This window comes from Perna viridis, chromosome 6, assembly GCF_037379345.1.
Source record: "Perna viridis isolate PV_CMFRI_1.1 ecotype Kerala chromosome 6, ASM3737934v1, whole genome shotgun sequence".
NCBI lineage: Eukaryota > Metazoa > Mollusca > Bivalvia > Mytilida > Mytilidae > Perna > Perna viridis.
Genome location: NC_142450.1, coordinates 48,000,164 through 48,144,342, shown reverse-complemented (window position 1 = coordinate 48,144,342; position 144,179 = coordinate 48,000,164). Strand labels below are relative to the sequence as shown.

The 144,179-nt window shown below is 33.3% G+C and overlaps 8 protein-coding genes and 1 long non-coding RNA gene across 15 annotated transcripts in view; 3 read left to right on the top strand and 6 right to left on the bottom strand.

Annotated features, from left to right (window-relative positions):
* LOC148615358 (perivitellin-2 67 kDa subunit-like) overlaps positions 1-10,242 on the bottom strand; it is a 10,548-nt gene extending 306 nt beyond the window's left edge. Inside the window, exons 1-2 of the mRNA XM_088590272.1 lie at positions 9,605-10,242; positions 5,348-5,507 (exon numbers count right to left, since the gene is read on the bottom strand). Of these exons, the coding sequence (XP_088446398.1) occupies positions 5,348-5,507; positions 9,605-10,038 (594 nt within the window). The 5' untranslated portion in view covers positions 10,039-10,242. The remainder of the gene's footprint in view (positions 1-5,347; positions 5,508-9,604) is intronic.
* An 8,673-nt stretch (positions 10,243-18,915) lies between these two features.
* LOC148615357 (perivitellin-2 67 kDa subunit-like) lies at positions 18,916-21,575 on the bottom strand. The gene is made up of 4 exons (XM_088590496.1): positions 21,564-21,575; positions 20,498-21,141; positions 20,002-20,161; positions 18,916-19,692 (listed from the first exon to the last, which is right to left on the bottom strand). Exons 1-4 carry the CDS (start codon positions 21,573-21,575, stop codon positions 18,916-18,918), a joined length of 1,593 nt encoding a protein of 530 aa, XP_088446622.1.
* Positions 21,576-28,549: 6,974 nt separating this feature from the next.
* Positions 28,550-31,156, top strand: LOC148615356 (perivitellin-2 67 kDa subunit-like). The gene is given in 5 exon segments (XM_088590494.1): positions 28,550-28,774; positions 29,105-29,715; positions 30,058-30,182; positions 30,185-30,207; positions 30,363-31,156. Coding segments are annotated over 5 exon segments (1,761 nt in total). The 3' UTR covers positions 31,140-31,156.
* A 7,921-nt stretch (positions 31,157-39,077) lies between these two features.
* On the bottom strand, positions 39,078-50,546 carry LOC148615354 (gelsolin-like protein 2). Of its 3 annotated transcripts, none has more exons than XM_088590269.1 (14): positions 50,437-50,546; positions 49,361-49,389; positions 45,723-45,806; positions 44,546-44,619; positions 43,497-43,571; positions 42,576-42,641; positions 42,166-42,293; positions 41,746-41,854; positions 41,400-41,510; positions 41,114-41,200; positions 40,568-40,662; positions 40,229-40,307; positions 39,685-39,780; positions 39,078-39,265 (listed from the first exon to the last, which is right to left on the bottom strand). In XM_088590269.1, exons 2-14 carry the CDS (start codon positions 49,362-49,364, stop codon positions 39,170-39,172), a joined length of 1,104 nt encoding a protein of 367 aa, XP_088446395.1. In that variant the 5' UTR covers positions 49,365-49,389; positions 50,437-50,546; the 3' UTR covers positions 39,078-39,169. The 3 variants fall into 3 exon arrangements, with proteins under 3 accessions (XP_088446395.1, XP_088446396.1, XP_088446394.1); XM_088590270.1 differs by lacking the exon at positions 50,437-50,546 and adding an exon at positions 49,921-50,039; XM_088590268.1 differs by lacking the exon at positions 50,437-50,546 and adding an exon at positions 49,857-50,034.
* Positions 46,204-49,555, top strand: LOC148615355 (uncharacterized). Its single transcript, XR_015923872.1, has 3 exons — positions 46,204-46,579; positions 46,951-47,054; positions 48,590-49,555. It is a non-coding gene; the product is annotated as an uncharacterized LOC148615355 (long non-coding RNA).
* Positions 50,547-51,976: 1,430 nt separating the features above from the next.
* LOC148615353 (uncharacterized) lies at positions 51,977-82,871 on the bottom strand. Its single transcript, XM_088590266.1, has 16 exons — positions 82,366-82,871; positions 79,212-79,389; positions 77,159-77,257; positions 76,491-76,721; positions 75,167-75,371; positions 73,611-73,638; positions 72,038-73,269; positions 68,442-69,017; positions 67,932-68,006; positions 66,497-67,366; positions 64,366-64,429; positions 63,725-63,853; positions 62,536-62,917; positions 61,098-61,345; positions 60,445-60,528; positions 51,977-53,972 (listed from the first exon to the last, which is right to left on the bottom strand). Exons 2-16 carry the CDS (start codon positions 79,356-79,358, stop codon positions 53,801-53,803), a joined length of 4,542 nt encoding a protein of 1,513 aa, XP_088446392.1. The 5' UTR covers positions 79,359-79,389; positions 82,366-82,871; the 3' UTR covers positions 51,977-53,800.
* A 7,624-nt stretch (positions 82,872-90,495) lies between these two features.
* On the bottom strand, positions 90,496-96,951 carry LOC148615352 (snaclec bothroinsularin subunit beta-like). Of its 2 annotated transcripts, XM_088586233.1 has the most exons (8): positions 96,768-96,951; positions 95,768-95,893; positions 94,430-94,543; positions 92,879-92,995; positions 91,707-91,798; positions 91,355-91,460; positions 90,886-91,092; positions 90,496-90,565 (listed from the first exon to the last, which is right to left on the bottom strand). In XM_088586233.1, the coding sequence occupies exons 1-8, from the start codon at positions 96,838-96,840 to the stop codon at positions 90,555-90,557; spliced, it is 846 nt and encodes a 281-aa protein (XP_088442359.1). In that variant the 5' UTR covers positions 96,841-96,951; the 3' UTR covers positions 90,496-90,554. The 2 variants fall into 2 exon arrangements, with proteins under 2 accessions (XP_088442359.1, XP_088442360.1); XM_088586234.1 differs by lacking the exon at positions 92,879-92,995.
* Positions 96,952-104,905: 7,954 nt separating this feature from the next.
* LOC148615351 (putative methyltransferase-like protein 25) lies at positions 104,906-118,055 on the bottom strand. Of its 4 annotated transcripts, none has more exons than XM_088590265.1 (8): positions 117,970-118,055; positions 116,079-116,373; positions 114,949-115,278; positions 112,815-113,709; positions 111,420-111,538; positions 108,792-108,959; positions 106,659-106,805; positions 104,906-105,632 (listed from the first exon to the last, which is right to left on the bottom strand). In XM_088590265.1, the coding sequence occupies exons 2-8, from the start codon at positions 116,079-116,081 to the stop codon at positions 105,546-105,548; spliced, it is 1,749 nt and encodes a 582-aa protein (XP_088446391.1). In that variant the 5' UTR covers positions 116,082-116,373; positions 117,970-118,055; the 3' UTR covers positions 104,906-105,545. The 4 variants fall into 4 exon arrangements, 3 of the variants coding, with proteins under 3 accessions (XP_088446391.1, XP_088446389.1, XP_088446390.1); XM_088590263.1 differs by having other exon boundaries at positions 116,089-116,373; positions 117,970-118,049; XM_088590264.1 differs by having other exon boundaries at positions 111,420-111,535; positions 116,089-116,373; positions 117,970-118,049.
* A 168-nt stretch (positions 118,056-118,223) lies between these two features.
* Positions 118,224-142,338, top strand: LOC148615350 (protein CIP2A homolog). The gene is made up of 23 exons (XM_088590262.1): positions 118,224-118,361; positions 122,709-122,821; positions 123,618-123,780; positions 124,095-124,207; positions 124,807-124,901; positions 125,335-125,431; positions 126,227-126,352; positions 127,304-127,449; positions 127,587-127,662; positions 129,852-130,088; positions 131,080-131,236; positions 132,751-132,895; positions 133,319-133,418; positions 133,861-133,979; positions 134,649-134,901; positions 135,439-135,501; positions 135,774-135,884; positions 136,283-136,416; positions 137,143-137,205; positions 138,261-138,374; positions 139,921-140,003; positions 140,310-140,449; positions 140,952-142,338. Exons 2-23 carry the CDS (start codon positions 122,720-122,722, stop codon positions 141,108-141,110), a joined length of 2,796 nt encoding a protein of 931 aa, XP_088446388.1. The 5' UTR covers positions 118,224-118,361; positions 122,709-122,719; the 3' UTR covers positions 141,111-142,338.
* Positions 142,339-144,179: the final 1,841 nt, after the last annotated feature.

The window sequence follows — 144,179 nt, the reverse complement described above, 5'->3', positions numbered from 1 at the left end:
CGGACTCACACTGGTATGGTGAGAAGTGTACCCGTATGACTACATATCATGCAAAAAGTAATCAAGGAAACCAAGATTCTATCGGAAATCAAAAGAATGTAATCCAGGGACAAAAACCAGACATGGAAAACAAACACAACAAAGAACATAAAGTAACTAAAATAATGCATACAAAGAAACAAAAGTAAATGAGCAACTCAGACTCTGAGTTACTAAAAAGTCAAATCCGGAGTAAACGAAAGAGGAAAATAAAACTATGATATCTTGAATAATTCAGTTTTCATGAGTGGGTACACCCTAACTAACCACGAGTTCATCATGACAATCATAAAACTTCTATAGTGATACCTTCAATCTTGTAGCAACATTACCCTGTTCCGGAAGTCTAATTGTAAGCAGTCTAGCGCGATACAAGAAGTCTGTGTAGTTACGGCAAGCTCCTCTGGCATGACGTATGAGTTTTGATATTCCTTTTTGAAGGAAGAATAAAAATGATATAAATTATGCAAGAATAATCAAGGGAACCAAGGTTATGGCGGTAATCAAAAGAATGTTATCCAGGGACAAAGACCAGACGTGGAAAACAGACATACACAACAAAGAACATAAAGTGACTAAAATCATACATACAAAGTAACAAAAGCAAATGAGCAACTCGGACTGCACTAAAAACTGGGAGCATGGACCATGTGCCTCGGTAGGGTAAGCGTTCTCTGCAATTCTAGAAACACCCGCGGAGTTGCTCATAAAAAGTCAAATCCGGGGTAGACGAAAGAGCAAAAGAAAACTATGACACGTTGAACAAATCAGTTTTCATGGATACACCGTAACGATCCACGAGTTTATGATGACGACCATAAAACTTCTGTTGTGATGACTTCAATCTTGTAACAACATAACCCTGTTCCAGAAGCCTATTTATTAGAATTCTAGCGCGATACAAAAAGTCTCAGCAAGTTCTGGCATAACGAATGAGTTGTTATATGAACACTCCATACGCTGGTGCTGAAGAGATGTTGCCACAGATGAAAGGAAAGTTGCCAATTCTGAATGAACAGTTTGCCGTTAAGTTTGGTCTATAGTTTTCCTTTACCATCGATTTCTAAGTGTAGGTCAAGATATGAGGCCGACTTCACAGTGTCTGTAGTATCCTTTATCTCTAGTTCTTTGGGGTAGATGCGATGTATCAAATCCCCAAAATTAGGAGTGTTTATTTTAATACGTCATCTATATAGCAAAAACTGAGATTAAAGGATCTAGCTAAACGATATTTATTCTTTCGGATCATATCAGCTGTAAAGTCACACCTACAAAAGGACAGCATTAGGTCAGTAGAGAATGGTTGCCTAGGATTTGTAAGGTGCAAGGTTTTAAGTTTAACAGATATCTTGGGGCGTTTGCATTTACAAGTTTTCTTCTTTTACGTTGATTGTGTAAATGTTCCCTACTAGATGAAGGATGATAACAAAATTATCGAACTGATAACAGCTAGGCAGTGGTCAAAAGGATCTAAACGGACAGTCTGTGTAATACCGGTAAATGGCAATATCACTACAGGACAAAACAAATTTGGTCTAGTTCATCATAAGCATATATCAGTTTAGCAAATATTTAAGAAATTCTCAACCATAGAAACATACAGCGATTCTAACATTCTATTTTTTTCTACCAAGATTTTACTGAAGTTACTTAAAATATTGAAATGTTTGATATATTTGACATCGCTTGAAAAAAGTACTTCCCAAAATGTTTATATAATTATAATATTAGTGTCATTCAGTAAAAAGTTTATCAATAGGTTTCCTATTAGTAAACATTTTTTTTCTGTTTTGTGTAATTTATTCAACACTCATTTGACTTCTGGAGTCACGATTGCTTATAGTCACCACAAAAGATTCGTCAAGGGCGGAATATCAAATCGAGGCATCGGCCTAGTTAGAGATAGTTGATGATTTGTTACATCATGTATGTATATAATATACATGTAGTAAAAGTTTTATGAAGTCTAGTAGAAGCTACTAACCAGCAAACTTTGGAGCTGGCCCTAAACATCTTAAAAATGTTTTGTGGCCAGTTGCAGTCTGCCCTGTTGTATGAGAATGTCCTCGTCATTAATTTAAGACCAATAGGAGGCCTTGGGCTGACATTTTCATCCCGGTGGGGTTTTTGTTTGTTTGTTTGTTGGGGTTTAACACCCGAGCAGCAATATATCAGCTATATTATGGCGATGAACATGAAGTGGGTGATAAAATGAACATGAAATGATGATGAAATGAAAAATGGGATGGAACACAATGATAATGGGATCGAGAAATTTTGATTGCTACTGGAAATAGGGAGAGGTGGGTAGGGTCGGGCAGTTTAGCCTCCTGTGGCGGAGCCCTATGGTTCCTACTCCGGGAGAATACCACAGTAGGGTTTTATACGTGCGAGGAACGTGGCATCTTTCCCAACACGGTGCACCATTATGGTTTGCCGTCAAGTTTTCCGTATTATAGCCTGACAACTCCAGCATGTAACACGCCAGGGGTATCCCATTCTACCACCTGGGTCACACAACCCAGGTGCTCTTTAGGCAGAGAGCCCTAGCCCCCGGCTAGGGTTCTGAGCACTATTTAGTCGCCTTTTACGACAAGCTTAGCGCTGCTGCAGGCCTATTCTTTTGACAACCGAACCTGCACGGGTCGCGGGGTTTTTGACTCTTTGACATATACACCATACCTTTTCTCGTTATATTAATAGTTATCGGATCGTTGAGTCAGTACGATACAGCACTGTCTAGAGAACGATAAAGATGTAATATAAAAAAGCAAAATTTGTAGCCCAGTAATAACTTTCTCTAGTGACTTACAGTCAGGTCAGAATTAATGCATTAAGTATCTAGAGTACAGGTTGTAGCTACTATCCTGTGAGATTATTCATTGCCTTTTATTACTCTTTGATTTATCGTTGTTAGTTGTTATTTTGTTCAATCTGTAGCGTTATTATACCGCCTAACATACATAGTTAGGATATTCGCTACTCATATTCAGCCATTTTCGTCAGATTTTCGGACTCTAGTTTTATAGCATAAATATGTTTTGCCCAGTAAACCACACTTTCTCTTCATAACTTCATTTAACACGCCCTTAAGTTTCATTTGAGAATTATTAATGAAATCCCAGGTTTGTAATAGATAAAACTTAAAAATGCCAAATTTATGGAAAATCAAGAGACATCCTTTTCCCGCAAAAATGTCATATGCTTATATATCAAATTATAGCGAACACACTGATCCATCAATTTCAAATGGTTTCACAACCCTTTGAAATCCTTGCTATTCTTAAACAGAGCAGCCAGCTTCCTTAAGACAAGCATTCACTCCAGATTTGTCATACGAAAGATCTCTTTTAACGGGATCTTTCTAAATTTCAATTGTTTGAAATAGTAGTTTAAGGAAAATTATGAGATTAAACCAAATTTTTTAATAATAATCAAGAATATTTTTTTTCAAACAATATTCACACATAGAGCAAATTCTATTTTAATAAACACATGCTTGTAACAATTATCTTCAAGATTTGAAGGTTGACAGGAATTTCAATTCATGGCATTGAATCGATGACGCACAAATCGTGTATAAGGAAATCATAACTCACATGCATCAATATGTAGGTCAGTCGCCAAAACAATGTACTATGGCAATGATTCCAATGATTACATTTTCGTATTTGGTGAAACAATGTAGCATTGCCAGGCCATTGTGGTTACTCATATTTTCTACATCGAATGCAGCTCTAGGCCTGCTTAAATCCGCTTTAGTAATATGTTCCTCTGAATAAATGTGTACCGTTAGAAATGTTGAAGATGGCACTTATAAAATTCCAAAGAATAAAACCCGAAATATGGTCTCTTAACTGAAATGTTTGCAAAAACTGCATTGTAAGACATTCAGTTTCTTCGTTGTTTATACCCATAATTTCTAACCTTCTTTAGATCTTACGTATATTGTTTACCTACTGAATAAACTTTACACAAGTTTCTCATTTAAGAAAAATCAAAGTAGTATAATATGAGTTTTAGAAGTCGCATTTCTCGGAAGGATTAAGGGGATTAGCCCCAATGCGCATGTGCATGACGTCACATCCGGTGAGCGTGGACCGGAAGTGACCGGTAGAGGGAGGGGACTGAAAGTGGACCTTGGGTATGACCGGAAGTAGACCTTGGGTATGACCGGAAGTGGACCTTGGGTGACCGGAAGTGGACTTAGATGGGGGACCAATAATGGAAACATGGGGACCTTTTATGAGTTTTATGCTGAAGAAGGATATCAGTTATCCGAAATATTGATCATAATGAGTAATAAAAGTGCAAATTATGAAAATGTCAGAACTCTTAAATTTTCGAAGCAATATTGGTCGTTCCCTCCGCGGGACTTGAGCTCGTACGTCTATGGCAACACTGCTTGCACCAAATCCAGCGCCCTGGACCACTCGGCCAGCTATATAGAATATATCTTTCGCTGACCAGGTCATTCCTCCTCGTAGGATACGTTTGTAACTTAACATACTAGCATATAGACATAAGAAGTCTAATGGGATGCGGAAACTCTTCCATCTAACGGGTTAGTGCATTAATATAGCATGCACGGCGATGCAAATTTGGTCGCTACTTCATCGGGATTTTAACCCCTTCTCTGCTCTGTCGTCTATGGCAAGACCGCGTGCACTTAGGCCAACGCTCTAGACCACTCGACCAACTACATAGAATGCTGTATGAAAAGGTTTCTTTTACAGAGTAATACTTCCTCGTAAGTAAATCTAGAGTTATCTAGATGTATAACTGGATAACGTTTTTGATAGGATATCTGATGGTATTGGGTAAGACAGTAGACGAGCAAAGAATGATAAATAACTAAAGGGAGATAATCATATTTTTTATTACACTAAACTCTTCCATATATTGTATTATTTTTTTACTTATTACTTTAATACGTGTTTTGATCAACTTCATTTTGTCAATTATTTTACTGAGGGTTACCTTTTTTCTCCTTGTGGCTTTTTACCTCGCATTATTCTACATATCTACATAATCATGTCAACCTCAGAATACATTTTATAATGGACATATTGTAATTCGTGGACATTATGCAATATGGATATCGTAAAGTATGGGTTGTACAATTGCATTTCGTTTAGAAAAAGGATAATAAATAGCCTTTATAAATTAGAAAATGTGTAAAGTGGCTTTAAAAAAAAACGCTTAGAGATGCTTGAAGTCACAACTACACAAAGTAACGGTGTTATTAGATTACTTGACAAAATTATATTCACCAATACAAGAAATGATGATATAAAAACATGTATACCTGAACAGCTCTTTCCATTGCCTTCTTCCTAACCTTGTCTTTAAACAATTCAGATATTGGAGTCAAACCACCTCCATACAACCAAGGGTTGTCCAAAACTGTAGTCTGCCATCTTGATGGCCCACCATTGGTCATTAAATTCGTGTTCCCGCCGTAATATCTTGAAAAATATACATGTCTTTATTTGATTTTTTACCATTAACTTCTGATTAAATAACACTATAACAATAAAGTTGAAAATGATAGCACTATCGTATATCCGTAACACCCTTCATTCCGTGCATTATAAAGCTAGGACATCGTTGCTTCTAGCAGATAATTGTGTTGACAATTCGACTTTGTGGATATAAACTACTAAAATCCCAAAAAATCTTTCGTAACACAGTTTTAGCCTATCATTTGTACAATATGAGAGACGCTGACCATCCTCTGAATATTCCTAAACTTGGTTTAATTTTTGTTTTTGCGCTAACATATACTATACTCAATACTGTTAGACCCGGTTTGCACTCATATGTGGTATTTGCAATTCATGCCGGACTGAGGGGTTTCTTAACGCCCTTGGCTATCCTACGGACGGTGTAAAGCATCGAAGCGTTTATAGTCCCCGAGCATAGTCATACCCGTGAATGTTGGTCATGGTGTATTCGGGGAAATTATAGTAGTCATGTGACCAAGTTCATTCATTCCATTCATTGATCCGTGACCTAGTGAACCATATTTGTGATCTGCAAGCTTATGTTGTACAGTCTACAGCCTACAGCAATTGTTGAATCTTTAACTTTAAATACTTTTCGGGATAAAATCAACAGTTTCAAGTGCATGTAACACAGATAGGTAAGTCAACTTATTGATGCATGCCAGTCAATTGACGAGAAATCTCCAAGGCCGAAAAAAATAAAGTTATGTTTCCGATCAACATCCTGTAATTTTGTAGGGTCGGTAGGTAGGGATTTATTTTTTATTAAACCTTTCGAAATGAAATAAGTCATTATAGTGACACCAATCTCAGAATACAATGAAAACCAAATATGCAAAAACTAAACAACTATATTGTAATATATTTAGACTTAGTCCACGGCCAAATCTCTTTGGATTCGGCGCTTGAGATATTTTATTGTTTTGATGGCGGTGGTCTGAGCTCATTTTATTATGATATTGTACACATATGTGCATGCAAGATAAAATACATTGCACATGCAATGTTCTTTAAAAATGTTTTATAGCCATAGTTATGTGACATGAAGTTTTCCTTGGAATATTCAATAGACATTGATTTTGAAATGCACAGTTAGATTTACTGTATATGATTATAGATGTAGAGTAACACCTTACACTCAATCAACAAATGCAGGCATTGATATACAACTATATTTATGTAAAAAAAATAGATTATTTTGTATATTCTATACAGCTGCAAAACAAGTACTATAGTATACAGTTTTTTCCAAGGAAACATTTTTCACGTTACAAATGTATATAACTATTTAGAAGTTGAATAAAAATGTTTTGATACAAGATTTAGATGGAATATTGATTTTAAGTGTTAACTGTGAGCCAGTATCGATGGATTTAGTCCTAAAGTCCTTCATATACTGGTATTGTAATTTTGTTTCATAAGAATTTCGAATGTTATCTGTTGAGTACATGACTGTAAGTGGGATTTTTTTTCCATTATGCAGTTTTATTCTCTTTTGCTATAGAACTGTTTAACTATGACTAACGTAAGACATTATAGATGTAAATTCTTAGCAAATCACAAACTACCAAGTTGGTCCTATGGAAGAGTAATTGACTGGCTATTTAGGGAATTGAAAATGGAGCATTAACAAACCCCGAATTAGCCTATATATATGTATATATATAATATAATAGTGTCACCGCAAAACGTTGTATATTGGTATGGTGCTGACAGCGGCGTCACCGTCAGCGGCATCTGTGTAGTCGTCCATGTTCAATTGGTATTCGTGCGATGACTTTATAGTTACATGTATGGTTGATCAATTGTTATGAAATTTTGATATGATTTTACTACTACTAAAGAAACGCTCTTATTTGATTTTTAGTTTATGGCCCCTACCATTTTAAAATAAAGGCCATCCATGTAACTGACAGATACTACACTGTAGGTTTCTGTTAATCTAAAAAAACTGAGAGCAGAATTTTGTCAAGCTAACCCGTATCAAGTGAAAGTACACCTTCAAGGAAGAAGCATTATAATATGTATATGATTTGTCTTATGGCGATCCGTAGTGGAATTTGTTCCCCTGTTTAGATGTTTAGTAACACATCTTAATGGATATTTATCAACATGTGCATAATTCAGTTATTGATATCAATAAATGGAGAAGTTTTCTAGACAACACGTTCAAGACAAATCGTATGTATGTTGAAATTTGCTCTTCGGGCAATACCAGTCTCCGTCCGTACTTGCCCTTCGGGCAATGCCAGTCTGTGTCCATACTTGTTTAATCTAAATTAATTATTAATAGTTAAAGAAGTGCTGCAATATAGTAATTGATTGTCATTAAGCAGGGTCTCTATCCCTCTAAATGGTTTCTCTTCTTATCGCATAGATCTTCGTCTTTAAATGAAGAATGAGAATATAATGGTATGAGTGATAATGAATAATTTTTATTATTATTCAGTAATGAAAATATGTTCTTTTATTCAATAATGAAAATATGCTTTTTCATTCAACAATGAAAATATAGTCTCTTTTAACCTCTTTCAAAACTTTTAACTTCTATACTCACAGCTGTCATAGAGGGTCTCCAGTCCTACTATAACACTTCTTACTCCCGTAGTGGTATTAATTTAATATTGATCCTGAAAAAAATTGAAGGATCTTCTGGAGACCCTTAATTCAAGATTGTTATCAAAATAAAATAAAATTAAAACCTATGATTTTCAACACTGTATACTTCTATTCCCCATACTCAGTTAAAGTCCTGACTCAAAAAAAATATACATCGTTTTTTTCCCAAAAAAGATGGTACACCTAGATACAAATATATAGTTCTTGATAGAAATTCCTCATACTTTGTAAAAATAATTCCAAATCATCTTCCAATTATGCAGAAGAAGATATTTCAAAATGTTGGATTTTTTTTTATCGACAACATATTTGTCCAGTGTGGTGGACGCTTTTTTCAACAAACGGTCGGCATTCCAATGGGAACAAATTGTGTTTAGCTTCTTGCTGACCTATTCCTTTACTCTTGTTAGACTTACTTCGTAACTGATTTGGTCCGAAAGAATGACTATCGTTTACCTTGATCCTTTAATCTCAGTTTCCACTATATAGATGACGTATTATCTTTAAACAATCCTAGTTTCGGCGATTTGATACATTGCATCTACCCCAAAGACCTTTAGTTAAACCATTTCTGTGACATCGACCTATTGTTGTTTCAGTGGATTCTTTTTTACCAATCAACGGTGGACAAAAAATAGACAAAACTTTCCAAAAACAATTCAGTGAGTAGTTTTTTAGAAAGTGTAAGCCGTTGTTCGATTTATCAGTACGCCACTAATTACCATTAGTCCAAAAAGAACTAGCGAAAAAAATCACTCATTTTATCAAAGTTTACTTCTGAATGTATATCCGCGAATCTAAGTTGTGTTTCCGACAGTCCTTTCGCCAATTTGTTTATCACGACCTGGCGTTTAACTGTACACTTCGCTTGCTTCGTAGTGATGACTTGCGATTTGAAAATCAATAATACATTGGAAAGTTTTCTCTATTGTTTGTTCACTGTTGATTCGTAAAAAAGAATCCATTGATACAATAGGTTGACGTCAGAACATGGTTTAAGCCAAATTATCCCATTAAATTTTACTGAATAGAAGAAACATTTTATATAGGTGAAATATGAATGTATCAATATTTTTATTGTCTCTCATAACCCTGTGAAAATAATGGTGTTGTATTTGTTTATATATGTAAGTAATGTTCATTTTTTTTATTTGAAATGATTTGTAGTTAGACGTTTTATGAATTTTATGTAAAGCATAACTGTTTTAATTGTATATGATTATATGAGAGGTGAGACTTTAATAAAGATTTGTCTGTCTGTCTGTCTGCATTGTGTCATATTATACATAATGATTAACTATTACTATTATAACTATTACCATTAACTAGATATACTCATAACTCGAAAACTTATAATATCCGTTATGAATTTAAACCACCTGTAACTGATATGATTGAATGGTGTTAAAATCAAGCAATGACATTATTAGAATACACACCTTAGGAAATATTTTGATGCTCCCAAAAAGTTAGAATCCACTTTCTTAATTGCGTCTTCACTAGAAATTTGTAAAGATGTACCAATTGACCCTTTCCCGGATTTTGTACGGAATAATATATCAAACAGCACTTTTGCCTGCTGCATGATGTGACTATCACTGGTATTTTGGAAATATTGTTTGTCGATTGCTAATATCAGACGAATTATTCCTCCAAAGTTCCCATGACTAAAAAAGTGCGTACCGAATTTTCGTATATACTTCATATAATATTTTATGGTTGTCGTGTTGAATTCGCGTGGTAGAAGTCTGTTTGTGTACAGTTCTGGCCATTTGCCAAGTTTAAGGATCCATTCAGGCATTATAGTGACTTTAAACTCAGAAGTATGGGTTGTCAACTCTTCAATGATTTTAGATGAATTTCTGAAATACATTAATCTCTGAAATTTCTGATAAGAATAGCTGGATGAGAATGACCCAAACAACTTTTTTTATTTATACCCAAAACTTGTGTGTATATCAACCCGTCTGAATGTGGCTGTTTTATAGCTGTGGCTATCCTTGTAAACTTCTGAATCGGTATCTACAAGACTGCTGGGGATGTGTATGATGTTCCAAACTTGATCTGGTATATCATATTCTACCTGTACAAATTGCACTAAATGTGAGTAGAAGTTGTGTAACATAACAAGAGAAAATATTTTTTTTTATGATAGACATATGTTTTAGGAATATGTCAAAGAGACCATAATTAGTCCCACCGGGATGTAAAATGTCAGCTCAAGGCCACCTATGGGGATTCAATGAACGACGAAGAAAGTTTAACCCTCACACCTGTGCATAGAGTTTACATATCACAACTCATACGTAATGCCAGAGCTTGTCGTAACTACGCAGACGTCATCATGAACTCGTGGTTCGTTACGATGTATCCATCTGCATCATGAAAACTGATTTGTTCAACGTGTCATTGTTTTCCTTTTCTCTTTCGTCAACCCTGGACTTTGCATGAGCAACTTGTCGGTTGTTTCTAAAAAGAGGACGTTTACCCTACCGGTGTATCTCAGGTGTCTCTCTTAGTGTTCATTTTTTTGTTAGTTTTTATGTATTATTTTGGATATTTTATGTTCTTCGTTGTGTATGTGTCTGTTTTCCATGTCCGGTCTTTATCCCCGGATTACATTCATTTGATTTCCGCTAGAATATTGGTTCCCTTGATTGTTACTGTATACACTCTATCTCATAGATCACCTACGAGTTCAGAGATATTAGAACTGAGAAAATGAATTGATACCACAGACAATTTGAAAATTAACCACAAAACAAACAAAAAAAATCATATGTTTATGTGTCATTTTCCATCAATAGTATTTTGTATTTCTTAAAACGTTATTTGGTTAAGGAAGTTATCATCGTTTTATGCCAAAGTAAATGGAAAGTTTAACATGTTATCTTTATAAAATAATTTCAGTAGAAAAACTTATTTACTTTTCACTGATGTAAAGTGGAAATAAGACAGGCGTAATAAAGCATGGATGAATGAAATAAGTACTATCTTTAAAAAGAGATAACCAACGCTGTAAAATTTTGTTCTTTTTTACCATTATCGAAAACGAATCTCTACGTAATATCCTTTCTAAAGGTCCCAAGTACCGTGAACCACGTTCCATAAATTGGAATTATCTTTAAAGTTCTTATGGATGCCGTCGAGGACTATGCAAGAAAATGGATAAAACGAGGACAAGAAGACCTTGATTCTCTGTCAGAGTCGTTAAAGGCCGTGAGGTCTTTAATTTTGAAACGAATGAAAGTTTTAAGTTGGTCAATGAGTGCCAAGGCTACATCAGTTTTCAAAGACCCCGATGTAGCAAAAACATTGTCTACTATAAATGACAAAAATGTTGTCGTACCAGCAGACAAAGCCCAAAACAACATTGTTTTTGTCTGCAAAACGTTTTATATCCAATGTTTATTATCAGAGGTAGACGTAGAAAATAATAGCAGTGATAAGACCTATACTGCTACCACTCTCTCTAAAGAAGAGATTGTGGAAAACCCTAAATCTGTGCTATCCTCTTTTGGTCTCTCTACCGAGGACGATGATTGTGATTTACCGTCTATGTACTGGATTCCTAAACTTCACAATAATCCATACAAACAACGTTTCATAGCTGGATCTGCAAAATGTACCACCAAACCTCTTTCAAAACTTTTAACTTCTATACTCACAACTGTCAAAGAGGGTCTGCAGTCCTACCACAACACTTGTTACTCCCTTAGTGGTATTAATTCAATGTGGATCCTGAAAAATTCGAAAGATCTTTTGGAGACAATCAGTTCAAGACTATTATCTGAATATAATAGCATTAAAACCCATGATTTTTCAACACTATATACTTCTATTCCCCATACTCAGTTAAAATACCGACGTAAAAACATTATACATCGTTGTTTTTCCAAAAAAGATGGTACACCAAATACAAATATATAGTTCTTGGTAGAGATTCCTCATACTTTGTAAGAAATAATTCCAAATCGTCTTCCAAATGTACAGAGGAAGATGTTTACAAAATGCTGGAATTTTTAATCGACAACATATTTGTCCAGTGTGGTGGACGTGTTTTTCAACAAACGGTCGGCACTCCAATGGGAACAAACTGTGCTCCTTTAGTTGCTGACCTATTTCTTCACTCTTATGAGGCTGACTTTATAGCTAATTTGATCAGAAAGAAATAATATCGTTTGGCTAGATCCTTCAATCTCAGTTTCCGCTATATAGATGACGTATTATCTTTAAACAATCCCAATTTCGGGGATTTGATACATCGCATCTACCCAAAAGAACTTGAGATAAAGGATACTACAGACACTGTGAAGTCAGCCTCATACCTTGACCTACACAGAGGAATCGACGATAAAGGAAAACTGTTGACCAAACTTTACGACAAACGTGATGACTTTTCAATCAGAATTGTCAACTTTCCTTTCATTTGTGGCAACATCCCTTCAGCACCTACGTATATAGAATTCATATAACAACTCATACATTATGCCAAAGATTGCCGAAACTACATAGACTTTTTGTCTCGCGCTAGAACTCTAACAAATAGGCTTCTGAAACAGGATTATGTTGCTTCAGGATTGAAGTCATCACTACAGACGTTTTATGGTCGTCATCATAAACTCGTGGATCGTTACGGTGTATCCATAAGCACCATGAAAACTGATTTATTCAACGGGTCATAGTTTTCCTTCCCTCGTTTGTCTACCCCGGACTTGACTTTTAATAAGCAACTCGGCGGGTATTTCTAGAAAAGCAGAGGACGCTTACCCTACCGGTGCACCTGGTCCATGCTCCCAGTTTTTAGTGGAGTCCAAGTTGCTCATTTACTTTTGTTACTTTGTATGTGTGATTTTGGTTACTTTGTGTTCTTTATTGTGTATGTCTGGTCTTTGTCCCCTGGATTACATTCTTTTGATTACCGCTATAACCTTGGTTCCCTTGATTACTCTTACTTATAATTATTACATTCCATTCATTGTACGCAATTTCAATTTTCGATACAGTTTTTTCGAACGCCACTAACCTATCAGTATTTGGCCAATCGAGAAACAGAATTGCGATCAGGTGACTTGTGTTTACATGGAAGAGCGTCTTTAAGGTCAAAGTGTAAAAAGCGAAACTATACCGACTGAGTCGGAAAAATACCAATCGCAATACGCGTCAACTCCAATCCATATATATTCTTAATGCTGCTGAAGAGAGGTTGTTGATTATTTGAAATTTGTTGCAATGTACTGCAAAATATTTCTGTTATGTTTTACCTATATATTAAATCAAGAACACTTTTTCTTCACCACATTATCTCAACCCTGCTTTTGTACCATGAGTGTTTTCTAGGTGTGTTGAATGCATTTCAAAAGTTTAATCAAAGTTCCACACGTTTTTCACTGAAAATTTGATAGTTGACACACAGTTGGGGATTCTTATTATGCCATTTATATACACTATATTTAAATCGAAAATAAGACATCCAATATAACGTATAACAACCAGGAAATCTTAATTTCAAAATAAATGACTAAAATACTCACCCCATTTATGGTCTTTGTTATCTCGTACTCGCAGGTAAAATCATAGACCGGATATTTAAACCCGTCGTTACGCACCCAGTTGATAGGTAAAAGGTCAAGTTTGGTGATGTCAATTCCATCTCTCATTCGCTTTAAAAAGGTAGGGATGTTCTTACACCTCCTCTGCGCATTTGCACAAAAAAGCGCAATGATAACAACCAATTTTATCTCGCTCATTCCCATACTGTTCAGTATAACTACCAAACATAGAAAAAATACAAGCTGTTGAATTTCTAAGGAAATCTGGTATTAAAGTATAAAGAATGATACATGTACATGATTTAATCGATAGAGTATTTATAACAAAATATACATTATTAGAAATACAGTGTATTAACTTTTGAATTTGAAAATATGTGTTTGGTTCTAATGTTGCTGATGAGGGGCTACTTCGTGAGACATCTGTACATGCATATCGAAATTTTCTACATGTATATCATTGATATTTTTCCATTTGACTCAAATGTCCCTGAAAGTATTCACCAGTCTAGTTGTCAGACTTGTCTGACCTGCAATACATTCATTTGTTTGCCAAAATATTCTGTTTCACATAATTCAAAACCCTTTTAACACAACGGTTTTATCAGCAATTCTAACACCAAGTTGAAGTCGTGGTGTTAAACGCTCTTGAAGATATCGAAAAATAAGATAACGTGCCTGACGTAATATCGATCACCGACTATCCGAAAGAAAGATATATGTTTAAGAACACTGCTGATTATATAACAACTACCACACCGAGTACCCATAAACAACTAAATGATGACACAAAGAGATAAAAAAAGAAGGTACATTGTGCCGACTACAACATTCACTAGACCATAAATTATACAGACGACTCAGACAGTTACCATAACCATAACTTAGCGCCACCATCCACTACGTAGTAAGAAGAATTCGTTCATAAACAGACCCAGAACCATAGACATCAGATCTAATCAACTTAAGGTGTAATCAAGGGAACCGAGACTTTGGTGGAAATCAAAAGAATGTACTCCACGGACAAAAACCAGACATAAACAAACAGACAAACACAACTAAGATTATAAAGTAATTAAAATAATACATACAAAGTAACAACAGTAAATAAGCAACTCGGACTCCACTAAAAACGGGGAACATGGACAAGGTACGCCGGGGAGGTAAGCATCCTCTGCTTTTCTAGAAACACCCGGCGAATTGCCAAAAATAAGTACAGAGTGCAACATAACCCTGTTCCTGAAGCCTAATTGTAAGAATTCTAGCGCGATACAGAATGTATGCATAGTTACGGCAAGCTCTGGCATATGAGTTGTGATATGAAGACTCCATACACAGATGCTGGAGGGATGTTGCCACAGACGAAAGGAAAGTTGACAACGTTTGTCGTGACATTTGGTCAATTTCTAAGTGTATGTCAAGATATGAGGCGGACTTCACAGTTTCTGTAGTATCCTTTATCTCATGTTTTGTGGGGTAGATGCGGTGTATCAAACCCCAAAACTAGGATTGTTCAACGATAATACGTCATTTATATAGTGGAAACTGAAATTAAAGGATCTAAGTAAACGATTTTCTTTCTTCGGATCAGATCACATATAAAGTCAGCATCATAAGAGTGAAGGAATAGGTCAGCAAGCAGAAGAGCACAATTCGTTCCCATTGGAATGCCGACCGTTTGTTGAAAAATGCGTCCACCCCGCCGGACAAATGTGTTGTCGATAAAATATGATTTGGAATTATTTTTTTACAAAGTATAAGGAATCTCTACCTAGAACTATATATTTGTATCTAGGTGTACCATCTTTTTTGCAGCAACAACGATGAATATTTTTTAAGTCAGGATTTTAACTGAGTATGGGCAATAGAAGTATATAGTGTTGAAAAGATAATAGGTTTTATTGCTATTATGTTCTGATAATAATCTAGAATTGAGGGTCTCCAAAAGATCTTTCGAATTTTTTTTAGGATCCACATTGAATTAATACCACTACGACAGTAACAACTGTTGTGGTAAGACTGGAGACCCTCTTTGACAGCTGTCAGTATAGAAGTGGTGACAAGAAAGACGTAGTAGACTGCAACGACACAGCATCCCACAAGAAAGACTCAAATGCAGAGAGATATACACCAGACATCAACAACTGAGAGACAGATTGTGATTTCTGATTGACATTATAAATGCATCTGTAATTAAATCACAATAACATGTGCAAACCGTGTTTTCATGTGATGAATAGTACTTCATATATATTTTTGTTTATATTAAGCTGTTTTTAAATGAGTGATAATAACAAAATTACCGAGCTAATTAAATCTAGGCAGTAGTCAAAATGAAAATCCGTATATCTAATGGCAAAAACCTGAAAGTTGGAAATCATAGCAATGGTCCTGACTTGGCACAAGCATTTCAAAATGAAAGGTGGGTTAAATCAGGTTTAATAGCACGCTAAACCTCCTGAATTCATTACGGTTCATTAATTTTGGTATATTTCAATAGCATAAAACTGCCACCAGACAAAATTGGTAAAATCAGTAGTCAAAACAGTGTAGAAATAATAGTCAAGGGAACCCAAGTTTCTAGAAAAAATCGAAAGAATGTAATTAAGGTACAAAAAGCAGGCAAGGAAAACAGCCAGACACAACAAAGAACATAAAATAACCAAAATAATGTATAGCAACAAAAGTAAATGAGCAACTCGGATTCCATTAAAAATTGGAGCGTTGCCCAGGTGCACCGGTAGAGTAAGCGTCATCTACTTTTATGGAAACACCAGCTGTGTTGATATGAACAACTAATTAAAAAGAACTAAAGCCAAGCAACGAGGTTCAAAAGGTCCTGAACTTTATGAGAAAGGATGTGTCAAGGTCATGATGAAATTCTAAAGAAAAACAAGTAAACATTACAGAAAATTAATTTGTAAAGATTATGAAACACCAGCTGGGTTGATATAAACAACTAATTAAAAAGAACTAAATACTGTAACAAATTGCGTAAAGCCAAGCAACGAGGTTTAAAAGGTCTTGAACTTTATGAGAAAGGATGCGTCAAGGTCAAGATGAAATTCTAAAGAAAAACAAGTAAACATTAAATAAAATTAATTTGTAAAGACGCAACTTTAGGATTATTAATAGAGAGAAGATCGTCAATATATCGATGAGTTAAATTAATTTAACCTTTAAATAAGTAAACAATAAATTTTATATGCTATGTGTGTCTGATGTATTGGTCAAGTTTGAATATTACTTTGCTATATTTATTGTTCAGATTAATTCGTTGTATGTACAAATGATTTGTTCTGTAAGAACCATAAAACAACAAAATGATACACAGAAAAAACAGATAATTTATCCATGAACCATTGTAAAGAAGCATCGACGAAATTAACAAAATTTTCTCAATTTCAAATTTAGTTTATAGCTCTTGATTTTACGAATAGAATTTGTGTTGCAATTTAGAATAAGATGTCTGTTTTGTCTGTCGTCTTCAAACTCAGTACAGCTCCAGATATCAATTTCAAAGCTGCAGAGAGAGAGCATTTTCCTTGATCTCGTTCAATACTTTGCCACATTCCACTCTCGATGGGCAGTTTAAAAATGATCATTCGGAATTTTGCCAAAGTTAAAACATCTTTATCATCTAAAATATTGAAGTAGTCTTCTGGAAATAGCGTGTCTATAAAAAATCGATAATTCATTGTTTCAGATGACGCATTGATTGTAGTTAATCAGTTTTGTTTTAAGGAAACCTTCGATAATGTGTTTCAAAACAGATTTTGTTATAATACTTCTTTAATGGATCATTTACTATGGTTTGTAAAGTCTGTACTATTTCTTGGGGAACAGTGGTCAGCAATTTCCTCTCTCCTAATCCATCCCCTTTAGTAAAATATTCCTCCCCTTTCTTGTTTGTTGGAGTTAGAAAAAAAAACAACCAGTGACACCCGGTTCCAATCATCCTTAGTTTTTTTCCTTACTCCATTGCTCCGTTTTCCTGCCCCTCCATCTTATTCCCAGATTAAAAAAACTCTGTACCCAATACCCCAGTTCAGTACGGTACTTCCTTTGCTCTCGTCTGAATATAGCTGAAATATTGCTGCTCGGACGTTAAACCCCAATAAACAAACAACAAACAAAACGTTAATTTTTAGTTTTGTTCTTTAAACGTGATGACTTTTCATTCAGCATTGTCAACTTTCCTTTCATCTGTGGCAACATCTCTTCACCACCTGCGTATGAAATTTTCATATCACAACTCATACGCTATCCCATAGATTGCCGTAACTATGCAGATTTTATTTATCGCGCTAGACCTCTTACAATTAGATTTCTGGAACAAGGTTATGTTGCTACAAGATTGAAGATATCACTACAGAAATTTTACGGTCGTAATCATGAACTCTTGGTTTGTTACGGTGTATCCATCTCCACCATGAAAACTGATTTGTTCCACGTATCATAGTTTTCTTTTTCTATTTCGTCTACCGCTGACCTGTTTTTTTTTATGAGTAACTCGCCGGGTGTTTCTAGAAAAGCAGAGGGCGCTTACCCTACTGGTGCACCTGGTCCATGCTCCTAGTTTTTAGTGGAGTCCGAGTTGCTCAATTACTTTTGTTACTTTGTATGTATTATTTAGTTACTTTATGTTCTTTGTTGTGTTTTCGGGTTTTCCATGTCTGGTCTTTGTCCCTGGATTATATTCTTTTGATTTCACCTAGAATCTTGGTTCCCTTGATTACTCTTTGTATTCTTAGTACTTTAAAAATCTTTAAAAAAAATTTGGGCATGTTATTTTTCATTTGTGATAATCAAGCTTAACCCTCCCGCGTTCCAGGGTTTTAGTTGTCCTATGTAAATTTTTATCTATTACCTTTAATTTGTTTATTTTGGATGGTTTTCCATCACTTCAATATTATTTTCATCATGAAAATTTGTTAAACTGAATGATTTAGCCCAGATGGGAGTCGCACATGGAGTTGCACGTTTGTTTTAGTGTTAGGTACATTGTGTATGCAGATCGCCTGTGTTTCCTGTTTGATGTTCAGGCCGTGTGCATGGTTTTTATGTATCTTAATTGTGCTGGCTTCGTTATTTCTCCCGATATTTTGAAAATAGGCATTGACAGAGCATTTTATATGTTTTAGATTTATTATTTTTTACAGCTCACTGTTTTTGTCATGCAGTAATCCAGAAAAAAGTTAGTAGAAAATTCCCCATTGCAACTTGCAGTTCCGCTGGTACCCATTTGTATCATCAAGGTAGGCACTGGTGTACTTGTTAGCATAAACACAATAGCGTACAGATGAGGAACACCCTGTTCCACCAGATGTTCTACTTCTTTTTAATGTTTGAGGCTTGGCTGTCATACAAAAACGTGTATTCTGCATCCAAAGTGGTGCTTCTGATGAAACTGATAACATCCACTGCATCTTGCAACCTCCGTATCGTCTATCTGTGTCATCGATGTAGTTTGCAGTGAAGTGGTTGATATGTGCGTATACCTCCCCTATGTGGTTCGCTCCACACTGTCTTCCATCAGCTTGTACATCCGGGAACCATTTGAAGCAAACACTGACATTTTTTAGCCAGTCATCGTGCACTGCTGAAACTATACCCCATGATAACTGACATCCCCCGCGTGAATCATCAGTCTGGTCTATATACTCCTCTGTCATACTATTCATCTTGGCACAAATTTCATTATTCTTTCCATTGTTGCATTGGTAAGTTTTGACGCCAGGGTCTGCAGTCCACTTCATACAAAGCATGGATTCCTGGAACCAGTAAGGAACCGCTGACATCATATCCGATAGTTTTTGTACTTCATTATGATCAGGCATAGGGTCAGCTAGAAGCTGTTTAATCTTGTATTGAAAATGTCCTAGTTTGTGTGCTAAGCTGACCCATTTACCACTTTCAAAACGCAGTCGTATTTCTGTTAGTAGTTCATCTAAATTGACTTTGTCAGTATAGATCTGTTAAAAGTATGAGAAAATTAATATAGACTCCTTCCATGTAGAATATTTAGCAAGTTTAAATCAATGGGTTATATAAGAATGAAAGATGATACTGGCTTCTAGTGGAGTACAGATTGCTCGCTTTTAGTTTACGTTTTTATTTATGTTATTGTTCTGTTCCTGAAAGTCGTCATTTACTTCTGTTGATTGTTCCATGACCTTCGGAACATTGATATGGGTATTTAATTTTATTTATTTATCTAAATTCAACTTTTATAGGTGTCATATCCTGGTATCAAGTTTCTTAATAATGTTAATTCTGGATACCTGAACAGCTCTCTCCATTGCCTCCTTTTTGGCACTGTCTTTAAATAACTGCGATATTGCAGTCAAACCACCTCCATACAACCAAGGATTATCTAGAACTGTTCCCTGCCATTTTGAAGGTCCACCATTTGTCATCAAATTTGTGTTCCCGCCATAGTATCTGGTAATACATAAATGGACTACTTGAAAAAGAAATTCTTAACCTTTTCTCACAAAATCGTTTTAATATCTATATGGTTGTATACCTCGACAGTCAACTAAAACACACGAGTTAGAGTTTCTTATTCTAACATTTGATTTGAAGAGCAGGTCACAATAACCGTACCGAAATAACCAAAGCCACATTTCCAAGTAAGTTGGTTTTTTTTTTTTTTTTTTTTTTTTATGTGTTCGGGTTGATCATGTACAGTTGTGTTTGCAAAGAAAGAATAAAACGAATACAATGCTATATTTGAAAAAAAAATGAAAATGATCATGAAAAATGAAAAATACTTGCCTTACAAAATATTTTGATGCTCCTAGAAAATTGGAATCAACTTTCTTCATTGCGTTAGCTATAGAAATTGTAGATGAAGCATCAATTGTCCCTTTTCCGGATTTTGAACGGAACAATATATTAAAGAGAAGTTTTGCTTGATGCATGACGTAACTTTCACTGGCTTTATAAAAATATTTCTTGTCGATGGACAATATTAAGCGAATGATCCCTCCAAAATTCCCATGACTGAAAAAGTGTGTACCAAATCTTCGTATGAATTTCGTGTAGTATTTTATTGTTGTCGAGTTGAGTTCAGATGGCAGGAGCCTTTTAATGTAAATTTTTGGAACGCGTCCAAGTTCGAGTACCCATTCAGGCATTATGTTTACTTTATACCCAGAGGTGTGGGTTTTCAACTCTTCAATGAATTTAGAAGAATTTCTGAAATGCATAAATCTCTGTATTTTCTTGTAAGAATAGCTGGCTGAAAATGCCCCAGACCATTTCTTCGATTTGTACCCAAAACTGGCGTGTATATCAACTCGTCTTAACATAGCTAACTTATAGCTGTGGCTATCCGTGTAAACTTCTGAATCGGTATCTACAAGACCACTTGGGATGTTTACGATACTCCAAACTTGATCAGGAATATCATACTCTACCTGTGATCAAAAATACAAAGTTTTTCAAGTGGGGTTCTTCAAATTCATTTATACATCAATAGGAATTATGTAAATTGAACTCACTATAACAAGAATTGTTCCTCTGATGTATGATTGTGATACCACAAGCACAAAGCAGACATACTAATATATAAAACCCGATAAATGAGTTTTTACAATTAAGAACACATACGGTCGGTACTTTGAAAGGATCGTAAATTTCACAGACCTAATTTTAAGGAGTGAAATTGTTACTTAACAACGGAATAAAGTACCATTTCATCTAAATATGACGTAAATTTGCAACTATTTTATATGGCATGGGAAATATTATTTGCAATAAAAAGACTTAAAAATGAGCATTTCCTTATTGTATTTTTTCGATCAATGGAATAAATATGTAGAGATCTTGATAAACTTACCTGAGGAACCATATCATCTTTGCCGTTACATAGTTTGGATTAGTGTAACCCCAGGCAGTGATTAATATTACAGTTTGCGAAATAATTCCCGGTCCGACGCTACACGTCAACGGAGACACCTTAAGGCTACAAACCACTAATTCCACTTTCCATAGGCGTCAATGCTAATTTCATAATATTCAATGGTTTCCCTGCATTACACCTTTAACTTTAATATACAAAAGACTATATATCAGCATGATTTTAAATGTGTCAGTTCACCGTCTCCAAAATGTTATATGGGGTTAGCAGACTCTTCTGATCTCAGAAAAGATCTTCTTTGCCTCCCTTTTTGTGTTGGCCCACTTGTCTTTGCATTCCTTAGAGGTTCGAACAGCTACCCCTAATCCACTGACAAGTATGGCAATCCTTGCCCAGATAGCATTTTTTAGTTGGTAACTCCAAAATTACTCCCCAAATGGATGGAGTAGTTTCTTTCAACCTCATCTTGCATTATGGAAATTTCCTCCTGAGTAAAAGGATAATCAAGGGAACCAAGGTTATAGCGGTAATCAAAAGAATGTAATCCAGGGACAAAGACCAGACATGGAAAACAGACATACACAACAAAGAACATAAAGTAACTAAAATCATACATACAAAGTAACAAAAGTAAATGAGCAACTCGGACTCCACTAAAAACTGGGAGCATGGATCAGGTGCACCGGTAGGGTAAGCGTCCTAAAGTTAGATTTTCTATTTCGCTCTTCTTAATGTTATCGTTAAATAATGAAATAATGTTGTACAACAGCATTTAACGCACTCGTTTAGTAACGTTTCGTTATCATTTTAACGACACGTTATAAATAACGTTCATGTTAGGTTAACAAGTGGGACAACCGGGCCCTGATCACCGGAAGTGAAGGGTCTATGAATAGCATGGGAAATCCTAGTATTTTCACCAGAAAGGGGTATGTTGAAAAATCTTTATAGAGATACAGCAAAAGAAGAAAAAAATCCTTATAAAATGTGCAGAAATGTTTTTACTTTCAGAGTTTTAATTTTTGAAATAAAATAAGAACTTTTTCGCAGTGCTATGAGGAACAGGAGGTAATTTCTGTGTATGACTGTTTTCGCGTACAAAGGCTCATTGTTTGAATTGGTGGTGTGTAACCTAAACAATCCCTTATTGTCTTAAAAAATAGCTATACATAAATCATAGAATAGTGAATAAATTGGCAAAGTTTGAGTGAAATATAACAGGCACTTTTTTGAACATTTGATTTTCAAATATAGGTTTACCAAGTTACGCGAGCAAATATTTTACAAAAATCTACCTTACCAAAATACATCAAGTATTTGCAAAGAACTATTTTCTGACTTATTAGATCAAAAGAATCAATCACTACTTGTTATTCGAACAATATTAAGCTAGAGTTAGTCAATAATTGTATATATGTTCTGAAAATTTTGCCATCCTTTCAGAACTTATTTTTGACATGTTTCCTCCTCTTTTTCTTGACCACATATCTAAACCCTAAATTGTTAAATTTGCTCATAAAATGGCTTTAAGTCTGTAAATACAATGTTTTGGTTCAATATGTCATAGTTTTCCTTTCCTCTTTCGTATAACCCGGACTAAGAGCAACTCGGTGGGTGTTTCTAGGACGCTTACCATACTGGTGCTCCAGTACCATTCTCCCATTTGTAGTCCGAGTCCGAGTTGCTGATTTTTTGTTATTTCATTTTACATGTTATTTTGGTTATTTTATGTTTTTTTTTGTTTTTGTTGGTTTTTTTTTTTTTTTTTTTTTTGTATGTGTGTCCAGTATAATTTAGTTTTTGCCCCTGGATTTCATTCTTTTGATTTCCACTAGAATCTTGGTTCCCTTGATCACTCTTTTGTATTAAAGCATGGCTAGTAAAGGGCACCTAACGCAAAAAAATACTAAGAATTGGACTTTCATGTTGTCATCATGAAATGCTTATATGTCCTTTACCGCAGTAATGAAAATGAGTTTTTCCTCATTTCTGGCAATTTTTGGCTTAAATTTAAATAAAACTTGTTGTCAAGTGCTGTTAACCACCGCTAAAGACTGCTTTCACAGCGAATTGAGGAACCGGAGCTTATTTCTATGCGTACGTTTCAAATGCTCATTTGGTTGAATTGGTGGTGTGTAACCGTATCAAATAAACAAATAGTTTTGGGTTTTTTTCGTCATATTTTAAACAATTTAGATACAATTTAAGTAATAAGATTAACGCGCATGCTAAGAGTTTCGAGAAAGTTTAATGTGGTCCTAATGATAAAAATATGTACATAGTTATACCATAAATGTGAAAACTACTAAAAGGATATAACAATGAATCGTGAAAACATAATGATTATTTTGTTATAGGAGCAAATAGTTCCAACCATAAATTCGAGTATTTGTTTATATTCAAAAGCAAATAATTACGCATATAACATGTAATTACTCGCTTAGTATAGCAAACGTGCTGACAAAGCCAATCTCAGTAACAAATGTTAGCATATGTAATCTTCGCATTGAAAAAACGTAAGATACAAAACTTTCTATTTTTTACATTCTTCTTGCCATTACGATTTAAATTGTGTCTTGATAGAAATTCAGTCAAGGTCGTAATGAGCAAACATTTGATTTGTCGAAGTTTATGGGACGTCAAATTAATTTAATCAAGTTATATTCACCTATCGGTAGTTGATTGTAATACATAGGATGTGACTGTCGTGGGACGTCACTGACTCGTCGGTGAAGTGTAATTGTATACAAGGGTTTAGTGAAATATTTAAGGAATTATACTCCTTCTTACAGTTATTAGTGAAAGTCCTATCAAACGCTCTTAGAATCCAAAATTCAAAAAAAGGTAAGACTAACGGAAAAGGATTCAAGGTAAACATAAGAGGAAAGAAAATGTTACGAAGTATACAAAAATGGATAAAATAGATAAAAAATGAATTAGGAAATATATTAACCAAGGAAACTTTAACTAATAATTCCATTTAGTCAGCTCAGAAAATATTAGAAGAGCTAAAAAAAATGGGGTCAAAGGTTCTGGTTATTTAAGTGTTGCAAGCAGACAAATCGCAGTTTAACATGAACGTTATGTGACTTTTCGAGATCATAAAAATACAACTTAAAATGCATATTTGTCAAAATTGATCATTTTTAGCAGGACTGAATACGCTTTCCTTGATATCTATAATATGCTGTTTGCATACTATTTTTTTTTACATTTTAAAGTGTAAGTTCGCAGTTTACAGGTGGGATCTTATTGACTCATTTATACACAAATAGCAATCCTGTAAATTTGTCTTATTATCGAACCATAATTTGAGAAACTGTCCATTTTCAGTTTTATTGAGTCCCGTCAATTTTATTCTTGTGACATCACAATCACTGACGGGAATTTCTGATATTTAAAGCCCGATAAATGAGTTGAACAATGTAGGACCAATATGGTCGGTTATAGGAAAATTTTGTAAATTTCACATAGCCCCTTTTATATACGTTTTAATTGAGTGAAATTAATAAGAATATCATATTCCATATTGAAAGGGACATAAGTAAACCAGGATCCGAACGGTAGTCAAAGAATAATTCAATGATATCGACCTGGAAAATATACACAACAAGGAACATGTAATGACCATTATAACACGTACAAATAAAACAAAAGCAAATGAGCATACCGAACGAACTGAAAACTGGGAGTTTAGACCAGGTGACCGTCCTCTGCTTTTCAAGAAACATAAAACTGCTTTTTATTACCTGAAAAATTTATTCCCAAAATGGCATTTCTTGATACGACCAAAATTCCAGTATTTTTCAATTAACATATTATATTCATATAGTCATTTAGATCATACAATTATTTTTCCGGTGACACCTGCACAGTAATACAGTTATTTGAATTGTATACAAGAGCTTCAGTCAAAGTCGCATATTGCTTGTTCAGGCATCTGCTGTTAGTAAAACAAATTCCAGCCCAATGCATCACTCCACGTGGAAATACCTTAATTACCAAACAAACAGTTAACCACGGATCGTCCAATTTATGAATAAGTTCGTTATATGTAAAGTGTGTATATATTATATGTATTTAGTGTACTGCTTGCAATGTTACGATATAACATCGAATATTGGGTCTTGTTCGACACATTTTTAACCATAAATTGTGAGACACAAATAAAAAGACTACCACACATGTTTAGAGTTTCAAAAACGTTCTAAGAAGTTTCGAAAATGTATATTCAAATAACAACAATTAACTGAGCTGTCCTGCACTACCAGATACCGTGTACTGAGTAACAACTCTAGATTAAACCATATGGAGGAACCACCCGTTAGCGAAAGCTATATTTCATATAGCCTATCTGGTCAAGTAGTCTAGGGCAATGGTTTTGCCATAGATTTCATAGCGGTGGGAGTTCGAATCCCGCGGAAGGAACAACCAAAAATATATGCTTTCCTTAATTCGAACATGATCCGATGGAGCAGTGTAGCGAATGAAGTCATAACATTCTGAGACGTATATATGCAACTACGTCAAGGATATAAAAAGCACATAGAAATCTTTTCTTTTTTCACAGATACAATAATTTCTGACCATCACTTCTCGTAATTGTATTTTATTTAAAAACTAAAAATTAACTTGTCGCATATTGCTTGTTCCGTGAAACAAACGTAGTAACTAAGCAGCTTTTAGTAGCGGATTTATAGCACAGGGATAGATCTATGTAATTACTGCATGCAACAAACGTAAGTCACAAAAAAAAACTTTCTAGAACTTTGAAAATTCTTATTGTCATTACAAATTACATAGTGCAATATAAATTAAAGAACTAGTTCGTCTTTATTTAATAATTCAATTTGTACAAGCTTATTTGTGTATTTACTGGGACATCAATTTAATTATCCACCCGTAGGGTAATTATTTGAAATATACAGGATGTGACTCTCGTGCTTGTCCAACTGTGTGTAAAAACACAATATAAGGAAAGTAGCTTACACGACTGTGTAATGTAAAAAAAAAATTGTAATAATATTAAAAACTAAAATTTCCATAACATTTCTATAGAACCTTTACCCGCCAATTATTTCCCCTTGAAAGAGGCTAATTGTAATTAATGTTTGCAATTCTACCAATATATATATTTTTTTAAATGCACCGTCACCGTAAAACAAAACAGAAAATTTCCTTTAAGAAGTTTGCCAGAGGTCGAAAATGGTACTGTTTTAAACCGCGAAGAATTTGGTTTACTCCAAACGCAAAAGCAGTTGGAAAATAACTAAAATAAAGTAGACGTTTCGATAACGCTGATGCGATATAATAATCTGTCATTGAACATGCCACAAGAACAATAATTCAAAAGTAATCCATAAAGCCCGTCAAGCATGAATGTATAACCATAAAATAAATCAACGAAGAAAACTCACCCCTTTAAAAGAGCATTAAATGAGTATAACGTAAGCTTAATCGTACAAAAAAATATTTGGTTCAATTCTTTTTATCTTCAGTTATTTATTCTTCATATCTTCTGTATTGTTTTACTACTGGTTAACAACTTTTGACAAGGGTCAATTTGATGCTGCCCATTTATGATGAAATATACCGGAAATAAGGACCATAGTTGAAGCGGGAGTTTTAGCGCGCTAAAAAAAACCTGGTTTAACCCACCTTTCATTTTGAAACACCTGTACCACGTCGGGACTATGGCGGTGGTTTGTCAACTTTCCTTTTATCTCCTACTGTTTCCATTTGTTATACGGACTTTCCTTTTAAACTATTCCTTTTGACTTCTGCCTAGATTTGATCAGTTCTTTAATCTTGTTATAATCTGTAAACAGTATATCTGGCGAAATGGCAGATTGATCTGATTTCTATCAATCTCCTTTCGCACGTTTTGTGGCGGTTCAAGGGTTCTGCGAGTGGGGTGGACCCCGTCCTCTACATCGGATTTCTTCTTTTTTATTGGGAGGGGGGCATCTAAATCACTTGTGAAGGTTACTTCACAGATCTTAATATAAGACATATAATTTGTCTAAATTTAAACACAATTGACAACAGTATAATTGACAATTGATAATAAATAAATTCATTGCATTGAATCCACAATTTGTATATTATGATACACGACTACGTTTCAGTGATAGCAAATACAAACGCAAATTACATCAAACCTATCTTTGAATAGCAGCTTGTATATTAGCATAATAAGATTTTGGCAAAAGCAAAACAAAGAAGACAGAAAACGAAATAAATACAGAAATTTATTTAATATTGCTGATCTTTTGTTTTTTGTCCTAAATTTGGAATTCACTGGCAAATTTTGCTTGACACACAGATACATCCGCTTAAACTAAAAGAGAAAACGTGAAACATGTCTATTTTTTTCTATTTGTTGCATTATTATTTTTGGATTTAAAGTACTTTCTTTGGCATTCTAATGACATTTCAATCTTCCATGTCTAGTTTGACACTTCCACTCCGTGTTTGTCCAAGGTCAATCTAGTGGAAGTTTAGTCTTTAATGTGAATAATTGTAAGAGCGACTGAATATTTTATAAGAAGTCATTCTTCTTTCAGATTTCATATTCATTGTTTTGGAGAGAACAAATAGCAATTTTGTCATGCTGAATAGATGAAATTAGATTAATCAACGAGATATTGAGGTGTTTCGACTTCGAGAAAAGTTGATTATGGCCTATTAACATAAATACATTGAAAATTGATGAAATATATTTAAGTCCCAAAAATCAGATAAAAAAACATTTACAATTAGCAATTTAAGATAAGAAACGTCTCAGCCATTTTATTATTATTATATGAAAATAGCAAATATATCGATATACAAGTATTGGTAACTACGTTGATTCCGAATATCGTGATGCGCATTTAATAGAAGTGTCAAATTTCTTTTGTTTTTTTGACAGCTGGCAGGCAAATTCTCATCCATAAAATCTCAAATGTATACTTGCGGGAAAGATGGGTACCTTTTTTCATACTCTAATTATATGTAGTCTTGTGTGTTATTGCTCGCCTGCACAGAAGAGATGCAAGAATATTCCTGCCTTTTTAAATCGACTAAGAGATGGAATTGATATCACCAAACTTGACCTTTTACCTCTTGATTTTGATGGTAACGATAGGTTTGAATATGCGGTGTACGACTTTACCTGTGGTCTTGGTGCTACTAAGATATTAAATGGGGTGAGTGTTTCGGTTTCGTTTAAGTATCACTCCTTTTATTTTTTTTTCTGAATTCACATTATACCTTCATAAATAGCGATGCTATTGGACAGTTAATATCTGGATTGTTTGGTTTTTTCCGAGGGGTAAGGGGTCTGTTTTGTTTTATGTAAATGTTTTGTTGCTTCTGTTTCGTTTTGTTTTATTTTCGTTGTTTTATTGTTATTATTGTTTTTTTTGTGTGTTTTTTATAAGGATATGGCCATTTAGTGTTTTCAAATAAGCAGGGTCTTTATAATACTTTTAAGCTAAAGAAGCAGGAATTCATTTAATAGTAATTTCGATTTACAGGTAGAGTATAATATACCTGACCAGATAGGGAGTATAGTTAATATCCCAAGTGGTTTAATGGATTCAAATGTGGAAATCTACAAAGATAGTCACAGTTTTAAGAAGTCCATGTCCAGACGGGTTGACATTGATATGAGTATAGGAATTGGAGGTATAGCATCTTTCTCTTCCAGCAGTACCTACAAGAAGATTCAGAAGATAATGCATTATAGGAATTCCTCTAAATACATAGAAGAACTAGTGTCTCATACATCTGGTTATAAAGTGAACGTTATGCCTGAATGGTATCTACAACTTGGACGAATAGCTCAACTATATGTAGACAAGTTACTTCCAAAACAGTTAAACAGGATAACCATTCGAATGTATATGAAATTCGTACAAACCTTTGGGACGCATTATTTTATCCATGGGAACTTTGGTGGTATTCTACGCCTATTATTGACTACTAATTCTAGTTATTTTAGAAATACTACAGAGACAACAGTTATACAAGAGACAAAACGGGTATTCAAATTATTATTTGTTACCTATTCCCAGACGTCGACAAAAAGCCATACATGGAGTAAAGTTGAAAGCAAATTTATGAGGGAATCTCGATATTTCGTACGGTAATTTACTTAATATTATTACGAAAAATTATATTTTGAGATATTTGATATTGCAATTTGGCCACGTAATAATCTTTTTTGAGAGAGATTTTAATCGATAGGTTAGGAATACCTAATTGAAACCTAAGGAAATTATGTTTGAGACTTGAATTCCAAAACATAAGGAATCTAAATTAGGCTGACATATCAAACATTATGAGGTCATCAAACACCGGTTGTGTTACTATTCTACATTCACTAAGTTTAAAATATAATGTGCGGCAATTTAAAATAGCTAATGCCAATGAGAACGTGCATGTATTTTAGTACTATAACATTTACTAAATATGCCTTAATTAAAAGCTACTATGGTGGGAACACTAATTTGATGGCTTCTGGTGGACCTTCTAAATGGCAGAGTACTGTTCAGAGTGATCCATGGTTGTACGGTGGCAGTCTGGTTCCAATATCTGAATTAATCAATGACGAATAGCGCTGAGAAGAGCTGTTCAGGTATTTGGTTGAATTGGTTGAAGTTTCCTGTGAATTTTAAATATTTGTTCATATGTTCATCAACATTTATTTAACTTATTTATGATCAAAAATATTCAGACCAGCAATATGGACCTTTTGTATTGTGACATCTGCTTTCTCTTTTTTCTTCATAGATCTATACTGATAAGTCGTATTTAGAGGAACTTCTGAGAGAAATACGACTTCGATTCAGGAGTGGGAAATGGAATAATTTGGCTCCAAAACTAGGACATTTCCAATACCAGGTCAAACGGTTACTCTTTGATCCTTTGCCTGAACATGATGAAGTACAAAATCTTGCGAAAATTATGTAGCCAGTTCCCAACTGGTTCAAAGAAACCATGTTTTGTATGAAGTGGAATGCAGACCCTGGCGTCAAAACTTACCAATGCAATAATGGAAAGAAGAAAGAAATTTGTTCCAAGGTGAATAGTATCACAAAGGAGTATATAGACCGGACTGATGATTCACGTGGAGCGTGTCAGTTGTCATGGGGTATAGTTTCAGCAGTGCACGATGACTGGTTAAAAAATGTCAGTGTTTGCTTTAAATGGTTCCCAGATATAAAAGCTGATGGTAGACAATATGGAGCGCATCATTTTGGTGTTAACTGCGCAAAAATTAATCATTTCACTGCAAACTACACCGATGACACAGATAGACGATACAGAGGATGCAAGATGCAGTGGATGTTATCAGTTCCATCAGATGCACCACTTTGGATGCAGAATACACGTTTTTGTATGACAGCCAAGCCTCAAACATTAAGAAGAAGTAGAACATCTGGTGGGACAGGGTGTTCCTCATCTGTACGCCATTGTGCTTATGCTAACGTGTACACCAGTGCCTACCTTGATGATACAAATGGGTACCAGCGGAACTGCAAGTTGCAATGGGGAATTTTCTACTAACTTTTTTCTGGATTACTGCATGGCAAAAACAGTGAACTGTAAAAAATAATAAATCTAAAACATATGAAATGCTCTGTCAATGCCTATTTTCAAAATATTTTGGTAAATAATGAAGCCAGCACAATTAAGATACATAAAACCCATGCACATGGCCTGAACATCAAACAGGAAACACAGACGATCTGCAAACAAAATGTAGCCAACAGAATAAAAAAGAACCGAAGTTATGTAAAAGAAGACAACACAGAAATAACAAAAGTATTAGTCATATAACCTCCTACTCCCCAACAACAAAAACAAAACAAAAACAAAAACAAAACAAAAGAAGTGACATCAGGTGTTACAGATGCGTTAGTAAGTTCTGCTCCGACATCGTCAGTGAAATCTGGTAAAAGTCTAATATATCTCTCCGGTGGCACACTATGTGAAGGCGGAGTCACCAAGAGGCATCACTAAAACCAATGGTGCAACTCCATGTGCGACTCTCATCTAGGCTAAATCATTCAGTTTAACCAATTTTCATGATGCAAATAATATTGAAGTGATGGAAAACCATCCAAAATAAACAAATTAAAGGTAATAGATAAAAATTTACATAGGACAACTAAAACCCTGGAACGCTGAATGGTTAAGCTTGATTATCACATACACGTGTATCTAAAAACATGCCAAAATTTTATTTTTTTTTAAAGATTTTTATAGTACTAAGAATACAAAGAGTAACCAATGGAACCAAGATTCTAGCTGAAATCAAAAGAATGTAATCCAGGGACAAAGAGCAGACATGGAATACAAACATACTCAACAACGAACATTAAGTAACTAACGCCATACAAAGTAACAAAAGCAAATGAGCAACTCAAAGTGATACACCAATACATTCACTTCGTTATATTCCACTATTGTCAAAGTGATACACCTATACTCATCACTTTGTTACATTCCACTGTAGTCAAATTATAAACATATACCAATCACTTCGTTATATTCCACTATTGTCAACGTGATATACCTTAACCCATCACTACGTTATATTCCACTATTGTCAAAGTGATACACCAATACACTCATTTCGTTATGTTCCATTTATGTCAACGTGATAAACCTATACCCATCATTTTGTTATATTACACTATTATTAAAGTGATAATAATATACCCATCATTTTGTTATATTCCACTCTAGTCAGATGATATACCCATTCCCATCATTTTGTTATATTCCACTATTGTCAATGTGATATACCTATCAGGGGTGGATTCAGGCGGGGACGTGGCGGGCGTGCCCACCCCCCCCCCTTAAAATTTGCAACGCATGGGTAATCAGGGGTAGATTTAGGCGGTTTTAGGTTAAAACTTTAATTTCTCGCTAATTTTACCACAAACGATATCTACATTGCACCCATTCTAGAAGAATATTTCAAAAATTTAACTTCAAAATTTTTTTCGCCTCGTTCCGCTGGGCGAAATTTTAACTGTGCGTCCCCCCCCTAAAATCCTGGATCCGCACCTGCCTATCCCCATCATTTTGTTATATTCCACTGTTGTCAAAGAAATATACTTATTCTCAACACTTTAATATATTCCACTATTGTCAACTTGATATGCCTATGCCAATCATTTTATATTGCACTGCAATCTAAAGGATATAAATATACACATCCCATTTTTATATTCCAGTTAGTTCAGGAATCAAGTGATGATCTAGGTAACATTTTATTTTTATTTTGTTTGACTTGTAGTGGACGAATTTTGGTATATCAAATGATCCGATGTCTTCGGTGAGAAAGGGAATATAAAAAAATTATTGTAAAATAAAATAAATTGTGTTGTCTGATTAAATTTACATTCTAAGGGAAAGGAACTACATGTATGGTACTTTATTATTGAGAAGGGGAATAATGTGTATCAAGTGTTAACTGAGGAGGGGTGCTGATTTCTATTTTTAGATACACATGTATCAGTTATTTGGGAAATTTATAATTCACCTTTAAGTAGTGGAAAAGCATTTGTTTAAGAAATATTTTCAATAAGAAAAATGCTAAAATGATAAATTTTCAATAAGTAGTTGACCAATAATCTGTGAGATGATGTCATTAATTGCTCACCATTATTGCAAAAAGGTCATGCCAATTTTCCTCTGCATTGAATTGACCCTCCTCCACCCCAAACTTCTCCTCTTTCTAATTTACAATATCTTGTTATTTTAAGGCCGTTTTCTAAGTGCTATACTTTTCTTTATCATAACTTAGTATTTGTAACAGGGAGCTTAGTTATAATGTTTTCCTTTCCTCGTTTGTCCACCCCGGACTTGACTTTTTATGAGCAACTCGGCGGGTGTTTCTAGAAAAGCAGAGGACGCTTACCCTGCCGGTGCACCTGGTCCATGCTCCCAGTTTTTAGTGGAGTCCGAGTTGCTCATTTACTTTTGTTACTTTGTATGTATGATTTTAATTACTTAATGTTCTTTGTTGTGTATGTCTGTTTTCCATGTCTGGTCTTTGTCCCTGGATTACATTCTTTTGATTACCGCTATAACCTTGGTTCCCTTGATTACTCTTTTTAAAATATAAGTCTCCGTGTTTGTAACATTTTTTTCTGTTTGATAACTTTGTTTTGATTTCGTCATTCTAATAAACGACATTGAATTGGATATTGTGTAGTTTCTGACTCAGCTAACAAGTAGTAGAGTTGCTCTGGTTCTCAGTGTGATTTGTCATTAATATTGTCTTGGCTAAACATAGAAGGACAACATAAATGCTTTTGTCATCAATATCTGTATGCATTGTGATCGTAAAACAATTATCTAAAATAATCCCAATCCGAGAGTTTGAGACCTTTATCATCATTTAAGAGAAATATTAGAAATAAATTCATTATCTTTCTACGTGTAAACATATCTAATGTTTTTTTAATCGAATATAAATTCACTAACTGAATGTGTGAATAAGTACATACCTAGAGCACGCTCTTTCTATTTCAGCATACTATATGTACAGGAAAGTAACATGAAATATGTCCTAATTCTGACGAAGATATTATTACTAGTCAAGAACATAACGGTGATGATCTAATTCTCCTGGTAACAATGCCTCATTATTGTGCATTAGACAAACAACGGACACAAAACAATTCTTAAAACTTAACAACGGTTAACCTAGGATTTGTAAATAGAATAAATGTAAAGTCATGATAAAGTGGATAGCTGCACGATAACGCCGCTGGGGGTTCACGGAAGGGCTGCTGTTGCATATTTGCTGCAGTATCAGAAAACTGAGGAGGGTCTGGATTATTATTAGATTTCTCTTTCCTTTTTTTAGTGTTTTTCTTAATTGCGCGTACGGAACGCTCTATTCTTAGCTTTGTTAATTCTGTTTTCATCATCAGTATCGCAGGCGACTGGACTGGACTCGTACTGTTTTTTACAGTATCCCAAACGGCCTCACCGCTATCGGCAATTTGAATCAATTTATTTCGCTTTTTGACTTTGTCTGCAATTTCACGCACTGTTTCTTTAGCGTAATCACTTTTAGTGATCTCTATGGGCCAAATCACTTGATTTAGGTCAACAAGAATTTCTGAATTAAAATAAAATTTTATCTTGTTACTTGCGTACTTCCATTTGTACTTTTGTTCTTGTTTTAGCTTTTTTACTTGGGATTCAACAGAAATTGCGGAACCATGCAATTCATTTTTAAGTTCCGCTACTTCTTGTCTTAATTGATAGTTAATGTCACCTTGTCGTTTTACAGCTTTCAAAACATCTCGATGAGAAACGTCTTCGCTAGTAATACCTCCTCTTTCTCTATCTATGGGTACTGAACAGATCAGTAGGACGTTGTCGTGCTGAATTAATCACTTAGACGAAAACCCACTACAAAACCCAAAATATCTGAGCGTGAAAATATAAGAAAGGGTAAACCCGTAACGGTCACCTCTACACAAATGATGCGAATACCAAGAAGAAATCTATTTCATTCTAATTCAGTTAATACTTTTAACTTTTAACTTCTATAATCACAGCTGTCAAAGAGGAACTTCAGTCCTACCACAACACTTGTTTCTCCCGTAGTGGTATCAATTTAATGTGGATCCTGAAGAATTCGAAAGATCGACTGGAAACTCTCAATTCAAGATCATTATCAGAATATAATAATATTAGAACTTATGAGTTTTCAACTCTTTATACTTCTATTCCCCATACTCAGTTAAAATCCCACCGCAAAAACATTAAACATCGTTGTTTCTCAAAAAACAAGACAATACACCTAGATACAAATATGTAGTTCTTGGTAGAGATTCCTCATATTTTGAAGAAAATAATTCCAAATATACCGATGGAATGGTTTCAAAATGCTGTAATTTTTTATCGACAACATATTTGTCCAGTGTGGTGCAAGCGTTTTTCAACAAACGATCGGCATTCCAAAGGGAACAAATTGTGCTTCCCTACTTGCTGACTTACTCCTTCACTCTTATGAGGCTTTTTTATAGCTGGTCTGATCCGAAAGAAAGAACATCGTTTCGCTAGATCCTTTAATCTCAGTTTCCGCTATATAGATGACGAATTATCGTTAAACAATCCTAGTTTCAGGGATTCGATATATCGCATCTACCCCAATGAACTTTAGATAAAGGATACTAAAGACACTGTTAAGTCAACCTCATATCTTGACTTACAATTAGAAATCGATGGTAAAAGAAAACTATTGACCAAACTTTACGACAAACGTGATGACCTTTCATTCAGTATTGTCAACTTTCCTTTCATTTGTGCCAACACCCCTTCAGCACCTGTGTATGGAGTTTCATAATTAATACGTTATGTCAGAACTTGCCGTAACTACGCAGACTTTTTGTATCGCGCTAGACTTCTTGCAATGTGGCATTTAAAACAGTTTTATCTTGCTACATCACTACAGAAGTTTTATGGTCGTCATCATGAACTCGTGGATCGTTACGGTGTATCCATCTGCGCCATGAAAAATTATTTGTTCAACGTGTCATAGTTTTCCTTCCCTCTATCGTCTAACCCGGACTTAACTTTTTATGAACAACTCGGTGGGTGTTTCTAGAAAAGCAGATGACGTTTTCCCGACCGGCGCATTCGGCCCATGCTCCCAGTTTTTAGTGGAGTCCGAGTTGCTCATATACTTTTGTAACTTTGCATATTTAATTTTAGCTAATTTATGTTCTTTGTTGTGTGTGTCTTTTTCCATGTTTGGTCTTTGTCCCTGGATTACATTCTTCTGATTACCGCTATAATATTGGTCCCCTTGCGTACTCTTTCAGAACGTTAAAAATGGTCGTTATAACAAACATAATAGAGTATACGAACGGAGACATCTAGGTCAGCCCAAAGATTAATTGACGCTTTACGACTTCAAAAAACATTTTTATGTGTATGTTAGGCTGAATGATTAGCTATCATGCGTTTCTTTTGTTATAGAAGAGATCCTAAATTAATTATGAATTTATGAATACATTTTCTGTGCATATCATTAAAATACTCTTATCTCATTGGATAATTGACTTTACACGTAATATTTCATAAGTCGATGAAACACATCTTCGAGCTATTTCTATTAGCAACGACCACAATGAAGTGGACTACTATTATTTATCACTATGTATTATCTATTTTTTTATCGCAAATTACACGTCATGCCAGAACTTGTACACAGTCGGTATAGTATCGCTTTTTAACTTCGACCTTAAGACGCTCTTCTATGGAAACACAAATCACCTGATCGCAATTATGTTTCCCCGATTGGCCAAATACTGCTTACTTAGTGGCGTTCGAAAAAAAAACTGTATCGAAAATTTGAAATTGCGTTCAATTGCCAGTCAGTTGATGAGAAATCTCCAAGGCCGAAAAAAATAAAGTTATGTTTCTGGTCACCATTCTAAAATTTTGTATTTATTTTTATTTAAACCTTTTGAAATGAAATAAGTCAATACAGTGACACCAAACTCAGAATACAATGAAAACCAAATATGCAAAGACTGAAGAACTACATTGTAATAATTTTAGACTTAGTCCACGGCCAAATCTCTTTTGGGATTCGGTGTTTGTTTTTATGGTGGTGGTCTGAGTTCATATTATTATGATATTGTACACATATGTGCATGCAAGATAAAATACATTGCACATGCAATGTTCTTTAAAAATGTTTTATAGTCATAGTTATGTGACATGAAGTTTTCCTTGGAATATTCAATAGACATTGATTTTGAATTGCACAGTTAGATTTACTGTATATGATTATAGATGTAGAGTAACACCATACACTCAATCAACAAATGCAGGCATTGATATACAACTACATGTATGTTAAAAAATGTTTGGTTATTTTTGTTAAGTATTAAAAATAAATGTCTACTCTTTTTCTTTTCTTATATTTGCAGATAGACAAATATGGATATATTAAGTTTTATTAAATTGTGAAGATTTACAGGATTTAATGAAATAGAGATTCTAAAGAAAAGCCAATGACAGTGTTTTGAAATGCTGAATGTACATACATGTTACGTTGGTTCTGAAACCAAACGATACTGGTAGTGCCTCTGAGTATAATTTATACAGCTGCAAAACAAGTACTATAGTATACGGTTTTTGTCCATAGAAACATTTTTCAGGCTACAAATGTATATAACTATTTAGAAGTTGATTAAAATTGTTTGATACAAGTCGCACACTACCAAGTTGGTCCTAAGGAAGGGTGATTGACAGGCTTTTTAGGGATTTGAAAATGGAGCATTCCCAAACCCCGAATTAGCCTACATATATGTATATTTTTAATATAATAATGTCACCGCAAAACATTGTACATTGGTATGATGCTAACAGTGGCGTCACCGTCGGCGGTGTCCGTGTCGTCATCCTTATTCACTTGGTTTTCGTGCGATGACTTTATAGTTATGGTTGATCAATTATTTTAAAATTTTGATAGGATTTTACTAACTACTATGCTCTTATTTGATATTGAGTTTATGGTCCCTGCCATTTTAAAATAAAGGCCATCCATGTAACTGACAGATACCACACTGTAGGTTTCTGTTAATCTAAAAAAAAACTTTGAGTCCAGAATTTTATCAAACTAACCTGTATAAAGTGAAATGGCCAATCTTTATCACGACATAGCAGGTTCAACACATCCATGCAAGTACACCTTCAAGGGAGAAGCATTGTAATATGTATATGACTTGTCTTATGGCAATCCATGATGGAATTTGTTCCCCATTTAGATGTTTATTAACACATCTTAATGGATATTTACCAACATGTGGATAATTCAATTATTTATATCAATAAATGGAGAAGTTTTGCAAACACATTCAATACAAATCGTATGTATGTTCAAATTTGCTCTTCGGGCATCACCAGTCTGCGTCCATACTCAGGCGCGTAGATGAGGCCAAATTGAAGTGCAGGCAAAATTGCGGCAAGGGGTCTTGGGGCCGCTTTAGACCCCCAGCAGGTCCAGGGAGGAGCCCTAGTAGGGGATCCAGGGGGGAGCCCCCCCCCCGAAGCTCCGCGGAGATAGCGTTTTAGAGCATCATTTATGCCTGTCCTGGATGTATTTTATCTAAAAAAAATAAATACAAAAACAAAATTGGCTTTGCCTAACGGCAGCTACGCGCCTGATACTTGCCCTCGGGCAATGCCAATCTGTGTCCACACTTGTTTGATATAAAAATGTTTTTGTTTTTAATATTTTTGTTTTGCTTTCTATGCTTTTCTTTTTTATTTCTTTTTTGTTTATAACTTCTCACCTCTGTTGATGTCCACTTAAGTGCTGTTTTGTTATAGACATCTAATTTGTCAGTTTTATTGGTGGTAATTCATTTTGCCTGTTTTTCTTCGTACAGAAAAAGAGTCTTATACTATTCATGTTTGAGTGATTATTGTATTTGTTACAGCACTAATTAATTCAAATTGTAAGTCAATGACTTTAATTTCTAATTTGTTAAATTATATAATTTACAATTATTGTATATATATGATATCAGTAATGTCTATTTAAGAAATTAGTCATCCAATGCAGCAGTGAAAACATTAGAAGGCTGGCCTTCCTTCAGAACTGTTATTGGAATCGTCGGATGATCTGTTGTCATCAGGTATTTCTGAAATCAAAAAATTACATCATTATTGCTTTAATCTGATTAAAAAAATGTTTTATTGAGATCCGAACGAAAAAATAACACAGAGAATGCCTTTATGTTATATTAATCCCTATGCCATAGGTTTCATCACACTTCAAAAATCAAATCAACTGAGTTCATTAGTTAATGCTTTTAATTACATTAACTAAATTACATGTATTTGTATTTGTAACATCTTTTTAAAGAAGCATTTTACAGATCAAACGATACTAAATAGTAGTAGGGATAGTAACGATATGGAATGTAAATGGAAATTTTAGAAACATCCAACAGCAATTTATAATATCATTTCAGGTGACGCACAGATGGCTACAGTTAAGTTAGAAACGTCCCCTAATTATAAATTTAACAGTCTTATGATAAGAGTGTGAGATACTTACATGAGCGTATGTCATTCCATTCTTACGTTCTGCTAAATCAGTATCATTACCAATCCAAACAAAACATTCCTTCTGAGTGTCAAAGATGAAAACATCCTGCAATATACACATTTCAATAACAGTTATAAATGATATCCAGCCTTAAATAAAGCCCGAAAATAAACAGAACATGTGCTCTATATTGATCAGTCCGTCCGTTCGTCCGTAACGATTCTTATTCGGGATGTCAAATCTTGTCTTTTGATTTCTGGCATGTGACTACAATACGACCTGTCGCCTACCATGTTTGGTGGCCTACCAGGGTTGGTGCCTTTGATCATGAATCCTGACTTCGAGGTCTGTTATTTTGTTGTTTAGATGAAAGAAATAGTGTATGGGCTGTAACGTATTTGTCATTTGTTTAAATTAGCTATATTGATATTACGTGTCTGTCATTACAATTTGTTCACTAGAATTTGTTAACAATGAGACACACAGAGATACAGTTTGTCAAAAAGGAAGTTTGTTTTCCCAAATTAATATATAAGTCAACCAAGAATCTAACCTCTGATTTAAAATCATCCATTTGTATTGCACTCTCTTTTACCAGACTAAATTCCATTTCACCGGAAGCGTTGGATAATCTACAAGGTAATATGAAAAGTTTATTCTATGTATATGGATTCTGGTTAAGTACTTTTTTAATTAACTCTTCACATACAACTCTGTGAAATATGTTATTCATGTTCATCATTTAAATGTTACTTCTCGGAATAGATATATCTAGTAAACATTTCTAGAAAAGGTCGACGTCACTGAAAATGAAACAATATTATTGTAAGATGTAGACTACTGGTCATGGCGGTAAATTCAAATTCAAAGTCATGAACACTACTTTTCTAACCTGTATAATGTTTTCTTTGAAGCCTGTGCTTCATAAGTAGGATCAATGTCATCATCATCGTCATCTTCATCATCAAGGTATGTGTAAAACTTGTGCTGTAAAATAAAAATAATCAAAAACATGTTAAAATGGGCGTCACTTAAAACTGTGTATATCGTCATCCTCATTGGAATGCTAGAATTTCTAAAACGGATTCCTTTCGGGTGAAAACAGTTAGGAATCTCTACCTTATTCTCACCTCATGATTACTACACCTAAATTAAAGTTTACAGATTAATTTGCTTTTCCAGTTTCAGAGGTGATAGTGATGCTCGTTTGTATGTAGTTACTGTTTCGTTTGTATGTATGTTATGGTCTTAGTGCATTGTAATTTTGGTGTTCCAAGTGTTATCTTGGCAACAGATTTGTACCTTTGGTATTATTTCTTCTTTGTTTCAATAAACTGATTCGGGTGTCTATAGTTATTAATGTCTATTCTTTATTCTTTATATAAAGAAACGAACTGTTATCAGCATTGATGGACGTGTGTTTATTTCCTGAACTTACAGAATCAGTTATGTCCCCTTCGTCTAATGTTTCTACACTAGGTTTACCATTCCTCTTACTCTTCAATTCTTGTAAATATTGTAAAGCCTGTAGAAAGAAAAGTTAACAGTAAAATTTTGAGAAAAAAAATTTCATAAACACAAAACAGTAGAAGTTGTTATGTAAATAAGTCTTCATCAGAGGTCTAATACTGTTGATGAGAGGTAACACCTTGAAACACCTGAACAACATACCGAAAGCCATATTTGTATATAGGTATTTCTTATATTCATGGGTACCTACTTACTTTAAATTTTTCATCTTTATTACATTCCTTTCCATTCCACATATAGATCTGTAGTCCAAGATCTAAGATATATACATCAGTTGAACTTAGCTTATTCATTTTACGTGCAATCTGAAAATATAATATTTAACTTCGTATGAGAGTCATTACATACATCACTGAAAAGCTCGATCTTAAGAAAGTATCATAGACTAAGTATGGACAAAATAGATCAAGGACTATACATTACTAATGACTGCAGGGTATCAGAATGCCATTATTAAACTTAACTGTATGTACACAAAACGGTATGAGTAAATATTAAAATGTACATCACATACTAGAATTTATAAACCCTGCTAGTTACCTCTTTAACAACCACTTTCTTCTTATCACCATGGAAATGAAATAATCTTTTTATTTCAGCTTGTTCCGTCACTCGTCTGAATCCTGAATCAGCTCCACCCTTCATAGTTCTGTAAGAAAAAAATAGAATGAAGCAACGAGGTGTTGTAATACACCTAAAATTATAATGATGGTGAAGTGTTCATTTGACAACCTGTTATTCTATCAACAGTATTCCGGCACAACATCTACCAGTATGCATTGAAATTCTTATTTCACTCTAAAATCTATGCGTCCGGTATATCTGAAACTGTTATTGAAGTTTTGTTTTGGGAATATTTTAGAAAAAAAGAAAGCAAGAAAATTATCAGAAATGATAAAATTTTGGTAAAGATAATCTGAAGAATGATGAAAATGGATGCTGGTCTGTAATAGAGCTTACGTCATTGAAGGGAAGTATGACTTGAAGAGTTGAGATTCATTGCCTTGGACTTCTCTGTGTTGTACCGGAACATCATCCAATAATGTATCTAACTCAACTGTTTTATAGGCAGCTGTGCCATACTCGTCCTGGAAAGATTAAAAGACCATTTAAAAAAATAGGATTTTCGATTCCCTTGTTATATTCAATAGACGTTCATTGTAAAATAAAAATGTAAGATTTTCTTCTCTAATGGCAATAGATTCTTTTAAAGATATTATTGCAGATGGATGTCTGCTTTTTTATTTAAAAATCCAAATTTGCAATAAACATGGACTAAGTCTATAATTCAGAAAGTACATTACACAATAAATCATACCTTGTGTACTGTACTTCCAATTCAAAATGTACATTTAAACAATAAAACATACCTGTGTACTGTACTTTCCAATCCAGAAATGTACATCGTACAATATCTTATCTTCCTGTTTATAGGTCTGTCCAAATAAACACATTGTATTGTGAATTAAAAATAAATACAAAGATTTTTATTAAGCATCACGTCATAAAAAAGTATGATACTTTCAAGTTATACCTTACAAGATGCAAGAGTATACCACAGTCCCACTATCAAATATCCAAGACTACTATATTATTCGTGTTTATACACTAATCTGGCTACATATTTGATAGTGGAAGCACGCCCCTGTGCGTAACCACGAACGATTATTACGGTGGGGTAATAGTCTTTAAATTGATTTGGAGACCAAAGGGGCCTCCCGAGATTATATTCCTTGAAAACTTACTATTTGGAAGAAGTACATTAGTCATCTTCCATTTCTATCACATGGCCTAATAACTATATAAACATAAATGTGTACAATTTGTACACCTGTTCGATATGATTGCACTTATTCCGGGTTTCTTCATTAGAATTATTTTAAAATTGGTACGTAGCTTCTTGGTACGGAATAGTGCCATGTAAGTCTTTTGCGGATTTATCGGCCATATACGTCCTGGTACATTATATTGTTGAATGTGGTCACCTTAGTAGGATGGCGAATGCAGCTTTTGATGTAGCGATCATAAAACCATGCAAGAACTGTACTGATCCTTGACAAACTTGGTTGATTCTAGATTCATTTTGTAATAAGTAGATAATGTCATAAAATTAAGTTAGGATTCTTGATTATGTCAATTGAAAGTTTCATGGTGATTTAATTTAGCATAGTATTGGCTTTTTACTTAACACATATTGGTGCCTAACAATCTGTAAGGAGCTATGAATCATGTAAAACTTAGATAAGAATATTATCTTCCCAAAACTCCATATCTGACAGTAAGCTACTTACATTGAGTATAATGTAGGAATCGCCGTCATAAAATTCACCATAATCATCCTTAGCCCAGTTTGTCACTTTAAATTTCTATAAAAAAAAAAAAAAAACGAAAACCATTAAAATCAACATGAACAGATCGACTTACAATAAATACCAAACTGCATACAGATTTCATTCAATGCGTCCCTACATAAAACAAGTACTATCTTTTAAAAAGATGGCCGACGCAGTAAAATTTTGTTCTTTTAACTTTTAAAGTTTTTACATTTCTTTCAAGAAAATAACACATGGCACGCAATTTCAAATTTTCAATAGAGATTTTTCGAACGCCACAAAGTTATCAGTATTTGGCCAATCGGGAAACAGAATTGCGATAAGGTGACATGCGTTTCCATGGAATAGCGTCCTTAATTTGAAAGGGCAAAGAGCGAAACTATACCCACTGCGCCGGAAAAATTTTTTTACTAAGTTCATTCTAATTGTCAATGCATGAAATTGTTGACAAAAGTTGTGGGTGCAAATTCAGTTTTAAGACCGTGCTTTCCGTTGGGGGTATGTCTTTGTGTATCAGTTTTTCTTCCCCAATCCTAAATACGACTTTCCAGATTAAATAGTTTTTTATTCAAATCTACAGGTATGGTTTGTTTTTCACGTCATTTTACGCTTTCATCTTTCATAAACATTTTGACGAAAATATCTGATAAACTTTGTTTTCAACACTTGATCCATTAAGATTAATTTTAATCGTTATAGATCCGGTTGTTAAATTTATTATCTTTTCTTCAAAAGTGCGTTTGAAAACATTGAACTTCTTATATTAATTCTAGTGAAAAACAAGAAACAAGACCAAATTTGTACACGCATATAAGCATACCATCTGTGGCATTTTCACCGTTCTTTGTCCTGTATGTATAAAAACCTAAGATTGATAATACTATTTTATGTGATTGTATCATGTATTTGCAGATATCATCTGTTGGAATCAAAGAACTTTATGAGATGCTCTTTCATCTTCATTACAACAATATACCCCTAATACAGAGTGGTTTGTTACAACCTACCACTATTCTCCAGATTTGTAGGCCTTCTTGTTGTCCAGCGCCCTTCCATGCTGGCTCTGTCATAGCAGACTCCTCTGAAAATACATACAAGGATTGGTCGTAATATATCATAAAGCGATCAGAAAATTCAACAGGGAAATGTAGTTAAAGATGCCGGGACTACATTTGTATCAGGTGAAAGGTCAATTGTCTGCCGTTAATACTACACGTAAACTTTGTAGTGATATGAATTGGTAGATGTACAGTGATATAACTGATGTATGATCCTTTGGACATTGTATGGCATAAATTTACTGTCAGAAAAAAATGATTTAAAAATATCTTTCAATCCACCTCTGCCTTTGTTTGTAATATGTTTTTAATTTAAATTCAAAGCATACTGTATTTATTACGTATCCAAGGAAGATAATCATGAACGATATTTACATGAATTCTTATTTCATTTTTATCAGTTTTCCATCCTATTTAGTATCAACCAAGGGAACTTCCCAAAATAGTACCCAACATTTCCAAATGTAATGAAAAGAAACTTCCGTAATGCTTTCATACATAAAACTGCAATTTGAGTACTCTACTAGTAATCTTTGTAAGAATTATGCAAATTCTGTAAAATGTGATACACCACAAAAAGACTACACTTTTTGTTATTAAGTTGCTTTATATGTCTGTATGATGAAATGTATAATCATTCATTCCAATCTGTATTCTTTTAGATCATCCACATTGAAAATCCAACAGTCTCTATTGTATTTTAGTGTTATTTACGGAGTTACCCCCCTTAATTTTGAAGTCTACAGTACATTCTATATATTTTTTATATCCAAAAAACAATGGTTACATGTATATGAAAAGCCACATGTTAATTTTCTTCTTACTAAAACATTTTAAATAAGATATCAAAAATAAAAAGAGAGGGTTTAACTTCCCTACTACTTATAAAACCACAACAGTAAAGTAAGCTTCACCCGAACTACACCAAATAAATGTCTTGAAATGCGCGAGTATCTTAGTAACACAATAATTATGACACGACAAAATGTGTACACATGTGGGTATTTCCCGACACTCATATTTCAGAAGATAGACTTTCTAGGTTTGTTTGACTTCCGTTCAGTTGAGCTCCTTCAATTTATTTAAACGTCTTTGCTGACATTCGTTCATTAATATGACCACTCACTTTTAACATTTTTCTCTGTATCAGAACCAAACAGTGCCATGTTGGAGTCCTTCCAGTCATATTTCTTTGCCTTTCTAAGCCCAGCTGAAATTTGAAATGTAATCAAAATGAAATGTCCAGTCTGACACCACTGTCAAATGGAAATATAGAGTAAACTTGACACGCAATAACTAGTACATTATCTCTTATAAATTATTACAGTGGTAATATACATGTATACAATAGACAATATTTATTGGCTCAAAAAATCATATTAAATGGTTATGGCATGTAGTATTAAAAATTATAAAGAAACAAATTAACAAATTAACACACATTGGATAATAGATCATTTTGTGGGAAGTTGTTGAGTATGCTCAATATACACTTCCGCGAGGTAGGGCTTGGGTAGAACAAAAGAATTTTCCTCGCCGAAGTGTATATTGAGTATGCTGAGTAATCATGATGTGACAGTGGTTTAACTTTTACAGAAATATTTATACATTTATTCTGATTTCCCTATATTCTTTTATAAAGTTTATAATTAATTTAGGTATGCTGTATGAGCTGCTTAAGAAAGTAAATGGATTCTTTTATTGAGAAAAATGAATTTAAGTACGAAAATTTACTGATTTTTTTTTGTTTGCCAATTATTATTTGTGTGTGTGTGTGTATAATGAGAACATATTGAGAAAAAGAGGTGTTCTTCATCAATACCACTATTATTAAATGAATTACAAATTCTCTTATATCTGTATTATTATACATGCATCTCCCTTTTTCTATTGCTAAAGCATGGCCACTGATACGGAACTTACAAAGGATGGATCTGTCAGATTAATTTTTACAAATGTCTAGATGAGCAGGTCATTTCGAAGGTGTGTAGATTTTTCGAAAAAAAAGTTTTTTCCATTTGCTGATGTCACATTATTTATATTTTGTTTAGATTGGTCAATTATTCTTTGCTCAATTCTATATAAGTAAAATTCAATGTTATTTATGTTCAGATTTAGGTAACTGAAACCTAGATTATTCGACATATTTGAAAATGTGCGACATCCACACACTACTATCTTTAACTTTATTATAAATATTATAAATCAGAGAATGCAATGTTAATTATGTGAACTAAAAACTTCAAAAGATTTAATTGGACTCTGAGGTGTAAGGTTGTTCTATTTATTTCTGCTAAGCAGGCCATATTTGTTGCTTTTCAATGAACTCCAAAAATTTCTTTTACAAATTTCAGGTGTAGGTGTTCATATGAGTCAGAGTCTCTGCACATATTGGATAATAATAAACTGGGGTATTGGGACATTTCTTCGATTTGTATAGGACCAGAGTTTCAAAAATGTAATTATAATTATTATGTTGATACGTCGTTCACAAGCAACCGGTATCCGTATTATCAAGCCTGTCATCTTAATTTTGGACGTTTTGTTTGTGAGAACTATTATGCTAGCTTAAGAAATATTGACCCCTTTCTCATTATTTACTAAAAGAATTAGATTAACCTAGATTAAGTCGGTTTATTAAGTAACGGAGAATTAAATTACAAAACAATATATCATATTGTCCCATATTATAAATCTCCACATTACACACTCATTGTACTGGTTTATAGGTTAAGTGAACATGTTCCCTATACATACTGGTAATTTATTCCATAAACCAGATATTTTATTGTGTTTTTATCGAAAGAAGTAAACAATGTTGTCATTTAGTGGTCGCTTCAATACATTGTAGTCTACTCGGAAATGTAACCGCTGAATAGGTTAATTCGCAAGGGATATTCGTTCAAGATAGCATTTGATTCGTTCATAGGGTCTTTACATAGAAATTTGCACATTATATTTAAAAACAGTTTTCGGCATGACATAGATTGTGTCCGTTTGGTATTATTTATGATGTACCAAGGTGAGAATTGGAATTGATATTATATATGATGAACACATAACTTTTTGTAGGTTTAAACTGGTCTGGAACTGGCGTGTCAGTAAACTGATATAAGTCCTTTGTGCATTTGTGTAACGAATGATAAGTTTATTTATATTTTAACAAGGGACTCGGACCTTTTTAAACGATTTTTTAGTTATGTTTAATTGAGTAATATTTTTGAAAGGGGGTGTAAACACCGAAGAACTTTATCCCCGCCGCGTTTTTGCGTCTTTCCTGTCAGGAATTTCTATCAGCTGTATTGTCGTGTTTCGTCTTAACTTTCAGTTTCATTTATGTTGCTGGAATATTAAGAGGAAACTATATATAGCTACTACGCTGTACCTGTTGTTTTGGGACCAGCTGCAGCCTGCCTTTACGCGTCGTTCATTGAAGACCCATGGTTGGTCTTGACGTAGGGTTGTGGTCTGGCATATATTCACCCATACTCATTTTCGTTATACATGTATCCGTTTCTTGGAACGTATTTGTGTAAGTCTGATGTAAAGTATTGTAAGGCCTTTAAATTTACGAAAATTCACTTTTGTTACAACATACCATCAACTGATAGAATGGACGAATATCTAGATTTGATCTCTAAGTGACCACATAAGAAATGTTGGTACGAGGCGGAGAGTTTGGAGCTCATATCCGGAATATTCACAGTCCTGAAGTTGAGACATTCATTTCCTTGTAGTAATAGGGTGAATGGAGTTTATGAAATCCTATTTCCATTCAATTGTAGTGAAAGTGGATATTTATGACATTTAATTCATGCGTTTTAACACCTACGTTCGAGAGACGTGCATTAAACGACCAGACCGAATCAATACAAAACAGGCGAAGCAAAACATTAAAAAAACATCAACAACAAACAAGTCTCAATACAGCATTACTAAAAGTGATGATACACTAATACTACGTTTTCTTATATTTGAAGCCATTTTTTTCAGTTTCCCTGTATACGATGAGAATCTTACTTCCTTAATCTTACGCTCGAAAGTTACTGTCGCAATACGAGTGCATGGAGGACAAAGGCACCAACAGAAAATAGAAAAGTCAATTTGAAATAAATTGACGGCTAAGCAACATTCCACATAGCAGATAAGTCTTGTAAAGGTCAAAATACAGAACTTTATTTTACTTGGTATAATTGTGGGCTAACAAAAATTTAAATGGATTGTTAGTAGGCGGAGGCCTTAAAGTATAGCGTGTTTATAATCCCAAAAATGTTAATTCATAAGGGTTTAGCATAAATGTACTTTTTGAGTGGGTTGGGGAATTTCAGTCATAGGATAACATTTTACAATAAGATTTTATGATTGATAAATATAGATCGATCGGGGAAACTTTAGCAAAAATATTAAAAACAGAGGTTTACATTTTTATCCTACGTTTTATAATTTAATGCTTAGTATTTAAAAAATCAGAACGACCAACCATCAACCCCTTTTCCTCCCCAACCCCAAAAATAGTTGGTACAATATATCTACTGCAATAGATACCAATTTTTTATGTATAATACACTTAAAGATTCAGTCATATATACATATATATAGCATCAACTTTTTGAGCAATATTCTTCACTGTTACCTCATCGTAGAAAAAAAAACATGAAAAAAGCGATCAATGAGAAAACTTGTGTACATGTATGTAAATATAGATCTATATAAGGTCATGATCTGGTTCACAATACCATAAAAAAGTAATAAACATTAACTTACACATTGTAGCGATGATCAACAACCACGCCCTGTCGAGAAACAAATCAATATCAGACTATATGTTAATATATCAATAGTGGCAATATAGTCCACGTCTAGATGTTATCTTTTAAAGAGAATTCTCAAGTATAGGATGCTTCCTTATCCGGAAATACACAGTATATAATCAATGAGAGTTAGTTCTGGCGGCAAAAATATGTAGAGAACGTACATGTACATGTATCATACAGGTAGCTCTTAAGATGCTTATAATTCGCGATCAATTGCATAAAAAAATTGAACAAAAATTAAAAAATGGTGAATTCAGTAAGTTAGGATAATTAAGCTGCATTCACAGATTTCAAAGTTTTAAATGTATGACAAGTTGTTTACAGGTAAATGTCAACCTTGAAATTCCGATTCTATATAACGGTACATACACGGTGCGATTGATAAATTGTAAGGATGATCCCGATCAATGCTACAAAATATTGATGTATTGTAGAAAAGTACGTACTGTTTGTGAAAGAAATGTCCCAATACACGCAATAAAAGGTCGGGAAAAGGGTAGTTAAACCTACTACGTTCCAAATCACAGATGAGAAAAGTTCCGTGTCAAGGCTGAGAGACTTTCCTTAGGCTTATGATCATCAAGGAAATATGTATATTTTACAGTCAGTAGTCAGTGAAGTGTGATACAGTGTTAATCATAACATACATATTTATATAGATACCATATAGTTGTGGGTGTCACCAAACGTTGTAATGTCAAGTTTGATAAAATAGTCTTAAAATTACCTAATACAGTAAAAAAAGTGTATAGGTGGATCCTTATAACAGCTGACTTAACTACAGTTCCCTTTCACGGGAATGGACCCGGAAAGAATTAAAAAACTAAACAAAAGTTTCACAACATATATAATAAAGTAAGTTTAGAATTATACATACACTTATGCAATCTTCAATGGATTACAATTTCCCTTATAAAATAAAATGTAGGCACTTTCAAAAAGGTCGTCGTCCTCCGGCAACTCGGATTTATAAATGAATTTATTTACATAAATATTTTCATATGAAACTTACAACAAAATACTTACAAAACACAAATGAAACTTGCAGACTTTCCCCCACCAGAGACGTAACCTATTGTATGCGTTGTAAAATCCGGTTACATTACTGACAATAATAGGATTATATGATACACAATGTCCTCATGCATTAAAAACATACATAACTATTTTATAAGTAAAAAAAAAAAACAATACTTGAATATTATTCTTGCAAGATTTTCAGAATTTGTTCACAGTTCTAGTAATTGTTTTACAACTTTTTGATTAAAAGAAAACAATCTATCGTTTTTATTTATCATTATTAACAGAACTCTACAACTACAATTCATCTTGCTCATATTACGAGGACATCAAAGAAGTTATACATGACACTGCAATGACCCTATGTTAGTGCTGTACTCTTAAAGGTTTTTTTTCAAGTGTCGAACCATTTGGCAACCACTATTACTCACATTACATAGTTTATAAAACGGAAGACGTCCAGTCATCTGGCTACTTGAAAAAGTTAAGTGTCACATGTTATTTCAGCAATGATCTGTACCATTTTTATATCAAACACTACCAATCTGCAGGTTTTAGCCCGTATGTCTGTTAGCCTGTTCATTGAACAATTTATTTCGCAGTAGTATTATTTTGTGCTTCTTCGTATCCGGTACCAGATTCAGTATATCTATACCCATCAAATGATATTCAGTTGAGGGTTGATAAGACCAATTAGAAAATAGCTTTAAATTTAAAAGTTCTCTTTTCTACTTCTTTTACCAAATAGATTACTCCATGTTCAAGGCCAAAAATCTCTATGTGTTCCTTTGGAAAACTTTGGAAATCTTGTGGGCTAGATTGAATAAAATATCTCTGCCAACAATTTTTAAACATTGTTAACATACCTCCCTTAACAATCATTGAAAAATAGTTAATATCTTAATCTTTGACTAGAAATACTGTGAACATGAACAAAGTGAATACTCCTCACTAAAAACAGATTTAATGTTAAATGTAAAAATCCAACAGTTGGATTATCCTCTCTTTGAAGTACTCCCACAGTAATAATATTCCATCAAGATGCCTAACTTTCCTAAAAAAAATCATCACAATCCATTGAGGGGTTTAAGAGCAGTTCTGCTTACGAGGTTTTTACATGAAAAAAAAAACAAGAGTTGGATTATTACCCTTTGGAGTCCCCTGAGAGTCATATATTCTTTCATGAACAATTGCACATGGAACAAAGCCTTAGTACAAAGTTTCATCAAAATCCTATGAGCAGTTTAGAAGTAGTGCTGACAAGAAATGTGGATAGACAGACAAATTGGGGGGAGGGGGGTCCTATACACCCCCTCTATAACTTTGTTGTCAGTGGTATAACGAACTATATGTAATCAGGACTTGCCTTTACAAAATATAAGAACAGACAGACAGGAGGGGTGATCACTAAATATAGACTGACTTACTTTGTCTGAGGTTTAAAAAGGAAAATTATTATATAACACTATCTAACAAACATGATGTATAAGTGAAGTTGAATCCATTCAATAGAAAAAAAAAAAGAAAATTACGTAGGAAAAAGTAACAATGTTCCACCATTTTATTCATATTCTAACATATTTATAAACAAAACTAACAGCTGTGTGACATATCTGTCATTTGGTAAATAAAACACAACATTAGATATCAAAATAGAAATACTGAGGTAATAAGTGCTTCACAACGTAAAGAAGAAAACTAAGTCAATGTGTAAAGAATTCCAAATAAGTTATTGCATTAATTTTCTAACTACAAGGGCCATAACTCAGTAAAGAATAAACCACCCTGAACAAAATTCAAATTTGATTTGTAACTGGTCATGCCGAATTAAATAATACATAGCAATTTGTGTAATTAACTGATAAGAAACATACAGAAAACAATGCTTATATTACATATGGAAAATCTGTATTATTTTAATGAAATATATGATAACCATAGAAATATCATACAATATATATGATCAATTTAATAAAACTAGAAATACTGTGAGCTAGCTAAATCTTTAATTTTATATATACATGTAACCGTAGAGTTCAACTATCCCCATCAGGAGTCTTCCTACAGTAACTATATTCCTTCCTGAAATTCCCTTAAGGTAGAGGTGCACTTACAAGGTCTTAACAAGTAAAACCCGGAAGTTGGATTATCTCCCTGTGGAATCCTCTGACAGTAACTATAATACTTCATGCATATCTATATGTGATGGCCAACCTTCATATAAATGTTCCATTAAAATCAATTGAGCAGTGTAGGAGGAGTTGCACTTACAAGAAATGTGGACCATAAGACAGGTTGATTCCTAACCCCACTCCCCAAACTTTGTTTGCAGGAGGTATAAACAATATCGTTAATACAATATGTATGATCAATTTAACATAGCAAGTAATACTGTACATATCATCAATTTAACATAAAAAATATTATTGTAGATTAAATACATATGATCAATTAAGGTATACATGTAAAATTGTAATCCTGATACACATGATCAATATAACAATTACATCATTATACAAACATGAGCATTTATATGAGCACTAAATACCTGCATAAAAGCAGATGGTTATCTTTTCTGGCTTAAGGTTACATTCCTGGACAGATCAATAATCCTTAGCTAGTACAGATGAGCACATAATATGCCTGATTCGTCTTTTTGATAGACAGAAGTCCCATAAACTCAAGGTTAAAAAACCATTAAAAAAGAAAAATCCTGAAAGTGTTATGAAGTTTTGCGAGGATGGTTTGTAGAAAGAGGGAGACAGAAATGTGTATTAAACATAGTTAAACACTATCAATATCTGAAAGTTTATTTCTGAATCTGCATGATTGAAAATGTTATATAACAACTATATCTTCTAAAATACAATGTTAATCACAGAACTTGTATGTCTGAGAAAATTAATTCATTAAAATGGGATAAAAATTAGCAAAAAAAATTCATTCGCATGGAAAATATCATATTTTCAATTATTTATTGTATCTGTTTTTTCCCGAATGTTTAATTAGATGTCTGTCTCACAGTTAAAGGAAAGAAGAAATATAGTTGTAAACACATAAATCTGACAAAAACTAAGTGATTGTTCCCATGATGTATTGTTTCATACATAAGAGTACATTTTTGAGTAAATTTGAGAACTTGGTCTTAAGCAAATTCTAATTTTTTTCATCATGGATAAAATCAACACATACGTTTATATTTTTCTTTTAGTTCCTGTAACATTTACAGGAATATAAAAGTAACAAAATTTGTAAATCATTAAATATTATAGAAACAAAAAATATTCCAAAAGAAAAACACTACAATAAAATCAACCATTCAGTTCTGTACATCAAACTGTACATTATCTCATTGTATGTTCATTACACATCAAAAGTTCTCTTTAAACATGAAATCTTTCCACAGACTATTTTTCACCAATAACTCTTTGTGAGGCTGCATTTTCTTCATCAGTATCCTTTTATGATGTGGTTTGGCCACTTGCACCATACATTGGATTACAGCACTACCATATTTATTGGTCAACAGATCCAGGAAAGTACTGAAAATGTGATATATTAAGGATAGATTAGACTTGTCTGAAGGAACTTGATGATGTTGCCATAAACCAATAAGATCAGAATTTTTCTAAAGAATATCAAACTTCAGGGAACTATCACTGCAACATAATTACTTTTAATTAATTTAATATCTATCACTGCAACATAATTACTTTTAATTAATTTAATATCTGCATGACAAGAATCGAAAGTGATTTAGTCAAGCAATACATCATGCAAATCAGTGAAGTAAAGATTTGATGGTAATACATGTATTCAAAAGATTAACCACTCAATCTGGCAAAGTGAAGTATAGACGTGGGCAAAATGTCTTTAGATAACCACTCAATCTGGCAAAATGAAGTATAGACGTGGGCAAAATGTATTTAGATAACCACTCAATCCAGCTAAATGAAGTGAAGATGTTCACAAGATTATCACTCAGTCCTACAAAGTAAAGATGTTGGGGAAATGTCCACAAGATTATCACTCAGTCCTACAAAGTAAAGATGTTGGGGAAATGTCCACAAGATTACCACTCAATTTGGCAAAATGAAGTGAAGATGTTGAGGAAATGTCCACAAGATTACCACTCAATCCAGCAAATAAGTAAAGATTGGGGAAATGTCCTTGAGATAACAACCTAATCAGCAATGTAATCGAGATACAAAGGCCAGACATGGAAAACTGACACACACAACAAAGATAAAGTAACTAAAATAATATGTACAAAGTTACAACAGTAAACAAGCAACAAAATCCAGCAAAGTGAACTGGCAAAGTGAAGTAAAGATGTTGGAGATATGTTCATGAAATAATCCAAACAAGCAAAGTGGAGAAAAGATTTGGGAAAAATTTCCTTGAGATAACAACCCAATCTGGCAAAGTGAAGTAAAGAAGTGTGAGAAATGCCATCGAGATAACAACTCAATCAGGCAAAGTGAAGAAAAGAAGTGTGAGAAATGCCATCGAGATAACAACTCAATCTGGCAAAGTGAAGAAAAGAAGTGTGAGAAATGCCATCGAGATAACAACTCAATCTGGCAAAGTGAAGAAAAGAAGTGTGAGAAATGCCATCCAGATAACAACTCAATCAGGCAAAGTGAAGAAAAGAAGTGTGAGAAATGCCATCGAGATAACAATTCAATCTTGCAAAGTGAAGAAAAGAAGTGTGAGAAATGCCATCGAGATAACAACTCAATCAGGCAAAGTGAAGAAAAGAAGTGTGAGAAATGCCATCGAGATAACAACTCAATCAGGCAAAAAGCAGTAAAGATGTGGGGAAATGTTCTTCAGATAACTATACAATCAGGCAAAGTGAAGTAAAAATGAGGGGGAAATGTCCTTGAAATAGTCATAAAAACCTCGGAGGAGGAAGGACCACTGCCTATATGCAAGGTGATAGGATGTGCCACTGGAATAGGTACCATTTTCCAACTTGTAAATGTGTGAATAGTTGGGCATATATGACAAGTCAAAAAAGTTTACATTACAAATTATATGGATAGTCTAGACATTTGACACAGCTGCAGATGACAGAGTTGATAGAATCAATCAGTTATCAAGTTGTCCAACTACTGTCCGATTAAAACATGTAAAAGACATGCACACACAGTTGTATTTGTAGAATAAATGGATGATGAATATTGTTATTATATGTCTGAGTGTATCATAATCAAGGGAACACTCCTTATATGAGATTAGGTCACTTTTTTCTGACAAGATGCATGAAAAGGTCTACATTTTTTCAAAAGCAAAATATATGAATAGAGTGGGGTTAAAAAATTCCAGTGGCACCCCCTATCAAAGAAGTATTGGAGTGAGCTTTGACATCACTAGATGAACCAGGTGTGCTCAGCTTTATTGTGATCTACAATGATGCTAGAAAGCACAGCAAAATTTGTGTTCCTAGTGTTATTGCAAACAAAACGATAAGTGCCAAGCATACCCAATTTGTCTAGTGATGTCAAAGGATGCAGTATTTTCACTTTTGGTCCAAGCAATTGTAGAAATATGGAGTTTGGATGTAAAAATCATTGTATTGATTTGATTAGAAGTATTTGATGGTAATACTTGCATTTATTCATTAGATTCCTCATTTGTTAAGTGATTGATGAGCCACAAATAGTAATATATTTAATTTTATTGGGCACCCCCAAACCTGGGATCACCATATATATATATATATATATATATATATATATATATATATATATATGTTTATATACCGTCGGGCAGCAAGCTCCTGTGCCTAAGGAATAAGCATATCAACTTTCATTGAATTCTGACCCGCAGTTTCTGGGAAGAAAATTTTTTAAAGTAACAACATAAAAATGTTGTATAAGGGCAATAACTACAACATGCTAAACGGAATCACACAAAATTTTAACCACCATCTAATCATGCCTAACACTTTTACCTATGTCAAAATTTGGTTAAACCTAAAAGTTAAAAAATAAATGCAAAAAGCTGTGGTCTGACCACTATCTTCTATTTTTAGTCACAGCAACTATGTATTTTTTTTTTCGTTTAGATCATAAATACAAATGTTCATTCAGGAACAATTATACACACTTTTGTTGAAATCAGTCCAGTAGTTTCTGAGTAAAAGATTTTTTAAAGTAATAATATTAAAAATAAGGAAAAAATGACAAACGAACCTGGTTCAAAAAGCAACATTCTATTTTTGTAAAAGTGCCCAAGAGTTTCCTTGGACAGAAATTCCTAACACTCATACCTAAGGAACAATCATATCAGTTTTCATTAAATTCTGTCCAGTAATTTCTGAGGAGAAGTAATAACATTAAAATAGCAAAAAGATGTCGAAGGAGGGCAAGAGTAATCAAGGGAACCAAGGCTATAGCGGTAATCAAAAGAATATAATCCAGGGACAAAGACCAGACATGGAAAACAGACATACACAACAAAGAACATTAAGTAACTAAAATCATACATACAAAGTAACATAAGTAAATGAGCAACTCGGACTCCACTAAAAACTGGGAGCATGGACCAGGTGCACCGGTAGGGTAAGCGTCCTCTGCTTTTCTAGAAACACCCGCCGAGTTGCTCATAAAATGTCAAGTCCGGGGTAGACAAACGAGGGAAGGAAAACCATGACCCGTTGAATAAATCAGTTTTCATGGTGCTAATGGATACACCATAACGATCCACAAGTTCCTGATAACGGCCATAAAACTTCTGTAGTGATGACTTCAATCTTGTAGCAACATAACTCTGTTCCAGAAGCCTATTTGTTAGATTTCTAGCGCGATACAAAAAGTCTGCGTAGTTTCTACAAGTTCTGGCATAACGTATGAGTTGTGATATGAACACTCCATACGCAGGAGCCAAAGGGATGTTGCCACAGATGAAAGGAAAGTTGACAATTTGAATGAAAAGTCATCACGTTAGTCGTAAAGTTTGGTCAATAGTTTTCCTTTACCATCGATTTCTAAGTGTAGGTCAAGATATGAGGCTGACTTCACAGTGTCTGTATTATCCTTTATCTCAAGTTCTTTTGGGTAGATGCGATGTATTAAATCCCCGAAATTAGGATTGTTTAAAGATAATATGTCATCTATATAGCGGAAACTGAGATTGAAGGATCTAGCCAAACAATATTCTTTCTTTCTGATCAAATCAGCTATAAAGTCAGCCTCAAAAGAGTGAAGGAATAGGTCAGCAAGTAAAGGAGCACAGTTTGTTACCATTGGAATGCCAACCGTTTGTTGAAAAACATGTCCACCACACTGGACAAATATGTTGTCAATTAAAAATTCCAGCATTTTGTAAACATCTTCCTCTGTATATTTGGAAGATGATTTGGAATTATTTCTTACAAAGTATGAGGAATCTCTACCAAGAACTATATATTTGTATCTAGATGTACCATCTTTTTTTGAAAAACAACGATGTATAATGTTTTTAAGTCCAGATTTTAACTGAGTATGGGGAATAGAAGTATACAGTGTTGAAAAATCATAGGTTTTAATGCTATTATATTCAGATAATAGTCTTGAACTGATTGTCTCCAAAAGATCTTTCGAATTTTTCAGGATCCACATTGAATTAATACCACTACAAGTGTTGTGGTAGGACTGTAGACCCTCTTTGACAGTTGTGAGTATAGAAGTTAAAAGTTTTGAAAGAGGTTTGGTGGTACATTTTGCAGATCCAGCTATGAAACGTTGTTTGTATGGATTCTTGTGAAGTTTAGGAATCCAGTACATAGACAGTAAATCACAATCATTGTCCTTGGTAGAGAGACCAAAAGAGGATAGCACAGATTTATGGTTTTCTACAATCTCTTCTTTGGAGAGAGTGGTAGCAGTGTAGGTCTTATCACTGCTATTTTTTTCTACGTCTACCTCTGATAATAAACATTGTATATAAAACGTTTTGCAGACAAAAACAATGTTGTTTTGGGCTTTGTCTGCTGGTATGACAACATATTTGTCATGTATAGTAGACAATGTTTTTGCTACATCGGGGTCTTTGAAAACTGATGTAGCCTTGGCACTCATTGACCTACTTATAACTTTCATTCGTTTCAAAATTAAAGACCTCACGGCATTTAACCACTCTGACAGAGAATCAATGTCTTCTTCTCGTTTTATTCATTTTCTTGCATAGTCCTCGACGGCATCCATAAGAACTTTAAAATTATAATTCCAATTTATGGAGCATGGTTCACGGTACTTGGGACCTTTAGAAAGGATATTACGCAGAGATTCGTTTTCGATAATGGTTGAATCTCCCGTAACGATGTGACCAGAAGGACCATATTTGAATGGAGAGGTTTTGCAAGAACAGTCAGGTGGTTTAGCCTTGAAGTCCTCAATCTCGAGGTTCTGCAATAGCCTTTTATAATTGAAAATTTTGGATGCGATGGGTGAAGTATAGGAATATGAAATAATTGGTATGGATTTGTCTTTGAAATATGGGAAAATTTTGTTGGTAACGTTTTTGTGATGGAGTATGTTAGCCAAATTAATTGCATCTATACCTCTGTTGACAAACAGTAGTGGAAGAAATGATCGTTTTTCTTCATCTTGACTTTTCACATAAACTGGTTTAAAGAGTCTGTGGAAACCAATATCCAAAATGATGGCAACAAGTCTGTAGCGATGATGAGGTAGGGTCACAATTCCAACATCGGAAACAAATGTTCATGAAAATTTGACCACTGACAGATCTCATTATACTAAACATTTTACCCTAGGTCAGAATTTGGCAAAAACTAACTTTTTTGGAGATATATGCGAAAAACTTCTGTCTGACCCCTTTGTTCATTTTTCTTAACAGTGGCCATGCTTTTCGATGGAGCAAAAATCCCCACATTCATTTTCTAATGCTTTTCGAAGGAGCAAAACTCTCCACATTCATTCTCTGCAGAACACCGTAAGAAACATTCATATGAAGTTTGATTCTAATTGGTCTGGTAGTTACAGAGGAGAAGATTTTTGAAAGAAATATCATTAAAAATACAAAAAAAAAATACATTGAAAAAGGGCAGCAACTCAAACATGGCTTAAAAGATTAACTTCAAAATTTGACCACTGATATATCTTATCATGCTAAACAATTTTACTTGTGTCAAAATTTGGCTAAACCTAATTGTTTTGAGGATATATCCGAAAAACTTCCGTCTGACCTGTAAGCTCTATTTTTCAACAGATCATAAATCCCCACATAAGTCCTAATCAGAAAAACCTAAGAAGGTATTAAGTCTGAAATTTTTTGGATTTAAGTTAATAAGTAAGAAAAAAATAATTTTAAATCTTACCCCTACTAATGGGGTTAGTCATGCCATCATGACTGAGGGGGGTTAATAAGTTTTCCTTGACTCTTGTTATCCGACTGACCTTACCCGTTAGCCATGCTGGTATGACTAACCCCCTTAGTATGGGTGATTTTATGGGTGTCATTTTCCAAATTCAAATAATATCTTGTTTAAGGAACATTCATACAAAGTTTTGTTTTAATTGGTCTGGTAGTGTCAGAGGAGAAAATTTTTGAAAAATTGTTAACACAATGATGAACACCAAGCCTTTTGGGCCAGGTGACCTAATAAAAAACCTACTGACACTACCCACTTGGGGTATTCTGGATTTTTTGGAACTTCTCAGGATGTTTCATTCCTGTCTGTGATGATTGTCTAGTGATCAATTATTGTAATCAATGTTTTGGTTGAACACATTGACATTCAGTAAAAAATGTAAAAAAACAGGCAATAATTCCAACATGGCTCAACAGATCTACAAAAAATTTGACAACATAACTTATCCCATCATACTTAATACTTTCGTCCTGTCAAAATATGTCTAAACCTAACTTTTAGGAGATATATGTGAAAAACTGCTGTCTGACCCTATGTTCTATTTTAAGTTATTGTGGCCTTTGGGCCAGGTGAGCTAAAAACCCAAATGGTTGGAAATATAAACTTAAGTACCAAATTCCAGTAATACATACCTGTCTTTGGACAGACAAATTTCTTTAATAAGATCTGAGCTGTGATCTTTATGTGACTTTGACAGGCACTTTACAATCACAGTGCTGAAAAAAAAAAAACATAATTATTCATAAAAACAAACTACACAGTGTCAAAGATTTATAATACATTGCAAAATATACTCTATACAAAGAACTAGCCCAATTTAAACCTGTGAAATAAGGTCTAAACATGCTATACATTTACATATGGTCATTCTTCAACCAATAAACTTTAAACAGATTTTTAACAAGAGGCCCTAGAGCACACTACTTTAGTGTCATCAAAATAGATATATAGCAGTTGAAGGAAAGTTGCAGAAACAAAATGTAAACATGTAAAACCCTCAAGTTGGGTTATCTCCCCTTGCAGCCCTTTATCTTTCATTTGATGCCTAACCTATAAAGTTAAGAAGTTTTACAAGAGACGTGTGCAGATATATAATAGACTTTGCAGGTGTGTAAAACTTGATATCAGCAGAGCTGTCAAATATATCAGATGTTACTATAAAAATTTGGGCCCGTTAAGTGACCTTAAAGACAAATTAAAAAGAATAAAATTCCCGTTCAGTCACATAACTGGACAACTCTAAGTACAACTTCCATGGTACTACCAAATAAAACGAAAATCTCACCTTTTAGTTTGATCACAACAGTTCATGATCAGATTTGTTTTAAGCCAGCTGACAATCTGTGGTCCAGTTTCTATTGAGCCTTTCATTATAACAAGATTTAACACTTTAATACCATTCTGATCACTCATCAGAATATATCCATGCTTCAAGATGGCTTCTACCAAACACCTAACATCAGCTATGTTCATCTCAGAAATAAGTTTCTGTAGGACTAAACTTCCATACTTATTAAAGGATAAAGATTCAACCTACAATGATTAATTATAGTTAACAACTTTTGCCTATAAAGCTGTTTTATTACCCAGTTCAAAAGTTGTCAGTAATTGGACAACAATGAACTCATCGACATCTTCACAAATACCAGAAGGAACAATAAACTATTATATTCCTTACCATGACACTGATGATCAATGAGTGAAAAAAGATGTTCATTTTATAAGGAATGGAGAGTAATTAGTGAATCATAGTCGATAGGAATTCAAAATTAAGATTTATAAACAAAAATTGGGACATTAAAACAAACAATAATCAGTTAAGAAAGCCATAAGTTAGGCACATGAATTTACACATATTGTTGTGCTAGGTTTAATTTTAGGCACATGAAGTTACACATATTGTTGTGCTAGGTTGAACTTTAGGCACATGAAGTTACACATATTGTCGTGCTAGGTTTAACTTTAGGCACATGATGTTACACATATTGTCGTGCTAGGTTTAACTTAACTCATACAGGATGCAGACAGCACCAAAAAAATTGTTTACAGCATATGTCCCATATATATAAAGCCACACACCAAATCTGACATCAATCCATCCATTTGGAAACAAGATAATTGTGACAAAATTAAGACTGACAGAATGACAGATGGATGGACAAGTTGATTCCAACATACCACCCACCCACTCATTGACTGGGGATACAACAGACTGATTTGGTAGGAAAGATAGAAAGGTTCAATCAAGAAACCTAGCAAGAATAGATAAAAGGCATTATGAGAGAGTATTTGCTCATTCAAAATCAGCAAATTAAAATGAAGTGATTGAAGTGATGAATTTTTACCTAAAATACAGAACAAGATTGCTTTGCATAAGTCCTCTGCTGCAGCAAAGAAAGTTAAAGCAATTTATCAACTACATTTTGTGAATAACAATCCTGCAAAATTCAAAAGAAATATGTACAGCATTCTATGGGGAATAGTGTCCACAAAGTTCTCCAATAGTTTAGTATGAACAAATTTAACAGAGTCTTTTACCTCCCAAACATTTTGTCAAACCAAAATGGTGGCCCAAAAGTCTAGCATGTACAAATTCAAGAAAGCCCCATAATTCTCGTAAAACTTGTTTAATCAAAAAGTCAAGTTTGATGGACAGACGAGAGGTCAACATTATTTCCATGTCCCCTTCTGCATTGCAGCAAGGGACAAAAATTTAGACTTACATGTTCTGTGCACATCTGAATGATGGACTTGAGGTCAATTGGAGGCATAACTTCAATACATGTCAGAATGACAATGTGTCCAATAACATCCTTTATAAGTCTGAGTATGCTCCCATCCAGCTCCTGTAGTATCACCCTTCGTGTGTCCGGCAGCACAGTACTAAATACTTTCTGCATAACATAAGATCCTCCTGCATCAAAACAAACCCATCGTAGGAAATCTCTACACTTCTCATAAGCAGCTCGGATAATAATAGCACTGATGACTAGATAGGAGTAATGGTCTTTCAAGAGGTCACTGAGTTGTCCAGAGTCCAGCATCTCTTTCATCACAGAAGTTAGGTCAGTCATGCTTGCCTGCACAACCTTAGATTGTAGAAAACTAAAAACAGATTTTCAAGTAGTAACTAACAAAATTTGCTATGAAAAATGCCCTGCATTCCAATTTCTTTTAAAGAAAAAACAGTCTTAACTTCTGAATGGTAAATGAGAAACACAATGTAGTTTAACCTTCTCCGTATTTCAAGGTCACCATTATTGTATTAAGCACATTTCATAGAATGAAAATTCAATAACCATATAGAAACTGTAATGTCTGCATGATACATCAACAGCCCTGCCAAATCACACAATAGGTATGCCCACTAAATAGCCCTGCTAAAGGACACAATAGGTATGCCCACTAAATAGCCCTGCTAAAGGACACAATAGGTATGCCCACTAGGCAGCCCTACCAAATCACACGATAGGTATACCCACTAAAGAGCCCTGCTAAAGTACAGGATAGGTATGCCCATTAAACAGCCCTGCTAAAGCGCATGGCAGGTGTGCCCACTTAACAGCTCTGCTAAAGCACACGATGGATACGACCATTAAACAGGTATTTGGTTCCATTTTAGTCATTTACTCTAATATGGAATATAAAATATCTATTTAAATGCACAAGTAAAATATGAGCACAGACAAGGGGTGTATCATAATGTGTCCACCAAAATACAGGTCTATAATGAATAGTGATTTTAATCTTCTATGTAAGCAAATTTTATGAATCTTAATTATTATAATCAGAATAGCAATTGTTTATAGTAAATTTAAACATATTACATGATCCTCACATATGGTATTTGTTGCTCTTAAAAAAATATGCATTAAAGTTTACTGTTTTCTGACAGAGAACTTATGTACTAACTGCGATCCATGGGCATCCAGGGAAAATTCTACCAAACATCCAGCTACATCCACTAATCTCAAATTTTGATGTTTGCCAGCCTTGAAGTTTTCCAAAAGAGATCCAATTTCTTCTACATCCTCATCATCACTTCAATAAAGATTTCAAGTCGTCTAAATAGAATTTGATCTACTAGTGATATTAATAAACAGCTGCACAACTGATGATCTTACAAGATGAACTTACAAGAATTGTGGACAGACGGGGTAATTCCTATATATCCCCCCAAACTTTGATTGCGGTGGGTATAATAAACCAACACTACAATAACACTCAATATGAAACAGTAGTACCTCAAAGAAAAGTAACTCATGATTCTGAGGCAAAAAATCAGGTCAGTGACATCCTACCTATGTAGATCCTCTGTCAATACATGAACAACTCAAAATCTTTCAGACAGGATGTAATTGTTTGAACTTTTAATGCATACCAACGTCATGTGTAATAAAAAAAGCTTGGATATTCCTATTTGAGACAGCAGGAATATGACAATATAATTGTGTATTATAAATTAAGTCCAATGTAATTTGAGTACAAAAAGCTTTGTCCTTCATAGGCGAAAAACTAGAATCTTATTAAACATAGCTGAATAATTAACTCACATATCAATTGGATTATCTACTGTATCTCCTGGGTCATTTCTTACTGGAGTATCATCCTCTTTTCCTGAATATAGAAAAGTAATACTGTATTCGAGTTGTCAAGACCTTTTAAAGCCACACACTATCACCATGCTCGTAGCCAACAATATACATTTTTGTAACATTATCTATTATTCAAAATGTCATGTAAATGAGTAAATACAATATATTTGATTCCAACACCATCTTCTAAGCTTATGAATTAGGGATTGCTTGAGATTTCCTTTAATGTGTATAAAATGTGCCTGAATTGAAGAATTTTCTGTTCACCATGAATTAATATGATTTAAAAATCTGGTGAGGGGTGTTTAAATCATTTTACTTCAATATTTCAAGGCGTGAGGTGGTGAAAACTCCATACACTTGCTTTTTTACAAGCTTAAAAGTGAACCTCAACTATAACAATCCATAGTCATATTAAACTAAAATTTTACTGTTTAAAAATATCAGCAATCTATACAACAAACAGGGTTTGGGAACATTGAGCTACAAGAATAGTTTCCCATTATCATTGAAAATGGTCAATTCTCATTTTAAAGTTTAAACAGTATTCTATAATGACCCCTAATATAGTTGTTTAATGCAAAAGTTACATAATTAATCTTTTTTAACATATACAGACAAATGAAAGTAATATTAATGAAAGCTATGAAAAAAATAAAACTAATCACTGACATATGTACCTTCAAATGTATCATGTAATGCTTATGTGTTTCAGTATGCTATGTACTTCGTAACTTATATATGTAACTTTATTTTTGATTAAAAGCTCTAAAGAACCTTTAAAATACATATTATAATAATTCTACACTGGACTTACAGTGATATTGTTTGCCTTAAATTACTGCCGAAATAAGGCTTTTTCCCCTGGAGGTAGTTCCCAATTTGAAAAAAATACGGCTCAATTTTTCCCCAATGACACCCAATTTTTTGCCGACAAGAAGTGCCAAGAAACGACAAGAAATTGATTTAGCGACAAGAAGCAAAAAAATATGGACAAGAGGAGAGAGACTATATTTATTTGCTGTTTGAATTATAAAAAAATGAATAAATACAGAAAAATAGAAGTAATTGTAAGAAGTTATAAATCCCTGGTCATATTTAAAAAAAATTGTACATGCAAAGTTGATAAAAACTGAGACATTAATACACATTAATATCTCTGGTAAAAATTTGCCATATAAGGTTTAAAATTTTGAGAAACTAATATTTATCAAATATGTCATTTTATATTGGCTCTTATCCCATTGATGATATAAATAGAAATGGGAACGCAAGAATTACAAAGCAAGAGTACATTCGCACTTCGCCAGCTACCAAAAATAAAGTGCAAAATGATATTGAATGTGGTAAAACAGTGAAACAGGTTTTCACTGAAAATGTTAACTCTGACCACCAACCTAGAGACTTAAAATATATTCAGAATCTAAAGTATCTAATGTATAAAAACGATAATCCTTCGAACAAACAGAATGTCACTGACGATATTCAAAGCGTTATTAGCATGAATTCTACCAAACATCTTTTTTATAAAAGAGATTGTTCAGACCTCAGGCAAGCGCTTACCCTACCGGTGCACCTGGTCCATGCTCCCAGTTTTTAGTGGAGTCCGAGTTGCTCATTTGCTTTTGTTACTTTGTATGTATGATTTTAGTTACTTCATGTTCTTAGTTGTGTATGTCTGTTTCCATGTCTGGTCTTTGTCCCTGGATTACATTCTTTTGATTACCGCTATAACCTTGGTTCCCTTGATTACTCCTTTACACAAAAATGGAGATCTGTAAGGTTGAAGGATTTCAGGGGTTCGGATGAAACAAGTGCCTTTTCCTCGTCTGACCCCATGCTTTTGATTGATCAAAAATTCCCACAATAGTTCTATGCATGATACACCAAGGAACATTCATACCAAGTATGGTTCCAATTGGTGAAGTAGTGCCAGAAAAGAGGAGTTTTGTGCAATTGTTTGTGATGACAACGGACAACGACAACATTGGACGACAAGTGATGGCAATAGCTCATGTGGCCTTAGAAACTAAAAACCATTCAGATATAATATGTTCACCTTATTAATTACTCTTCATTACTGGCTTACCTGAATCAGTATCAGTTTCACTCTCTGATTGTTCATCATCAACTGTTTCATCAGTTTTTACTGCTTGGTCTTTATCTTCTTCCTTGTCGTACAGAAAACTTTTAGCTTTAACATTCTGTATAGAAGTTCCATCACAGCTTTCACTAGATGCATGGTCATCTTCTATATCAGGTTCAGCAAAAGAGTTATGTTTAGTCTGTGAATTATAGCTTGCAGTAGGAACACTATCTTCTGAGTTAGATTTTACAGGAAAGTTGGGGATTATCTTTGGATCACTGATGCTGTTTAAAGCATTTTGTCCTGAAGATACAGATGTGCAGTTGAGTAAGTTTTTGGGATTAGACCTTACTCTAGGAGTATTGTCAATTGTACTAGTCGTAGTTTTGTAGTTGAGCTGAGTTGGATATCCATGTGGCAGATTGTAGTAACTGTATCCCTGATACCAGCTGGAGATTGGTACAGAATTAGCAGTAAGTTGTTGTCTTGCTTGGTAGAGCCACTGGGAATGTTGCTGCCGTGTCATCGGATATGATATACCGCTGCCGTTCAGTCTCATCCCAGAATTGTTAGTCATAACATAGGGTGATACATGTGATGACAGCCGATTTCCCTGCTGATAGTCTGACATTATCGGAGTTGGATTAATTTGAGCAACATTTGCTGAAAATTGGCCTGTGCTGGCTTGATTGAAGACAACACTACTTTGGGCAGGGTATGGAACAGGATTTGGAGCTGCTGGTTGTATCAGCTGTTTGTTACAGATTACTGGAATGCTATGTCCTGAAGCAGAGACAACTGGAATACCCTGACCAAATGATTCCTGCTGTTGTCTTTGAGCCCTCATTTGAAGGATATAACCTTTCAGTACCTCTATAATGAAAGTATGAACAGCTGAAATGATCATATAATTACCATCCTAAAAACAGGGTATTTAATGGAACTTTTAATGAATACTCCACATTGTTTTGTACATAATATCCATGGACACATGGAAAATTGCAAATCATCACCTAGAAACAACAGGTGAAACTCAAATTCAATATTTATCTACACTACATAATCTCAAAATAAAAGAAATTTCTTATTATTTTCAGCATTCCAAGAAAGATAACTTCAATAAATAAAAAAAAAAAAGATTTTTAAGACAAATACCCCTTGGCCGGAAAACGGAAAAATAATTGAAAATGAAATTTAAACATAGTACCAAAAAAAAAAATATTCAAAGAAAGATAACTCCAATTAAAAAAAGAATCAGCTCTCACATTCTTTTCAATTCCATGAAAGATAAATCTAATACATCAAAATTGAGGGTGGGGGCAGTCAGGGGAGGGACTGACACTCAATTATAATATTTTTGTGAGAATGTTCAAACTTAGTTCTATTCAGTCATAACAACAACCGCAGTATTAATATTTTCAACCTTAAACATATGTACCTCTAATACACTCTGTCTGACAGTCAGTAGTAACATGATCTATCACCTTGGTCTGCGTAGATCTGCTTTCTGTTTCTAAAAAGCAAAGTTTTACTTGTACATGCAAAGGAATTAACTATGATGACTTCAGTACTATTTAAACAAGATGATGCATTGATCTAATTAAATGATTGTATTTATACATGTATTAGGATTATAACGAGCTTAAATTGTTCTATATCACAATAGTTTTAATGTTTACACCTGATATTTTGAGTTTCTGACAGCTTCTACCAACCCTTAAATTGAAAGAATCAATATAGGCAAGATCTAGTGTTCTGACTTCACAAGTATCAAAAGTTGTTTAAATAAGTTAACATATCATTGTTGGCCACATTCACAAAGTTTGAATTTCTTACTTAAGAAAACAATCTAATTAAGTTGAATAAATTGGATATGACTGTCAAACAAGATTTCTAACAACTGTCATAAATGTCACTGTTCTGTGTGAAATTATTGTTAATGACTTACTACAATCAGATTCTTCTTCATCTTTATCATGGTAATCATTGTGTACAGTGACTTTTAGATTCTGATAAAGTTTCTTCCCACACTCCTTCCTGTTATTATTACCATCTGTACTCTTATCATGTGATGGCGTCTCGGCCACATGACAAGACTGACCATCAGTATCTTTAGACCTATTTTCATGGGATGGTAGTTTTTCTGCATCATTTCCACTGCTGTCAAAATTTTCAGACATTGAGGCACTATAATGGTTATCTTTCAAATTTCCATCCTCTGATCTGAGTCTAGTGCCATTCCATTGTTCATTTTCCATATTTAATGAGGAGACAGTATCTACTGTATCATTATCATGCACCCTGTTTTCTTCTAGAAATGACTGAATACCTTCTACAGTTGCATCATCTCCACTATTATCAACTTCTGTTTTTTCTGATACCACAGTCTCAGAGTCACCATGACCTACATTACCAAGGGTTTTGTTCTTTATTGCATCATTTTTAAGTTGACTAGAACTCAGTTCCGGGTCCGCTTTCTCTGTTTTTACTTTTATAAAACTGTTGGTACCAGTTCCAAGTTGACCTACATATACAAAACTTACTAAATGACTTAACAATAAACATGATTAAATACACTGTAAGCTGACTCAGAAAAGGATGTAACTCTAAAGTGGTATAGGAGGAGTTGCCCTTAGAAGATTGACCATGTTAAAATTTAAAATAGATTATCTCCCTTTGCAGTTATCATACAGTACATTGGCAATTACCTTCCTTTGAACACAATTCATGGTCTCAGTATCGTATTAATTTTTCCATAGATTTCTATAGTGAAGTGCATATTTTTAGGATTTTTTAAAAAATATGTAAATTGATTCAATAAAACTTTCACTTATGTAGCATTTCTAAGGACATGTGACAAAATAATTTCCCGCAAAGAAAATAGGGTGAGTCCACGAAGATTGGACAGAAAAGCAGCCTTGAACTATAAATAGCCATTATCCCTACTTTCACTTTCATTTTGCACTCACCAAACCAACCTTTTCAGTGGAACATTTTTATGTTATTATGTTAGATTTTTTTTTTTAAAAGTTCTTCATCTTACAGTGTGATGTTTGCTCTATTTTATACGTCATTGTTCATATTTTTTTACAAAACATTAGTTTGTAGAGCGGCAAAAAGAAAATGCACTATATTTTTATAGCATCCATGTTTTGACGTACACCCACTCAGGGATATGCAATATGATACTGGTACCTCATATGCTTCCTTATCTTACTTAAGTTTTATCAACATACATCCTGCAGTTAAAGAGGAGGTTGTTTGCTAACAGGCAATGTCAAAACTGACAGACAGACAGATAAGGTGATTCATATATATACCCTGATTAACTCTATTTGTGATAGGTATAATTAATAAATTAAGTGTTACAACAAAAGATACAATAAGAAAATTAAGACTGTTTACTTACTCACTTTTCACAAGAAGTGTATTTCGAAAGTTATCATACAGAAACACAAAAACAAGACATTCTATGAATATGAACTAAAATCATGAGTGTATTAAAAGATCTTGTTTATTAAACTATATAAGAAGTTCTACAAAATAACTAAAACTAGAAAAACAAATCTGTATTAAAAGTCCCATTTCCTGTACCCATTAAAGAAATGTGGATAACAATGAATAACCAAAGGAAGCTTATATCTGAATTATTGTATTACATGTAGACCTTCAGTCAGTTATATTATATATCTATCAAATGATCAAATAGGCATTCAATGATATAAGGTTCCCTTATTTGGTAAACCATCTTATCACAGAAGTTGCATGAGATCAAGCTTGTCAACTATATATACAATAAACAAAACGAAAAAACAACAAAGAGGCTCCCAGGAGCCTGAATCACTCCCCTCGTTTTAATTTTTGCCTTTCAAGGTAAATAAATAAATAAATTTAACAAGGAGTTGTCAAACAATTTTGACTCAAGAAGACTTTGGTAGGACTTATCATAAGGATCATTTCATCAATTGAAAGAACCTAATGGATTTGGTTATATAATATGCACAACTACTGTCTGACCCCTATGTTCTATTTTTAGTCACGGCAGCCTTGTTTTTTGACAGATCAAAAATCAGTTCTATGCAGAAAAACCTGAAGAACATTCATACCAAGCTTGGTTTCAATTAGTCAAGTAGTGTCAAAGAAGATTTGTGAAAGCAATAACATTAAAAATAGCCAAAAAAACATCCATAAAGGGCAATAACTCTAACATGGCTTGACAGATTATATGAAAATTTGACCACTGTGAGATAGATCTTAACATGCTTACAATTTTACCCTATGTCAGAATTTAGCTAAACCTTGCAAATTTGGAGATTTATGCAAAAAACTATTGTCTGACCCTTATGTTCTTTTTCTAGTAACAGCTGCCATGTCTCTCAACGAATCAAAAATCCCCACACCTATTCTCTGCAAGAAAACCCCAAGGAACATTCATACCAAGGTTGGTTCCAATTGGTCAAGTAGAGTCAGAGAAGAAGATTTTTGAAAGAAATAACAATAAAAATAGCAAAAAATGTTTAAAAAGGGCAATAACTCTAACATGGCTTAACAGATTAAAATGAAAATTTCACCACAGATAGATTTTATTACGCTGAACACTTTAACCAATGTCAGAATTTGGCTAAACCTAATAGTTTTGGAGATAAATGCAAAAACTACTGTCTGACCCCTACGTTCTACTTTTAGTAACAGTCCTTGCCTTCAAATTTTTTGTCCAGTAGCCCTTTGGTCTAGCAAGTTTGAATTTTTGGTAGCCCAAACTCAAAACTAATAGCCCGAAAAATTTAAAAAAAAATAAAGAATTTATCAATGAAAAATGACATGCAAATTATCCGAGGAGTTTGATTGACATCGCTAAAATTTAAATACCAAAAACTATCGACGGACAACAACGACCCTCAAATCAAAATAAGAACCACAGTAATTTTAATTTGACAACTAAATATTATGTTGTCCTACAAGTATTTGTGAAAGATTTTATTATATAAATCGATTAGTTTTTATTTAGTTTTACTTTTAATCATCGTTTTTTATAGTAACTCTAACATAAAATAAACGTTGCGGCATATTGCTGTTTTTAATTAATGCCCAGTTTTCAGATATCGTCAGGTTTAACTCGGAATGATTTGACACGAAAGGACAAAAGGTCGCGAAAGTAAATAATGACAAAAATAAACAATAGTGACATTGTCGTAACTTTGTAATTATATTTCGAACAGAATGTAAACACAACAACGTACTGTAGGTCATTGAAACACTTTAATCTTACACGTTCACAACTCGAATCTGACTAGCCCGGTTGGGCTACGGACATTTTAACTGTACTAGCCCGAGGCTGATTTTACTAGCCCCGGGCTTCGGGCTAGTGGCTAACGTCGAGGACTGTAGTAACAGAGGCCATGTTTTTGACGTATCAAAAATACCCACACCTGTTCAATGCAGGATACCACAAGAAATATACATACCAAGTCTGGTTCCAATCAGTCAAGTGTCAGAGGAGAAGATTTTGGAAAAGTTGTTAACAAAGAAGTAAAAAGGACTTGCCATAATAATCATCCTGGACTTCCTGTTTTATCTGTTGACTTCTCCAGGCTTTCTCATATCCCTTATCTACTGGTTCTTTCTTGATTGTTATATCCTGTAAAGTAATGTTGTCTCCTGTTTTTTCCTGCTGAGGTCTGACATCTTTATCAGTATTATTTTGTGATGGTATGTCCACATTGGCTTCATCTGTCAGACATCTTTCAGCAGCCACTATATTTCTATTTGATATGTCACACACACTGTGACTGGTTTCTTGACCATTCTGTGACTGAACATAATTCTGATTATCGTCAGTAGTAATCCTATTATTGTTACTGACAGGTAGTCTTTTCTCTAGATCTATATTATTCACTAACTGTTCTTTATCAACATTCATTTCATTACTGTGACAGTTCTCTATAGCTACATGTACTACACTAACTTGGGTATTGTTATAAAGATTTAGAATGTTTTTGCTCCTATTAATGAACAGAGAACTATTCTGGTTGCTATTGGTAGAAATGTTATTTTGATTATCATTATTGTTAGTAACTTTGTTGTTATTGGACAAACAGTTGTTTTTTGTATCCATATTGGTCTTCAGTGTCTCATAATCTGAATCATTCTCCTCACTTGAAGAATCTGTTTCCTCACTGGAGCTCTCCTCTTCACTGCTATAATCTGATTCCTCACTGCAGGTACAATTCTCTGGCACATCTTGCATGTCTTGATAATTGTTTAAAGTTGAAGGCCTTTCTTTCTCTTGTTCATTTGAAAAAGTATGTGAACAATGAGAGGTGATCTGGAAGCATTTCCCTACCCCATGGAAGGAAGCAGACTTACTATTAGGTAGTTTGTGTGATGAATTAGATTTATCTCTAATGTACTGCTTTGGTGATTGTTCCTTGACTAGAAGATCAATGTTGCCATAGTTATCTGAGAACATATTGAAATCATCATATGATATGGTCGGCCTCTGATGGTTACCTCTTGTACGGTTATCATTAATACCTCTCTTGTCAAGATCTAGATATATTTGTTTGGTTCTGGAGTTCTGGAGGTCTTTCTTACACCTAAGGTTACATTGCTTTACCACCTTAGGTTTCTGTTGTGGTTTCCTCTGATTATCTCCCTTGCCTTTAAGATTTCTAGATGTTTCTTTCCTTGTCTTTGAATCTTCTCTGACTTTTTTTGCAGGTTGTACTTTTGAGGATGAAGTAACATCCAAGTCTGACTCCTTAAATTTTCTTTTCCTGTAAAAATCAAAATATCAATCACATCTGTTAAGCTATATGTAAATACAGTTAGCAAGAATATCCATTTTAAAGACCTCCATTTGTAATTAAATGTTTCCATCCATTTTCAAGCGATAAACAGGGGACATAATTTAATATCAGAATATTTCAATATATACCAGTACACATTTGCTTTATAAACATATTTTGTATTCCTGGCATCATGATAATCTCAACAATATGTTGCATACAGAAAAATGTTGACAGGGTTTTCAGTTTAAAATGGTATGCATGATCAACAGTTTATATTTTTTAAAAAATCCACTGTATTCGAAATATTATCTATATGTAAATATTACCTTAAATTGTTGATATCACTTTTCTCCTCTGAAAAAAAAAAAAAAAAGTACATGTAATTACTTCATACATGATACTCCTAGTGCTTAGGACTTCAGGCTTTTACTTACCACTTAACTAGGAGTATCAACATAAGCATGACCTGCTTAAAAAGGTTTAAACATAAATCAAAGACTGAAATCTTCAAATTCGCTAATCGCCAAATACTCTATGCCACTAATTTTGGCTTGCTTTCAACATCCAGGCGATTTCAATGCTCTAATAAACTTAACTCCCAATCAATCAGTGATTTTTTTTTTATTTTCACCATAAAACCGGCATAGGTATATGTATCTGTATGGACTTGGTTCAGAATTTAAAAAATCACATATTTTAGTGAGCTGTAACTTGAAGATTTTAGGTTGATTGATAATATACGTTTATGTTCTTTTCCATTTCACATCTTTTGACACATCGTACATTTGTATATTACTAGCAAAATCAGTGCATTCCTTTTTCCCAAAATATACTTGACATTTTAGAACATTTTAAAGCTGATGTTGGTTTTAAAAATGTATCAGAGCTTGTGTTGTAATGTTTACTTTTGAACTTTGAAGTTTAACACAACAGTTCATTAATTAGCAAAGATCGGCAAACTTCAAGCAAAGTTGTAATATCGGGTGACTCCTTAACTATGATAACTATTTCTCAATCACAACAACAAAGAGACAAGGTGTTTCTCAGCTATATTACAGAAAGTTCAATGCTAACCTATCATTTCATCTGAAATGTTAACTTCCCATTCTCATACAAATAAAAAAACGTGCGTAGAACACAGGAATACGGTATTTAAGAGGAACATTTTGATCTAGAACGAGTCTAGAATTGACTATTCTACCCCACCAATTAGCAGCATAAGTTTGTCTAGTAATATATAATTATCCAATTCATATCCAATGTACAGTACTGAAATTACAAATGCAAGAAGTCATCAACAACATCAGGGACTTAAAAGCTTTTTATTTCCTTTGCTTCATGAAAACTGTCTAATGTGCCTAATTTACATAAAGTTTCATTAAATTCAGTAATAGATGAGTATCCCTTTCATTGTACATAGCCTAATAAAATTAGTTTGACCACACCACAGATTTCATGTGCCTGTCCTCTACAGTCAGGAGATGTTGGTCATTAATGTGTCTTTGTGTTGTTTTATTACTCTTTATGTCGCTGTATTACTTTTAAGTTTGATTTTGAAAAATTGTGATCTTTCGTTGTCAATCCCTTTCAGAACTTACTTTAAGGTGTGTTTACAATTATTGAAGACCTTTTGGTGATCTCTGAAAGTATTTACTATTTTGTATTCAAGTTATACACTGGTGTATTTGTTACATTTCACCATGTCGGTTCTTTTTTCTATGGCCAAACAAATGGATCCACACATACTTCCAATGAATAACCATAACTTGTTTAGACTAAAATTACAGAGTATATGAATTATTTGTAAACAGGTGATTAGTATAAGAAACATACCTTTCATAATTGGTATAATACAAAAAATTAAGTCCAGACATGTACCTACTTTTCTCATTATCAGCAGTCTTATGCTGCTCTTCATGGGTCCTTCTCTGTGATTTAATGTCCAATTTGTGTATCTGGAAATATAACTCCTTTGTACTACTGAGCTCCAGCTCCCCGAGTCCCATCCTTGCTTCGGGTTCCATCTCCATACATTCTACCACAAATCTCTCAATCATTGACACCTTTTTACTCAGTCCTCTGTATGACTTAATTACCAAATGAAAACATGTCATATAATTAAGAACAATCCAAAATAACTACAATTTGTAACAGGAGGATCAGTGTCTATACAATACAAGCTGAGTACTGAAAGGATCTGAAAAAGCCCAAAATACCAATTCTCCAAACAAAAACCAAAGTATTGACAATGAATGCAATGATGACACTATGACCCCTGGAGCTGAGTGTTCAGATTAAGTCTGTTCTACTTTGGTTTTGTATGTGTGGACTATTGCATTTTTTTTTATCTTGTGAGCTTTCCAGATTTAACTCGTTCCATAGGGATCTGAGTTCAATACGTTCCTTGGCTTGGTTTGGACAGAGACTATAGGTCAGTTTTTCATATTGAGTGGTAGATTTTTCTTTAATTTTACACAAGTAATAATAGTAAATCAAGTTGTGAATGTTTATCAAAAATAGAAATTTATCTCATTTACAAAATCCTAAGTTTACCCTTTACAACAACAACAAAAAAGAAAAGAAATTCAATTTGAACCGAAAGTTGGACTCCAATAAAAAAAAAAAAAACCTTCCAAAATTTCTGAAGGTTCCCTCAACATTTGCTGAGATAAGTAGCCTATCTGATGGACAAGCTTCCCAAAAGTAAGAAAACTAAGAATTATTCAATTCCAACTGGTTAAGCTTTCTCCAAAGAAAAGCATCTGTCACCTTGAGAATTCATATAAAAATAACTAACATATTTGGTCTGGACACAATGATTAGTAATTGCAACATTTCCTACTTGCACGGTATATTATTATCAGCTAACAGCTCAAGTTATTTACATGTTCATTATTTTTTTTTCCAAAACATTCATCAATGTAATGTCAAATTTACTGTGACATTCACTGTTTCAAAGACTTAAAAGCACCCACAATGTCATAACTTGTCCATTTGGGCTTGCTACAATTGTGACGATTAAAAAGTCTAATCAGTGTCAGAGCTGTCGCATTCTATATTGATATACATATATCTACAATACAGCATTTGATGTGAAAAATCTGATTGCTCTTGAGATCAGGTCTTAATCCCCAAAAGCCTAACAATACCTTTAGCCCAAAGGGGGTTTGGTTTAGACAAGATATATTTCACTGTATAATAATTACCATTAAATACCATGAATCATCTGAGTCAGCAAGTTTGTTGGCTTTAGATTTACAGTCCTTTACACTACTTATTATTCCACGAACGTAAGTGATCTCTTTTTCACAATCATCAATTTCATTAACTGCCATCCTCCTGATTTTATCTAATAGAAGATTTGTCCTCTTCTCAAGAGTTTTTTTGATGGAGTTCAGTTGACTGCTTACAAACCTTTCATTTTGAACTTTTTTTCTCTGAATAAACAGTTATACAAAACAACTAAGAGTAAGGATAAAATCTAATAACTTGAACATCAATCCAACACTGAAATATCAATGTACTCTGTTTAACATTAACCCTACCCTAAAATATCAATGTACTCTGTTGAATATGCAGTTACATTTTCTGATTTTGAACAGACAATTGATTACAGGTGTTTTGTCATTAAATCACTTATAATTACATATGGTCTGAGCACTTGCCCAGCCTACAAAGCATTTCTTAGAAAAAGAACAACAAAAATAAACACACAACATGAACAAAAACAAAATATTGGAAGAAGGTACTCATTTGTTGGAACTGGACATTTCCACTGATTCAATGATTGCAAAAATCAAGCCAAATGACTTGTTTGGACCACCCCCCCCCAATTTTTTTCTGGATCCAACACTAATGACCACACCCAGCTAACCTTGATGCTGTGCACCTTTGCTTCCCAAATGGAGCAAATATTTTCTAAGTCAGCATGTCTTTGTATCAGCTTTGGTATCATCTCATTAATAGCCAGTGACTGAAGAAGAAAATAAAGAATTTGACAGGTCCAAGATATAATTCTATGCATAGCAAACAAAACCATACCCCTAAACCTCTGCGATAAAAATTTATAAGTGCACACTCATACTTGCAAAAGTTTCCATTTAATACTGAAGCTTAAATCTGAAAGTTTCTCCTTGGGAGGTTCTTCTACTGAACTCAACTGAGAAATACAATGGAGACAAATATCTTAATAGAGATTGCCACAAAACTGATTTGCTCAGGTTTTAACAGTGAAAATACTAATAATAATGATAGAGAATTAAAACATGAACAACTCTATGTGGCCATACTTGTAGTAATGAACATAAATTAATAAAATCCTCACATGCTCAGTCTTTGTTAAAACTGAAGTTTTATGGTCATCATCACAATCTGTTTGACTGATAAGACCTAAAGATATCTTCAGTTAGTTTTCATGCTGTACAGAATTGACAACCCCAGATCTTCATACCTATATGATATCTGTACCAGCTTTTACTAACTTACTTCGACAGGTGCTACTGCTAGAACAGGACATGCTTACCCTTCCAGAGCCTGGTCTGCACTAGATGTCAGTCCTAGTTTTAATTTAGGCCATTGTTTTTTAATTTTTAGTTTTACAAAATTATTTCACCATAGTCATGAGTAGGAGGACGAAAAAAAAAAAAAGAGAGAGACATTTTAGAATTTTTTTTTTTTAAGATTTTGTTAAAGATAATACCTTTTTGAACATATTTAATATGGTTTTAAGACAAAATAGGTTGAATTTGTGTTTGTGCATTTGAAATTGTGTTGTTTTCTTTCTGTCTGACATTGTTTCAACCATTTTAAAATTATGTGTTGATATTCTGCCCAGAACGTTCTAGGACCTGCCTTCTTTTTTTTTTCCACTTTTTCCTAAATATTACACAGAAATAGAGTTGAACATTCTTTTTATTTTTTTTCAAACAATAAATGTATAGGTATTTATACCCCATTTCACTCATCATTCCCACAGGCAAATCAGTTGCCACTTCTGTGGAGGAATGAATCGTACTGTAGGCCTGTCCATTAATGTAAGCACTATTTCTATATATTTTTTCTATTAATAGATCCGGATCTAATTCGTCAGATATAGCCTAGCTTATCGTAGAATCAGTTTGGGCCTTTATAAATTTGTTTTTTAATTATTTTAAGACCAGGATCAAACACAACAATGCAGAACCATGAATGCATCTTTCCTGTGCTCGCTGTTCAGATCTCTCTGGGGTATTATAGTGGATCTCCTTGCTTCTAAGTATTCAGAACAAACTTTGAACAACGTTGTTTTTACCATAAAAACTGTCTTTTAAGCGCAACAAAGATTGACTACTAAAAATAAAGCCAATAACCTTTAACCTTTTATTTCCTTGAAACAGCAAAGCAACAAATCGGTCAGAAAAAAAAAAAACAAAAACAAAAAAAAAACGAAACAAAAGTCATTTTATTTTTTTTTCAAATTGCTAAAAATTAGGTTCGGCGGATTCGTAAAACTAAAAATAAAAAAAAAGTGGCCTTATGGTAGTTACTGTTGTTAATGGTTTATATTTTTGTGTGCTGTCTTATTTTTCTACAGTTTTTATATGTTATTGAATTTAATTCTGTTTTCTACATAGCAAGTCTGGGTTGCCTCTGTTTTCTGTTTTCATAGTATTGGACATGTCTTTTGATTCTGATGTCTCTGAAATAGTATGCATTGTCTTTCTCTTTTTATACTTCTGATACAGAAACAGTTACTGCATTTATAAATTACTTGACTTGAAAAATTAAATTGTTGCAAGTGTCTTGGAGTTAAAGTGCAAAAACATGTGAATGAGACAGACAGATGTATGGATTGAGGGACAGCTGGATGAACAGATGAGGGTAAAACAATATCCCTCCCTCAACTAATAGTTGGAATGCATAAACAAATATAAATCCACATACAGTACCTGATATTTCGGGAAAATGTACTGCAAAGCCTGTATGATATGTTTTTTGTGTAATCCATAACACATCCGACATATTCCTTCCTCACAGTTCTCACAAAAAGATGAAATTTCCAACCTGTGTCTATTGCAAAATGTTGGTGTCTTCATGGTTTATAAGTTCTAATTAGTAACTTAAAACCTAAAATGAAAAAAATTGTCACAATTAACTCATCTACATTATCAAATACATACCATACTAACTATGGCAAATTAGATTAGATTTTAATGTGAAATTCAAATAATATTGAAAAGTAATTTTAGATAATTCTACATATACACAGTACTTTTGGAACAAATAGTGTTCAGGTTACTGTGACAAAACAGATAAAAATTAAAAAAAAAAAAAAACATCTATATTGTTAATACACCATTCTACTTAGAAGTACTAACACACAAAATGAAACCTATTTGTTCCAGTCACATACAAAGAAATTGCACAATTAGAAAGTCTTATATACAGAAAGATTATATAAAAGTAATTTTCTTCACCTAAATTTCATATAGACCTCAGAACTAGACGTGTTTCAATGAAATTGAAATCAAATCTTGTCACCTCACATCAAAATTTTTTTTGGGTTACAACCTTAAATTGTTGGAATATTTTTCATTAATTTCATTTTAGTGCAAAATATGGGCAAGAATGAGGTCACTATAGGCTGAAACGGTGGAACCCCTTAAACTTAATCTGTCCCTGTACAATATATATTTTAATGTTTGCCTTGCCAATTTCATAAATCATAAGTTTAAACCTCTTTTCCTAGTTAGGCAAAAAAAAAAATGTATGTTTAGGGTTACATTCCTCCCAAAAATAGGGTAGGTAGGTAGGCATTTTCATTTAATTTTTTTTTTTTTTCATTTTATTTTTCTTCAACTACACAGCCAAATGTGCCACATATGATAATCATATGGAGCTCAATTCATATGATAATCACAAGATAATCATATGACAATCATATGATATTGAACATATAATAGTCATATGATTATCATATGATTCTCATATGGTAATTTTGGCTTAAAAACATATGACAATCATATGTTTGTGAAAAACATATGATTATCATATGATTATCATGCGATAATCATATGTATACTGAAACATGATTATCATATGGTGCTCGATTTATATGATAATCATATGATGCAAACCATATGATTCTCATGTGTGGCACATTTGCCTGTGTAAAGTTGAGCCTATATTTGTAAAATAGCTTCATGTTTAAGTCAAGAAAGTGTATAGTTTTAAGAAGAGTTTAAATTTTTAACATACACACCTATTAATCATGCTTTTTATTACACTACTTATTTTTTTGTGGAATTTTGAACAAAATATATGTACTGTATTTTAAAATGTTACCTGCAAATACATTTTAAAAAGTTACAAATTTCTCTGTTCATTTATGTAGTTTTTGAAAGACAAAGCAAAAAATGCATATTTATATAAATAAAGTGTTATCAAAATGTTTCATTCATTTGTTTTATTAAACCTGGAGTATGAAGAATGTCTGACCTGTATGTTATAGATGTACAAATGTATGTCTGATACTGTTAAATAAGTGGCAACAAGCAGAAACTCTACCCTGTCTTAAGCAGTTGAGTTCACTCTAGAACTAATGCAAGTTCATGTTGTTGATTGTAATATGTGTTTCTTCAAAGTCTTGTTCTATGTATCTTCTATGTCTAATAATTTGGTCTGGTTTTGTGTTTTGGACTTCAAAATTCAAACCTCCTTAAGCCTTTTAATGTTTAGTTGTTAAAAACTATCAGTCTAAAACTATCAGTTTGACACTGGACAAAGACTGGGGGATAAAAGGCTCTTGAATATGATCTGTTTAAGTCGTAATTGAACCTGCACAAGAATTAATTATTCAATCAGTCTATTTGGAAGCTTTCTTGGTGACAGCAGTTATTATATTTTAGTGCCAGGGTCAGGAGAAAAAATTAGGGTCGGTTGGGAAACCTGAAACAGACATATTTTTTTTTTGGCCTTAGAAAAACTAGACATTGCCCTAACATAACTAATTAATACCCCCGCAGCCAAATGAACCCTGAACATTTACAAGTAGGGATCAAGGTGGACATATGATTCATATTGGACACAATTTTTATGGCAAACAGAATAAGCACTTTTGACACACAATTTGCTTCCATTTTCGAAACATAAACTATAAACAAAAAGGGTGGCCAAGTGGTTAAGGCACTGGACTTTAAATCATGAAGTCGGTATCGCTGCAAGTTCAAGCCAAACATGGGTCTAGGTTTCCAGGTACCTATACCCTAGCCTGGGGGTTTTACTGATTTTCCAGGCTGGAATATCAGGCTTTGCTCCCCAACAAGCCTGGTGACCATGTGGCAAGTTCATATTAGCCAAGTGGTTGTAAATCTAAGTCAGTTAAAAGCTATACAGAGACATGTTAATTGTTGAACTGTACACACATGTTTTCACCCAGGTTAAATAAAATTTACCTTTACCTTTTACCAGACACCAGAGGGTATCACCCCCCTCCCCCTTTTGGACTTGGGATACTGGTCATTTTTAGAGTGTACTTTAGACAGGCACTAAAGTCCATGGACTCAACATTTCAAAACAGCCGCACTTTGCACATCAAATTTCATGGAATTTGGATTTTACCAAAAAGTACAATTGTACTTGGGACTTCACCCAAAAAAATGGGAGTGTACTTTGGACTTGAAGGAGGGGTGATATCCCCACACCATGCACATCCCCATATGATTATCTTAAACTCTATCCTGTTTCAAAACCATCTTGCAAGTTGTTAAGGAAGAGTTGTAAACAATTATCGCATGAGACCAAGTTTACATAAATTCCAAATTGTGCACATATACACATCTCAATGTGGTTATATTACAATGTACACCACACAGTTTCATGGGACAGACAGACAGACTGACAAGGTTATACCTATATACCCCAAAACATCGTTTTCGGAGGGGGTATAATAACGTCTCATAAATAGATACAGTATAAATGTGGACCGGGCTTCCAGACCTAATTTCTTTAGAATACATAGGCATGATTTTAGGGATTTTTTTTATCAGTTATTCAAGGAAAAGATAATACAAAGTATTGGGATTATGCTTTATGTCTTGTTACCTGGACACAAGCACCAACGATCGTTTTTCTACTATGCATCAGGCACTGTAAATTTTCCCGCCAAAATGTCAACTACGGGGAGGACCTAAAACTCGGAAGGATTGAAAGTATTTGAGGTGTAATCAAATTTTACTTAGCATCAAAAGAATATTTGTCTACTTCTTATAAAATTGATTGGAAAAATGATCAATGATTGTTATAGTTGACTTCTAGGTCTCTGCTGTGAGCAATACTCACAAGGTAAAACTCCGCTCTCCTGTCTAGAAGACATATAGGAAATCCCAGAAGTTATTCAGATGAAAAAAAAAAAAAAAATAAGAGGTGCACAATGGCAACACGGATAGTGTGGCAGCATGATCAATATAAATATCCTGCTTTTTCAAGCCCCCTGCCTGGGGCAAAAATGTAAAAAATATATATATATATCAGGCCAGTGGGGGATCCAGGGGTGCATGGGTTGGCCTTTTCGTGTGTAAAATTAACGCCCAAAAATGGTAAATAACGACAATAATGTTTTCTGAGAAACCCCCGCTGGCACCCTCCTTTTTAAAATGTCTGGATCCGCCCCTGCAGGCATTCCGCTATGTCCATTTGAACCCCCGGGAGTTACTCCGCTACATAAATGGAATGTACGTGCCGATTATGGTAGTCAAATTGGAACTTGTTGTGTGAAGTGATATTCAATGTTTAAAGAAACTGTTTACTCGCGTAGTGGTGTTAACCATATGTGGATTCTGAAAAAAAACTCAAAATAAATTTTAGACGATCTTAAATCTCGCTCCGGCTTCGCTGAAGTTAACTCTATTAAATCGTTTAACTTTTCAACATTATATACATGCAACCATGCCCCATGATAAATTAATTTGAAAACCCGTCTTGAAGAAATTATAGACAAAGCACTTAACTGCAAGAATGATATTTCACACAAATTTGTCGTTAAGGCAACGATTCTACATAATCACTACAAAGACAAAAAATTGCTACACCGAGCAACAGGTGATCAGTATACTAGGGTTTCTTCTCGACAACATATTTGTCAATTTTTTCAACAAAGTATCAGCATTCCAAAGAGAACTAATTGTACCCCTCTCCTAGCCAATCTGTTTCTTTATTCTCATGAATCGGAATACATGTGTATCTTCAAATTCTTGTGAAAGACAAAAAGGTTAAAGAGGCTAGACCTTTAATTTCACATATCGGTATATTGACGACATTCTCCCAATTTATAATCCTAAATTTTGAGAATGGCTTCCGTTTATTTATCCACCAAAACTAGAAATTAGACACTGCTGACACTGGTTTCTCCTACTTCTACAACGTAACACGGAGGATGGGACCCTCCTTTCCTCCGTTCCACCATAGGATATGGCACCAAGTCAGAAAATAGCTTGCCGGACAACCTCTAGCACTGCTGGAGTAAGCTTCTTCCGCGTCATTTTAAGGCCTTCCCCTCGAATTTGACGACAGTAGTCATATTAGTACAAAAATTATGACCAATTGATTTTAAAATTAAGTTTCCCATTCTTGTAAAGTAATATACTGCATATGGTGTTAATATTTCTCGGTTGTTTAGGTATGTCAGAGCTAGTGGGGACTCTTCTGGCTCCTTATGATGACACCACAATAACGCTGGAGACACAGTCGTGAGCATTATTATGTTTGTAGGCAATATCGCTGGTCCTATGGCTGTCAATTTATCATGGTAATATAAGCAACTATTGTGTTTATTTCATTGAAGAAAATGTGATTTAAAAGATGCAAATCGTGTTTCTGCGTCAGGAGCAGACGGGCGGTTTGCCATATTTACATTGACAACTGATTGATCACGAATGCGTTTGTGTTTCTAGAAAAGCAGAGGACGCTTACCCTACCGGTGCACCTGGTCCATGCTCCCAGTTTTTAGTGGAGTCCGAGTTGCTCATTCGCTTTTGTTACTTTGTATGTATGATTTTAGTTACTTTATGTTCTTTGTTGTGTATGTCTGTTTTCCATGTCTGGTCTTTGTCCCTGGATTACATTCTTTTGACTACCCTATATCCTTGGTTCCCTTGATTACTCTTTAAATAAAGGGATATATATCTTAACTCGTAACCAGAAGGCATTATCTCATCATGGTATTTACAGTTAACCTTTTACTGCAGATTGATTAATTCCACGTGAAAAGGTTTTATCCAATTGAAATTACTGATTTTTACTGATATCAAATAATATTTCATCTTGAACTTGACATATCTTCCCAACAAAGTTCAGGACTTTTTGAAACTCGTGGCTTGGGTTTACTTAATTTATATTGGACTTGGTTCTTTTAATATTCGCTTATGTATTGTTCATATCTTCTGTACTGTTTGGACTACTGATTTTACTGACTGAGACTAGCAGCAATTTCATGCTGCCCGCTTGTGTTGAAATATATACCGATCGGAAATAACCATATTGGAAGCAGGAGGTTTGTCGTGCTATAAAACCTGGTTGAACCCACCTTTCATTTTGAAATGCCTGAACCAAGTCAGGACCATTGCGGTGGTTTCCAATTTTCTGGTTTTTACCCTAATATTGTCATTTGTTATACAAAACTTTTTTTTTACAACTGCCTAGATTTTATCAGTTCCGTAATTTTGTTATCACCCGTCATATCGATCATTATGAAGTGGTGTTTTGATGATTAATTGTCTTCATTGTTGATGATAACCTCTCTATTCCAATGCATTGGGCTTTCTGCTACTATGTTTTAAAGGTACATGTATTTATTTAGGATGATCACTGGTAAGATACGATGTCTTGTAACAGTTGGTTTTTTAACTGATGTAATAGACCTGATAATTGATTAGTGCCGAGCTAGTTTATAGCTTAGTAACCGTTTTAGAGTTACATTCATCTAAAATTACAAAATTTAAGGTATTACATGTAAGAGGAAGGCAAAGATTTTGTAAATTACATTCCTGTATATGGCAAGCTTTACTTATGCATTGATTTAGTGTTGATTTTAGACACAGACCATTTTCTTCCCGATGGGGAGGGGGACTCAGATCATTTGTTGAATGAATAGAATCAAAATGCTCAAAGCACTGGAGGTTATTGATGTGAAAATTGTAGCACGAAAAAAATTCCAAGACTACATGATGTAAAATAAAACTGTTCTAATACATTAGCATTTCCCACATTACATATATTAAATATGTTGTATTAAGAACTGTTTTTTTTAATATGTATAAACTGTATGTCAATCTTTTATATTGATTTCTGAAGTATGAAATTTAATCAAGTCAAACAGTATCCGACTTCACACACATTTACAAATTATAACTAAAATTCCATTTCTGATTACCTGAAAAACTATTACTACACAAAAAGCAGATAAATGTATTCATTTCATTGCATTTATTCATATTTATTGATTTTATTTCTAAATTCAACTATTCAATCCGGCAGGTGTATACGTTTCTCAGTGTGCAGGTGTACTTAAGTAGGACCGCACAAATCATATGTGGAATGCTTATTGAAGAATTGGAAAACATAATGGAAACCGAACATTTGCGTAAAAATATATTTATATAGGTGATTGGCCGTTGTTTGACACTTTTCGTTGCCAAATATTGACTTAAAACACTTTTCCCGCCAAAAGTCAAACAACAAATGTCGTAATATTTAAATGTATGTGTCAAATAAAATGATTGTAAACAAACAAAGAGAAAATAATATCGATATTATTTGTTATATTCAGATTCTAAATAGCATTATTTATGCTGTATTCAGAATCTAAATAGCATTATCCGTAGCTTATGTTGGATGGCCAACCGGAACTTCTCGGTCTTTTTTGTTATAATATTTATTTGTAGCGGAAATAGTTCCAATTGGTTGGATCATGGATGGTGGTGCTTTTTGATTTCATCAGGGGGCTCAATCTTCCTGGTGGATAGAACTACTTTGAGTCGCGTATAACTACAATTCCGGCAATTTTTTTCAAGAAGAGATTATTTTTTAGTGTAGCGGAAATTGCCAAGTTGTTCCGATTGTCTTCCATGATGGGCAAAACCCATACCATAAAGCAAGCTGTAAAAGGCCCCAAAATAAAGTTAAAATATTCATAAAAGATAAAAATTGACCTAAATGTCAAATAGGAACTATTCTACTATGTTTGTTATATATAATGTTATTTTTACATTGCAGATATGGTGTAGTGGTGATTTGAGTGCACAATAACTCAAAAACATTGAAGTATAGAATGCTAAGAAATTTACAGATCAGGATACTGTACACTGAAGTTCTTTCATACGCCCGTCTAAGACAGGACGTATTATGGTATTCCGTTGTCCGTCCGTCAGACGTTAACACTTAGGACAATAACTCAAAAACGCTTTCACAAACTTTTATGTAACTTTGGTGAAATGGTCATATTTATTGACATAAGTCACTTTCGATTTTTATAAATTACAGATTCTTAGTTTCCATGTTATGAATTTTTTTACTTAAAAAACATAAAGTAACTAAAATCATACATATAAAGTAACAAAAGCAAATGAGCAACTCGGACTCCACTAAAATCTGGGAGTGGTGCATACGGTTTAAATGTCATACACAAAGATGTCGGTATGTAGGCCATTTGCTGTAGTGAGGTGGTAGAATGCTGTAATTACTGTAAGGAAGGAGTAGAAAAGATGAATGCTGTAATTACTGTGGAGAGGTAGAAAGGATAAATTTGTCATTATTGTTGACAGTTGGTAGAAAAATTGAACGCTGTAATTGTATGTACTGTAGAAAGGTGGTAAAAGGATGAGTGATGTAATTACTGGAAGGAAGGAGTAGGAAAGATAAAATCTGTAATTACTTTAGTGAGGTGATAGCAAGGATGAATGCTTTAATTACTGTAGTGAAGTGGTAGAAATGATGAATGCTTTAATTAATGCTTTAATGAATGCTGTAGTAACTGTAATGAAGGAGCAGAACATTTGAATACTGTATACTGTAATAACAGTAGTGAGGTGATGAAAAGGGTTAATCCTGCAATTACTGTAGTGCGATGGCAGAGGATAAGTGCTGCAATTATTGTAGATTGGTGGTAGAAACTACTGTAGTAAGGTGGTAGAAAGGATGAATGCTATAACTACTGTAAGGAAGGAGTAGAAAATATGAATGCTGTTATTACTGTAGAGAGGTTGTAGAAAGGATAAATTTGTAATTATTGTTGAGAAGTGATAGAAAGGATGAATGCTGTAATTTCATGTACTGTAAAAAGGTGTTAGAAGGATGTAAGGAAGGAGTAGAAAAAGATTAATTCTGTAATTACTGTAGTGCGGTGACAGAAATGATGAATGCCTTAATCAATGCTTTAGTGAATGCTGTAGTAACTGTACTGAAGGAGCAGAACATATGAATACTTTTATTACTGTAGAGAGGTGGTAGAAAGAATGAATGCTGTTATAACTTTAGAGAGGTGGTAGAAAGGATGAATGCTTTAATTACTTCAATGGAGGGGTAGAAAATATGAATGTTATTATTACTGTAGTGAGGTGGAAGAAAGAATGAATGCTGTAATTACTGTAGTGAGGTGGTCGAAAGGATCAATGCTTTAATTACTGTAGTGAGGTGGTAGAAAGGATTAATCCTGTAATTACTGTTGTGAGGTGGTCGACAAATTACTGTGGAAAGGCGACAGAAAGTTTGAATGCTGTAGAACGGATAAATGTTGTAACTACTGCGGTGAGGTGGTAGTAAGGATGCATGCTGTAATTACTGTAGAAAAGCTGAAGAAAGATTTAATGTTGTAATTACTCAAGAGAGGCGGTGGAAAGGATAATTGCTCTATTTATTGTAGTGGCGTTCTAGAAAGTGTTGCGATTACTGTAAAAAAAAGATGGTAGAATGGAGGCTGTAATAACTGTAGAAAGGTGTCAAAAGGATGACTGCTGTCATACCTGTGGAAAGATGGTAGGAAGAATGAATGCTGTAATAACTGTGAGGTGGTATTTTGGGTATCGAAAAATTCGGGACCATTACTAGGTTTTTAAAGTTATAATTATAATCTTTAAATTACTGTTTTCCATCAACTTCTCTCCTTTCAAACGTTCAGGATATTCTTACACGAAGCATCTGTGTTTAACCAGATAAAGTTTTAATACAAGTTAGATTTGTCATTGACTATCAATATTCCTAAGCCAGTAAATAGGAAAAAATTCGTTTTTATTAATATAAAATTATGGCATCTAATAATGCAGAACAGCAAGAATGCTTCATTGTAATGCATTGCAGTTTGATTCCTAGATCGTTTAAAGAAACCCATTTAAGGCTTTTTTTTCTTCTAAAAACTCATTTTATTCTACTATTAATTATTGAGAACGTACTGATAAACGGAGCAGTTGCCAAATCTACTGAAAAGTAATAATAATTAAATCACCAAGTTATTATGTAATGAAGGTTGAAGGTTCAACGAAATTTCTCCTACCTTTTGATATGCAGCCAAACGATAAATTTGAATTACCCTGAAAAAAATAAGCAAACATATGCGCTCTTGCTTCAAACCATTTTCTTTTGAAACGAAGTCGTTTATTTCTCATAATTCTTTTTATTCAACGCTATTCACAGCTGCTTTGAAATCTCAAGAGACTCTACAGTATGGATACTGATAGGTCTATATGGTATATGTTGAAGTATTCCATCTGAACCTTTTGAATTATTATTGAGTGAATTTAATGATGGGTTTGTTGTTACTGTCAGGTTTGACCTTACATAAAAATGGGGATGGTTAAGGTCTTATAAAAAGGTTTAACCCCCAGTGAATATTTCATGCGCCTATTCACATTCAGGAGATGTTTGTCATGAATGTGTCTTTGCACGTTTTTAGTTAAATTTTGAAGAATTCTCATCGTTTGCCGTGGATTTTATTACTTTGTTGTTGGGGTTTTCAGGGCTTACTTCTTTACATATGTTGAAGACTTTTTGATGATCTCTGAAAGTATTTACTATTTTGTATTTAGATTATACACTGGCACTTTTGTTACTTTTCGCCATATGCGTTTTTTGTTTATTTATTTCGGTCTAATTTTGTAAGAAAATTCCCCTTTTTATAAATGTGCCAATGCCATTTAGGCAAGAAGATAGTATCGAAATAGGTAAAAAAACATAAAATGTCAAATTCGAATAATTTATTCTAGCATAGAGTTAAATTTGCACATCATCTCAAAAATCTTTACTGGTAAGCAGAAAATATATTTATACAATTGTTAAAACTAGTAATCGACCATTTTATAAGCGAAGGAATGGGGTTATTTTTTTTTCGGAAATTTTATTCCAATTTTATTTTTACTCAGTCATGGACAGAAAAAATATGGTTCAATACTCCCCCCATTACTAAACAATGTGAAATAAATATTATATCTCTGGCTGACGCTGAGAAGAAAATGGCCTTTCCCCTACATATGTACAAAACCAATTTACTTAAGAGTTCTTTTGAATTTTGAAATCCCATGACAATGTAAAACTTGGAAAAAATGAAAAGATTGAAACACAAAAAATATGTTATTTGAAATATTATGAATTGATAATGGGGTATAATGGTACATCAAATTCAAATTGGAGCTGAGGAGTTGTTGTGAACAGGATAACCTCAACTCATGTACATCAATAAAATCTGACAGTCAATTAGATTTTAGTTTTGGTTGAGGACATTGTTTGATATTTTAAGAGAGGGAAAAGTAGTACTTTGATTGAAGTGATGATAAACATTTGCAGAAAACTTCGCGAATATCGCGAAGAACTGCTCTTACTTGGTCTATCTTTATATTTAGTTACCTCTGGAGAGGAAAAGGGGATTGTATGTAATTCATCCAACGTTGTTTCTTGAGAAAACATGTATTGCAATACGGATATCAAACGTGAACTCTCGTAGAAAGGGTCTTAGTGAAAGTTTTCTTTGCTTTCTAAAGAAGTTTTGTTCTCCTTAGGAAGTAATTCGAAAATTTATATGCACTTTAAGTAATAGTAAAAACAAAAATCGAATTGCTTTTTTGAACACCATAAGTTTAGATGTAGTCTTTTTGTCCAAATAAGCTAAACCCTCGAGGTATACTTTGGATACTGAAATAGTAACTTTGGTTAATAATTCAAACTTTTTTAAAGTTAAAATCAACAATTCAGTTTATTTCATTATTTTATTTTTCAAAACATTCGTCATGGAACCAATACAACCTGTCTTCTTATGCGCCAGCTACAAGAAGATGAAATATGAGATCAATGCAAAGCAATTATCAACATTTGAGATATATTTTCATAGCCGTTTTTACAGGGTTGTACCAACAATCAGCACGTTTCATTATTCCTCATTCTTTTAATTTCCAAATACTTACCACTCATAAAACCAGTCGTTAACTCCGCAAAGATGAGAAGTGTTTTGTTTCTTTCTGTATTTAAATTGAAGTGAAGAGGAAAAATCTGTGACGGTTTTTGGGAATTTGTCATATGTGAAACTGACATTCCGTACTATTTTGTTACAAATCAATTTGAGAAAATTAAGCCAATTGCACTTACGTCTTTCACATATAAAACCTTGCAAGTCAGTACACGGTAGATCCCTCTTTCTATTACCACCTGATAAATAAATCAACAAGCATTCTTGTCCAGCAGGAAATCCTTGGAATGTATCCCAGTCCAGCACGTTACGGGATATAACACCATTAGTTGAGTCCCATGTAAACTCTCCATTCAAATCTCGATCCCTTCCTCCTATCCACAAACCTTAAATCAGAAAGACAAAAACATATAAATGTAATTAAAAAATACGATAACCATTTTTAAATGATAAATTTACAGATAAGTTCATCCTTTGATCGAATGAATTATTCTCGATCTTATTTCTTTAAAAAATTAAGATATACATTCTTTATTGTTTTTTTTCCCTAACGAAGTTCGAAAATATATTATATTCTTTATTTCTTAAATGAACCCTTAAATCAGGCGATCTGTACTGAACTGAAAAAGGAAATAGCAATAATCCTACCCGAAGTTTTCAAACCAAAGATAACCTGGGCTTGTGTTTTCAGGTAATCGTTTTCCGCAACTGTTTCTACCTCCGCTAACCTTCCACCTATAGACTGACAAAAAGTCTGGAACAAAATAAAGTAAGATAATAATTGTAACACTAGAGTAGAAAACAGGATGGAGATTGATAATGTAACTACTAAGCGATTTTTTTTCACCATTTATTTATGTTAAGTAACCGATCGCGACTACAGGATAAAAAGCGACGTAAGAAAAAAGTATCTTTTCTAATAATAGACGAAGTAACTCTCAACCTTTAGCCCTAACCACAAAGCATAACAATTAGGGATATATGCCTGATAAAGCATTACCTGTGCATCGCCCCATGTCTTGGGATTACTGTCACTGAAAATATAACAGGAGTTTCCGTTTGAAGACCAACCTGGTTCAGTCACAGGACACACTGAAATAATTGGCATATAACATAAACAACAACCATGAAAATAAATAACTTTAACAGTATTACTGAGTTTGAGAGTGACAAGACGATGCATTTCTTAATAATTTTACGTACGTAGCAGGGCTTACAACATGTTGATGATTCTCCTATACCTGCTGTCAACATTTTTAAGTACTAATCAAAAACTATTGTACAAGAACTCATTTTATGATATATTTCTTAATTTTCAACATGGACTTTAAACTGATAATCACTGTGATACTATTTCTCTAAAGTACTCCCTACTGCATTTCTTGGCTGCAAAAGTCTGAAATTTTGTATTGTCTTTAAATTATTTTGTATATGGTAACATCCTGTGTTCAAAGATATATTATTGCTAACATGAACACTGCATGCAAACCATTTAGTAGGGTTACTCCTAGCAACAACTTTCCTTAAATTGGTCTACATGTAATACTAAACCTAATCAAAATATGTTAACAGTTTAGATATATTACGTGCACAGGACGGACAGAGGTTTTGATTCATAAATATAGTATATCTTATACTTTGCCGCGCTATTATAATCATCAGACTTTCCCGTGATGAAGCTGCTCTTTTTATATTTGGTTTTATCATAATATTTATTATAATCTTACCTACAAAAATTATAGAAAAGATATATTTCACTTGCATTGACACCGATCGACACCAATCTGTACCTTATTAGGAGATAGAGTAACCAAGGGAATCAAGATTGCAGCGGAAATCAAAAGAATGTAATCAAGGGACAAAGCCCTGATAGGAAAAACAGAAACACCCAACAAAGAACATACAATAGCCAAAATACAAATCAACAAAAGTAAAGCAACTCAGACTCCACTAATAACTGGGAGTATGGATCAGGTGAACCGGTGGGGCAAGCGTCCTCTGCTTTTTTCAGAAACACCCACAGAGTTGCTCATAAAAAGTCAAGACCGGGGTAGACAAAAGCAGAAGGAAAACTATAAAACTAGAATATCGTGATATTTTTTCCTAAACTTTATATAATTATGATGAGGATAGTTTGAATGACAAAAACGGCTTTGTAGTGAAAGAACAAACCTTGGGTTGTTCGACAACATACATTTCCATTACAGCACGACTCGGGTAAAACGTTACTAGGCTCACAGTCCTGTGACACTGTACAGGTACCCTGTGCTTCAACACAAATACTGTTGTCTGCAAAATACCCACATCTTTAGTAATCATTATTTAAAAACTTTAATCTATCAGATGAATATTTAAAAGATGCAAGGTAATTTGGTATAATAAAACACAAATTATATGCATATGAACCACAGACATAAATACCAATGATAATAATGTGTCTGTATACTTCATACATAAATCGTGATGACTCATTTAGATTACAACCAAATCAAATCAAAATCATGTTATTTTTTTTAAATTAATTCAATCACGGGGGACATTAAAATCCATCACAACAATACATTACACAATAATACAATATAGAGACATGTGGTATTCATGTTAGCACAATACATGTATCTTTGTATATTAGTAGTCATGAAATGAGATGTCTTACAATCAAGAAAATTAGATTTTTTTAAGTTGAGAGAACGAAGTTGAAGTTTGACCAATGACGAGGAGCAGAATTAAAGCTGTCTTGGATAGTAATAATTGTTTTCTTTTTTTTTCTTTTCTTGTTTAATCAAATGACTTTTGCAACCAAAGCTTTACACATATTCATGCATGGAACATTGACAAGAACAATAAATACTTGTAAGTGCATTTGAATATATATAATTCAGAAAGTTTGAACAATGTTTGCTGTTTGAGTAATCAAGGGAACCAAGGTTATAGCGGTAATCAAAAGAATGTAACCCAGGAACGAAGACCAGACATGGAAAACAGACATACACAACAAAAAGCATGAAGTAACTAAAGTCATACATACAAAATAACAAAAGCAAATGAGCAACTCGGACTCCACTAAAAACTGGGAGCATGGACCAGGTGCACCGGTAGGGCAAGCGTCCTCTGCTTTTCAAGAAACACCCGCCTAGTTGCTCATAAAAAGTCCAGTCCGGGGTAGAGGAAAGGAAAACTATGACACGTTGAACAAATCAGTTTTCATGGCGCAGATGGATACAAAGTACCGATCCACGTTTTCACGACGACGACCATAAAACTTCTGTAGTGAAGACTTCAATCTTGTAGCAAGATAACACTGTTCCAGCAGCTTATTTGTTAAAATTGTAGCGCGATACAAAAAGTCTGCTTAGTTTCGACAAGCTCTGGCATAACGTTTGAGTTGTGATATGAACACTCCATACACAAGTTCTGAAGGGATATTGCCACAGATGAAAGGAAAGTTGACAATTCTGAATGAAAAGTCATCACGTTTGTCGTAAAGTTTGGTCAATAGTTTTCCTTTACCATCGATTTCTAAGTGTAGGTCAAGATATGAGGCTGACTTCACAGTGTCTGTAGTATCTCTTATCTCAAGTTCTTTGAGGTAGATGCGATGTATCAAATCCCCAAAATATGTATACTAGAATTTGGTATGAAAACATGTTCGTTTATCACGACGAGGCCGGAAAAAAGAAATACTGTCTTTAAGATGTCGCAATCGTATTATATCAGTCAAACCTTGATTTTTACATCTTTCCCCGGTACATCCGATTGGACAGGTACATAATGGAAATCCCTGTGTGGTTACACTACATGAACCAGTGTTGCAATCGAAGTCAATACAGGGACTTACTGTAATTATGGTAGAAAACAATTCATAAATAATGCCCCAAAAAATGTTTAAAAAAATTCATAGTTGCTGTTGAATATGAATTGTATACTTAGTTTATTTTTTTTGATTTCATCGATTGCGCAAGTTAGCGTATAGAGATTGGTATTTCAATCGACATGAATATTCCTAAAGCACCCTCTTATGGTAATCATATTTCACAACTGGGTCCGTTTTGCTGTTACTTGAAATGAAGTGCAAGATATTAATGAATCCAATAAATTCCTTACAAAAAAGTTTTTGCACCAGGGGTATCGACATCACATACATCTAAAAAGACCAAGTTTTTTCACCGTTACAAAACTTTGATACAAAAATATGATAGCACTTGCGGGTTCTTAATTAAAATGGTATTGCTCATCGAATTTTTTACGGAAAAATAATATATAAAGCACATTCTTTCGACAAATCCGACTGCCCTTAATAGATTTATTAGTAAAGGATATGATTTTTAAACTATAGTCTATTTTTTAAGCCTTGTTTTTACTAATAGAGATATTCGACCCCTCATTCCAACCCTGCGTAAAAAAATAAGTCATTTTGGAAGTATTGCGCTACATTTGGCACTTGATTTTATTACTTTTGCTATCGGGGTCTTTCAGAGCTTACTTGAATTTGTTTTTGTTTGTGATCTAAGAATTTACTATTTTCATAAAGGATTTGTTGCGTTTCACCATACCTGTTCCTTTTTCTACTGATTTTTATAAAGGATTTATTACATTTCACCATATCTGTTTCTTTTTCTATTGGCGTTATTACTCCTTATCATGTAGTAAATGATTATTTCTAATGATGATAGTTTTGATGGTATTGTCATTTATAATATGCTTTGGACTAGCTTTCAGTAACTGTGAGCGTTCTTTAAGTGGATATCTCATTTGTGTATATGATTTATGTTGAGGTATTCCATGGAGAAAATTGGATGTATCATTGAATAAATCTTCTGGTGTGCTTGTTTGTTGTTGCAGTTCATTTTTTACCTTACATTAAAGATTAAAGGGGATTGTTAAGGCCTTAAAACTAGTTAAACCCCACCTCAGATATTATGCGCCTATCCACATTCAAAATATGTTGGTCATTGATGTTTCTTTGTGTCGTTATATTACCAGTGCTTGTTTAAAGGTGTGTTTACATTTAATGAAGACATTTTGGTGATCTCTTTACATTTGACTGAGCCATGAACTTACTCTGGCATCGTTTGCCAGACCATTGTCCCACACATCGGCACCTTAATGTGGGGCGTCTATGACCGTGACCACATTTATTCTCAATAAAACAACTTCCTCCGTTAGTACAATAAGTCCTGCAGAGACCTGGAATTAATAAGAATAATAACTAGTATGATTACACGCTGACAAACTGTGAACTACATTATTTAAATGGGTTAAATGACATACTATTGTCTTCAAATTATATTGTCATTCTTACTTTAACGATTTTATCTGAAAGAGTAATCAAGGAAACCAAGGTTATAGCGGTAATCAAAAGAACAGGGACAAAGACCCGACATTGAAAACAGACATACACAACAAAGAACATACAGTAACTAAAATCATACATACAAAATAACAAAAGCAAATGAGCAACTCGGACTCCACTAAAAATTGGAGTGTGGACCAGGTGCACCGGTAGGGTAAGCGTCCTCTCCTTTTCTAGAAACACCCGCCGAAAAACAAATTCGTTTAGAAGGAAGCCTAGTGCATTCAAATTTATAATTCAATCGGTGCGAAAGTCGTTTTCGGGTTAATTCTCTGACAACTGAACTTTCGTAAACCTCTCGAAATACCTTCCTCAAATATATCCTCCAGTCAGGGAATTGGCAGTAAAAACCTTCTACTTTATAGGATTTTGATAGGTCGTCAGCCTGCTGAAGGTCATGATTGGTGAATGATTGGTGCATGATTGGTTCATGATTGGTGAATGATTGGTGAATGATTGGTTCATGATTGGTGAATGATTGGTGAATTGCTTTTTAAAACAGGATCTATATTAAATAGACGCGGATATTGTTGAACAGGATTTTTTGAACGGTTGTGGTCAATATTATCTTCACAATGAAAACACAATGAAGGAGAATACTGTTTTTCAGATTCCAGTAATGTTTCAAAGCGATTTTTTTTACATTCTGTTTCCTTAGCTAATGACTGATAGTTTTTATTTAAAAAAAAAAGGAATACACAAACCTACCTTTTTTTATATATTGTGAATTCACAGAACTTCCAATCATCGCTAAAACCAAAGATAAGTACCACAACATCATCGTTATTATAATTGTAAATTAATAGCAAGTAATGGTTGCAACTGTGAAATAAAAGCAAACAATACTTTACAGTTGTACAGTGAAGAATCACAGAATCTTTTATTTAGTTTGAAATCTTGTTTTCTTTAATTTTATCGACACCACATGTTGTGTTTTCTAATATGAAATATCAGTATTGATTCTTATAAGTAGCACTTCGGAAAAATAAATAATTCGCAATAATACCTTACTAAATGTTTGGTATTTTTTTTCATCAATAGCAACAAGAAACAACTGTAATGTGTCATGCATTAAATGAATGTATACTCTATTCATTTAAGAGAACCAAAGAAAGATGTGTGAAGCAGGTTCAAAACGGGAGAGGAATCTAATATTACTTAGTACACCGTGTTTAAAGGTTGGTGTAACCATGGTACCCAGTCCATTTGTAGCCCACTGGGATAGATATTCATCATAAAGTTTATATTAGTATGTTTCTTTATATTGGGTAGTAGTCTTGATTCTATTTTGGACATTGATTGGAACTTTGAATAGCTTTATCTCCGACACAGATGAGGACGTGGTAAGAGTAGAAAGGATAAATAATGCAGTTTCGACGTGACGATGTGTTGACAATATTAGCATTTAAGAAAACTACGACAGTGATGAAAGCAGATCAGGAACGCATGCTAAATATCATTACTTGCAGTTAAGTGGAAGTGTTCAAAAAGTATTAAACATAGATTATTGTAGAGACAATATGAAAGAAAAGATGAACGATAAATATAACTGTAATTGCGATGAACGTAGCCAGAATAAATAAATTAACTCTAAATTGATATTAGCTGAATTCATTCAGTCTTTATCCTGTGGTAAATTATACTCCATGATACCACTTTATTATTTCCTCATTAGTCCATACCTTATAAAACTTATTCATATTATAAATTCTTTTTAATTTATCGCTTCAATTTATTTCATGGGACTTCGATATTAGTTCACTACTCATTATATATAGCTACAGTAAATACATTACTTTTTCATTCCTTTTCCACACTTAACTGCAGTTATCTTCCCAGTGTTTCCTAATATCTCCTTATATCATGTTTTTAATTAAGAGCCAATTAATAGATTTGTTTCGTTAGATCTCAACTGTTTATCCATATATTTTTTTCACACGTGTGTATTATGCCATTTCCGTAAATTTTCGATCATTTCCGCATTATTTACTTCATATACATCATGATACTTTGTTGAATTAAACGATATCGCCCAAGTGTGAATTGTCGTTTTTTTATGAGTCCCTTGTGTGACTCGTGTTGGGAAGTTGCATTATTGATTTAGACTAAATTATTTGATTAGACCAACTTGAAATGTGACGGATGCCGTATGCCTACCCTACCGGAGCACCTGATATCACTTCCGGTTTTTTGGGAGTTTATATGGCTAGTGCTTAAGTTTTATTGTTGTTGTTATTATTATTATTATTATCATTATTTATTTATTTATTTTTTGTTATATCTTTTTATCTTAATCTACAGTTTTATATTCATGTAATTTAATTTTGACGTATTTGAATTGTCATATTGTTGACGTTTCAATATTGTTAGCTGATATTCAGATGAAATTCCCGTTTACATGGAGATTTACATATACATATCCTTAAATATTAATCATTTTTGTACTTACAAATGTTTCAAAAATGTCAAAATCCACAATAAAGAAGCACTTAGTTACACTTTAAATGTTTCCTGTATTTGGTATGTAACCTTTATCATGAATGTTAGTTGTATTATTGATAAATAAAAATAAAGTGAAATTCATAATAATTAGTTTATATATAATTGTTTTGAGAAGATTAATTTTAAAAATAACCGAATAAAGTCATTCTTTTACAAATTTCTTATGTAATTTCTAATTTTAGTTGTTCGACAAAAATGTTTTCAGTCATAGTAAAAAGCATAATCTATCGATTAGTATTTTTGTATCTAGTCTGGTATTTTCATATGAAATCCAATAAAACAAATTTCAAAATCCCACAAAAAAATTAAAAAGGACAACTTTTTAGAGTGTGGTACCCTTTGGTCCCTTATACTTCGGAAAAATCAGGCAGGGTTTTCATGCAGCATCTAATAAAACAATCATTTAAAAATCTTACCATAATAAAAAGAAAACAATTATTAAGGCGTCCCCTTAGGTCCCTTATAAACTCTGAAATCTAAAGGCAAAGAATCTAATAAACAATCAAAATCACACCACAAATTTACAAGATTTTGTCAATAAATCAAACTTGTATCTGGCCCCTTATTCTTACTTGACTCAAGTCACAACCCCCTCCCCCCAAAAAAGTCAATCCCTGTCTTCATTTTGTGGTATTGAGGTGTGGCACATTGTAATACAATTTCAAAAAGATTCATTCACTAATAGTAAAGTTATTGTATGGACATCAGGAAAATGCATGTTTCTGCCCCCTTCCCATTTTGGCTCCTAATTTCTGAAAAGTTCGTCTTTTGCCAAACAAAAAAAATCCAAGTTTGACATTTGTGGTATAGAACATTTTGGAACAATACCATCGACAATCCTATACTTAATTGGAGTTATACTAGTTAAATGTTCATGCTTGTTTTAGGCTCCTTATTCTGATCGACGACCTCAAACTGACGTTATGTCCTTCATGTTCACCGGACTTGACATTGAATGGGCAGCACGAGGCAGGAATGCTCCCTGTTTCTCATTAAAATGCAGTGTTTTAATGGGATTCGCGCTGTTCTTTTTTGTGTGTACTTTTTCTAATTCTTTTTATTGTACGATTTTTTGTTTGTTACCACACGTTGTTTTGTCCCCAAAGATTCACCTCTGTATTGCCATTTCATTCGTAAAGAAGATGGAATTAATAGACAAAGAAAGACCAGACTGAGTTTTAAGACACGGTAATTTCTCTTGCTGAAGGTTAAGTCTAGTGAAACAGGAAGAACTTCTACGCAAAATATGTATAAAGCCACATATAACATGAAACTGTCATTATTTAGTTATTGATGATGATATACTACCAAATTGATTAGCATTCTATTTGCCTTGCAACCCATTCTGGTGTGAACTAAACACACGTGTTGTACTGATTCAGTGATGCCTCCTCCAATAAAAGTGTGTATGCGTGTGTTCTATACACGTAGCAAACCTCGAATTATAAGCGTTTACTTAGGTTGATGACAATTGTGCCTTTAAAGGACGTCGTACATCAAATGGATCCAATGTGATCATTATGTTTCATGTTTTTTTTTTTTCTTTTCGTTACAAATTGTAAACTTTAAAGTCACCAGGGTAATATGATGTTTGCCTGGACACAGATTGATACAACCGCAGTGGTTAAACCCTGAACAGTTGGTGCAAGTAAAGAGACACCATTCAAGCCTGATACAGCTCTAAATTTTGATTTAGATTAGGTTTTGACACAGGATGAGTGGTCAAAATAAATTTAGTCCCTTTTTAGCCCTTTATTCATAAATGGTTCTAGCCATAACCCAAAAAATCGATTCCAGCCTTCCTTTTGAGGTATAGCACCTAGTGGTAAAATTTCAAAGAAATCTATTAACTTATAGTCGAATTATGGTCTGGGCATCAGGCGGTATGGAATTTCATGGTACACTTTACATTCACAAGGCGATTGAAATATTTCTTTTTATTAGACATTTACTATCCCCTTTAATGTAAGGACAAATATGAACAATAACAACAAACACATACTTAAATTCACTCAATAATAAATCAAATTATTTACATTGAATACTTCAGCTTACTCCATATAGACCTATCAGTATCCAGGCTGTAGAGTCACTTGAGATTTCAATGCAACCATGAATTTTGTTGAAAAAAAAAGAATTATGAGATATAAACGACTTCGTTTCTAAAGAAAATTGTTTGAAGCACGAGCGCATATGTTTGCTTATTTTTTAGGGTAATTTACATTTATCGCTTGGCTGCATATCAAAAGATATGAGCAATTTCGTTGAACCTTCAACCTTCATTACTCAATGACTTGTTCAATATTTTTTTGGTGATTACTTGTAGCTACTCCCTTTAGTGATTTAATTATTATTACTTTTCAGCTGATTGGGCAACTGCTCCGTTTATCGGTGCGTTCTCAATAATTAATAGTAGAATAAAATGAGTTTTAGAAGAAAAAACCTTCAAACGATCTAGGAATCAAACTGCAATGCATTACAATGAAGCATTCTTGCTGTTTTGCATAATTAGATGTTATAATTTCATATTAATGAATACGATTTTTTACGGAACAAATGCTTCGTGTAAATCGTGAACGAACTGTTGAGAGAAGAGAAAACAGTAATTTAAAGATTATAACTTAAACTAGCAATGCTCACTCCCTCAATACCCAAGGCAAGGGAGGGGCCGGTGGAAATGCAGACAGGGCAAATACTTTTTCGGAAAAATATTTAGCAGGGTGATAAGTTGCAAATATGCAAATAAAATAACAGTAAATTATAAAAATCAATATTTTTCAGTTAAAATAACACAATACCATCACAAGTAAGCATTCTGACTAGAGTACATGTATATTTATTATTATGTCAAATGCACATTTACAAAATTTTATTTATTTTATGAATAATACCAATAACAATAATCCAATTATTACTTGTTCATGAATTCTAAAATTATATATCATAAGCAGACAAATAAACGGATGATTAATAAGTAACATTTCGTCATTTGAAAAAGAACGGATATGATATAATGCAATAAATGCAATAAATGCAAACCACCATTACAACCAGTGGTAAATTTTAAACCTTCAGCGGTCACAACAAGACCTTCAACACGAGGATAACCTCATCAAGTAGTGAGTTCTTAAAGGCCCCAAGTAAAAATTGAGTGACAATTTAAGATCTATTTTTATATTGTCTTTGTAATTGACAATTAGCGGGGCTGCACGTTTATTTTTAATAATGTGAAAGGGGGTATGAATTTTTTGTATATTTATGACAGCGTGGCAAAAAGATTTCCTAAAAGCTTTTGATTGCTGTACACCGGCCCCTCCCTCAGATAAATATTGCACAGTTCCCAAACTACCAAGTCACTACAGTAATTACAGCTCCAATTCATCCTTCTACCACCTCACTACAGTAATTACACCACTCACCCTTTCTACCACTTCACTACAGTAGTAACAGCATTCATCTTTTCTACTCCTTCATTACAGTAGTAAAGCATTCATCCTTCCTACCAGCTCTCTACAGTAATTACAGCATTCATCCCTTCTAAAGCCTCACTACAGTAATTACAGCATTCACTTTTTCTACTCCTTCATTTGTTACTACAGCATTCATCCTTTAAAACAAGTCTTGACACTCCTGTTTCTGAATCTACATCATCATATTGCAGACTTGTTGCCATCATTTTGGATATTGGTTTCCACAAACTCTTTAAACCAGTTTGTATAAAAAGTTAAAATCAAGAATGAGTAATCAAGGAAATCAAGGTTATAGGCTAAAAACCACTAATTCCACTTCCCATAGGCTTCTATGCTAATTTCACAATATTCAATGGCTTCTCTGGACTTTACCTTAACTTTAACCTGCAGAGGACTATATATCAGCATGATTCTACATATGTCAGCTCACAATCCTCAGAATGGCATGTGGGGTTAGCAGACTTGCAGTGCAGTACTGGTCACCGGAAGTGAAGGGTCTATAAATAGCATGGGAAATCCCAGTGTTTTCACAAGATAGGGGTATATTTAAAAATCATTATGGAGATTAGGCTTCACATCACAAGAAGCAAAATGCACCTATAAAATGTACAGAAATGTTTTTCCTTTCAGAAACTGTTTAAATTTTTTAAATAAGATGAGAACTTTTTTCACAGCACTATGAGGAACAGGGGTAATTTCTGCGTAGGACTATTTTTGCGTACGTTCCAAATGCTCATTGGTTGAATTGGTGGTCTGTAACCTGTAGCGGTACGAAAAACGACCATTTCTTCCACTACCGTTTGTCAACAAAGGTAAAGATGCACTTAATTTGGCTAACATCCTCCATCATAAAATCTAACCTACAAAATTCCCTCATATTTAATGGACAAATCATTACCGATTATTTCATATTCCTATATATACTTCACCTATTGCATCCTTTATTTTCAATTATAAAAGGCTATTGCAGAACCTCAAGATTGAGAACTTCAAGGCTAAACCATCTGACTGTTCTTGCAAAAACTCTCAATATCTCTGTGCAAGATACTTTCTAAAGGTCCCAAGTACCGTGAACCGTGCACCTGGTCCATGCTCCCAGTTTTTAGTGGAGTTCTAGTTGCTCATTTACTTTTGTTACTCTGTATGTATTATTTTAGTTGCTTTATGTTCTTTGTTCCATGTCTGGTCTTAATTTCTGGAGTACATTCTCAAGAATGAAGAATCCATATAAACAACGCTACATAGCTAAATCTGCAAAATGTACCACCAAACCTCTTTCAAAACTTGTATACTCACAGCTGTCAAAGAGTGTCTCCAGCCCTACCAAAACACTTGTTACTCCAGTAGTGGTATTAATTCAATGTGGATCCTGAAAAATTCAAAAGATCCTCTGGAGACCCTCAATTAGAGATTTGTATCAGAATACAAAAGCATTAAAACCTATGTTTGTTCATCTCTTTATACTTCTGTCCCCCTTACTTAGTTACAATCCTGACTCAAAAACATTATACATCGTTGTTTTTCGAAAACAAAAAAAGGATGGTACACCTGGATACAAATATATAGTTCTTGTTAGATTTTCCTCTTACTTTATATTGATTCCTCATCATCTTCCAAATATACAGATGTTTTCAAAAATGCTGGAAATTTTGATCGACATATTTGTGGGGTGGACGCGTTTCTCAACAAACGGTCGGCATTCCAATGGGAACAAATTGTGCTCCTCTACTCGCTAACCTATTTCTTTACTCTTACGAGGCCAACTTTATAGCTGATCAGATTCGAAAGGAAGAACATCGTTTAGCTAGATCCTTTAGTCTTAGTTTCCACTATGTAGATGACATATTATCGTTAAACTTTCCTAGTTTTTGGGATTTGATACATCACATCTACCCCAAAGAACTTAAGATAAGGGATACTACAAACACTGTGAAGTCAGCCTCATATCTTGACCTACACTAAGAGATCAATGGTAAAGAAAACTATTGAACAAACTTTACGATAAACGTGATGACTTTTCATTCAGAATTGTCAACTTTCCTTTCATCTGTGCCAACATCCCTTCAGCACCTGCATATGGAGTTTTCATATCACAACTCAAACGTTATGCCAGAGCTTGCCGTAATTACGCAGACTTTTTGTATCTCCCAGGCTTCTTACAATCAGGCTTCTAGAACAGGGTTATGTTGCTGCAAGATTGAAATCATCACTACAGAAGTTTTATGGTCATCATGATGAACTCATGGATCGTTATGGTGTATTCACCTGCACCAAGAAAACTGATTTGTTCAACGTGTCATAGTTTTATTTTCCTCTTTCATCTGCCCCAAATTTGACATTTTATGAGCAGCTCTGCGGGTGTTTCTAGAAAAGCAGAGGACGCTTATTCTACTGATGGACCTGGTCCATTCTCCTAGGTTTTAGTGGAGTCCGAGTTGCTAATTTACTTTTGTTACTTAGTATTCTTTATTCTTTGTTGTGTTCGTCTGTTTTCCATGTCTGGTCTTCTCCCTGGATTACATTCTTTTGACTTACGCTAGAATCTTGGTCCCTTGATTACTCTTACATGGTTCTAGACACAATCCCCAAATTCAATCCCCATCTTCCTTTCATGGTAATGCAGTTTGTGGTATAATTACATAAAGATCAATACACTTACACTCAAATTGTCCATCTGGAAACCAAATTGTTTACAAAAGGCAAACATGATGACAGCACCATACCAATGTAACTCAAATATTTTGAAATTGTATAAAAATTGACTAATGATTTTTTGGTTTAATTAGCCAGTGCTACTTATTACATAAAAACTATTTGTTATTTAGATAAAACTTAGCCGGTATAAGTTAAAGTAGATATAAATATGATCTTGACTTGATGGTTATAAATATTTATTAGGGTTTAACTGAGATTTTATTTCCCTCAGACAGTACAGGACTGCAAAAAAGAGGCAGACATTACAATATATACAAGTGATGGTGATAAAAAAATAATATACATGCACATACAATACTGAATAGTATATAAATACATGATTTTAAAGTACACAAGGTATACTGATACAATTTAGAACAAAAAATATAAGACCACGTGACACAAATCAATATGGGACAAAGGAAACCTGGTTAACAATCAGATCACATGGGTATAGTTATAAATAATTATATTTTGTTAATGGAATATTGAATTGTTCCTATAAATCAAATTAACTTTGGATAATTTATAAGGTATGTAGTTACTGGTATTATAAGAAAATCTTAATATGTTTTAGAAAAATAGCCAAAGTGTTATATACTTGAACATTACAGAGTCGTAGTTACCCATATAATTTATATTCACATGAATGTTCTGCATAAAAATGAGGGATAGAACAAAGTTGGCTTACTTGCTCATGTTTGCATTTACAAATATAATGAAACTCATTGCCAATTTGTCCATCGTCACATAAGTGACATATATGTTCTCAGACTGAAAATAGGGATAGGAAAGTAATTTATTTCTTAATTTAAAAATTCTATTCTTTAATGGCAATAATGGCATGACATCTTGGAGAGGTTACAGGGTCAAACATCTCTACCAATAAAACATCCTTAGTACATTCCTGAAATTAAAAGAATACATTTGTGAGTATTCCTGATTTTCTTTAACATGCTCATCAATTCTTTAACTGATACTGGTACCCTCTATGAATTATACAAGCTACCATGTATTTATAGTTTACCAGTAAGATCAACAACAAGAATAACTACCGGTACATGTATTTAGTTTATGACATAACAAGGGCATGACTTAATAAATAACCAAATCCTTTTAGAATGTTTGTTCTGATTAGACAAGTAATACTGTATTAATATAATACAGAATTAAGACCAATGGTAATGCAGCATAGCCCCCTGTTTGTTTTTAACATACTCATCTACTGCAATGGGAAGAGATTTCTATCCAGAAAAAAATATTAACGTCTCAACAGATGAGCCCAGCCTGCTTAACCAGATCTGTAGAAGAAAAAGATTGACTGTAATGTACCGTGGGAACATACCCACCTGGTCCAAAATATAGTGCTATCTTTTTAGTGAAAAAAAAAACACTTTATGCAGGTATAGGTTTCTACACATTAAGATTACTGCCATCATTACTGTTACATACTCACCTGTTCCAGTAGGAAAAGGTGTCTATCCAGTAGAAATAAAAATCACTGCTTCAATACAAGGGGCCATTACTGTATTATACTCACCTTTTCCAGCACGTGAAGGACCTATCCATCCAGATTACTGCCTCAATACAAAGGAACATTACTGTATCATACTCACCTGTTCAAGCAGGTAGAGGTATCTATCTAGTAAGATTACTGCTTCAATGACTTTTTATGAGCAACTCGGCATGTGTTTCTAGAAAAGCAGAGGATGCTTACCTTACCAGTGCACCTGGTCCATGCTCCCAGTTTTTAGTTGAGTCAGATTTGCTCTTTTGTTACTTTGTATGTATTATTTTAGTTACTTAATGTTCTTTGTCGTGTATGTCTGTTTTCCATGCTTGGTATTTGTCCCTGGATTGCTCTTTTTTGGATTTCCGCTCGAACCTTGGTTCCCTTGATTACTCTTTCAATACATTACTGTATCATACCCACCTGTTCCAGTAGGTAGAGGTATCTATCCAGTAAGATTACTGCTTCAATACAAGGGGCCAGCATTGACTTAATCTGTAGAAACATGGCAAGTCTCTTCTCATCTCTGCTGTATCTATTAACATAATCTGATACCAGCTCTGGAGTTATCTGTGTAACAAGAATATTCATTACAATGCACTGTTAGTGTATCTTCTACATTTATTGTTAAGTAACTGTCTTTGTAAGAATCATGCAAAATCTGAAAAATGTGATACACCCCAAAAAAGGCTACATATTTTTATTTTTGTAATTAAGTTGTTTTATAGGTCTATACTATGAAATGTGTAATTATTCATTCATCATTCAAATCTGCCTGCTCTTAGGAGATAATATTGAAAATCCAATAGATTCTATTGTATTCGAGTGTCATTTACAGAGTTATCTCCCTTAATTTTGAATTCTACAGTGTATTCTATACAATTTTTATCTCCTATGAGCATGGGTTATATGAAAAACCAAATGTTACTTTCTGTTTACTAAAGAATTTTAAACAAAATATCAAAAATAAAATATGTAGGCTTTCCAACCATGTATCACATTTTGCATGATTCTTAGCTGGAATGCTACTTAAGTACTTCTACAATAATAAAGAAACTCACACCATTATTTGTCACACTTGATTCTTAGAAAATAAAATCACAATTGCAAAAGTGAATGTAGCAATGGTTTCTCTATCAACATAAGGTCACCCCTCTGCCTTCTTTTAAAAACAATGCCCCTCACCCTATTTCATAGCATACATCCAAACCTCATGTCAATTGTTTTCACGTGTTACTTTGAATATTTGTGTCTCTCCAACAAATTAAAAATATCAATATACCTAGCATATAGCAGGAACAAAAATTCTCAAAAGAATTTCATGTAAGCCTTGGTAACAGTAAATTCACAACAATGCCAGCTTGGATTCAAACCAGGGACACAAGAAATGAAAACTGATACTCTATCAACAACTAGATATATCTGTTACCATGCCTACAATCAGCACTCACCATATCTGAAGTAGGTTTGAGTATCTATCTGTTACTATCATCATTCAGTACTCACAATATCAGAAAGAAGTTTGAGTATCTACTGTGAAAGTACAATTGTTCAAAGGGTACCAATTTTCATGGCCCCATGCAGGTTCTGGGTGTCAAAAGAATAGGTCTGCAGCAGCACTAAGCTTGTCGTAAAAGGCAACTAAATAGTGCTAAGAAACCTAGCCAGGGGCTAGGCGCTCTGCCCACAGAGCAACTGGGCTGTGTGTCCCAGGTGGTGAAATGAGGTACCCCTGGCGTGTTACATGCTAGGGTTGTCAGGCTATAATATGGAAAACCTGACCACAAACCATAGTGGTGCACCATGTTGGGAAAGATGCCACATTTCTCGTACGTTAAAGAACCCTGCCATGGTATTCGATAGGAGTACCACAGGAGGCTAAATTGCCCAACTCTACCCATCCCTCCCGTTTATCTCGTGGCAATCAAAATTTGTCAACCTTATTATCCTTGTGTCCCATCCCTTTTTTCATTTCATCATCATCATTTCATGTTAATTTTTATCATCCCTTTCATGCTCATTGCCTGAATATAGCTGAAATACTGCTGCTCGGGCGTTAAACCCCAACAATCAATCAATCAGTCAACTAATTTTCATGTTCTAAGTGGGTAGGCCAAACAATGAAATCTGGTCCCTAACAATAGGATATTTATATTGATGTGTATACTGAAAACCAAAAAACCATGAATTCAAGAATCCATGAACATGTGTTTCTTACCTTATCCATGAAAATTGGTATCCACAAATTAAAGTACTGTCACAGTAACTCTTACCATACTTACAATCATCACTCACAATATCAGAAGGAAGTTTGAGTATCTATCTGTTACCATGACTACAATCATCACTCATAATATCAAAAGGAAGTTTGAAAATCTATCTGTTACCATGCCTATGATCATCACTCAGTACTCACCATATCAAAAGGAAATTTGAGTACCAGTATCTACCTGTTACCATGCCTATGACCATCACTCAGTACTCACCATATCAGAAGGAAGTTTGAGTACCAGTATCTACCTGTTACCTTGCCTATAATCATCACTCAGTACTCACCATATCAGAAGGAAGTTTGAGTTTATTCATTGCTGTTGTAACATACTGATGCATATCAGAACATTTCTGATCAAGTTTTCGCAGGCCTTTCCAATTCTCATCCACATATCCCAGGGTATCATACAATATCTTCTGTAGTAAACTTCGAGGAAAGGATTTAGCTTTCAGCTGTAAAGAGAAGTATTGGATAAGTTTTTCTACTGGTATTATTACTTTGTAGAACAACTGAAACCCCTCCCTCCTTACTTCAGTGGCCTATCAAACTCTTGCATGAATAGTGACTACCAATTTTGTTTCATGATTTGATTTCAATCAAAACAGCTCATAGTCCAGGGATTAAAATTCAAGTTTTCAGGAATTTATTAAATAAACTGTAGCCTCTGGCCTGCTTCAAAAGTTAATGATTCAAATGGACTGCAAAATGACTGCAGAAGTACTAAGGGCAAGTATAGATATACTATTTTCATCTCTGGCAACATTCCTTCAGCATCATTGCATGGAGTTTTCATATCACAACTCATCCATCATTCCAAAGCTTACCAAAAATATGCAGACTTTTTGTATTGTGCTAGACTTCTTACAATTACGCTTCTGGAATAGGGTTTTGTTGCTACAAGATAAAATCATCACTACTTAAGTCTTATGGTCATCAACTTGTGGATCATTACGGTGTATCCATCTGCACCATGAGAACGGATTGTTCACTATGTCATAGTTTTCCTTTCCTCTCTTGTCTACCTTGGACAAGACATTTTATGAGCAACTGGGCAGGTGTTTCTAGAAAAGTGCTCTACTGGTGCACCTGCTCTATGCTCCCAGTTCTTAGTGGTGTCATGTGTTATATTCTTAGTTTTGATTGTGTCTGTTTCCCCTGTCTAGAATTTATCCTTGGAATATATTCTTTAAATTTCTGTTAGAATCTCAGTTCTCTTAATTACTCTTTAAAAATATTTGACAAAGGGAAAGAATTTGACCAGAATCAAAGTGGCCCCTTGTTCATAAATGGTTCCAGGTTTCCTTTGGTGGAATGACACCAACACCAACCAATAACAACTACACCAACAACTACAGCATGTTAACATTATATGACTATGATTGTTTTGTTGTGGTATAAAAACCAGTATATTACTTACTTCAGCTAAAAATAATATAGTTATAGATATAAAACAAGGAGTTTGACCACTGAAGTCTACAAGCACCTTTCTTTTTAAAATATGAGAGGAATGACTCAAATAACTATTTTACAAATTATGGGATCATAATACTATCTTTAAGTGTGACACAATGAACACAAATGTCATACAGCCTTTTGTATAAGGAATAACATGCTTTATATGGAAATATTGATAGAGCAACATGAGTTCTAAATGCTGAAAAGAGCTTTAAAATTGAATACAAATAACCCTTTCTGTTATCAATGAGTATTGTGTTACTATGCCCATTGCAAACTAAATCTACATAAAGTTTTTTTTTTTCAAATTAATCAAATTGCCTAGCTTTCAAGAGGTTAACATGGGAGACCTGGCAAAATTTTGAAAGATCAAAATGCTGCCAGATCAGTTCCAAAATGTGTGAGTCTCACACAAATTCTGTGATACTTGACTGGCCACTAAATGTTCTTAGGAATTAAAATGTTGTGTACAGTAAGTTTTTTTTCAACATTTTTTCCAACATTTTCTTTTTCATGTCTTTGGGTTTTATGCTTCTTTTTGTAAGTCTCTTAACATACAAACTGTAGCAATGATGCATCTATATAAGTTAACTGTATCCAAAGTAATAAAACATATCAGCCTTGGTTACCTAGGAAACAAGGTATCAGTTGAAAGGGTTTCCACTTACACTCAGCTGCCACACAAACAAAATTTGAAAAACATGTTGAATAACATTTATCGATGTGTTTAAAATCTCTGAGTATCTTATACTACATATATTTACATAAGAGATTATAGAGCATTGAGTATTATTGTTTTCTATTTACAATCAAATAAGAAATTATACAATAAAACCTACAGGAAATCCACTCCAACATGTGTCTTAAATGCAAGAGATTCAAAGCAGATAAGTCATCCAATCAATATTATTCTTAAAAAAAATAGTCAGCCATCTGAGTTATTTTTTAAATGAAGTAAGTAACCAAAACACTTCTAAATTAAGTTAAAGAATATTCATTGTTTAACATATAGTGAACATGAAAAAAAGTTAGTAACTGATACAGTGGATTTTGGTTATCTGAGTTTTTTACAATTAAATGAGTCAGCTGTAGTCTGAAAGGTTATAAAACAACACCTTGTTTACTTGTTTACAAGCGTGAAATCTAATTTACTGAAAGGGGTACATACAGTCAAGTTATAATCTACTAACCTCAGTAAGTGAATCTGAGAGGCAAAGTTTCTTGCATGTCTACCCAATCCTATTTACTAACCTTAGTAACTGACTGATGCAAAGTCTGAGAGGCAAAGTTTCTTGCATGTCTACCCAATCCTATTTACTAACCTCAGTAACTGACTGATGCAATGTCTGCAAAGTTTCTTGCATGTCTACCCAATCCTATCTACTAACCTCAGTAACTGACTGATACAAAGTCTGAGAGGTAGTTTCTTGCATGCCTACCCAATCCTATTTACTAACCTCAGTAACTGACTGATACAAAGTCTGAGAGGCAAAGTTTCTTGCATGTCTACCCAATCCTACTTTCTTTTTCCTTAGAAATGAGCTCATTGGGAAACCTGGTGTTTTATTACCATCTTCTATAACAAAAATCTGATAACATGTACACAAAGACATGAAAGTCAAGGAATGTATATCGATAACTATTTTCAAAAAGCATGCATCATGCACCTATATGTAAATATAAAAGCAGTACGTAACTTTTACTTTGGTATGCAGTTTGAATCTAAAAAATGTTTCTGAAGACTGGGTAGTGACATGTATTTTTTTTCAAATATTACACAGCAATTTCCCGGGTACAAATGAATTGAGCTAAAACTAGGCTAGATAAAAAATTGTGGTTGGAATTGTGCAAGCTGATAACATATAAGATCAAATTAGGACACAAATTTTACTACACGAATGTAAAGGATTGTTGTTAGAAAAAGTAGAATTTTTAATACAGTTTGTATTTCTTGTACAATGTAAACTGCTTCATCAATAATAGATGTACATTTCCCTGCACCCAGGTTTATTACACATATAAAACTTAATTGTACCTCTTCTACTTTGTATCGCGCTAGAACTCTAACAAATAGGCTTCTGGATCAGGGTTATGTTGCTACAAGATTGAAGTCATCACTGCAGAAGTTTTATGGTCGTCATCATGAACTCGTGGATCGTTATGGTGTATCCATCAACACCATGAAAACTGATTTATTCAACGGGTCATAGTTTTCCTTCCCTCGTTTGTCTACCCTGGACTTGACTTTTTATGAGCAACTCCGCGGGTGTTTCTAGAAAAGCAGAGGACGCTTACCCTACCGGTGCACCTGGTCCATGCTCCCAGTTTTTAGTGGAGTCCGAGTTGCTCATTTACTTTTGTTACTTTGTATGTATGATTTTAGTTACTTTATGTTCTTTGTTGTGTATGTCTGTTTTCCATGTCTGGTCTTTGTCCATGGATTACATTCTTTTGATTACCGCTATAACCTTGGTTCCCTTGATTACTCTTTCTATCATATATATCCATAAATTTTGGCTGGTATAATTTATATTGCAGGGATGGATCACTAAATTTATAAAAAGAAAAGTGGGGTTCTGTTCCAGACACTGATAAAAGGTGGATTTGCTCAAATTTTCAACATTCTTAACAGAGAGATTAATCTCCTTTGTTACTAATACAATAGATGAGTCCACTAAGATAAACTTTACCTTGGGCTATTCCAGTTCAACAAGGTCAGAAATTAGGGTCAACTTGATTTGAAAAATAATTCCAGTTAAAGGGTTTTCTAAGCCCTTAAACTTTCTACCTGGATTTACATTAACTTAGGTGACAGGTAATTCATCTTCAATTCTTTAATCAGTGTTTCTTACCATCAGGGAATGGATTCATAACAAATTCTTCTTTCATCAGATGGTAGCAGCATCCTACATAACATAATACTTTAATGTTTGGGTTGTTGACAAACAAACGTTGTATACTGGACCCTAGAGCACCACATGTATGTAAACCAGTTAACATGAGAGTAGCCTCCCCAGAAAAAGCACCTGTCTGCTCTACTATATCCATTACATTCACATCATCATTAACATAAATTGTAAGTGGGTAATATAACTGTCGATGTTTAGCATTACGAGATTTATTACACTTGGCACATACAGAATTACCACTAATAATATCCATGTCTTCCTGCCCGTAGTTCTTTGAAAACTCCTCTTTTGAAAAATATTTTCCACAGTCAGAGCATATTAAAGTTTTATGAGATGTACTTGTGTTTGTGCTTCTATTGTCATTAACATTCTGCACATAAGCCCCAGCACTGTCATTAATATCAATTTTATCACAGCATTCTGTTCCACAGTTGGGAGAAAATGTAACTACACAATTAGAAGCTAAAGAAACCTCATCTTTAGTCATTTGTACATTACCGGTAGACAGTAACTTCTGCATATCTGCCAATGCTTCCTCAGCTATATCAGATGTATTTTTACACTGTCCCACAATAGCATCACTTGCATTAGAGGTTTTCTGATTTTCTAACTGTTTCAGCATTTTTTTAGCTTTCTTTCCTTTTTTCTTCAGTTTACCATCCTTTTTAACTTCCTCTGCTTGTTGAACTAGTGCCTTCCACTGCTTGTCCAGAAGATTAACCCTTCTTTGAGCCCCATGAGTATTACTGGTTTGAGCATCTATTGCTACTACACATAAGTTATGTTGATACACAAGTTGTGTACTGAGGTACCCTTTACCACTACCCATATCAACAATCTACAAAGAAAACAAAGAGATGGGCCCCTTCCTGTGTAATGGATGGACGGAAGGAAGGATGGACACCCCTATCACTATCACTATATAACCCCACTACACAATTAGGGGTATAATGACTGTGTCAACTTGGATTTCTTTTTGTTGAGTAAGTTTTTCATGCTTTGAAGTTTTTCTGCTTTGTAGGGGTGTAGAAAAACATAAACAGATTAAGGTACACAATCAGTGTAAATTAGGATGCCACCTGTTTTTAGCATGCCACCTATTTTTTTAATGCTAACTGTAAATGTAACGGTATGTTGTCATTCAAAAAGTTAAAGAATAAAACAAAAAAAAATAAATTAGGCATATTTCCTCACATGACATTTCATGAATAACTTAGCAGAGAAAAGTGGAGGACCCTACCAGTGTAACTGGTCAATGCTCCCAGATTGTAGTTGACCCTACCAATGTACCTGGTCCACAGATTTTAGTTTAGTCTGGTTTGTTCCCTACCAGTGTACCTGGTCCACAGATTTTAGTTCAGTCTGGTTTGTTCCCTACCAGTGTACCTGGTCCCAGATTTTAGTTAAGTCTAGTTTGTTCCCTACCAGTGCACATGGTCCCCAGATTTAAGTAAGTCTGGTTTGTTCTCTACCAGTACACATGGTCCCCAGATTTTAGTAAGTCTGGTTTGTTCTCTATCAGTGCACCCGGTCCCCAGATTTTAGTTAAGTCTAGTTTGTTCCCTACCAGTACACCCGGTCCCCAGATTTTAGTTAAGTCTAGTTTGTTCCCTACCAGTGCACATGGTCCCCAGATTTTAGTTAAGTCTAGTTTGTTCATTTACTTTTGTTCCTTTTGTACATGTTATTTTCGTTATTTTGTGTGTGCCTGTTTTTCCTGCCTAATTGTTATCTCTAGAATATATTCTTTTGACTTCCACTTGAATCTTGGTTCTCTTAATTACCCTTTGATAATGGCGTTTCAATGTGAAATTGTGAGTTAAACCAGTTTTTATGGCTAGCCAAACCAGATTATATTGCGGTCATTCATAAAGCACTTCAGTTTAATAAGTAGAACAAGAAATCAATAGGTTTCAATACAAATTCCAACTGGAGAACTGAAAATAAATGTTGTCTGTTAAACTGAACTAATGGTATTTAGTGTGTAGAAATTCTAATTATAAACATACTTGATTACTCTGTTGTATGCAATGGAATACTGTAAATACTGAGCTTGGTTCGACTGAAAGTTACTTACCACATCCACTCCATAATTCTCGACCATTAGTTGGCAGATTTCACTCATAATGTTAACTTCATGGCTTTTCTTTGATGTCATAAAGCTGGACATGACCAAAGACTGATCATCAGTGTTAGTCAGTCTATCTTTAAATTCCTGCAAGCTACATACTAATCCTGAACATGGTAATGAGTTCCTGGCAGCATCTCTAATGAACTTGTCCACAGTGTCATGTTTCCACTGTACTGGGAAGAGCAGTTTACTCTGATTCCGCTCTCTTGGAACAGCATTTATATAGTCACATGACTGTATGCTGTCACTTGGTCCTGTGCTGTTTATATCTACATTCTACATTATATAAATACAAAATAAAAACATATAATTTTTTAAAGCAATCTATAATGCACTATCAATACAATGTTTGGTAAAAACATGTTGATTTTAAAAGCTCCCAGGAGCTTAAGTTGTATTGTTTTAAAATATTGATGTTAAATAAAGCTTTTGTATTGCATTGTATAGGCTAATCTCACTTGTGTTCATCAACAATATTTTCTTTTGATGCATTGTATTCTTTAATTAACTATAGTAACAAATTACAGTAAGTCATTTCACTGGTATAACAATACTGTAAGGAGTTTAATATGTGAATACTGGTATTATTTTCATGTACAGTAAGTACATCCAAAGGTTTACTGTGAATTAAAACTTCTGACCTTACTGCACTGGAATAGCCCAAACTATTTACAAGTTTACTTAAGTTGGTTTATATACAAAGATCTCAATGGTCAGTTAAACTTCTATCATTCTCATGTTAATGTTCTTACCAATATACAGTAAAACCTGTCTTATCTGAACCCCTTTTGGATTTTGATTTTGGTTTGGTTTGGATAGGTGTTTGGTTTCCCAAGGTTGTAAATACCATCAAATTGAGACATTAATTGGTGTCTGTTTAATTTCAGGGTTTGGTTAAGACAGGTTTTACTGTAATATGCAAACCCCTTTCCCCAAAGGCTTGACATATCTACACAACCCTCTTTCCCCTCAATAACACATTTCTATGCAACTATTCATGGCAGCAGCCAATTGTTTAATCGTTTGAGATGTTCAATAAAGGCAGATTTTCTTAATTCCAAGTAAATTAGTATTACCATATTTTACCTCCTCCATCTGGTACTGAAGCATCATTTGTTGTAACCCTACAACATCATCCTCAGACATCCTGTCTATGTCAGTCTTTATTGGATCAGATAGATGGGTATCCCATACATTGTGGAGGATGAAGTTATTTGAATGAACATTTGCTAATGGGAGATAAGTCTGAAGAAAGTTCATCATTGTATATAACTTATTCTCTGTAACAGCAATTTTCTTTTGTTTGTCCAATTCTCTCAAATTATAAAGAGAGGATGTTGATTCAGCCATTTTAAAAAACTTTTTAGAGTCCTAAAATGAAAAATAAAGAGTGTTTCAGTCTATTTGTAAAATCCTAAAATGGATGACTCTGAACTCCATGATGAAATAGATAAGTTATGCCAAGTTGTGAAATCCACCACAGTATTCTAGGATTTTTCAGAAATTGAGGTTTCCTCAGGAAAAATCCATATAAAATCAACTTTCTCACAGTCAATGACTGCTTCCCTCACAAAACAAATCCTTACAGCATATTAAGTTTTCAACTTGCCACGGGAAAGTGTAACTAAGTATCTAACTTTCCCTGACCCAAATTTCACTTGCCCCGGGTAACAGGAAATAGGAATCCTAGAATACTGCACCATATTTTTATTATCAAGACTATCATTATTTTGTTTTTGCTTTCTTTTCATTTTAAAAGCCTGCATTTATTAATAAATAATTATTAATTAAGATTATCAACTCATGAACAGAAGATTTGGGTTTAAGGGATGAAGGAGGATAGTCACCTGTACACAAAAGGTGATTTAAGTTGTAATCTAAAATGAGCAGACCATATCAAGTATTTATTTATTTTGACATCTTCCACGGATTGAAAAAAAAACACGAGGTAAAAATCCAGGTCAGTTCTGATTTAATTTAAGATACAATTCATGACTTGTATCTTCTTCATATTTATATTCTTACCTCCATGCTTATCCGTACTCTCAGAAATTTTGAAATGTTAAAGCCATAGGTCTACATCTTTCATTTCATTTGGATAAATAGGCCAAATGAGCATATTAGTACTTAAGAACAATACAATACAAAAGCTTTATTTAATGTCGATGTTTTAAAACAATACAAAATAAGCTCCTGGGAGCTTTTTAAATCGACATACAAGCACTACAATAAATAACATTTACATTACAACTTTAATACGTGGCAACTATCTAGTCCTTTTCATGCAAACATACATAAATCATCAGTCAACATTCAAGGCAAATAGTAGTAAATGTAAAATATGATTAAAATGGAAGAGCAGCACTATAAATAATCAAAAAAATGTTTTATGGAAGCTTTCTTAATTTTTTTAACTAAGTTCCTCTCTTGTCTATAATTTTCCCAGTTTTTACTAGATCTGAGTTTTAGGTGCCTATTATGTGTGATCTTTTTCTTGTATACTACTTTTCTCAGCTTACTATTCGTAAAAGGGGCAGGTCTTAATATTGCTTTTCTACTTTTCATTGGGGCATGTTTGTCCACTATTTCAGTGAAAACTGATTTAAAATGGTTATATGTTAAATCAACATTACTTTCTGAGTTAAGACTATTAAAATCTGCATTGCCATTATTCAAATCAATTAAAAAAATTTTCTTCCGAGAAATTTTTGAAACTTCAGTAATTTTTAGTAGCATGTTTTCTTGGTTCAACATCACTCCTGAACTGTATTGAGATCATGTTCTGCACATCACTCAAACCACAATTAAAATTCAAAACATTTATACAATGTCAATGATTTGGGGGATTTGACACGTTGAGACTGCTAACAGACTTGAGCTGAGCGCATGCCCTTGTCACTTGTGTAGAGATATTTGTTATGACTATGGGTCAGATGAGTTAAATTAATGTTTACAAACTTAAAGCACCTTTCACTTGATTTGTTGTTATTGTTGATAGGTATTTGACAGGTGGCAATTTAGCTGGAGGCTGACATTTTCAATACTGAATCATGGGAGGGGAAAGTTAGATTCGCACTTTTCTTTTCATTTTCAAAAATTCGCCAAGCTTGTGTACTTCATCGACTAGAAATTTATTTAAGAAAATTTAGTTACAATTAATCACCTTTTTTTCTGTTAATAATAGAATTCTTGTTGTTTTTAATGCGGCGGGAAGTTTAAATTTCAAAGATGGCGACGAACATATCAAGTCTTGCATGGAAACCATAACTCTTTTTAAAATCTATAGAATATAAGTAGATTTTTATAAAATTTACAACAACGATCGGTTTCACTTTATCAAAATACTTCGTTTTTACCAGGTAAACGTATTGAATTAGCAAAAAACAACAATTTTTAAAAATTTACTGTGACATGACTGTCACTCTCAGTTCAATAGTTGTCAATGTCAGACAGCCAGCTGTTTTATGACACTTCAAGCCGAAGCTTAATTATATTCATTTAACGGGCTATCAAAATACAGTGTGGTTTGCGAGCCTGCTGCAGCCTTCTCTGTGGTGTGAGGGTTTTCTCATTCATTGAACTCATGAATAGCCTTGAGCTGACATTTTGTATCCCAATTTGGTTGTTGTCTCTTTGACATATTCACCATATCCATTCTTGTTACATTCAGCACATAATCCCAAGTTTTTCCTTGTTGAACTTTCAATTTCGTGTTTTTGTCTATGTTTCATGTGTTCACATTTAGGCCATGTTTTTGGATATTGACGTAATTGAATTATCCCACTGCTGAAGCGTTGGTATTTTTTTGCTGATACATGTATTCATAGCCTGACAAGTTAACGAGGCTTGCTATTAACTTATAGAAATTCATCTAAAAATTCATACTGACAATTTAGAAACTTTCGTCCAAACAAAACACTGCATCTGGGTACATTAAAGCTTCAAAAATGGTACACCCCAAAATGTGTAACCCATATCCAAATCACTATATTGCCGATTTTTATGTCATTATTTGGAATTTTATACTGAAACTTGGTCCTAAAGTTCTGAATGATGTTTTAAATCATTTGAAGTTAAAACATGATGAGAACATTTATTATATTTTCAAAATCAGTCGATTTTATGATCTCAAAAGGCCCGAAATGTGTACCTGGAAGTTATCGTGCCAAACTAATAATGGACTATTTCTCACTTTCCAGTCCAGATTTTACGTTTTTCTGAAATCATTCAGAGGTAAAAACTTCACTTACAGACTTTGGATAAAGTTACATGTATAAAAGATTAGATATTGATTTAAAAAAGAAATGTCAGAGTTTGAATTCCATTCCATACTGCAGCACGAATCCCAGTACTAGCTAAAAATGAATAAGATCTTATCAAGAATGAAAAAGAAAGTCTCATAGAAAGAATCTGATGTGATTTTAATTTATTGTCCTTAATATTTTAATGATTTTATGGTGTTCTAATGTGAAATATATAATAAAATTGTACAAATAACAAATATACGGACTTTGACTTTGGGTATGGGAATTTCAGGTTACACATTTTGGTACTTTTGGAAACTGAAAATCGAATAAAAATCTAATTTTCTGAAAACATTTTAAAAATCATTGACTCCTGCATAGCCATCATACCATTTTGTAAATGTGTACAGATTACCAGCTCAAAATATCACATAATAATGAAGAAGTCATCAAAAGAGTATTTGGGTAATTTACACATTTCGTCATGTACCAAAGGCAGTGAAAATGCAGGCAAGACAAAATGTTTAAAAGACCAGTCCCAGCCAAACTCTGACGGATGACTGGTGGAAAAATCAGAGGTCCTGTAAAATTGTTCTGTTTACAGGACCTACGGATCGGTTAATATTTTCATGAGCTAAAATAGTTTAATAACAGTACTACGAAATTTTGGTAAACAACAATTTTTTTATAGTAGTATTACAAAAATAGTCCTTCTAAAATTCAATATGCCTGTAAATAACAGACCAATCAACCTAGTGATAACACATGCTTCAATAATGGTCCCAATCAGAACAAACTCTGCCATTTTATGAGAAATGAAATAAATGCTTGAGGTTTTCCGAATGTAATCTTTTCAGAAACGAGACTAGAATATTTAATAATAAGAATCATCCACTGATGGAAAATTTAAATACATATATGTATGTTTTCGAGGACTAATATGACACATTCAGTGTGGGAAACCATTTTTTTCACAACTTGCCATACTGGCTAGTGGAATATTGCTCTTGCTAGCCAAATAGAAATAAGACCTATACTGCTACCACACTCTCCAAAGAAGAGATGGTGGAAAACCATAAATCTGTGCTATCGTCTTTTGGTCTCTACCAAAGACGATGATTGTGAATAACCGTCTATGTACTGGATTCCTAAACTCCACAAGAATCCATACAAACAACATTTCATAGCTGGATCTGCAAAATGTACCACCAAACCTCTTAAGAAATTTTTGACTTCTATACTCATAACTGTCAATACTTGTTACTCCTGTAGTGGTATTAATTCAATGTGGATCCTAAAAAATTCAAAAGATCTTTTGGAGACAATCAGTTTAAGACTATTATCTGAATAAAATAGTATTAAAACTTATGATTTTTCAACACTCTAAGTCTGTATACTTCTATTCCCCATACTCAGTTAAAATCCCGACTTAAAAACATTATACATTGTTGTTTTTCCAAAAAAGATGGTATACCTAGATACAAATATATAGTTCTTGGTAGAGATTCCTCATACTTTGTAAGAAATAATTCCAAATCATCTTCCAAATATACAGAGGAAGATGTTTACAAAATGCTGGAATTTTTAATTGACAACATACTTGTCCAGTGTGGTGGACATGTTTTTCAACAAACGATCAGCATTCCAATGGGAAGAAATTGTGCTCCTTTACTTGCTGACCTTTTCCTTCACTCTTATGAGGCTGACTTTATAGCTGATCTGATCCAAAAGAAAGAATATCGTTTAGTTAGCAGACTTTTTGTATCACGCTAGAACTCTAACAAATAGGCTTCTGGAACAGGGTTATGTTACTACAAGATTGAAGTCATCCCTACAGAAGTTTTATGGTCGTCATCATGCATCTGCACTATGAAACCTGATTTATTCAATGGGTCATAGTATCCTTTCCTCGTTTGTCTACCCCAGACTTGACTTTTTATAAGCAACTCAGCGGGTGTTTCTAGAAAAACAGGACGCTTACCCTACCGGTGCACCAGGTCCATGCTCCCAGTTTTTAGTGGAGTCCAAGTTGCTCATTTGTTTTTGTTACTTTGTATGTATGATTTTAGTTACTTTATGTTCTTTGTTGTGTATGTCTGTTTTCCATGTCTGGTCTTTGTCCCTGGATTACATTCTTTTGATTACTGCTATAATCTTGGTTCCCTTGATTACTCTTTCTAAATTAATCAAAATCTTTTCCGTTTTCAAATAATTCCCCCGTTGAAGTTTTTCAAGTACTTAAAGTTCTCTATTTCTGAACTTATATTCAGATTCATCATTATGAAACAAGAAAATGTTTATCATTTGCTTCTTCTTCATTTTTATTTTGACAATAAACAACTAATTTGCAAGGTAACATTTCACAAATTACCATGATAATTTTGTTTGACTACTAATATGAGATCAGGACCATTGCGTAGGTTTTGGCTTATCCCGTTTACAGGAAATTAAAATGGCAGGTCGTAAACAATGCTTTACAAGTCAATGGAATTGTGCAAAATTTACTTGACATATTCAAGCTAAACTTCTTAATATGTAGGGAACATATTTTTAATGTATGATGTTAAGGGATGTTTAACTAAATAACCTGTTGGCTGGTTAACTTTCCTTGGAACTCGCCAAATTACACATCTACTCGTATTTCGCAAGCAGTGGTTTCCCACACTGCACATTTTGACCCAAATAAAAGCAAAACGTGTTAGTAACGTCTGATTTGGTTCGGAGAATTTATTAGTTATCTTACATTTGTACCTACTGTTAACTTGTTATTTCGTTTCATTACATGTATATTATGTGAATTTTTTGTATTTGCAACAACATATTAAACTCACAAGTTTCGAGCTTTGCCGCTAAGGATGGTCTGTCCCTGGAAAAAAAAATGACTTCCCGGTTCTGCAGACCAAACATGCAAAAAGTAAATCCAAATGTGGAAGGCTTACCCGGTGCCTGGAAAAAGCAGGGGCAGCAAAAATTAAATGGTTTTTGATTACCCCTTCATATTTTTTTTTCTATTCTGATTGTAGGTCTGGTAAAAGTTCTGAAGGTCCAGTAAACGTTTGATAGTGTTTTGAAATAAAAATCACGAAATTTGAGTGATAACCAAAACCGTAAATGTCTAATTTTCCTGACTTTTGATTTTGTTTTATAAGCCATTTCATACATCCTATGGCAATTTTATCATGCTGCCAAATTAAAAAAATTTATCTATTTTATGTAGCTTCTGATCTTTTCATGATGATTTAGTGTGAATGTAAGTTTCTTTCTTTCATGTTTTTGTTGGAAATACTTTATCAAGGTAAATAAATTAACCATCTAGTACAAAATATGAATCTTTTATCATAGAAAATTCTACTGTAACCTAAGTCTAAAAAACTTTTAGACCTTCAAAATTGCACTGCGCACAATACATAAATACGTAATACACACCAAAATACTGTATTTATTTTATAATTTCAATTTCAGACTTGTGCAAAATGGAGATAACAAACTGTGTTAAACAGGTCATTATATCTGCCAATCAGTACAAGAAAAGTAAAACTGAGGGTAATATGGTCTATCTACAGAGACAACTGGAGGTAATGTATTCTGTGTTATTACTACTACACTACTGAATATGTATATAGTACATGTATAACGTACATGGTCTAATCAATATATCGTCTGGATATAGCTGAAATATTGCTGCTCAGATGTTAAACCCCAACAAACAAACAAACTAATCAATACATGTACCAAGATCAACCAAATCAACCTACATGTAGTTATTAAAAAAAAATTTATTTACATTTACATGTTCCTTGATTGGAAGCACCACATGTGGTCTGCACTTTATTGGTTAAAAAGGTGCATCAAGTCACTATATTCAAAGGGCTGAGTTAATAATTTTGGTGGACCCAAAGCTCGCTTAGAATATTTAGCATATTCTTTCAGATCCACATGTTTACATGATTAACTTTGATAAACTGGCAAACAGGCTATATTGCCAATATTGCCAGTAATGCATCACAATTTTCTTATTCATATCCTCTGTTCTTATATCTTACTATTGATGTCATTAATTTAAATGCGGTATCTGCATAGATAAATAAATAAAAAAGGAGATGATGAACAAAAAGAAGTTAATTAGCCCAGGAGATATGCATTTAATTGTATTGTTTTTGTTTGCTTATAATGTACAAAATACACCAGATATTTCATCATAGGTACATGTATTCAGATCTATCATGGCTAATAGTTGATTTGGCTTATTGTTATTCACCTACTCTAAACATTTTAAAACTAGTGTATTTTGAGGATGAACGTTATTCATATATATTATTCAGATATTCCCATAAAAATATCCTATATAATTTAATTTTTTTCTCATTTCAGATATTAGTTGGCTTAACTTCCCGTCCTTCTTCACTCAAGTTCTTCAATCTAAGGAATATGTTAGCTGTTAATTGTATAAATGCAGTGATAGACTTACTCCGTGATCCTAGAGATATTAAGCCCTGTTTTATGCCCAAATTTATTGCTTTCTTCCAGCATTTAGGTAAGAAAACAATCAAGCAGGCCTTTTATGATAGATTCCAATTTCCGGTAATAAAAGGACCCTATATAGGACCACGTGATGAATTACCATGAATGGTTGGTTATAATGGCCTGCAAAGTTAAATGTAACATACATTTTGGAGTATATTAACACATTACATTGTTATTTCTTTACCAACTACATACATACTGTATACAGTTTAGTTTTGTGTTTGTGTATATTTGAACATTTGATTTTTTAGGCTACTGATTTTTTTATCCTGTGTTTGTTTGTTTTAAGACTTAATTCTTAGTTGTAATGGTGTATACTTCCAGCTCAAGATATTGATAATAAAGACTCCTTGCATGAGTCTTTCCACTTAACACCCTGTCTGGCAGATATTATTAAATCTCATGGTGGTGTGCCTGGTGATCACTTCACGGTAGAGGTAAGGTATTAGTATGATTTTTGTCTGATCACCTCATGGTAGAGATGAAGTTTTAATATCATTTATGTCAAATCACCTTAGAGTAGAGGTAAAGTATTAATGTCATTTATGTCAAGTCACTTCACAATAGAGGTAAATTATCAATGTTATTTTGTCAATCACTGCAAGGCAGAGATAAAGTATTGATATCCTTGCTGTCTGACCACACGAATAGGTCTTTCAGAATATATTGACAATACATTCATTCAACAGATCTCAGCTGATAACAGAAAATTAAAACATTTATCTGATGACATTGTGCTGTTCCTGGTTAACACAAACATTTATCAAATGACATTGTGCTGTTTCTGGTTAACACAAAAATAAACATGTGCTTTGTAATTGTTACACATTTCATTCATGGCAAAGAAATGAAATAGGCAGCTTGTTTTGCTAATAACAATGGTAATGAAACAGTTTGATTCACTAAATCATATATTTATACAATTTTTTGTGAACATATTTTTCATCCCCCTTTCTTCAAAGTGTGTAATATATTACAATTTCCTAAGCATTAGAACATTTGATTTTATTTCAAGAGATTTCTTCTTGTTTTTCAGGTACTAAATTTATTACAGAAGGTTACCTATGGACACAAGATTGATTTTCAAGATTTATATGTTGAGGATTTGTTACATTTTGTTTTAAAACACATGTAAGTAAATTCTTTGTTCACACTTCTTTTATACAAATGAAACTTCACTTCTATGGTTTGAATTTCTTTTATTAATAAAAACCCTCAAGGTTTAAGTTTTTTCAATTGGTTTTAATGTTAAATTGAAAATTCTTGTCTTCTGGTCATTGATTTATGAATTTATTTCCAATTTTGAAATCACTTTCTAAGCCTTTTCTGTTATTGACCATTTCACTTTTATAACTTAATATTTTCATTGACAATTATTAATACATTTCAGTATTGTGACAGTTGCTGCAGAGCAAAAATACATAAACCATGCAGTAAAGATAATGTATATTTCTTCATTGATTTATTAAAATCCACTTGGAGTATATACAAAAGTCTTGTTTTCTTAGAGAAAAAAATCCATGTTTTATTTAAGTGTATATAATGTTTTTTTTTTATTTTACAGAACTAAACCTGTTACAGATTTTACATTGCCATGTTTAAAGTTGCTGGTAAACCTCTGCAGGGATAACTTTGCTGTGCAATCTTATATAAAAAATCTTGTAAGTGAAAAAGACTAATACAATCTAACACAAGATCAACATTTTCATGTATGTCTAAGCACAAGGCAAAGATGCTAAGAGCTGTTTCAGAAATAATTGTATCTATAGGTGTGGGAAGGTACCACTTTTTATGCATACAATTGTATTCATTGTTGAGGCTAGTACCTATCTAAAATAACAACCCATCAAATTTTAATAGAGATGCCTGTCCATCTCACGATTAATTCTGGAACAGCTGTAAATTTAAAAAAAGATTTTCTGGTTTTTCATTTTTGAATTATTTTAAGTACATGTTTTTGCTCTAAATATTCAGTTTTTATTGACTCGCGTACCAATATGTCAACTATTACCAAATAAAGTAAGGGTAAATTTGGTTGGTCTTAAATTATAATAAACAACTTAAAAGAATTTCACTGAACTTCGCTGATTGGGATGAGTTCGTGTGAATTCTTAATTTGCTTCTTCAACTCAGAAATGGCCAATTATAGAGGATAAAAAACAATCTATAGTTTATGTGTGAAAATCACATGCATGTAGCAGTAATGTCTGCATCATCTCGAAGTGAATTTCATTTTGTGGAATGGATATATGGGAAAGCAAAAAATTCAATGATTATGAAATCAGACTCTTAATAAATTGTTCCTAACAGAATCTCTTCATTTTACAATGAATCCAATTCATATTAGGTCTGTGATATTTTTAGGTTTTTCACATGTTACTAGCATACATATGTTTAAAGTTGTTAAAACTAAGTTTTTTTTTCATTACCTCTACATTATTATGTTTTAACATCAGGATGGTTCACGGAGTTTGTACAAAACATTAATGTCATTTATGGATGAACAGAACCATAGAGATATGATGATCTTCACTCTCTGTTGTATCTCTAATCTATGTCTTCATCAAGACATTGGACAAACTGTAAGTACCAATCAGAACCTGTTCCCTGTAAAAATGAAGAAAAAAATGTATGCATGTAGAATATGTCTGAACACACCATTCTGAAATTATTACTCGATTGGCTGAAATTATCACTGGATTGGGTGAATTATTTTGACCATTACTTTAATTTTTTACTTCTCTGTTGCATGGAATTATTGTTCTTGTTTCCTAGTGATATTAATTTTTCTTTCTGCATCCAAGGTCATTTTCAGTGTAAGAAAATGCTTCAGTAGTTCCACCTATATTAAGTTATGTAGTAATACAAATTTAGTTCGGAAAAAAAAATGTCACCTCATTATAAATGGCTTTAATTTGTGGTGTTTTTTACAATCTTTTGTTCTTTATGTAATCCTCCATAGTTATGCCCCAAATATTAAGAGTGGGGCTGTATTGCAATCCTCTTGTCTGTCTGTTCAGTCTGTTTGTTGAACTTTTCTGTAAGAAATTTTTCAGCTGCTGTTGGAGAAACTGTTTTAGATATTTGATATACTGTGAAAGCACTTCTATTCATGGATACCAATTTTCGTTGTTTAGGGAAGAAATACTAATTCGTGGATTCTTGAATTAGTGGTTTTCAGTGTACACATCAGAGGGATTCTCCTTTTCATTGGAATCAAATTTCGTGGGTTGGCCTACCCAAGAAAACCGTGAAAATTGGTATACCATGAACAATATTACTTCACAGTATTGCTTTAGGTCGATGACTAGTTCTGTGTCACCGTTTTTTTGGTTTCTCTCATATCTACTTCCTGTTTTCCCTATGACTTTATTTGACAGAAAAGGAAAATTCTTATCACCATATAGCAGGCAACATCTTGTTTATCTTTCTTTATTATAACAAAGAAAAGTCAAATGCCTTTTTAAAGGAACTTAATTATGACATTTTAATTATCCAGATTTTTTGATATATGAAATGACTTTTGCTTTCAGCTTTTTAACCCAAAGAACATTAAGTGGACGTTTCAGTTGATGTTTAACATATTGTTAAATGAAGAATCTGTCATAATGAGACAATATGCTGTCGATTTGTTTGGTGATTTACTCAAAAATCATAATATTCAACAGTCACTAGTTCAGTAAGTATGTTGTCATAATCAATGAACCTTTATACAAATCTCCACTTTTCATATTCTATTTACTATTTTATTACTTTCAGTCTTATTGGCTAAAAAATTCTAGTATGATATTGTTATTTATTGAATCATTATTTCAGGTTTGAAAAGTTAAGTTCCAGTATAGAAAGAGTTTTAAATCAGGTATCTACTGGTACTACTGAATCTGTGGCGAAAGTAAGTATAAATACATGTATTTCAATATAGAGAGTGTTAAATCTGTGGCACTGTGAAAGTTGTGTTTCTTCTCTGATCCAAGAAAATTGGTATCCAGGAATTCAAGTACTTTCTTAATATTAGAAATACACTATGGTATACAACTTTCGATCTGTAGGCCCAAAACATATTTTTATAGATATTACCAGCCTTTCAGTGAAATTTTTACCGGCCCATAACCATTTTCACGACCCTCAGTCTTCAATACTACTGATTTATCATGAAGACCACTTTCATGAACATTTTAATTCACTTTTTGGAGCAGATCCTGCTGGGAAACTTAATTCTTCTATGTACAAAATTAACCACATTCTTATCATCTTTGTTGTTTGAGGATATGAGAAATTATTATATAGATAGCAGTGATTAACTGACTTTTCAATATTTCACACTGTTAGATAAATTCTGTAATTTCATTCTTGGGCTTTCTCCAACCAAAAAGTCACAACACAAATATCAATCTACCTTTTAAATTTATGTTGAAAATAGCAATGAATAATGGTGGAAATTTATAAAAATAAATATGATAATCAATTGGTTATCGTGAATAACTAAAATATGATCACTCCTGCCAAAAATGCAGTAAGAGTAACTTGTGCACAGAACAAGTTCCGCACACTCGTTAATTCTAGGAGTTATTCAGCACTCGCGATCATATTTGGTTATTCACTCTATCCAATTAATTATCCTATTATTAATTTTTTTTATGTGTTTCTATATTTTATACAACCACAAAAAAATCTGGGTTGTAAAATGGTAGATCCCTGTCATCTTTGTTGTTGTTGGTGTCTGTTAAGTTTATTTACTATAACTTGAGTAAAACTTATCCAGTCTTTTTGAAATTTGAACACATCTTCCTTGTGATATGATGGAGGACCCTATTGTTTTTGGAGGTTTTTTGCCTCATCCTTTTTTGAAATAAGGGGCTAAAAGGGGAAAATTGGTGTTTTCATTATAATTGATAGGAAAAGTTTATTGTTGAACCAATTTTTTATGATTAAGATGTCAATCTGTTTCTTTTGAAATTCTGTTTGAAATTCATTTTATAGGGAAGGCTTATCTTTTTTTATGGAGTTGAAGGAGTACAAAATTGGGTCCCAAAAAGTAAACTTTTAGTATTTTTTATTGAACTCTGGATATGAAAAGCCTTGCCAGTATTTTTCAATTTGATATCTTATTGTTTTCAAGTTATAAGGGGTCAAAGTCGTCACACACCCAAAATCTTTTTTTACCAATTTCAAAAATGATATAGTATGTCCAAATCAGTCACTCTGTCCATAATGAACTGTAAGTACCTATAGTTTAGTGTGTCAAAAACTAATATTGTGTCCACAGTTGTCCCAAGTGAACAGAGTTTGTAGCATGCTGCCATCTGCTTTTTTAGGATTTTAGGTATCAAAATACCTTATGCCGCCAGACTTTCACTGGAACTTCATTATTTCTGAACACTACACAAAAATATAGTCCAAATGTAATTGCTTTTATATCATTCAATACCTCTTTTATAACCAGTAAATGTGTTTCTTGCATTTATTCTGCTCAATAATATTCTATTATTTCTGCAAATAGAATTGAGATCTAGATAGAATAGTTTATCATTTATAAACAGGAAGTAAAGAGCAGTGTTCTTAACCAATTGAAATTGGGGGGAAAATTCAAATTGATAAAAGTGTCAAGTTTTTGGAAATCTTATGTTTATCAAGGAAGTTTATTTCTGAAGCTGAAATTGGTTTTAATTGAGTACATGTATAATAAATAATCTGTTACTGTGGTTTTTTAATGTTAATGCTAATTATTTTTTGGACAGTTTTAAAAATTTAGGAAAAAAGGGAAATGGAACAAAATTTGTATTTTGTATGTGAAGTTGGATCAAAAGCATGGATTGACATCTGATATAAACATATTAGGGAAACAACAGTTCTTGATATTAAATATGAAAAATGCAAATCTATGATCACAATTTTATTTTACATCATGTAATCTTCGAAATTTTGTTTATGCTACAATTTTCACAAGAGTCAAAAACCTCCAGTGCTGACAGCACTTTCATTTTAGTTGCAGTGTTATATAAAGTCTTTAATACATGCATATTCAAGTTTTACCAATTCAAACAAAATGAAATTTTGATTTATTTGAAATTTTTTTTACAGATATTTGAATTGCTATTATCACTATGTGCAGTGGAAGGTATACGACCCACAATATGTAAATGCATCCTGTCAACCAGTTCTATTCAGCAGAAGAACCAGTACACTGACCTTTCTTCAATGCCAGCCAATCAAATCAAAGAACCTCTGTTTGCAATTGTTCATTGGGCATCACAGCCTGCTGAGTCACATGATCAAGCTACTTTACTTGCTATTGACTTCCTTACAGAGTTTTATGAGGTATTTGACAGCATTATTTTATACAATGCATTTTGTAAAAAACCCAAAATCAACAGAGCAGTGAATCAGTTTGATGTTTTCAAATCAAATAGTCAGTTGTTCTATACATTTCATTTTGAAAAAAAATCACTTACTTATCATGAAACTTACTTTTATGAAACTTTGGTCAATTGTTTATATTTATTGACATAAGTTCCCTTTTGATTTATATGAATTTCAGATTTTTTCGTTTCCATGTTATGAATTTTTTTACATAAAAAATGGGGAATTTTCAAGTTTTCGGACAATAACTCAAAAACACTTTCACCAACCTTTATGAAACATTGGTGAATTGTTTATATCTATTGTTGTAAGTTCCCTTTTGGTCTTTATAAATTTAAGATTTATTGTTTCCGTGTTATGAATTTTTATACTTAAAAAAGGGGAATTCAAGTTTTCGCAAAATTAATTAAAAACACTTTCACTAACTTTTATGAAATGTTGGTGAATTGTTTATATCTATTGAAGTAAGCTCCCTTCCAATTTGTATAAATGTCAAATTTTACGTTTCCATGTTATGAAGTTTTACTCTTTAAAAGAGGCGGAAACGGCCAAGGAAATTTATTCGTTGAAAAATTGTTGAAAACGAACCATTTGTTATGATGATCAACTAATAAATATAAAAGGTACTTGGTAACCTTGTCAGAAAAGTGTGTTTTGAACAAAATAGAAATGTATGGGTGAAAAATCAAGACAACAAACTTCATTAAACTTGAGGTTGTCTTGATAGTGCCAAATTTTTGTGCATTTTTTATTTACTTTTTTTTTGGGGGGGAGGGCATCTGACAGGGCTCACAGTATTTCTAGTTGATCATATAAATTCATTAAAAGCATGAGGACAAGTTAAAAGGGCAACAGCGTATCATGCGCTTAAAGCGCACCTCTTAATTTTATTTTGTCAAAATAAGTTTCCTGTAGATTAATTAATAACTCCTTACAAACTTTGTTCAAGGAAATGATATATTCCAACACCAGAATCCAGTACTCAGCCCATGCTGACCTTGTTCTACCATTAGCCTTGCAGTCTTTCAGAACTAAGATAGAGGGGGATAAGTCTGTCATAAAAAAAATCAGTCATAAGATTATTAAATGTTTACAGCTGTGTCTTGGTGAGTAATTATTACATGTAATAGTTATAAGAAGATTGTACATTTGCTATTTTGATATTTGATAAAAGTTTACTTGTACAGTCGACTCCATTTGATCGCATATTGCTTTATTGCATATTTCGGTTATTAGCATAATTTTCTCATGCACAAAACCATTTCCTATTATTCTATTAGGGAAAAAATCGCTTATTTGCATAGGCCTTGCAGGTGCATTTCTGTTTATTGCATAGAGAATTTTGCCGGTGATAGGTATGAAAGTAATATGTTACCTTGTTATCGGATTGTTTGAACCGGAAATGGCAGTGTTTTATTTACAAATTAGTACAAGTTAATCAGGTAACTAATAAAATATGTTTCTTTTTGCTAATACAGCTGTTATTTTGTCAACATGTCATGGCCAGTCATAATTATTTTGTTAAATAAAGTATGAATGAGAGAAGTGTTTTCGTATTTACATTATCTGTTTGTGTATTGATGCTCTTCCAGGTAAAGGCAGATTTCCCAAATTTTAAGCCTTCGGGTCATAAATATGTCAATCATATTTATTGTTTTAAAAACTAGATTATCATCAATCAGGAGGTGTTAATAATGGATTAAAAACATAATGGACATAAAAGACAATTTAAATGATTTCTAATTACATAAAAATAAACAAGCACCTAGGTGAATAAAGACTTCTGACGACATACCAAACATCACCTGATGTGAACACTTATAATGCGGCTTGGGGGTATTTTTTGTCCCTTTTCAAATTTTTCCGACTACAAATGATTATCAATGTAAATTTAATTTTCTTTAATGAGGTGAACAGTTTTTAGTGAGCTTGGATTACTAGGCATAAATATCAACGGAAAATTAAAAGTCATCATTCATTCAGTTCAATGTCTGAGCGAAAGCGTAACGATCTCACACTTGTTGACAAGTATGTAGTTATAAAACTTCTTGACCAGAAACTGTCACAGATAGAAATTTCAAAGAAACTGGAGATATGGGATTTTCTTTCATAGAAAGGTCATAGAATTACTTGACTATTTATAGATGAGAAACATGTGGTTTTACTTATAAATACACACAACGTAAAGGTCAATAAACAAGACAAACACAATATATATTATTATTTATTGATAAAAGAACAATACAATGAGAAGGTCTATAACAATTAAATACCAGGAATGTTGAACAGTGATATCCCTGGTTGATCCACAGAATCGTCGTCTTACCTGAACTCACACTTCCGGTAAAATCGTAATTTCGGTTATAAGAATAGCCCAGTTATTTGCATAATTTTTGCTGGCAAATAGGCTATGCAAATAAGCGGAATCCACTGTAGTTTTATTGAGGCGGGAGGATGGAAAGTTTTTGAAGTTAAAGACTACTTTTTATTTTTGTGTGTTTATTTGCACTTGGAAGAAATTGTGAATTATATCTGTTCTTACCTACATGTAAATATTGTATGACATGAGCAATGTACCAAAGATTTATTCTTAATTATTTATAAAAAAACTGTTTCAAAGTTCTAACAGGTGAAGAGGATATTAAGAGAAAGTTATTAGGCATGGTTAACATGCAGTTATTCTCTGGGATGTTAGAGTTCCAATTCTCTAATAATAAAGTGGCTACACATGCTAAAGTTTTTACTCCTATTAGTGATGATTTAAGGTAAGTAAAATTAAACGTCTATTCTTTTTGAAGTAGGAATATGGGCTTTAAATGGAAGCTGACGTGTGAAACACCTTGGATGTTATTGTTATGTTGATAATAGAAGAATGTGCAGAACATTATTAGCTTTACATGTTTCTACATTCAAATAGAATTACCAAGATGTAAACAGAAAATAATAAATGTTATAAGACAATCCCTTTATCTGCAGAGACATACAGTGCATGATGTAAGGTATTTTTTAAAGTAACACAAAAAAATATTACGATTTCCATATGTCATCAATGACATGCTTTCATAACAATCATGATAAACAACTGAACCATGACATCCCATTGTACCATGATTTAGTAATAAAAAACTGAAGCATGAATTATTATTGTATGATGATGTAGTTGACCAGATATGTATGAATTATTTTAGTGACATGGGAGTAGAGATAGTGATGTACACTTTAGATTTAATGGCTAAACTGGCCAAGAGTTTACCTGAAGTTGATGCCTTGTTCTCGTCCACATTACAGGTAATAGTCAACATATAGATTCTATTTAAAATGAAATGATTTTTTTTTCTTGCTTCAGATACAATAATAAAGCAGAATCAGCAAATAAAACGCCCTACAATGTTTGAAGTCTGGCAATATTTAACAGATTTTCATTTAAAATTTCATTTCATTTGTACTTTAATAACACAGTATTTAATAGAAGTTTATGTTAACAATTATATTCAATGAATCTACATGATTTAAAAAAAAATTCTTTAACTTAACTACAGACTGACTGCAAAGGATTGTGATATTTGGATGACAACAAACAATATCTGGAATTAAGCTGTATAAGAATGATCACAATGAAACTTTCAAATAATACTTATTTTCTGTGGAAGTCAAAGAGTAATCAAGGGAACCAAGGTCACCTGTGGAGGTCAACCTGTTAAATTATTTGTCTTGTGATAACTGATTACAGGACAGTAGGATAGTACCATTCCTGTCAGCTGGGTTGTCAAGTGATCACAGAACTATTGTACAAGTCACATTACAGATCATCTGTTTTGCTTCTATCCTTGATGCTTTCCCTACAGTACTGTGAGTATAATGGGCAGATTAGTGAGTTACTGATGTCGAAAGTTCTTGTATTATTTAATCACAAAATTAAGTTGAAGATAAACTATGGATATAAATTAAGTACAGCTCTGTCTTAAAACCAGGCAGAACCTTATGATTATTGATTCATGCATTTCTTAATCTCAAATATTTCTTTTTTGGAAATCCTTTGGTAGACCTCATAGAAATTGTATTCAAAAATTAATGTGCAAATGAAAGTTGCCCACTGGAGATATTAACACTTAAAATTTGGTTACGTTCTACTACAGAAAAGAACAGGAAATTTTCCCACCAGAATTTTTATACTATAACCAGTAAAAAAATATTTTATATATATAGTTTATCCAAGGAAATGAACATAAGAAGAGTTGTTTTTAGGATGTAACAAATGTATTTAAATGGTTTTATTGATTACCTTGAGATATGGCTTTTTTAATTATACTTAATTCTGAATGTTGCTACTCAGTGGTTTATGATAATTTTTAGTTAGTGAAGGTAGGATTTAGAGTATTTTTTTTCTCTTTTGTTTACATATCTAGATAGATTGTCACTTTCATATTCACTAGGAAGTCATTCTGGGCAAAGTTACAATCAGCAAAACTACTGATATATGACTTACAACAAATCACCATTTTGATGTCTTTGTTATAGACTAGGAGATGCTCTGGCTGCCAGTAACAGTAAGATGAAGGAGGATCTTCATAGGGCCACACCCACACAACGACCTATGACCTATAGCTTTTCTGTACTACAAAGTACAGAGAACAAAGAAAATGCGAACTGTAATGGGTCACCTGACATCTCTCGGATGTCAACATTTGATGCCTCCCGAATGCCAGATCATTCACATGTATCAGATGCTTCAGTTCAGTCCATTATTGACAAGATGAAGTCAGGATTAGAGGTTAGTTAGAAGTTAAAAAGTGAATTTTAAAATTAAAACAAGAGTCTTACCAATTTATATTCTATAGTATTTAGATTTCATGAGTCTGTCATTCTGCATCATTCAAATGACTGGACTTTTTGAAATTGTGTTCATATGCAAATGTAAAAAACTGTAAAAACAGTGTTGTACATATAGATTCTCCTTGAGGGGATTACAAGATTTCTCCACTTGAATTAGTTATATTTAAGTTTCAATCCACATGCTTTAGTGAGTGGGTTAAATCTAAAATTTAACTATCAAGAGTGGAGAAATATTGTTATCCCTGAGAGCATTGGAGGAGAATCTGTTTTCCCTCATGAAATCTGTAGAAAACTTGGAAATGTAAAATGTCTGGAAAACTCCCGCAGAAATTTAATCACCCGGTGGTTAAAACGTCACATGCATTTTTAATCACCAGCTAAGAATGTGAGAAATGTATTTTAAGTCATTATCTTTAGATATAAGTCTCCAGAGATGCCTTACTGAACAACTGAATTAATTTGATATTTTTTTCAGTTGAAAGGTGCTACTTCAGCAGATATAATAGATATGTATGAACACAAGCTTCAGTCATTACAGGTATGTTTGTATTACTAATATAAGTAATGTTCAAGTCTCTCTTCACATTTATGTTTTGCTTTTAGATTGCTAGCTCCCAATGTAAATAAGTCCCTATCTTTGTGGAAATGATTACTTTAATTGTCCTAGATGATGATATAATTGATGTTGACATCACATCAAAGCAATATGATTCCTTAAGTCTCAGTGGTCTTTTTAATACATTTTAAAGTTACTGTTTATATTTTTTCAAAGAGCTTTGAATTAAAAAACAATTTTCCTCCTTATTTCAGACAAAAGAAGAACAGCTTCAAGATTTACTGGAAGCTAAAAGTTTAGCTTTAGTACAGGCAGACAGACTGATCAGCCAACATCGGTCTAGGAAGGCTTGCTATGAAGCTGAGGTACCAGATTTTTAAACAATTCAGTTATTTTTTTGTTGTTTAGTTTTATTTTTGAACTGGAAGCTTCAATTATTTCTGCATCAATTCTTTTTCCTTTTGAATTTTTTCTAATGTCTATAAATCTGTGTTGTAAATAACTGGTAATGGGTATTTACTTGAAATGGACTACGTTGTGTAGGTACAGAGTTCAAAAAGTTAGCTTACAATCCCCCTGAAATGTTGTAATTAACTAAGTGTATTTCTTGGTTGAAATGAATACATATTATACTTATTAAGCTTCTTACATGTCATTTCTCACCTAGTGTTTGCCAGAAAACTATTTCCATAAATTGTCATTGATCTAAAATTTATTTTCATGTATTGTTTTGAATCATGTTATAGAAAATTGCTCATTTCAGGCTGCAAATATTAAAAGACTTTTAAGGACATCAGAAATCAACTTTGAGAAGAGTAAAGAAGAAATGAACGAGTTAAAACTTCAGAGGGAAAGACTACAGAATTCTGTGGAGACTTTGTCTGAAGAGAAAATCAAGTATGTTGATTATCCCTTTATATTTCTGTGAACAATATATATATATATAGAGAGAGATTCTCCTCCAGTAATTGAGTTGTTTAAATTATGACTCCACTGGAGATGGGGAAAATAAAAATTGACCTTTAGCAAGCATGTTTAAATCTGAATTTTACCGAGGGTAGTGGAGAAGTAATTTAAATCAAGAATAGGCTTTATAAGGAAAATTGGTTTGTCTCATAAAATCTTAGAAGATGTAAAATTTGGAGAAAACTCTTGTAATTTTTAACCACTGACTAAGAATAGCAGAAAACAATTTATTATCCATGATTATGTGAAAGTCTGGCTCAGTCAGTTAATCTTCTGTTTCTATGTTTTACTATTATTTTTCATTATAATTAGGTATTCCTGTTACTAGAAAAGCATTGAATCTTAAAAAACATTTTAGATGGCTTGGTCATTTTCAGTTTTAACATTATATATTATTTTGATATTGAATAACCTTTACAGGTTATGCCATTATTGTCTGTATCATTAGGTTGAATAACCTTTACAGGTTATGCCATTATTCTCTGTATCATTAGGTTGAATAACCTTTACAGGTTATGCCATTATTGTCTGTATCATTAGGTTGAATAACCTTTACAGGTTATGCCATTATTCTCTGTATCATTAGGTTGAATAACCTTTACAGGTTATGCCATTATTCTCTGTATCATTAGGTTGAATATTGTTTGTATATTATAGATTAGATCAGGTGGCTGCAGAACACAGACAACTTACAGCTGCTTATTCTGAACTATCAGACAAGTAAGTTATATAGAAACTTTCAAGGAGCATTTAGCTATGTTATATTATTACCATGTAATCCTAGGATCATTATTATTGTAAAGTGTTTTCTTGATTATTTAATCCTGTAATTTCTTTTTCATCAGTTGAGAGATTTTTAAAAAAAAATTGTATGTGTACATTGTAGTAGACAACTCTGTCTTCAGCCATAAAGTAATTCTCCTGTCAATTTGTTCATGTTTGTTATTTGGTTTCTTGATGGAATTTAAAGAACTATTTATCAACTGGAACACAATGTTACAAACATTTAATGCAGATGAAGAATGCTAATGGTGTATTACTTGTAATGTTCAGGAATTATAGCCTTTTTAGCTCACCTGGCCAAAGGCCAAGTGAGCTATTGCCATCACTTGGCGTCTGTTGTCGTCGTTAACAATTTTTCAAAACTCTTCTCCTCTTAAACTAAAACTACTTGATCAATTGGAACCGTACTTGGTATGAATGTTCCTTGGAGTATCCTGCATAGAACTGATGTGGGGATTTTTGATCCGTTAAAAAAGCATGGCCACAGTTACTAAAAATAGAACATAGGGGTCAGACAGTAGTATTTCGCTTATATCTTCAAAACCATTAGGTTTACCTAAATTCTGAGATTGGTGAAAGTGTTCAGCATGATGAGATCTGTGGTCAAATTTTCATTTTGATCTGTTCAGCCATGTTGGAGTTATTGCCATTTTTCAATGTTCTTTTTTGGTTGCTATTTTTATTGTTATTTCTTTCAAAAATCTTCTCATATGCTGAAATGATCCTTATGATAAGTCCTATCAAAGTTTTCTTGAGTCAAAGTTGTTGGACAACTTTTTGTTTAATTTATTGCCCTTGAAAGGCAAAATGGAACCAGGTGAGCGATTCAGGCTCCTGGGAGCCTCTTATTTCATTGAACAAATTTTATTTTGGGCTATATGGGATTACTATATGATCTTTGTTTAGTAATAAATGCATTCTATAGCATACCAGATGTGATTGAAATATCTCAAATATTTTATATCATTAAATATTTTTTTTTCATTTTTTAGGTTCACTGATTTAAACAAAGTCCATTTGTCTCTTGAGCAAGAACACAAAACTCTGACAGAGATGCATGAAATGTCACAAAAACATATGGAGTCTCTAAAACAGAAATTTGATGTGTAAGTTTATAATAATGAGAATGATTTTGTGTTTTCACCCATTAAATTGCCAAAACTCTAAAAGCTGCTAGCATGTATTATCTAATTTCAAATTTATATTGAGTTCAACACAAGTGCCTTTAACTATTCATGGTTGTGCATTACTTATTAGGAAGTTAATACTTGCAAGCTTGAATTAAACTGAAGTAATAGTATGTAATTTTATAACTTTTTATGGTATTCCATTTTGTTAAATGCTAAATTTTAGGTGAAGAATTACCTACATGAGGTAAGGGATAATTACAAGTTAAATCGTGATAGACATCTAAATGTATATCGCCAATGTCGCAATTTACGATTTTTTATTTGATCTGGTGACAAAAATAACCAGATGGCGATTTTCTTGGTGCCTAGGTTTTGTTAATTAAAATTGACAGGAAGCTTGTCAGTAATGGATATTCTCTCCAATTAAACAATTGTGTTGACACCAGAGTTAATTGACTGAGGTGTCAATCAGATGTAAATATATTATTGGACCAATCAAAACTCTCATCATCTGGTCAAAAGGTAAACACAACCTTGGACATGTGCAGGTGGCTACATACAAGTATCACAGCCCTGTTAAACCATATGATACATTCAGAAACAGATTTACCTAATAACAGAATGAATTAAATCCAATTAACAATGATTATCTCATCAAAAAGTGTCTAAACACTTTGAAATACAAGAATTGATAAAAGAGAATGGATGACATTTGTTTACACTTTTGTCATGTGACTTTTTTGGCAGGAAAATTGGTAAACAAATAGAATGGTGATTCCCAAAATCTAATTCAGGAAACACTGAAGGCATTAAGTCATAGAATTCAGATATCAAGCAGGAGTATAAGAGAACAAGAGAGAATTAAAAAGGGACACAATTAATGGTCCATTGCTAGAAATTTTATCACTTGAAAAAAGATACAAGTTTGTTGAAAAGTTATAGATAAAAAATCAATTTTATTTTAAGATAAAGTTAATTGGGATTATATGAGCATAGTAATATAAAGTCCTTGATAGAAATAAAACACTTGTTTCTGGAGTAGTACATAATCATTTTGCATATGACTAATGGTTTAAGACCCTGAGCTTAAAACCTGCTTTATACATGCATCAAGAGTGAATCTTGGATACATGTATGCCATTATTTAAGGGGTTACTTTGATAAATTGACTATAAAGATAACTCAGTGGACTGTCATATTTAAAAAAAAAAAAAAAGAAAGAAAATTTTTTTTTTATTTGTTTGTTTTTTTTGTTTGGCACTTATTTTGGCTCTAATTTCAGAAAATTTGTGAGAAAAAATTGGCAGCTGGTGATTTTTCTGGTGATAGAATTTTGGAAGCCAGTGCAGCCCATGTGTATACATGTATAACTGAAAGACACCGGTTTCCTAGTAATACTTATATGCATATCAACCTTGACATGTTACAAGTAGTTGTACCTACATATAATTCTGGAAAAATATATTTTAATGAATTTTTATATTGTTTAGAATAATAATGAAATGTTCCGTCCCTTATTTAGGGCTTCAGAACAGATTCATAAAATGGAAGGAGAAAGAAAACAGATGACGAAGACTTTAAAGGAAAAGGAGTCCAAGTTAACAGGTGCTTATTTAGAGTTGTTTCGTTGATTGATAAGACACTTCCAACATTGAGTTTGATAAAGATGTTGTCTACTTTAATAGATTTAACAAATTGTTTTTGAAAAATGAAGGTTGAAACTTGTCATGATTGTCAAAAAAGTTTGTTCATTTTGATAAGATCAGAGTTTCATTTACATGTATATACATAGATTTCTTGATGAGAATAGCACAAAATAATTCATGACGCAAATCAGATAAAGTTATACTTATAAAAAAGTTACTGGAATGATTACAGTTTAGATTTTTTTAAACAATGGATTAATTTCAGAGATAAACAAGACCCATAGTAAACTAGAGAAGGATTATAAAACATCTGAGGCAGAGAGAGAACAGCTTGAAGAGGCTGTAGATAAACACAGAGCTAATATTGCACAGTTAGAGAAAGCTAAAAAAGAATTAAATCAACAGGTAGGTAACGAGACTTGGTAAAGGTAAAGTGTCAATGACATTCTATTTATACTCAGAAACATGAATGGCTTAAAATTGTTCTGTCAGAAATCATGTTATGTTATTAAAATGACTTTCGGAAGTGATTGTTTAAACTTTTAACACAAATGCACAGCAGTGTTATAAAAAGTCTGGTGTGTTCCTGTTGGTCAATAGCAATATAAGATTATCACAGTGGATTATCAACAAAGTTAAATGTTTGAGTACAAATAACTCCATCCCTCATAGACAAAGCCAAAAATCATATTAATTAAATATCAAATCTAAAGAAAAGAAATGTTTAAAACAAGAATGTTATGTTGACAATACCTTATTACTCTGAAGAATTACTGTAACTTGTAAATCCAGTGGCTTTATACCTACATTCAAATGTTCATGTTCAAAAATGTTATGATGGTCTACTGATATAAAACACAACTTTACTGAGAAATGCTTCATAGGAAACATTTAACTTTTTTTTCAGGTAACATCTCTAGAGTTGGTCTGTAGTAAATTGGAGGCAGAAGTCAGTGCTAAGGATAAAGAAATGACAAACCTAAGAGGTGAAGTCGAGAAACACAGACAGATAGCAGCTCTAATTAACAGTCTTAGCAGTGGCAAATCAGAAAATGTCAAGTTATAGTATACAGTTACTGTATTCAACGAGCTGTGATATCAAAACTTGTGAATAAGTCATTTTTATTAGTAGATTTTTAATGTAGTACTGATGGTATATCAGCAGTATTGATATTAATTTTTTGGTGGTGCTGATGTCATTTTCTTTAGAGGCTTCTTCAACAAACCAAGACTTTTTCACTTGTTCTTAACATAAATCTATTTTCTGAACTGTTTACACAAGATTATATTCAGTATATTTGATTAGATACTGGTACACAACTGTTGTGTTCATGGTAAATATTTGTCTTTCTGTTTACTAAAATGGTGTTCGAAGTTAAGTTTATTTCTGAAATTTCTAATGCAGTAATTCACAATTTCATAATTTTTTTTATTGTCTCCTACAATATATATTTAAGATACTATTTGTACATGTTAAGCATAAAACTAACTTCACATTTCTATTTTTAAAATGCAGCATTTAATGACCATTGTATGATAAAAGTCTTATCTAGATAAAAACTTCATGATATTTGTTTTAATGTATTTTTATCCAACAAATGATTTTTTTGTTGATTGATGTTCAATCCATCTATTTATTGTTTAACCCATGATTTACTTCGTCCCAAATCATACATGTATGTATAGATACATCAAAATAATTATCAGCATTTAACAGTGATACAATGAAACTGGTCTAAATTAAATCCCGTTCAGAATTTGTTCAGTTTAGACAGGTGCTTGGTTTATCAAGGTTCATTTAAAATTGAGACTGGTATGAAGTTACTTAAAAAAGTGTATGGTTTAGACAGGTATCTGGTTTATTGAAGTTTCTGTTGACAGGTTTCTGTTTAATTGAAGGTTCCGTTGACAGGTATCTGGTTTATTGAAGGTTCTGTTGACAGGTATCTGGTTAATTGAAGGTTCTGTTGACAGGTATCTGGTTTATTAAAGGTTCCAGGTTTCACTCTATCGTATTTTGTTTAAGGTTTACATTTATTGTCTGTGTAGAAGTGTGTAATTTGATGAAGTCTTTGACAGTTACTTTACTTTTATGATTAAAACAAATGTCTATATTTGTAATCTGTTATTGATTTCAATAGTAAGGGAACTAATATGATTCTGTCGCTCTGTCAAGGTATTTGACAAACAGACAATAATTCTGGTTCTTACACATCACTATACACTGAAATAATTATGATTTATATTTTATAATGTCTTGTACAATAGATAATAAATGATATATGTAAACAGTATAGTTCTGTTTTATTTCAAGTACAAGAAAAATGTAAAATGATATATTTTTTTCTTACATATTTTATAGTGAATAGTTAAAACATGTTGCTCCAATATACAGTCAAACCTGTCATAGTGACTACCTGTATTCAGCAATTACCAATTTTAAGATCCCTAGGTACTTTCTTGGTGAAATTAAGCTGTCTTTACCACCTATAAAATTTTATGAAAATTGTGGAGTTGTGCTTATAAACAAGTGGACAGGACAAACACAATATGTCTCTCCACGGAAGTGATGGAGACGTAACTATTTTGATGATCATAATTGTAAAATGTTGACAGCCCTCATGAAGAGTATTCAAGAGAACCAAGATTCTAGTGGAAATAAAAAGAATGTAATCCAGGAACAAAGACCAGACATGGAAAACGAAGATGCACAACAAAGAACATTAAATAACCAAAATGATAGTTACACAAAGTAACGAAAGTAAGTGAGCAACTCAGATTCCACAAAAAACTAGGAGCATGGACCAGGTGCACCGGTAGGGTAAGTGTCCACTGCTTTTCCAGAAACACCCGCCAAGCTGCTCATAAAAATTTAAGTTAGGGGTAGAAGAAAGAGGAAAGAAAAACTATGACACTTTGAATAAATCGGTTCTCATGGTGCAGTTGGATACACCATGATGATCCAAGATTTCATGATGACTACCATAAAACTTCTGAAGTGATGACTTTAATCTTGAAGCAACATAACCTTGTTCCAGAAGTCTAGAACAGTACAAAAAGTCTGCATAGAAATGGCAAGCTTTGGTATAACGTATGAGTTGTGAAATGAAAACTTACACAGGTGCTGAAGGAATGCTGCCACAGATGAAAGGAAAGTTGACAATAGGGAATGAAAAGTCATTGTGTATGTTGTATAGTTTGGTAAATAGTTTTCCTTTACCATCGATCTTTAAGTGTAGGTCAAGATATGAGGCTGACTTTATAGTGTCAGTTGTATCCTCAAGTTCTTTGGGGTAGATGCAATGTATAAAATCCCTGAAACTAGGATTGTTTAACAACATGTCATCTGTGTAGCAGTAAGTGAGATCAAAGGATCTGGCTAAATAATGTTCCTTCCTTTGGATCAGATCACCAATAAAGTCAGCTGCATAAGAGTGAAGGAATAGGTCATTGAGTAGAGTAGCACAAAATGCTGACGTTTGTTGAAAAAGGTGTCCACCACACTGGACAAATATGTTGTCAATAAAAAAATTCCAGCCTATTCAGTATATTTGGAAGATAATTTGGAATTGTTTTTTTTTTAAGAAGTGTGAAGAATCTCTACCAAGTACTACATATCTGTATCTGTATTCTTTTTTGGAATAACAATGATGTATAATGTTTTTGGTTGTGATTTTAACTGAGTATAAGGTATAGTAGTATATAGAGTTGAAAAATGATAGGTTTTAATTTTATTGTATTTTGATAATGATCTAGAATTTAGGGTTTCCAGAAGACCTTACAAATTTTTCAGGATACACATTGAATTAATATCATTACGGGAGTACCAAGTGCTGTGGTAAGACAGGAGACCACCTTCTAGAGCTGTGAGTATAGAAGTTTTCAGTTTGGTGGTATATTTTGCAGATCCAGCTATGCAGCATTGTTTGTATGGATTCGTATGGAGTTTAGGAATCCAGTGCATAGATGGGGAAAAATTATTTAACAGAGTATTAATCATACACTTTAATTATACTAAATTAAAACCAATTTCAGCTTAAGAAAACAATATCCTTGATAAATACAAGATTTTCAAAAAGACACTTTTATCAATTTGAATTTTCCAGAAAATTTTACTTGGTTAAAATCAATGCTC

Coding starts and splice junctions, on each gene's coding strand:
- LOC148615357 (XM_088590496.1), bottom strand. Junction 20,162..20,497: donor GCATCAAAATATTTTGTAAG/GCAAGTATTTTT, acceptor ATGTATTACCAG/ATACTATGGCGGGAACACAA. Junction 19,693..20,001: donor CAATGGAGAGAGCTGTTCAG/GTATCCAGAATT, acceptor TACTTTTAACAG/ATCTATACTGACAAAGTCAA.
- LOC148615354 (XM_088590269.1), bottom strand. Junction 43,572..44,545: donor TACAAATCTGGAGAATAGTG/GTAGGTTGTAAC, acceptor TTTTTTTTATAG/AAATTTAAAGTGACAAACTG. Junction 41,201..41,399: donor ATAAAGATGAAAAATTTAAA/GTAAGTAGGTAC, acceptor TTCTTTCTACAG/GCTTTACAATATTTACAAGA.
- LOC148615353 (XM_088590266.1), bottom strand. CDS start 79,358: ATGAAGACACCAACATTTTGCAATAGACACAGGTTGGAAATTTCATCT. Junction 64,430..66,496: donor TGAAACTGATACTGATTCAG/GTAAGCCAGTAA, acceptor TTCTATATTCAG/GAAAAGAGGATGATACTCCA. Junction 62,918..63,724: donor CTGGATGCCCATGGATCGCA/GTTAGTACATAA, acceptor ATCTGTTTTTAG/TTTTCTACAATCTAAGGTTG.
- LOC148615352 (XM_088586233.1), bottom strand. CDS start 96,840: ATGATGTTGTGGTACTTATCTTTGGTTTTAGCGATGATTGGAAGTTCT. Junction 91,799..92,878: donor ATGTTGTCGAACAACCCAAG/GTTTGTTCTTTC, acceptor CAATTATTTCAG/TGTGTCCTGTGACTGAACCA. Junction 91,093..91,354: donor CTTTGGTTTGAAAACTTCGG/GTAGGATTATTG, acceptor TTCTGATTTAAG/GTTTGTGGATAGGAGGAAGG.
- LOC148615351 (XM_088590263.1), bottom strand. CDS start 116,352: ATGGCTGAATCAACATCCTCTCTTTATAATTTGAGAGAATTGGACAAA. Junction 108,960..111,419: donor TGTATCAGTCAGTTACTGAG/GTTAGTAAATAG, acceptor TTCTCTTTACAG/CTGAAAGCTAAATCCTTTCC. Junction 105,633..106,658: donor ACCTCTACCTACTGGAACAG/GTGGGTATGATA, acceptor TTTTAATTTCAG/GAATGTACTAAGGATGTTTT.
- LOC148615350 (XM_088590262.1), top strand. CDS start 122,720: ATGGAGATAACAAACTGTGTTAAACAGGTCATTATATCTGCCAATCAG. Junction 123,781..124,094: donor TGCTTTCTTCCAGCATTTAG/GTAAGAAAACAA, acceptor GTATACTTCCAG/CTCAAGATATTGATAATAAA. Junction 140,004..140,309: donor AAAGGAGTCCAAGTTAACAG/GTGCTTATTTAG, acceptor GATTAATTTCAG/AGATAAACAAGACCCATAGT.